Source organism: Rattus norvegicus, chromosome 20 (genome assembly GCF_021556685.1).
Source record: "Rattus norvegicus strain SHRSP/BbbUtx chromosome 20, alternate assembly SHRSP_T2T, whole genome shotgun sequence".
NCBI lineage: Eukaryota > Metazoa > Chordata > Mammalia > Rodentia > Muridae > Rattus > Rattus norvegicus.
Window position 1 is genome coordinate 31929798 of NC_141553.1, and position 144179 is coordinate 32073976.

The window sequence follows — 144179 nt, forward strand, 5'->3', positions numbered from 1 at the left end:
CTGCGGCTTCTTCCAGTCTCTTCCGTTCCAATCTCCGCCTCCTCCCTCAAACTTTTCTCCCGCCCATCCTTCCTTCTCGTCCAAGGACAGGCCTCGTTGTATCTTGTACCTGCCTTCTCCTGCATAATGACATCATCCCACAACCCACCTCACACACTTTAATCCTTAACCAAGAAACTGCTCAATGTGTCACAAGCTTGTCCATGGGTCCTTCTGGTGAGGGCATTTTTTCTTTTCTTTTTCTGTATTAAAAATTAAAATAAGGATTGCTTTTATTTTTTATTAATCATTTTATTCATTTACATTTTAAATGATGTCCCCCTTCCTGGTTACCCCTCCACAACCTCCCATCCCATTCCCCTTCTACCCGCTCCCATTTGCCTCTATGAGAGCGCTCCTCCACTCACTCACCCTCTCCTGCCTCACCACTCTAGCATCCACCTACACTGGAGCATTTCTTATCCTCTGCTACATATGTATCTGGAGTCCTGGCTTCCTCTTTGTATATTCTTGGGTTGGTGATTTAGTCTCTGGGAGTTCTGGGTGGTCCAGTTGATACTGTTTGTCTTGTGGGGTTGCAATCCCCTCTGGCTCCCTCAGTTCTTTGCCTAGCTCTTACTTTGGTTGGGATCTTGGCTGTGCGTATCTGCATCTATATTGGTCAGGGGCTGGTAGAACCACTCAGGGAACAGCCATAACAAGGCTCCTGTCAGCAAGCACTTCGTGGCACCAGCAATAGTGTGGGCGTTTCCTGTCTGCAGATGGGATGGATCCCTAGGTGGGGTGATCTCTGGATGGCCTTTCCTTCAGTCTCTGTTCCATTTTTTTTTTTTTTGTCCCCGTCTTTCCTTTGGATAGGAACACTTCTGGGTTAAAGATTTTAAGATACGTGGGTGGCCCCATCCCTCAAGTGGGGGTTGTGCCTAGCTACTGGAAGTGATCTCTACAGGTTGTCTCTCCCCTTTGTTCCATATTTTGAGAAAAGTCATTTACATTGGCTCCTGGGAGCCTCTTGCTTCCCTGGGGTATGGGAATTTCTAGTGGCTACCCCAGTCCTCATGCCCCTCTGCTACATTTCTATTCAATTTTCTGATTCTCTGTACTTCTCTCTCCAGTCCCTTCCAATACCTGGTCCTAACCTCCCTCCCCACCCCCACTGCTATAAACGTAGTGGAGCATGTATCCTTGTTATATTTTGGAACCTCTCTTGGGTGTATGCCCAGGAGTTACCACATATAGCTGGATCCTCAGGTAATACTGTGTCCAATTATCTGAGGAACCTCCAGACTGATTTCCAGAGTGGTTGTACCAGGTTGCAATCCCACCAACAATGGAGGAGTGTTCCTCTTTCTCCACATCCTCGCCAGCATCTGCTGTCTGAGTTTTTGATCTTAGCCATTCTGACTGGCTTGAGGTGGGATCTCAGGGTTGTTTTGATTTGCATTTCCCCGTTGACTAAGGATGATGAACATTTCTTTAAGTGCTTCTCAGCCATTCAATATTCCTCAGCTGAGAATTCTTTGTTTAGCTCTGTACCCCATAATAGGGTTATTTGGTTCTCTGTAGTCTAACTTCTTGGGGTCTTTGTACATTTTGGATACTAGCCCTCTACTGAATGTATTGACAGTGTCTTTTGTCTTACAGAACCTTTGCAATTTTACAAGGTCCCATTTATCAGTTATCTGAGAGCATGAGCCACTGGTGTTTTCTTCAGGAAATTTTCCCCATTGCCATTGTGCTTGAGGTTCTTTCACACGTTCTCTTCTATTAGTTTCAGTTTATCTGGCTTTAATCAAGTGGTCCTTGATTCACTTAGACTAGAGCTTTGCACAAGGAGATAAAAATGGATCAATTTGCTTTCTTTTGCATGTAGACTGTCAGTTGAACCAGCACCATTTGTTGAAAATGCTATCTTTTTTTTTTCCCACTGGATGGTTTTGGCTTCTTTGTCAAAGATTATAGGTGAGTGGGTTTATTTCTGGGTCTTCAATTCTATTCCACAGACCCACCTGCCTGTATCTGTACCAATACAATGTGTTTTTTTCACTATTTCTCTGGAGTACAGTCTGGGCTTAGGGATGGTGATTCCCCAGAAGTTCTATCATTGAGCATAGTTCACTATCCTGTGTTTTTTGTTATTCCAGGTGAATTTGAGAATTGCTTTTTCTATCTCTGTAAAGAACTGAGTTGGACTTGTGATGGGGATTGCATTGAATGTGTAGATTGCTTTTGGCAAGATGGTCATTTTTACTATATTAATCCTACCAATCCATGAGTATGGGAGGTCTTTCCATGTTCTGAGATCGTCTTCAATGTCTTTCTTCAGGGACTCGAAGTTCTTGTCATACAGATCTGTCACTTGCTTGGTTAGAGTCACACGGAGTAATGATTTTATGTTACCTGTGACTATTGTGAAGGATGTTGTTTCCCTAATTTATTCTTTGAGTAGAAGAAGGCTTCTGATTTGTTTGAGTTAATTTTATATCCAGTTACTTTGCTGAAGTTGTCTATCAGCTGTAGCAGTTCTCTGGTGGCATTTTGGGGGTAGCTTGTGTATACTACCATATCATCTGAAATAGTGACATCTTGACTAACCAGAGGAATTAGGCAACAAAAAGAGATCAAAGGATACAAATGCCATTTTTTTCAATTGAAGTTCCTTCTTTCCTAATGACTCTCCCTTGTGTCCAGTTGACATAAAACTAAGTAGGATATTGGTTTAAAGCATGACTTTGGTGGACAATCATTTCTCCTGTTTAGACAGTGTTTTAAGTTCATACAGAGATGGCAGGAATCTAGAGAAGCATGTTACTTGAGTTCTGCAAACCAAACTACTTTAGTTTCTAGAATTGTCACAGTTCAAGCAGAGTGGAGGAACTTTGCCAACTACCGTGGTTCTGGCTACCGATGCATCCCATAACCTCACTATCCCTTCTCATCTTAAGACCTGATGTGTGTCTCCAAGGCAAGAGATTGAAAATTCCTCCCCTGAGAAATAATAAAGGAAGAAGTGAGAAAGCAAGAAAGAAAAGGGAACCAAGATGGGGAGAAAGGGAGGGAAGGTTGTTGCGTGTAATTTTAAAATCCATACTACTGCCATTCCTGGGAGCTCAGCCACATTGGAAAGGAAGATACAGGGAAGCAGGAACCTGTCAAGTTAGTTAATCTCTGGAGTCCCAACTTGAGGTAGCGTTTAAAGACAAGGCAAGAAGTACTCATGACTCAGCAGTCCGGCATGACAGTTTCCTTTGCCTACAAAGACAAGGCAAGAAGTACTCATGACTCAGCAGTCCGGGCATGACAGTTTCCTTTGCCTACAAACATAAGGCAAGAAGTACTCATGACTCAGCAGTCTGGGCATGACAGTTTCCTTTGCCTACAAAGACAAGGCAAGAAGTACTCAGGACTCAGCAGTCCATCCATGACAGGTTCCTTTGCCTACAATTGTATCAACACCAAGTTTGTCCTGAAAAAATGACCTGACAAGCTGTAACTCTTTCTTCAAGACACAGGTTTCTCCCTTGACTTCCCCAAGGGTTTTAGCCATTCCTTTGCCCAACAGGAGACTGCCAGAGAGGTTTTAATTTTATGACAGCTATACTTTTAGTACTGTAGTAGACCAAGAACACAAGAATTTCTTTAGATTATGTTCGTTTGTGGTCAGACTGACTATGGTATTAACATTTGAAAAGCCCTGTTCAGCTTCCTTATGTTAAGCTTCCCTTCTCCATGTGTTCTAGAGTTTGTGACACCTGAGGAAAGATTGTAGACTCTATCGGGCTATGATTAAGAGATTTATTAATTATCTGCTAGAAGGACAAACAACCTCTGAGCCACATTTGAGACTGTCCTTCAGGAGGGATATGGGGAGACGAAGTTTTTTTTTTTTTTTTTTTTTTTTTTCCGGAGCTGAGGACCGAACCCAGGACCTTGTGCTTGCTAGGCAAGCGCTCTACCACTGAGCTAAATCCCCAACCCCGGAAGAAGAAGTTTTAAAGGGAGAAAACCACATGGAGACCTTCGATGATTAAGTAAAACCTATTCTGTTCTGTTCTGCCAAGTTAAGTGATTAAGGCAACTCAAAATCAATTGTTTGAATATTGGCATAAGAAAGTTACAGAAAGGGTTGGGGATTTAGCTCAGCGGTAGAGCGCTTGCCTAGCAAGCGCAAGGCCCTGGGTTCCATCCCCAGCTCTGAAAAAAAGAAAAAAAAAAAAAAGAAAGTTGCAGAAACAAAGAAACAAACGGACACCAGTTAGTTATGGATAACAAGTAGAGAGTCACGACTGTACATTTCTTGGGTGGGTATCATTGTGCCAGGCTTACTGGGAACATCCAGGGGTGTCAGAAACAAATGGCTGGTGGGTAGCAAGATGGATGGATGCCTAAATGCATAAAATGGAGCTTCTTTAGCCATAACAAGTCATGGACAGTCCAAAGAATCACTTTTTAATTTTTATGTTTTACTTAGTGGACATAACATACTTAGCTACTTTTTTTGGTGGCAGGAACTCATGTTGTTTACGTTGTATATTCAGAGCTTAGCATTACACACGGGACTGAATCTGCCTTCACCACTGATTGTAATTCTTTAGAGTGTATTGTGTGAACCTTTTATGAGTTCGCTATAATTTAGACTATTTCATCTGGAGTTAATCCTCGTATTTATAGGAAACTACATTTGTTGAAAATTTTCGGGTGCTATATAAAATTATTTAAAAAATGGAAAACTCAAACAAGCATTCAAGAGGCTGAGGCAGGAGACTTGTAGGTTAATTTTTTCTACATGATGAATCTTAGGCCAGCCAGGGCTACATAGCAAGACTTTGTCTCATGATTAAATTTGAAAGATTATTTTTTAAGGTAGACAAAAAAAATTAAAGAAATAAAGAAAAGCACGTCATTCGAACTTTGTAAAGCTGAAGAAGGCAAAAGACTGTATGTGGCTTTCGTAAGTCCAGTGATTTTTGTTTTGCTTTTTAAAAACCATTTTGGGTTCTAGCTTCCTGATAATAAGTCAGTTCTTGGGTATGCACAGCACTCTCAATTTAATATTGTAGTATAGAATGGTACATAAACGCATAAAAGAGAACTGTGTTTGCAGGCACAGGGAGAACTGACGACAAATCTGGCAGGCAGCTGACTACTCAGGCTTCCTTGGAGCGCAAGCTGCCCAATGCTGTGGGTCCTCCAATGCCACCAGCGGAGCAGCCACGCCCCTCCGCGAGCACGCCTGCTGCCACGCCCCCTCCGCGGCCGCCTGGCCAGCAAGGGCTTCTGGGAGCCGGCTTAGAGTCTGAGGAAAGGAGCGCTGGGAGCCGCCATCTTGGGTTGCTTAGCTGCTCGCCGGGGACAGGCTGGAGTCGGAGAGTCCACCCTGAGCTGTCCGCAGCCGAGGCCACAGCGGGAGACTATAAGGAAGGGCTCGGGAGAGCACCGCGTGGATGGGTAAGTGCGGGGACGCAAGCCAGCCGCGCCAGCGCGGGGCTGGGAGCTCCGGGTGCTGCCGGTGTGTACACCCCTCTCCCTGAGAAGGCTTCGGGACGGAGACGGGAGTCTCACCTCCCAGAGGGCCAAAGCTGCGGAGGCGTGGTAGCGATGACATTGCCCAGCCCAGCTCCCGACCTGCTTACGGTTCCTTGGTAATTTTCCGTAGGTTTTCTGGTCATCCCGGTGTGCTACGGGATGCCCTCCGGATTATCTCAGCGCCTGCAGGAGAGACAGGACAGAGCAGGGCTCCGGTGCCTTCAGATCCAAAGTCAGCAACCCTGGGTTCCACTCTTCCTTCTGTCAGTTGACACCCCTCCCCTGGTTTTCAAAATGAAAATGTAATGCATAATAGTTGTAAGGACTGGGAAGCTGTGAAAGGTCGTAGCGAGCCCCCTCGAATAGGACATTTACATGTGAGCTTATGCCGCACATCGTAAAAGAAGGGGGAAAAAGACGAGACTTGTCTCAGTGTCGGTACTCAACTGCTAATGCTTTGTAGAAAACAAACTTGTTAAAGGTAAGGAACTCGGTATGTTCGGTCGTAGGGGATTAGAGTTTACACTCCTCCCTCTCTGTACAGGTTCGTCATCTTCTAAGAAGCACAGGAAAAATGAAGTCTTTCCTGCTTTGAGAAATTGCATTAGCAAATATCAGAAAGACAAAACTCTTGGCAATTCAGGTTCCAATTATGTGCCTAACTTCATTCAATGAGGTTAAAAAATAAGTTTATGAATGAAAACAAACAAATACCAACCCCACCTTAGTTTGGCAACTTAAAAAAGTCTGAATAGCATTTCTTATCTTTCAAATACTTTTTTGTGAAATATAAATCTTTGAATTCCAGGCCCTAAAAAACTTGTTTTCCAGCAAAACAAATTTCTTTGAGTGAGACAACACAGTGAAGATGTATAGATGCAGAAAGTTAGTATCACTGAAGGAAAAGAAAGGAAATAAATGTGTTCCTGGGACTACATTTTATTTGGATTACAAATTTAAAATGTTTTAGTGAACTTGACGAATGGTCTAAGAAGTATCATGCAAGAGTGTGATGGGGTTGAAGGGCCCAAAGCAAGCCAAGGAAATGTGAGGATAGCAGATTAGAACTTTTATTCTTTTACATTTTTAATTGAGTCCTTGAAGAAAATGGCTGTTCTTGTAATTTTCACAGTGAGGTGAGTGAATTATGACAGTAACACATGTATAAAGATGACTGTTGAAGTGATCAGGGACCTGTGGCTCAGGTTCCACAGTACTTACTAGGTAAGCAGGAGAACCTTTGTAGTCCTCGACACCCACGTGAAGACAGGGCTTGGGCGCAGGGTGGTGCGCGCCTACCTTTAATGCCAACACTTGAGAGGCAGAGTTAGGCATATCTCTCTGTGAGTTTAAGGCCATCCAGGACTATTCAACAAGTTCTGAGCCAGCAATTTCTCAAGGCTATAGCTGTGATGAGACATTATGACTAAAGCAACTTACAGTGAGAAATCACATCTTGAGACAAAGACAGGGGAGACACTAGGCATGGTCTTAAGTCTTTTGAAACCTCAAAGCCTGCCCCTTTCTCCTAATCCTTCCCAATTAGTTTTACCAACTGGGGACCAAGTATTCAAACATCTGAGCCTGTGGTGGCCAATCTCTTTCTAACTACCTTTTAGGCATATAATAAGTTGCTGAAATGCATCAAATATGTTAAAATCGGATTTTGAGTAGCTATAAATGTGTCATACATTCTGTCTAGTACTCTGTCCCTCTACACCTTACCAACTGAATGCTTTTCTTCATTCTTGAGTCCTTAGCCTACTGTGCTGTAATGTAAACTCCAGCAGTAGTTAGCTTTGCTGTGTCACTGTCTTTACCAGTGACTTACGATTACCGAATCTGTACCTGGCTTGCTACTCGCCTTATCTGCCTGATGACTCAATGAAAGAGTAAATAAATGTAGGGTGTGTTGTTAATGCCAGCACAACTGAGGTACTTCTCCAGTTCCTGTTCCTCTTGCTCCCCTCACTCCCTTGATTTGTCTTCCCCTCTTGCTTCTCTCCTTTTGGGTTTCTATTCCTTGCACCTTATTCATGAGTGTGTGAATACTATCCAGAGTTTACCTGGTCACCTTTCTTTCTGTGGCTTTCCATGATGTCGGATGATCAAGTTAGGGCCCTTGTTGTATGTTTTGACCTGTATTTTAACCATCTATATAGTGAAAAACAGTCTTTTAAAGTCCGTATTCATCTATTAAGATGACTGCTGTGAACATAAACAACATTCTTACTGAGACTGCACTTGTTTTCCCCCTTAACGTCTTTAGTTCTGTCCTGTAGGATCAAGTTTGAATTCATCAGTTGATTTGGGAGCTATATTTGTTTTATGTGAATAGCCCCAGCGTCTGTCTCTTTTCCCATGAGTCCTTTGGTGAAGTACATCTTATTTCTTACTGCTCTGACTTCCTCCACATCTTTGTATCTTCGTATGTTCTCTTTGTTTGAAATACTTGTCCTATTTTTTCTTGTCCATTCTTTAACAGAGAGTAACAGTGAAGCCTTTCTGAGCTACCTAAAGTCCAGTTGATTGCTTTACTTTACTGTGCTCTCACAAGACAGAGTGTTTAAATTTTACTGTATTTCGTTGCTTTTACATCTACAAACTAGCATCTTCTATCAGATACGACAGACAGATGAAAGCCTTTTTGTTTATTTTGTAAGCTAGCTGATGACTGTAGTCTCTGGTCAGACCTAGGTACATTCCTCAGCATGGTAAGAGTGCAGTAAGTAACCACTAGTCATCATCTTGTTAACTTACACTGAAGGACTACTACTCAGTCTCCATGTGTGCACCCAGACTATTTACAATATAAGCATAAAATACTCATATCGCCTACCAATTTCATGTTGCCATATTAAAAGGTTTATAACCTCTCTGTGGCCTATAACTCTCAACAGAGATTAAGCTGGCCTTGTGCCCCTGTCTTCCAAGTGTTGGCCTTAAAGGCATGTGCCAAGATACCAGGTTTTGTGTTGCCATTTTAAAATACATTTATAATAGAAATAAAATGTACAAACACTCCATTGCTTTGAAAGAACTCATTATAGTGGGGGACTAAAAACTGATAATATAATCACAACAGAATGACCTTGATGACCTTTGATAAGAGCTTAAGTGAAAGAAGCTAGACTTCAATAAATCCTTGAAGTATGCTGCTTACTGGTGCTAATACCATGTTTTATTGAAACCAGGACTGTATAACACTAGCTCTTTCTTGAATTTTGCCAGCAGTATAATTCAAGAGTTTCTTTTACCCAGACGGTTGATGAGTCTCATGAGGGTGATTAAAAGATATAAGTCCTCCAGAATGTTAACGTACCACAGAGGGCAAAGGTGTTGTATATTGGGCTCTTTTAGACCCATATTTGTTACTCATTTAATATTGCTAAAGCACAGGTTTGATTTGTTCCTGCCAAAATTTGTACCCACATTTTATTGGCAATCTAGAAGCCCTTTCATGGGTTAGCATCTTTGTCCCCCTGTCTCTTCTCCAAATGCCTGCTGGCTTGCCTTTCTGCTTCTCTGCTGTGTATAAATCCACCAGAGGCTTCATTGCAAGTGGGATATCTGCTGGCACCTTCTTGACCTTGATATCTGTGAACTAACGAAATCTCTTTTTAAAGTAAGCTGGTTGGGTCTCAGTGGTCTTAAAGCATCAGGAAATGTGCTGTGACTAAGAAACTATTGCTACAATATTGGTTCATTTTGCTCCAGCATGATAGAGGAGTGAGAGAATGTATTTCTTTGTAAGTTTAAAGTGGTCTTCTTGGTCTGGACAAACAGTGAACTTAAACTTAGTTGCCTAGAGTATGCCTCTTCTGTTGTTTTCTTCCCCTAAGATTCAATGGCTAGTCCTGGTAAGGATAACTACAGAATGAAAAGTTACAAGAACAAAGCCTTAAATCCTCAAGAGATGCGAAGACGAAGAGAAGAAGAAGGAATACAACTTCGAAAACAAAAAAGGGAGGAGCAGGTAGGTGTTCTTAGACACTTAGCTGTGCTTGGCAGCAACAGATCCATCCATCCACTCGCCCAGTCAGTATCCCGTGAGGGTTTGCAACTTTAATCATATTGCTGTGTGTTAGAACATTTTTTTTTTTTTTTTTTTTTTGGTTCTTTTTTTTGGAGCTGGGGACCGAACCCAGGGCCTTGCGCTTCCTAGGCAAGCGCTCTACCACTGAGCTAAATCCCCAACCCCCTTTTTTTTTTTTTTTTTTTTTTTGTGTTAGAACATTTAAGTGCTAAGTTTTTGAGAAAATTGATTTGCTAAATCTATTTTTTAATTAAGTTTCTGGAATAATTTGTAAATTGATTTTTAGAATTCTGTACTATTTACTCACTGACTGGAGAGACTTTTGTGTCCATAATAAACATTTTGTTCCCACTGCTAAAAATATTTACTTTGTGAAATTTAGACCACCTCAGTTGGCAGTATAGAATTGTCCCCAGAAAGCACATTATATATCTGTGGATTTCGTAAGTCTTAAGGTAATTAGTCATCTTTCCATGTCTCATTCTGTGCTTTCTGTATTTCCTAATATATGTCTATATTCCATAGCCTCCATTTATACTTTGCATATGTAACATGAATAATAGAAAGTCATTTAAGAGTACTTGTCAGAATTTTCCATTCCAATATAGATTTGGAAATATTTATAACTAAGTAGTCCTTACAATAACAGATTAAAAACAATATATCAAAGGGACTAGTGAAAAAAGTCCAGAAAGGTTCGTATAGAAATATAATAATTTTGGTTGTAAGTTCCTGTATGCAGTATCTTACAGGACTTAACATCGAAAAAACAAAAAGAAACAAAAACCGCATTGACTAAGCAAGTTTGTACCGGCTGAGAAGTAGCTGGATTGGCCATCAACGCACATGAGGTTTCATTACTTGGATTGTCTTGTCTTTATATTTCTATGAATGACCGAACTAGCAGGTGTAGGGCCATTTTTCCTGAAAATTTTCCCTATTGCTTGTTTTATTTTGTTTTCGTGTCTTTTGTAGCCCAGGCTGACCTAAGATTTTTGTAGTTGAGGATGACCTGGAGGTCTAGATCCTCCTGCAACACCTCAGGCATTAGGACGACAGGCATGCACCACCACGCCCAGCTTCTTTTCTAGCTTGTTGTTTATTCTGTGTGGTTTGCCTTTTAATGAAGGTTTGCCTTTTTTAAGAGTGTTTTTATTTATTTGAATTCTCTGTGTGTGTGAGGGTGTGTGCACATGAGTATGGTTGCTGGAATGTAACTCTGCCTCTCTCCAAGAGCTGTGTGCACTTTTAACCGTAGAATAACTCTAGCCCATAATGAAGATTTCCTTAGAAAAATCCTCAATGATTAGTAATTCAATAAAGAAATCTGCCTTTTCAAATCCTATAAAATACATGTTTTGAATTATAAAAACAATTTCTTTTACTCACGTGATAGAAGGAATCCTATGACTGTTTATAAAATAACTTTTCTTTGTTGCAGTTGTTCAAACGCAGAAATGTCTCTTTGCCCAGAAATGATGACTGTATGCTGGAGAGCCCTATCCAGGACCCAGATGTCAGCTCCACTGTACCCATTCCAGAGGTGTGTTTTACAGAATGTATCGTGGTTTACCTCGTAGTATTCAGAGACAGACTACATCAGATAATATAAATAGTATTCATGCAAAAATACGTGCTAACTTTTTGTTTGTTTTAGGAAGACATGATCACAGCAGATATGATTCAGATGATTTTCTCTAATAACGCTGAACAGCAACTGACTGCAACACAGAAATTTAGAAAACTGCTTTCTAAAGGCAAGAATTATTTTCATTGTCTTATTTGAGCTTATAGATTTTTTATAGTAAAGATTTCTAAATTTTAATTTTTTTGAGACTTTTTTCCCCCTTTTTTCTTTTTCTCTTTTCTTTTTGCCAGAGACAGGTCTTAATTTCTCTTTAATCCATATTATCCTGGTATGGTTGTATACACCTCTGTTTTGTTTTGCTTTTTGTTCTTTGAGGGGGTTCTCTGTATTTAACCTTGGCTGGCCTGGAGCTCACTTGGTAACTCCAGCTGGCCTCTCACTCGTACAGGTAGACCCACCTGCCTGAGCACCCAGCTGGGATGTGTGCACCTTTAATTCCAGACTTAGGAGGAAGCCAGTCTGGTCTACATCCTGAGTTCCAAGCCACCCAGGACTACAAAGTGTCTCCACCCAAACCAAAACAGAACAAAAAAACATTTTAAAGTAAATTGTTAAGTAATTGTAGAAAATTATAAATTGTAGCAGAATTTAAAGAAGCCAATAGAAAAATAATTCTGTTATTAATAAATAACTCCTTATAGAAATAGTTTTACAACTTTTGGCTTCCTCATTTTTGACTTGGAGATGAGGTTTTACAGTGTAGCTAATGGATGAAGAGCCCCAAGCTCTTCATCCTACTGCTGCCCCTGAGTTCAGAGATGCAGCAGTGTGCTCTGCTCTTCCATTATTTACCGAGCATTTGTAATTCCTAGTGGACAGTTCATTTTCCCAGCTTCAATACTGTTTCAGATGTAGAACTTATAGAATTAGGAATTCAAGTTGTAAGGACTTTTAAACTGTTAAGATTTTGCAGATGAGGCCAGCAAGAGTGCTTAGTGGTAAAAAAGTTTACCATCAAACTCTGTGATCTGAGCTTGATGGCCAGAACCTGTATGGTTGAAGAGGAGAATTAACTCTCTGCCCAAAGCTGTCCTCTGTCCTTCACACTGACACAGTGACATACAGTCCTATGTGAATATGTATATACAACCACGTAAAATAAGTGTAAGAACATTTAACAAAAGAAAAAAAATCAAATTTTACTTTTTCATACTTTTCACTTTATTTTAACCATCTTTCAATAGCTCAGCATTTTAAGAAATTTTTACACAATCAAGAAGAGCTTCTTTTTATCTCAGTATTTTCGTATGTGTTTACAGTTGATTTTTATTTTTCCTGATTCAATTTTTTCATTATATTCTCTTTAAAGATTTTTGACAAATGTATAGTATCATATATGATTGATAAGACTTTATACATTATGTTTGAGAATTTTTGTTACTTCCATCATTTTTCTACCACATCTTTATCGTCACTAAATTTATTTTGATTCTTTAAGAAGGTAGTTTGAAAGAGTTTAAAAAAATCTTTCTGTTATCTATGACTTCATTGTCTGAGTTGAGACTGTTTTAGAAAGACTATTTTCTGTTTTTATTACCAAACCATTGTTTCTATGATCCTTTATCGAATCATAAGCAATCATTTTTCAGTTTCTTCTTAATTGTCGGATTTGTTAGCCTATACTGGACATAAAGCAGGAATTATGAATGCTTTCTTGTATTGATTGACATCAGATGTATCAGGGCTAGAGTATTAGAGTACTATATAGAGTATATATAGTGCTCTCTATATAAGTATAGAGAGTACTGTACTTATTGGATCTGTCAGTATAGAGAACCGTATGAAAAACAAGCAGTAAATACAAATACGAGCAAAACCAGCAGGAAACTTGGATTTCTTCACCATTAAGTAGCGTTCTGACTGTCGATACTAGGGAGACAATGTGTGTCCCTGGCTCCTGCATAGACTGCCATTGACTCCAGCATGTCCTGGTGATTCCCGTCAGGTAATCACCGTTTACAGAAACATTCTTCTCTGTCTCCCCGTTATGACTGCTCTTACGATATAAGTTACTTGTCAAACTTTCAATCCCAGTTTTACAGAAATTTCTCCAAAGCTTTTCTGTTTTGTATTATTTTCACTGCTGAAGCATATATTTTCCCATTTTGCTTATGCTTAAATTGCCAAAGTGACTATGAGACTTATTTATGACAGCTTTATAAGTTTTTACAGACTATTTTATTGTGTAATATTAATAACAGTTCATGGGATGTGTTAAATTAGCTGGCAATTCTAGTCACTTTAATTGGTTCCTTTTAAATGGAATGATAAAACGAGTTGCTTTAACTTTGCAAGTGTAGGAGAGACTGCACCGTGCTCTTACTTAAATGACAGATCTGTGTGTGTGCTGACCTGCAGATACTGATGTAGCTCAAGTTCAGTGTCCATTTCTCATGGACTCCTGACCACACGTCCTATTTCTTCTCCTATCTTATCACCTTTGTCCCCAAAAAGAAAAAGCAACATAGAATTTCTGTCCTTTAAATTAAAACAGGAAAGTTTAGAGTTTTCTTTCAGAAAATGGAACCCGGTGAACCTGGTGAATATACTTCTGAGATTCTGAGCTTTTGAAAGGTAGTGGTAAAGGGGGATAAACCTCACTGAGGTTCTGTAACTAGAGCAGTTGTTGAAGGTGGGGGATGGGAGGAACATTTTACAAAGTGTACTTTCATTTAGAATACTTGGAAAAAAATTAATGAATGTAATTTTGTCATCAGTACAGAAGTCAAAGGGGACACTGAGAATCCACTCCTGTGTGACTTGAGCACCTGCTTTTGTGTGAACACAGGACAAAAGAATTGAGTTAAGGATGTCTGTGAAGTTTTATAAGTGATAATGACGAGTGACTAATGACTTTGACAAAATAGGTAAATTTTCTGTGAAGACAATAGAAGACTAGTAGGAACACCAGCCCAGAAACTACTGAACCACTGAAAGCGCTTTTTACTGAGCAGAGGTAGAAGAAAGATTTCCTTGTATTTAGTTGGTCAGTACTTGAAATAAGTTTGTTTAAATTTTATTTAAAAAGGATTTGTGATTTTCAAAATCTGCTTTTTCATGAAAAAATTTAAGATTTTTTGATAGTCTAATAGCACTTTTATAAATAGTAAATAATCTCTAGACAAAATACAGTCTTGATTGAGACATGGGAGTGACTGTTGTTATTGCTAATGAGGAGACAGCCTTAGAGATTGAGGAGAGTGCTGTAAGGAGTGTTAGTGAGGACTTTCTTAGTTGTTACTGTGAACATTGGACCTGCATCCTCTTCATCTTTTAAGAATGGTTTCTTCAGTTTAGGCAATATTTTTTCATTTCTTAACATTGCAATTAGTGAAAAGGTAGAGTTTGCTTTGTAAAATGTATTGTGATCCTAACAACATTTATCTGTTACATCCAGGTAAGAGTTTAGACTTAGATGAGAGAAACCTAGGGAAACTATTTCCTGTGCCATAGGTGTATTATTTGCCTATCTGTTGAACTCTAGAATCACCTGAAGCCTCTGAGCATGCCTGTGAGGGAGTATCTCCATTAACTGAGATGGGAAGACCGCCCACTGCTGTTAGCACCACTCCATGGCTGCAGCCTTGGACTGTGTAAATGAAGAGGGGAACTGATTATAGGCAGGCATTCGTTGTCCTCTGTGGATTCAGTGGACCCACTGGGACTTCTCTATTGTGGCTGTAACTGATTTCTCTCTCAAGGAGAAGGAAAAGGAAGTAAGATACCATGTTGCATGAAGTAGGGATGGGGTCATTTTTTGTGTGTGTGTATGTAACAGCCTTTCTTTTTAAATCTTAGAACCCAATCCACCAATAGATCAAGTTATACAGAAACCAGGAGTTGTACAGAGATTTGTGAAGTTTCTTGAAAGAAATGAAAATTGCACTTTACAAGTGAGTGAAGTTTTCTTTCTTAATCATTTTCTAGAAATGACTGAACTATTAGTGAAAATTACTTCTTACAATGCTAACTATATTGTAAGCATTCATTAAATACGTAATAAAGGAAAAGTAGGTACCGCTCTTGGTGGCTAAGGCACGGCTATAGTGCTAGTTTCTGTTAATAATTAGTTTGCTGAACAGATTCGGAAAGCATAAACTGACAGCTAATACTAATGAAGTTCGATAGTTGTCAACCTTTATTAAACCATTTTCTTTTAGAAAACTGAAACTAAAGTGTTAATCTCATCACTAAACTTATTTCTTTCTGAGACCGGATCTATTTTTGTACCCTTGGCCTTGAACTCACAGAGATCTGCCTGCCCCTAGTAATGTGGAGTTAAAGGCATGAGGCACCATAGCCAACTGTGTTGGCTCATAAATTACTTCCTAAAACATTTTTAGCTGATTGTTTTTCAAAAAGAATTGTTATAACCTACATAAATATGACAAAACTTAGAAATTTTTGTGAAGAGCATTAACTTTCAACCTTGATATGGTTACAGTCTTCCAAATAATTACTGGTAATTTACTGGAATTTGGTAACATTTTAATGTTATAAAGCACTCTTCCATTCTGATACCTGTGTGTACTCTAGAATCAGATTTCAGGAATTAGGGAAGACTCATAGCTATCATCAGTGCTGTAGGCAGTAATGAAAGACGGAGGAGAAACAGTTGTTGAAAGTGCAACTGAGAGTAATGGTCTACTCTTTTCAGCAGTTTGGGAAAGGCTTCCGTTTTAGGCATGCATAATACATGTGAATGTGTGTTTTAGGCATGTGTAATACATGTGAATGTGCGTTTTAGGCATGTGTAATACATGTGAATGTGAAAAATTTTTTTAGAATTTCTAATCAGAGTCTCTGAGGAAAAGGCTATTTTATTCAGGTCAGTTATTTTTGATTTGAAACCATAGGATTTAATTTCTGCTTTTTAAGCTGCGAGTACAAATGAAAACCCTTGGTCTCTGATAATCTATCATTATGTGACTCTTTACTTCCTATGAATAAAAGAATAAATGAGTGGGTATAAATAAATAAAATTATTGAGTGCTCACTTGAAAGCCAGGTATTATATAAGATATAGGTCTAAAATTAAGACATTGTTCTGCTTAGAGAAGTTGGTCAGCTGTCTTGCAGTAGGGAAACATACCAAAAGAAAAGAAGTAACAGTGTGCTTAGCACTTAGAACTAGAAGCAAGTGTTCTGGAAACATAGAAGATGGAAAAAATTGATTCTGTAGGTGAAGTAAGGAATATTCGTGAAGGTATTTTTGATTTTCCAAAGTGAAAACAAAAATTAATTTTAGATTGAGAGCACGGTACGTATACACTGTGTGGTATGCTCAAAAACATTGGGAACGTGAATCTTTATTTGATCCTGATGGAATTTACCAGTGTAGTTTGAGGATAGGGCCATGCTATGGTTGTTACGCAAATGGGTATTAATCTGGTAGTTCAGACCAGTAGTCTAAGTTCAAACTATGTTCCTATGGGACACATTGTTCTGTAAGCAATTTTTGTAAGGCATGCACACATTTTAAAACTCGTGAAGTAGTTATGAGGCTTTTAAAAACTGGAGATTTCAAATGAATATGCTGATATTTTTACATTTTTAACAAATCAAAACAGCTGTCATTACTGCCACATAATATAGTTGTGTATATGTGTGTGGATATTCGCACATGGATGCTAGTGCCCTCAGAGGTCAGAGGTCACATCTGGACTTACTGGCGGTTTGAGCCCCATATTTGGTGTTGGGAATCAAATCCCCTGTAAGAGGATATGTGTTCTTCACCATTGAACAATCACTCTAGATCCTCCTGTCTTGAAAATCATAACTGCATTCCAATTTTCAGCCTGTTGTGGCTTTACTGGTTTTCACTGATGTATTCTCCTAGGGGATAGCAAGGAGAAATTCGTAAACTTGTGTTTATTTATTTCCTTATTTAGAATTAGTGAGGGTTATTGTTTCCATTGATGTTAATTATCCTCAGGTTTGTTTCTCTTCTTAGCCTATCAGAAGTTCTGTTACCTGAAAGATTAGCAAAGTCTATCTCCCACATGTTAATAATAAAACCTCCATGTTGAACAAATACCTCAACCTCTGGCATTCTGATGTTCATGTTAAGTAAGGTTGGGGTGACACGGTCCCCTGGGAAGTCAGTACCACCACGATTCTTTCATTTCCTTTTGAACAGCTTGCTTTAGAGTACTGCTGTGAAATAGTGAACCTTGTCGGATGAGTTAAGTTGTATTTATATATTTTTGGCATTATAAGATATACACCTGTTTGGTTTTTGTTTGTACAATTTGAAGAAGAATCTATATGCTTTCTTAAATAAGGTTCCCCATCTATAAACCTTCTTGTTAATGAGTTTTCAGAATCATAAGTCAGCTTTCCTTTCACATTTGTTTTGGTCTGTGTCTTCTTCCTCCTCCTTGTGAGAGCTCCCCGTGCCTTCATTCTTTTCCCTTTCTCTACCTAGTTCGAGGCTGCCTGGGCGTTAACTAATATAGCATCTGGAACTTTTCTGCATACCAAGGTAGTGATTGAAACCGGGGCTGTGCCAATTTTTATCAGACTTCTCACTTCAGAACATGAAGATGTACAGGAACAGGTAAGTTTCTAACTTGTGCATCATGTTGTATATAGAGATTTTAATTTTCTCCTGAGAGTATTACCTGTAACTTTGACCTCTGCCTCATTTTAATGAATACCTTGCCTAACAAACACATTAGTTTCTTTTCAGTCTCTGATTAGAAGTGGGAAAGATAAGTCACTTTTGGCATGATTCTGGGTTTCTAGTGAGAATACTCTTCAGCACAGGATCCACTGTTTGTATTTATGAAAGAGCACAGTGAGGCGTAAGAGGGATACACCCAAAGTCACTGTGGCTGGCTCAAGGCTTACATCTGGGATGCTCTGATAGTTTAATGTAGGTTGTGGGTCCTGCGCCCACTCTACTACAGTGCACAGCCTCTCTGGGAGAGATGGGATGTGGGAGTTGACAGCGCTTATCCCATGGGCCATAGGGAAGCCTCAGGACATAGCTCCAGGGGTGGGGAAGCACAGTCTGAGGCTCAGGACAGCTGGAGCTGGTTCAGGGGTCCCAGGCACTGCGGTGAGGCTGGGGCTGACTGGTTCTCAGTCTCTTGGACATCTAGGAACCGCTGGAAGCTGGGGAAGAGCTGAGGACAGAGTGGGGACCCCTGGGCTAGACCTAGCCTGGGGTTGGGGAAAAAGGGCTGGTCCTGCAGGGATGAGTCCTTAGCTTGATGGCTACAGGCTTGAGCTTGGCTTAGTAGCAGTTGTGGTGGGCAGAGAGGCCTTCTGTGGGAGATTAGATGGCGGTTCTATAGGCAAAAGCCTTCTCCTTGGTTCCCCACAGCAGATCCTGATGAAAAGAGACAGTCCATGGTTCTAAGACATTTATTGTCATGGCAGAAAGTGGATGTATAAAACCATACTCCACTTCTCAGGGTGGGCCTGAGAGTAAATACCTTTTGTAGGGAGGAGCGCATGGGAAGGAAAGCTTATTGGCTAAGACCTCCAGGCCTTTAAATACCTCATTAAAATGGAGATGTATCTTGAGCCTATTCATGTCCTCTACCTGTGAAGGGACTTGGGGCATTGCCCATACGTGATGGCTACAAATCTATGGGGAGCTACGGCTAGTAACAGGGGCCTGGTACTCGGCAACAGGCAAAGCTCCTACTGTCCCTTCAGTGTCTTTGGGGCTTTTAGCCTTAGCTCAACCAGGGGCCACACTACCTTTCATGGTCCCACAGTTTAAGGCATACATTTTTGTTTCTTCAAACAAATAAATATCGTGTTACTTTGAGTTGAGTCATTTTAATAGAGTTCAGGAGTAAATTTTCAAAGTCTTGTTCTAAGAGGGACCATTTGACAACGTGATTAAACCACAGAAGGAAGCCCGAGTTTGAGGACTTTGTTTTTGCTACTCATGTTCATCTGTTGATCTCCTGTTTCACTTATCATTGAGTTTTATGAAATGTTATATTCACTTATCATTAATATTGCAAAGTTTTCTTATGGCATTACTTTTCCAAAAAATTGTTGCTGCTTATCTAACAAATCTTTTGACATTTTCAACGATTTATTATCTGTTCCTTAATTGTACATTTGCTATTTCTAGCTTACTGGTATTAATAATAGAGTCGTGAACATCATTGTGTATTGGTTTTCATGTGCTTTTGTGTGACCTGGTTATTCTACTAAGGAAAAAGACTGTTCTTCAGTAGAATGCAAGGGAAAGCTTTTAAATGTCCTTAGGTTTTAAAATATAGAATTTCACTTAACATTTTTTTCCCCATTTCCTTGCTTTTGTTTCTTCACATGTTCTTGACACTCACTGTCTTTTTATATTAAAAGTCTCTTACCAGAGAGAGCCTGCGTAGTTAGGAAATCGTCTTAAGAGTCCTTTTCATTTTTCCCAGGCGGTTTGGGCACTTGGTAACATTGCTGGCGACAATGCAGAATGCAGGGATTTTGTTTTGAATTGTGAAATACTTCCACCTCTTTTAGAGTAAGTATTTTGTTTCAGTTTGTCATAATTAAGATAATTTTACATTTGGAGAAGAAAAAATATATACTTGTACATTTCTATATAACAGTTAAATTCCCGAATAATATTTTAAAGTTTTTGCCTATGTTGACCAGGCCTAAAATTACTTGAAAGCAGGTAAAATTGGGAAAAAAAACCATTCAAGGGTTGGGGATTTAGCTCAGTGGTAGACTGCTTGCCTAGCAACCGCAAGGCCCTGGGTTCGGTCCCCAGCTCCGGAAAAAAAAAAAAAAAAAAAAAGAAAGCAGCAAAAAAACCATTCAAATTGTCTTCTTTTAAAAATGTCTTTTATGTTCTTTTAATCTGAACTTACTATAGTTGTAATTTACTCGATGCTGTCAGTGCTAATGGGATTCTAACGGGACATGCACTGCTTTGTAATGACACGGAGGTGTTCTCATAGCGTGAGATCTCTTCTTAGATTAAAAGGTTGAGTATATCGCGTGTGTTCTGCATTGGGATGTGTGCACTTGACTGCAGGTGTTCACAGGGCCTAAGAGGCCGTCAGATGCCCTGAAACTAGAGTTACATGCAACACTGATCCATTCAGACTGTGGGTGCTAAAGTTGGAACTCAGGTCCTCTGTAGGTACAGCCACACAGCTCTGTCTCTACAGAACCTCATAGCACAGAATCTTTAATAAACAAGTTGTGTATTTATGATGTCTACGGAATTTTTTACTTGATTTTGAAATGTCCACATAAGAGGTTTTTCTTTCAGTGCTCGGAATTTACTTTTTACTTAAAGTGATTGAGCAAGAGCCTTCTCCTCTGACTGCTTTACTTATAAAATTTATTTTTTTATTTATGTGCCTGTGTCTGTGCTGGGAATGTGTTCAAGTGAGTGCAGGTACTGAGGAGACCGGAAGAGGGTGTCACAGCTAGAGAACAGTGGCTGACTGACATGAGTACTGGGGTAGGAACTCTGGCCTCTGGAAGATCAGCAAGTGTTTAAACGCTGAGCCTCTTAGCAGCTGCACATTTAAACTACGGTACACTACGGCATAGGGTCCTTAAAGACACAGCAGAACTTTTTTGAAACAGTTTTCTTTATATAGTGTAATTAACGTTCACTGAAAGTACATTTAGCTTAGGTATCAATGACAAGTATTACAAAGAAATAACTAAACAAGAGATGGTTGGAAGGAAAAATAAGTATTACTCTGTGTCATTTTCTATCCTTGTCAGGGTGAGAGTTAAATAGAATAAATGTAAACATTTAGACTATAGTCTGCAACCCTTTGTTCTTTTTTTTTTTTTTTTAAATTGGATATTTTTTATTTACATTTGAAATGTTACTCCCTTTCCTGGTTTCCCATCCATAAGCCCCCTATCCCATCCTCCTTCTCTTCTTCTGTAAGGGTGTTCCCCCTCCCCAAACACCACCCATTCCCCCTCCCCACCCTATTCCCCTACACTGGGGGCTCCAGCCTTGGCAGGACCAAGGGCTTCTCCTCCCACTGGTGCCCAACAAGGCCATCCTTTGCTACATACGCAGCTGGAGCCATGGGTCAGTCCATGTGTACCCTTTGGGTAGTAGTTTAGTCCCTGGGAGCTCTGGTTGGTTGTTATTGTTGTTCTTATGGGGTCACAAGCCCTTTCAGCTCCTTCAATTCTTTCTCTAACTCCTCCAATGGGGACCTTGTTCTCAGTTCAATGGTTTGCTGTTAGCATTCGCCTCTGTATTTGTCACACTCTGGATGAGCCTCTCAGGAGACAGCTATATCAGGCTCCTGTCAGCATGCATTTCTTGACTTTGTCAATATTGTCTAGTTTTTGTGGCTGTATATATATGGACTGTATCCCCAGATGGGGCAGGCTCTGAATGGCCATTCCTTCAGTCTCTGCTCCAAACTTTGTCTCCCTATCCCCTCCTATGAGTATTTTTGTTCCCCCATTTAAGGAGGACTAAAGTATTCCCTCTTTAGTTGTCCTTCTTCTTGAGCTTCATGTGGTCTGTGGATTGTATCTTGGGTAATTCGAGCATTTAGGCTAATATCCACTAATCAGTGAGTGCATACCATGTGTGATTTTTGTGATTGGGTTACCTCACTGAGGATGATATTTTCCAGTTCCATCCATTTGCCTATGAATTTCATGAAGGCATTGTTTGCGATAGCTGAGTAATATTCCATTGTGTAGATGTACCACATTTTCTGTATCCATTCCTCTGTTAAAGGGCATCTGGGTTCTTTCCAGCTTTGGGCTATTATACATAAGGCTGCTATGAACATAATGGAGCATGTGTCTTTGTTATATGTTGGAACATCTTTTGCGTATATGCCCAAGAGAGGTATAGTTGGGTCCTCAGGTAGTGGAATGTCCAATTTTCTGAGGAACCTCCAGACTGATTTCCAGAGTAGTTGCACCAGTTTGAAATCCCACCAACAGTGGACGAGTGTTCCTCTCGCTCCACATCCTCTCCAGCATCTACTGTCACCTGAGTTTTTGATCTTAGCCATTTTGACTGGTGGAATCTCAGGGTTGTTTTGATTTGCATTTCCCTGATGACCAAGGATGCTGAACATTTCTTTAGGTGCTTCTCAGCCATTCGATGTTCCTCTGCTGAGAATTCTTTGCTCTGAACCCCATTTTTTAATAGGGTTATTTGTCTCCCTGAAGTTTAACTTCTTGCGTTCTTTGTATAAATTGGATATTAGCCCTCTATCAGATGTGGGATTGTTAAAGATATTTTCCTAATCTGTTGGGTGGCATGTTGTCCTAATGACAGTGTCCTTTGCCTTACAGAAGCTTTGCAGTTTTATGAGGTCCCATTTGTCGATTCTTGATCTTAGAGCATAAGCCATTGGTGTTCTGTTCAGGAAATCTTCCCAGTGGCCACGTGGTTGAGGCTCTTCCCCACTTTTTCTTCTATTAGTTTGAGTGTATCTGGTTTGATGTGGAGGTCCTTGATCCACTTGGACTTAAGCTTTGTACATGGTGATAAGAATGGATCGATTTGTGTTCTTCTACATGCTGACCTCCATTGTACCAGCATCGTTTGTTGAAAATGCTGTCTGTTTTCTACTGGATGATTTTAGCTCCTTTGTCAAAGATCAAGTGACCATAGGTGTGTGGGTTCATTCTATTACATTGATTTACCTGCCTGTCTCTGTACCAATTCCATACAGTTTTTTATCATGATTGCTCTGTAATACTGCTTGAGGTCAGGGATGGTGATTCCCCCAGAAGTTCTTTTATTGATGAGTATAGTTTTCCCTAACCTGGGTTTTTGTTATTCTAGATGAATTTGCAAAATACTCTTTCTAACTCTGTGAAGAATTGAGTTGGAATTTAGATGGGAATTGCATTGAATGTGTAGATTGCTTTTGGCAAGATGGCCATTTTTACTATATTACTCCTGCCAATCCATGAGCCTGGGAGGTCTTTCCATTTTCTGAGATCTTCTTCAATTTCTTTCTTCAGAGACTTGAAGTTCTTGTCATACAGATCTTTCACTTGCTTGGTTAGAGTCACACGGAGATATTTTATGTTATTTGTGACTATTGTGAAGGGTGTCATTTCCCTAATTTCTTTCTCAGCCTGTTTACCCTTTAGTAGAAGAAGGCTACTGATTTCTTTGAGTTAATTTTATACCCAGCCACTTTACTTTGCTGGTCCTGTACTTTTTTTGGTTGGGAGACTTTTAATAATAGTTTCTATTTCTTTAGGAGTTATGGAACTATTTAGATGGTTTATCTGACCCTCATTAAAGTTTGGTACCTGGTATCTGTCTAGAAAATTATCCATTTCATCCAGATTTTCCAGTTTTGTTGAATATAGGCTTTTGTAGTAGGCTCTGATGATTTTCTGAATTTCTTCAGATTCTGTTGTTATGTCTCCCTTTTCATTTCTGATTTTGTCAATTTGGATACACTCTCTCTGCCCTCCTTTTAGTCTGGCTAAGGGTTTATGTATCTTGTTGATTTTCTCAGAGAACCAGCTGCTGGTTTTGGTGATTCTTTTTTTTTTTTTTTTCTTTTTTCTTTTTTTTCGGAGCTGGGGACTGAACCCAGGGCCTTGCGCTTGCTAGGCAAGCGCTCTACCACTGAGCTAAATCCACAACCCGGTTTTGGTGATTCTTTGTATAGGTCTTTTTGTTTCTACTTGGTTGATTTCACCCTTGAATTTGATTATTTCCTGTCTTCTATTCATCTTGAGTGTATTTGCTTCTTTTCGTTCTAGAGCTTTTAGGTGTGCTGTCAAGGTGTTGACGTATGCTCTCTCCAATTTCTTTTTGGAGGCTCTCAGAGCTATGAGTTTTTCTCTTAGCACTGCTTTCATTGTGTCCCATAAGTTTGTGTATGTTGTGCCTTCATTTTCATTAAATTCTAAGAAGTCTTTAATTTCTTTCTTTATTTCTTCCTTGACCACGTTATCATTGAGTAGAGCATTGTTCAGCTTCCATGTGTATGTGGGCTTTCTGTTGTTATTGTTGTTATTGAAGACCAGACTTAGTCCCTGGTGATCTGATAGGATGCATGGGATTATTTTAATCTTCTTGTATTTGTTGAGGCCTATCTTGTGACTGATTATATGATCAGTTTTGCAGAAGTACTGAAAAGAAGGCATATTCTTTTTTTTTTTTTTTTTAAGAATGAAACGTTTTATAAATATCTGGTAAATCCATTTGGTTCATAACTTCTGTTAGTTCCTCTATGTCTCTGTTTAGTTTCTGTTTCCATGATCTGTCCATTGATGAGAGTGGGATGTTGAAATCTCCCACTATTATTGTGTGAGGTGCAATGTGTGATTTGAGCTTAGTAAGGTTTCTTTTATGAATATTAAGTGCCTTTGCATTTGGAGCAGAGATATTCAGGATTGAGAGTTCATCTTGGTGGATTTTTTTCCTTTGATGAATATCAGGTGTCCGTTCGTATCTTTTTTGAAATCTTTTGGTTGAAAGTCGATCTTATTTGATACTACAATGGCTATTCCAGCTTGTTTCTTGGAACCATTTGCTTGGAAAGTTGTTTTCCAAACTTTTATTCTGAGGTAATGTCTGTCTTTGTCTCTGAGGTGTGTTTCCTGTTTGCAGCAAAGTGCTGGGTCCCCTTTCCGTATCCAGTCTGTTAGTCTATGTCTTTTTATTGGGCAATGAGTCCACTGATGATGAGATATTAAGGAACAGTGACTGTTCCTTCCTGTTACTTTTGTTGTTAGAGGTGGAATTATGTTTGTGTTTCTTTTCTTTTGGTTTCATTGCAAAGACATTACTTTCTTGCCTTTTCTACAGTGTAATTTTACTCTTTGTGTTGGAGTTTCCATCTATTATCCTTTGTAGGACTGGATTTGTGGAAAGATATTGTGTAAATTTGGTTTTGTCATGGAATATCTTGGTTTCTCCATCTATGTTAATTGAGTTATTCTGGATACAGTAACCTGGGCTGGCATTTGTGTTCTCTTAGGGTCTGTATGACATCTGTCCAGGATCTTCTGGCTTTCAGAGTCTCTGGTGAGAAGTCTGGTGTGATTCTGATAGGTCTGCTTTTATATGTTACTTGACCGTTTTCCCTTACTGCTTTTAATACTCTTTCTTTGTTTTGTGCATTCGGTGTTTTAACTATTATGTGACAGGAGGAATTTCTTTTCTGGTCCAATCTATTTGGAGTTCTGAAGGGTTCTTGTATGTTTATGGGCATCTCTTTCTTGAGGTTAGGGAAGTTTTCTTTTATAATTTTGTTGAAGATATTTACTGTCCCTTTAAGTTGGGAGTCTTCGTTTCTATATCTGTTATCCTTAGGTTTGATCTTCTCATTGTGTCCTGGATTTCCTGGATGTTTTGGTTTAGGAGCTTTTTGTGTTTTACATTATCTTTGATGGTTGTAACAATGTTTTCTATGATATCTAATGCCCCAGAGATTCTCTCTTCCATCTCTTGTATTCTGTTCGTGATGTTTGCATCTATGACTCCTGATCTTTTCCCTAGGTTTTCTATCTCCAGGTTGTCTCCTTTTGTGCTTTTTTTATTGTTTCTATTTCCATTTTAAATTCTGGATGGTTTTATTCAATTCCTTCACCTATTTGGTTGTGTGTTCCTGCAATTTAAGAAATTTTTGTGTTTCTTCTTTAAGAGTTTCTACTTGTTCACCTATGTTGTTCTGTATTTCTTTAATGAGTTATTTATGTCCTTCTTAAAGTTCTCTATCATCATCATCTTACTTTTCCAGTGTGTTTGTATATCCAGTATTTGCTTTGGTGGGAGAACTGGGCTCTGATGAAGCCAAGTAGTCTTGGCTTCTGTTACTTAGGTTCCTTTGCTTGCCTCTGGCCATCATGTTGTCTCTGGTGTTAGCTTGTTCTGTGGTCTCTGTAGGCCTGTGTGTCAGCACTCCTGTAGACCTGTGTTCTTTCAGCTGGATCTGGGAGCAGAGAGCTACTCCTATGTCTGTGTGTCCTGAAGCCTCCAGTTGGGTTGCTTGGAGCAGACAAGTTGGTCATACCTCTGCTCTCAGGTGTGTCAGAGCTCCAGGCGTCTGGCTTTTGGCTCCTGTTGCTGGCAGAAACCAGAAGGTTCCTGCTGATGACTGCTCCTAGGTTCTTGTATTCAGTGGGCACTAGGTAGGTTTCTCTTGGGCCAGGAATGTGAGTAGAAGTGGTGGTCTCCCCTGAGCTCTCAGGATTGTCCGCACTTCTGAGAGTCCAGTTCTCTCTCCCACTCAACCCCTTGTCCTAATAGACAATAATATAGAAATAATTTCTTGGCATGACTTAATACTATTAAACTTTATTAAGAACCATTTGGATGCAGGCCACTGAACTATTGCTACAATTTCACTGTTTTGTGCCTTCTTGTGGCCATTGTCCTTTCCATGTGATCTTTCTCTGATCTGATCATTTGATCTGTAGATAAATTAAGCATTTTGTTTCTAGAATATTTTGCTACTTGTTAATTTGCCAGTTTAGCAGTAGTTTATGAAGGAAGTGGTAAGCTTTTGTTAGCCACTGATCTCTTTTCAATGTTCTACAAATGACCTTGTTGGTAATTGAGCAAAGCTAAGTTAATAGAAGATAAAAAGCACAGTACTGTGTATTGCTAGATGTTCACATAATGCATTTTAGAAGGAATGTTAGAAAATAACAGTTTCAATATAAAATTTGAGTATAGAAAGTTGAAAATTTTATTGAAAATTGGAGAAGTGTACCTTGTCCTCTGAGGCAACCTGTAATCCCTATATTGGGGAGGTTTAAGCAGGAAGATCAGGAGTTTAAGATGATTCTCTACTACATGAATCCCAGTCTCAGTTGGGAGGAAGAGGGGAAGAGAACTAAAGGTAATATTGAAAAGTTAAAAAAGAAGTAAAGCAGGCTAGCTACCAGACACTGTCACTTTAAAGGAAGCTGCTAACCTTAAAATAATGATGAATTATCTATCTATTACATGGAAATTCACTCAGCTAATGTTTAAATAAATATATGATTTTTAATAATGTCATATGATTATTTTTGTTTGAAGTTTTATTATTATGACGCTAATGAATTTAACTCTTAGTAAATGTAAGTCTTTTAGTTCCATAGACTATGTTAATACAACTTTATTCACATGTAGTTTAACTTCATAATTTTGTATTGTTGCCCTGTTTTCTTTTGCTCTACTTTGTGTCGGTGGAATTGAAAAATCTAAAAGATTTGCTGAAAAAAACTTGCCAAATCATGGTATATAATATAGACAAAAGAAAACAGGTTTATCATTTTGTTTTAAAATGAAATTATCTTTCGGAGGCTTCATCTGTTAGAGGAAAATCTTTTCAAATACAGATAAAGTAAAACAGCATTCGACGTGTGATGGTGAATATTGAGTGTTAACTTGAGAGGATACAGCATAATCTAGGAGACAGACTTCTGTGAATGTTTGCTCTGGAGTTTCTAAATTGCTGTAGTTGATCCTGGAAACTCAGTTGAGCTATGTGGCACTGTTCTGTCTCTGGAATTCTATTCAGTCCTGGACTGAGTTAAAATGGTAAATAAGCTGAGTGCCAGTATTCACCACCGTCTGCTTCCCGTGGACGGTGGGTTTACTGTGTGCGGTTGCCTTGCACTCATACCGCCGGACCTTCCCCACCATGATGGACTTTACCTTCGAACTTTTGTGTGTTTCCTGGGACGGCCTCATGGCAGTTCTCCTACCTCAGCCTCTTGCTGGGGTTACAGGATGAGTGAGCGCCTGTGCCAGCCCATCTTAGCCATCTTATGTACTTCTGTTCAGTGGCGCCAAGTGTATTTCTTGTGTTAAACAATCATCACTATGGACTTTCTGAATTTTTTTTTCAATTCAGAGAGTTAATGTTCATTAGGCAGTCATATCTCACTTCACCATCACAGTCCTTGGAAACTAAAATCTGGTTTATGTCTTTACCTTTTCTACGTGTCATAAGTTGAATACTATATCATGATCTTTGTGTCTGGGTTGTTTCTCTTACTGTATTGTTTTCAGCCTTCACCTGTTTTGTTTCATGTATTAACACTTCATTTTATGGCTGAATGACATTCTGTTTTTGCAGAAAAAGTAATTGCAAATCTGAATCTGTAGATTGCATTCTCTTTTTTTAGATTGCATAAATCTTTTTTTAAAGATTTATTCATTTATTATATATAAGTACACTGTAGCTGTCTTCAGACACACCAGAAGGAGGACATTGGATCTCTTTTTTTTTTTTTTTTAAAGATTTATTCATTATATGTAAGTACACTGTAGCTGTCTTAAGACACACCAGAAGAGGGCATCAGATCTTATTACAGATGGTTGTGAGCCACCAGGTGGTTGCTGGGAATTGAGCTCAGGACCTCTGGAAGAGCAGTCGGGGCTCTTAACCGCTGAGCCATCTCTCCAGCCCCTGTAGGTTGCATTCTTAACAACATGGGTTGTAATGTAATTTATTTAGGTCTTTAAATGTTTTGTAGTTTTTAGTAAACAAGTCTTACACCTTGATTAAATTTTCTAAGGCAGTCTCCAGTTTACATTGGTTGAACATGTGACTGGTTTGATGGTTTAACACTGAAATACATTTCATAGAAGCTTTTTTGACTTTTGGCCTTTTCCTGGAGTAGCAGTATTCGAGTGATATTCTTGTGATTGCAGAAGTAGTGGCAAACTGCAGCTTCTAGTTAGCCATAAGAGGAGAGCTGATCACATGTAAAGAACCGTGTTGCTATGCTCTATTGTAGGTATGTATATCCCTGGGCCTTTCTATGCCAACTCCAGTTCTGAATAATGGCATGGAGGCTATATTTATTTATAAGCTTTTGGCCTTATAACTAGGCATTGTTTCCTCCTAACTCGTAACTACACTGTCCCATTTATACTAAGCTAAGTTCTGCCACATGGGTGGTTAGTTACTGCTCCTTCTTTCCTGGCCTGCCCTCTCCCTAGCCCCACTCCTTCCCAGATTCCTGTTTTTGGAGTCCCACCTTACTAGTCTGCTTTTTGCTATAGGCCATAGGCCTTTTATTTAACCAATCAGAAGGTGGCGGAGAACACTGTTTACAAAATACTAAGGCAGGAGATGCTGAACACCCCCAAACTGTAGTCAGATGTCTGCTGGGTCAGAGGTCAGCATTTGTTAGTGCAAGCATAATTGCCACACAGGGCAACAAAGACCACTCCATTATTTAGCGTGCTTTCTCTCACTGTGACAAATCTGTAGGGAGGAGAGGCTGGCTTTGACTCACAGGTTTGGAGGCTTCAGTACATGATTACTCGGCAGAGTTACTTTGTGTCCCCACAGAGATCATCATCATTTCAGGGAAGTGTGATAGGGTGCAACTGTCACCTTTCCTTTCAGTGGTCAAGAAACAAAATTAACATGCAGAAAGGGCCAAAGTCTCCAAATCTTGAAGTCATTCCTCTAGTGAGTTAATTAACTTCTACTGTGTATCACATCTCAAAGGTTCTATTATCCTTTGTACCGCTAGCATGATATTTGGGGACTATTTTAGATCCAAACTTAATAGTAAGTTAGATGGTATAAATATATATATATATATATATTTTTTTTTTCTTGCAGTGTTTTCAACTTGTGATAGATTTACTCATATTTAACCCCACCACAACCAAAGGAATATCTTTTTTTTATTGTAAATAAAAGTTTCCTTAATTTAAAAAAGTGTATTTATAGGAAATGTGTGGGAATTTAGTTAATTTGAGATGTTGATCTTATACCTAGTGACTTTGTGAATTTACTACTATAACTAGTAGCTTTCTTTTTGAGATTGGGTCTTAATGTGTGTTTTTGTTTTATAGATTATTAGATTTTTGTATATGAGATATATCATATGTATAGAGGTAGTTTCATTTTCTGTTTTCCAGTTTGGGTGTTGTCTTAGGGTTTTCTTGCTGTAAAGAGACACCATGACCAAGGCAACTTGTATACATAAAACGTTTAATTGGGGCTGGCTTACAGTTCAGAGGTTCATGGAGATTCTGAGAATCAAACCTGGGTCGTATGCAAGAGCAACAAGTACTCTTTTTTAAAGTTTTTTTTTTAAAGGATTATTTATTTTATGTATGTGAGTATACTGTAGCTGTCGTCAGACACAGCAGAAGAGGGCATCAGACCCCATTACAGATGGTTGTGAACCACCACGTGAGGATTATTTATTTTATGTATGTGAGTATACTGTAGCTGTCGTCAGACACAGCAAAAGAGGGCATCAGACCCCATTACAGATGGTTGTGAACCACCACGTGGTTGCTGGGAATTAAACTCAGGTCCTCTGGAAGAGCAATCAGTGCTCTTAACCACTGAGCCATCTCCCCAGCCTGCACCAAGTACTCTTAGTACTCTTGGGGACTGTCCAGTCCTCTAAAAGAGATGTTTTAAAAATTGTTAAGGTGTTACCCATATTAAGGCACTTAGTTAAGTCAGTTACTACTGTGACTCAGTATGTTTATGCTCTGTTTATGCTGAGCCTGAAGGTGGGGCCTTCCCCAGTGTTTTCCTGAGTGTGTACTCTGACCTGAAGATGTGGATGGTTATCTAGATGTCTGATACATGAAGCTTTTCAAATGGCTTACTTCTCCAGGGCATTTCACTCCCCAGTTTTTCCTTCCATGTTTTCAATGTCTTTTGTTTGCTGTATATTTTTTGCCCTAGGTTTCTGCACTTATAAAGAGACATTTAGCTGCTTTTCTACCTCTAGAGCATTCTTAGATGGGCAAAATAAAGACAAACACATATATCCATTTTTCAGAGTCCCCACAAAGCTAGCAACATATGTTTAAGTGCTTCAAACAAGGTATATGTTCTTGTTCTGCTTCTTCTGGAATAGGGGCCAAACAGTTGAATAAATTCATCTGCCAGGCTACAGAGATGGCTTTGAGCAAGGGCAAATTAAAATACCAGAAAAGTTAATGATATATTTCAATCCTTCCAAGGCTGTAACTTGACAACCTTCCAGAATTCTGGGAAAGTTGGTGAGAACAGCAATGGCCAGGCAGCTCTCTCGTTTGCTTATTTGTTAGTTTCCAGCCTAGGCTCTCTATATCTCTAGCAGGTTTATGAAAACCCTTAGCACCTTAATAAACTCCTAGAATTGTACTACCACATGCCTCATTTTGATGTGTGTTCTTTTTGTAAGCTATAAAGAATTATTAGGATGTCCCCAGGGCCCATTTCTCCCTAAAACTTTGTACACACACTTACACTATTTTACGGAGTCTCCTATAATTCATTTCGTGTGTGTTCGTAGGATGGCTGTTGGAGTCAGTTCTCTTCCTCCATTCATTTTGTGTGTGTTCGTAGGATGGCTGTTGGAGTCAGTTCTCTTCCTCCATTCATTTCGTGTGTGTTCATAGGACAGCTGTTGGAGTCAGTTCTCTTCCTCCATTCATTTCGTGTGTGTTCGTAGGACGGCTGTTGGAGTCAGTTCTCTTCCTCCATCGTGAGAATCCTGTGGCTGGAGCTTCAGTTGTCAGCCTTGGTGGCAGCGTCTACTTGTTACGTCACTGTCTTGGAAGTCTCCTATTTAGACATCATTAACTAAAACATAAATGATTGTATGAGTGACTTTGGATTGCTATGATGAAAGACCATGAACTAAGTATCTTACAGAAGAAAGAGTTTCATCGGACTTACAGTGTCAGAGGGTTAAAGTTTATCATGGCAGAGAGAAGGCATGGTGGCTGGAGCAGCAGCTCAGAGGTCATATCCCATGCACAAGCAGGAGAAGGAGAGTGAGCTGTGGATGATGGACGGCTTTTGAAAGCTCAAGTCCATTTCCAGTAATGCACCTCTGCCATCAGGGTCACACCTCCTAATTCTTGCCCAACAGCCACCAGTTGTAGGGAGCCCCGGTATTTAAATAGAAGCCTGTATGGGCCAGTCTCATTCAAACCGTCAGAATAACCATTATATATTCAATACAACATTTTAGGGAATGTGTGGAAGATTGTTAATAACTTTTTAGGGAGCTGAGAGAAAAGACATTCTTGTTTCAGATACTCAGTTTCTTAACATCTATCAGGATTCATCTATCAGGCTTACACACACACACACACACACACACACACACACACACACACACACACACACCACACAGACCACACACACACAGACCACACACACAGAGAGACCACACACACTCACCAAGTAAGACCTGTTAAAATAAAACAGAGAAAATCCTTTACCAGTAAGTGACCTTCACTGGGTTTGACACTGTCCCCGGCTTTCTGATTTATATAAGGTAGCATTTTCATGATCTTAACAAAAGGAATTTTGCACATTTCCTCTGATATCTACCTTCAGTTTGTTAGCAACTTAAATGTTTAGATCTAATATAATCCATTTTAAGTTCTCTTTTTGTTTTATCAGTTTAAGTATTAATTATATCAGAGAAAATTAAAAAATAGTTAAAATAGAAAAGTGAATATAAAATGACAGTTCTTTTCTTTTCTTGGCAGGTTATTAACAAATTCAAACAGACTTACAACCACCAGAAATGCTGTATGGGCCCTCTCAAATTTATGTAGAGGCAAAAACCCTCCTCCAAATTTTAGTAAGGTATGAGCAAAATATACAAGTTAAGAAATCTGCTTCCATAAATTAGTTTATAGTAGATTGTTTTTGAAGTTTGAAGAACTATTTTTGTTACATTCTTTATCAACTAGGCACGATATTTATTTATTCATTTATTTATTTATTTATTTATTTATTTATTTATTTATTTATTTATTTATTTTTACACTCCAGATTTTATTCCCCTCCCGGTCTACCCCCCAACTGTTCTGCATCCCATACCTTCCTCACCCCGCATACCCCCTATCCCCGTCTCCATGAGGTTGTCCCCACCCCACCAGACCTCTGAACTCCCTGGGCCTCCAGTCTCTTGAGGGTTAGGTGCATCTTCTCTGACTGAACTCAGACCTGGCAGTCCTCTGCTGTGTATGTGTTGGAGGCCTCATCTCAGCTGGTGTATGCTGCCTGGTTGGTGATCAGTGTCTGAGAGATCTCGTGGGTCCAGGTTAATTGAGACTGCTGGTCTTCCTACAGTGTTGCCCTCCTCCTCAGCTTCTTCCAACTTTTCCCTAATTCAGCTAGAGGGGTCAGCAGCTTCTGTCATTGGTTAGGTACACATAGCTGTATCTGACTCTTTCAGCTGCTTATTGAATCTTTTGGAGGGCAGTCACGATAGGTCCCTTTTTGTGAACACTCCATAGCCTCAGTAATGGTGTCAGGTCTTGGGGCCTCCCCTTGAGCTGGATCCCCTTTGGGCCTGTTGCTTGGACCTTATTTTCCAAGGCTCCTCAAACAAGGCCACAACCCCTAATCCTTTCCAAAAAAGTCCAGCTCCACAAATTGTGGACCAAATCTTCAAAATATGAGTCTATAGGGGCCATTCTCATTCAAGGTAGCACAGGATCCAAATTCTTTTTATATGACTTACATGTAATAATAATTAGATTAAAAATTTAAACTATGAAAAGTTTAAATATTTACTAATTCATTTATAGAAATAAAAACAAACCAAGTACATTTTGAGAATACTTATTATAAAAACACCTTTCAAAAGAAGAGGGATTTTTATGAGAACATTAGTATTGATTTGCATTTCCTGACCTGAGGGTGTGTTTTGTGTGGGTCTGGTGATTGAACTTATGAACTTTTGTGCTAGACTGCTGAGCGACACCCTCAGCCTTTTGTTGCTGTTGTTCTGAGATGGGTCCACTGTATAGCTAAGGCTGGCATGGCACTTACTATGTAAAAACCAGGCTGGCATGAATCTCACAAAGAGATCCCTCTGTCTCTGCCTCTCAGTTCTGGGAATAAATATGTGTACCAAATGCCCAGCTAGCTTTCTGTTTTTTCTTTATTCTTGAATAGGATCTTACTATGCTGCTTGAGATACCTAGAATTTGCAGCCCTCTTGCTTACGCCTCTAAAGTGCTGGGGTTTCAGGTGTTACCACTGTGTCTCATGTAGCTTTACAAGTCTCATTTCTTCCTATGTACTAATCTGCTGTGCTGTGTGGTCTTCGCTAAGGAATATGATGTGTTTTGATAATCATGAATGGGTGTTCTCTGATACTATGCCAAAACTTGAGAGAGGTATATGCTTTTTTGAGACAGGGTCTCATTGTGTATGTTACGTGTAGTAATATATATCAATACCGCCTTTCCCTGGACTGCGACCGTGCTTCTAGCCCCTCCCTTTTGGTTTTTCTGCTTTTAGCTCTAGGATTGTCTGCTCCAGGAGGGGGTCACACTACCAGCCCACTCCCAAGCCCCTTGAATCCGAGGACAAAAGAAACACACACAGCTTGTTTTGTTACCCTATAACTTCCTTACTAGACACCATTGCCCTTCGCTCCATCTCTGCTCCTGCCCTAAACTTGGTGGCTTGTTCCACCTAGCCCCTGCCTAACATCCTTGGCCATCGCCAGTAGCAGAGGCCTCAGGCCCAAGCTACCCTTGAGGTCTTACATGATTACTGTGTCCTCCTTCTTCCAAAGCATGGCAGAAAAGACCCTTTTCCTTCCTTGTGTCTGTTTTTTCCTCCTGGGACCCAGAAGTTCCACCTGTACCCTTTACCCATCAATTAGCCCTGGCCTTCTTTATGGACAAATGAAGAACCAATTGGGGAACACGGTTAGCATCAGAACCTCCCCTTACATGTATATCCTTAGCTGGGCTGGAAATGTTAAAGCAGGCTGCCCTGAAACTCCACAGAGTTACCTGGGGTAAAGGCCTATGTCACCAAATCCCATCTGAGTGGTAGAGTTCCTCTCATTGAGGTGTTTAAAATTCCACCATTAAACCTTTTCTTGTCAGTCTTACATTGAACTTGGAAGAGTCTTATTCTCCATTTGGAAAATAGGGTTCCGTAAATTATTAGTGGAGCATTATTTTAAAGTGCAGCATACAGTGTCACCATTAGTATTAGGAAGCTATCAGACTCAATAGGAGAGGATGCAAGTTTTCTAAATTTCTAATTTGTGGAATTCCTAAATTATCATTGACAAATACAGCCAGCTATAGTTCTTGAAGCAACAGGCTCACTTTGTAGTTTCTAAAATATCCTCCAGATACTTAAGACTTAATAAAGATTAAATCATCTAAGTAAAAATGGAGTTGAGTGGGGGGAAAGTGGCTAATCCAGTATGCGACTCAATCAGTGTGTGTTCAGACCACCCAAATACTTGTCTGAGTAGAAGTGCTGCTACATAGATGCTCCCATTTCATCTGATGATTACTCATGCAGTGCATGAAGGCAAGGGAGCAGGTCAGTGAAATTTGTGCTTTTTGCTACTAGTTCAATGAGGTTCTTCCCAATGTTCCTTTTTGCTGGAGGTTAAGAATATAATGAATTTTTTTTTTAGCTATTTCTGCCTTGAATTGTGTCCAGGCGCTCACATTTTTACCTATTATCTATTTTTATCCGTTAGTGCAAATGTCACCAAAATAAAAACCACAGTTTATATTTTACCATTGTTAGAAAAGTTTTGAGATCTTGCATCCACTAAAACTGTCTCAGAACGCTCCTCTCCCAGGGCTCCGTTGATCTCCTGTGCTCACTGCTCCACCTTGCCAGATGTTGCCTCCTACAGTGGGTACTTGGCTAACTGTCTTCCTTCAAATCTATATATGTTTTCATTTCTGTGTGTCTAGAGGTTGTCTGGACTAGAAGTCAGTGTGAGAAGTTACAAACAGGGAGCCATCTATGGTACTGCGTAACTCCGTTCCTCTGCCAAATCTTCTGTTCCCGACTCATCTCGGGAGCACCAGGCCGCTTCTCTTGTTGTGTTGCTTCAGAAGTGCCAACTCTGGGAGCACTGCACTGACTAGTGTGCTTTATATTGTAATCCATCAGTATAATAGCCCTGAGTTTTGCTCACTCCATTATTTTACTCTCCTTTCTTTCCTTTTTACATGTTATTTATATTAATTTAAAGTAAATTTCTGTTAAAATGGAAGCTCCACATTGCATTAACTTTTTTATAAGATAAACTCTTATTGACCTCTCTGAAGATTGACAGTTTTCTTTTTAGTGGGGTTCTGGAGAGATGACTCAGTGGTTAAGGGCATTGGCTGCTCTTCCAGAGGTCCTGAGTTCAAATTCCAGGAACCACATGGTGGCTCACAACCATCTGTAATATGATCTGCTGCTGTCTTCTGGCCTGCAGGTGTACATGCACACAGAGTATACATACACATAAAAATAAATAAATTATTGAACACCGAGCCAGCTCCTGGGTCTCTGTGTGGTCTCGTCGTTGTCAGCACAGCTAGGCCTACACGCAAGCAACCATGACCTGCAGTTGGCATTGATCTCAGCACCACCTACTCCTGTGTGGGTGTCTTCCAGCATGGAAAGGTAGAAATAATTGCCAATGACCAGAGTAACCACACCATGCCAAGCTATGTTGCTTTCACCGACACAGAACAATTAATTGGGGATGCAGCCAAGAATCAGGTTGCAACAAACCCCACCAACACAGTTTTTGATGGCAAACGTCTGATCGGACATAGGTTCGACGATGCTGTTGTTCAGTCTGACATGAAGCACTGGCCCTTCATGGTGGTGAACGATGCAGGCAGGCCCACAGACCAAGTTGAATACAAAGGGGAGACAAAAAGTTTCTACCCAGAGGAAATGTCCTCAATGGTTCTGACAAAGATGAAGAAAACTGCAGAAGCTTACCTTGGAAAGACTGTTACCAATGCCGTGGTCACAGTGCCAGCTTACTTCAGTGACTCTCAGCAGCAGGCAACAAGAGATGCTGAACTGGTGCTGGCCTCAGTGTACTCCCAGTTATCAGTGAGCCAACTGCTGCTGCTATTGCCTGTGGCTTAGATAAGGAGGTCGGAGCTGAAAGGACTGTGCTGATTTCTGACTTGGGAGGTGGCACTTTTGATGTGTCAGTCCTCACTATCAAGGATGGAATTTTTGAAGTCATAACATCAGCTGGAGATACCCACTTGGGTGGAGAAGAGTTTGACAACTGAATGGTCAACCATTTCATTGCTGAGTTTAAGCGAAAGCACAAGAAGGATGTCAGTGAGAACAAGAGAGCTGTCCGGCGTCTCTGCACTGCTGTGAGCGGGCAAAGCACACCCTCTCTTCCAGCACCCAGGCCAGTATGGAAATTGATTCTCTCTATGAGGGAATTGACTTCTACACCTCCCATTACCCATGCTCGATTTGAGGAGTTGAATGCTGACCTGTTCCGTGGCACACTGGACCCTGTAGAGAAGGCCCTTCGAGATGCCAAACTAGACAAGTCACAGATCCATGATATTGTCCTGGTGGGTGGTTCTACCAGAATCCCCAAGATCCAGAAACTTCTGCAAGACTTCATCAGTGGAAAAGAACTGAATGAGAGCATTAACCCGATGAAGCCGTTGCCTATGGTGCAGCTGTCCAGGCAGCCATTCTATCTGGAGACAAGTCTGAGAATGTTCAGGATTTGCTGCTCTTGGATGTCACTCCTCTTTCCCTTGGGACTGAAACTGCTGGTGGAGTCATGACTGTCCTCATCAAGCGTAATACCCCCATTCCTACCAAGCAGACCCAGACTCTTACCACCTACTCTGACAACCAGCCAGGTGTACTCATCCAGGTGTATGAAGGTGAAAGGGCCATGACCAAGGACAACAACCTGCTTGGGAAGTTTGAGCTCACAGGCACCTCCAGCACCCTGTGGGGTTCCTCAGAAGGAGGTTACTTTTGACATTGACGCCAATGGCATCCTCAATGTTTCTGCTGTAGATAAGAGCACAGGAAAGGAGAACAGGATCACCATCACCAATGACAAGGGCCACTTGAGTAAGGAGGATATTGAGTGCATGGTCCAAGAAGCTGAGAAGTACAAAGCTGAGGATGAGAAGCAGAGAGAAGGTTTCCTCTAAGAACTCGCTGGAGTCTCATGCCTTCAACATGAAAGCAACTGTTGAAGATGAGAAGCTTCAAGGCAAGGTCAATGATGAGGACAAACAGAAGATTCTTTTTTTTAAATATTTATTTATTTATTTATTTACTTATTTATATGTAAGTACACTGTAGCTGTCTTCAGACACACCAGAAGAGGGTATCAGATCTCATTACAGATGGTTGTGAGCCACCATGTGGTTGCTGGGATTTGAACTCAGGACCTCTGGAAGACCAGTCAGTGCTCCTAACCACTGAGCCACCTCTCCAGCCCCAAACAGAAGATTCTTGACAAGTGCAATGAAGTCATCAGCTGGCTGGGATCAGAGCCAGACTGCAGAGAAGGAGGAATTTGAGCATCAGCACAAAGAACTGGAGAAGGTCTGCAGCTCTCATTACCAAGCTGTACCAGAGCGCGGGTGGCTTCCCTGGTGGAGTAGCTCCTCCATCTGGTGGTGCTTCTTCAGGCCCCACCATTGAATAGGTGAATTAAGTCAGTCCAAGTAGAGGATATAGCATTGTTCCAGAGAGACCCAAAACAAGTAACATGGAATAATAAAACTATTTAAATTGATACCCCCCCAAAATAAATAAATTAGAAGGAAAGTGAATAATTTTCTTGTTTATCTGTTCTTTTGAACTGTTCGGTGTTCTTTACAGATTACTGTTTGTCGTAGGTGCTTTCCTCTCGGATGCTGTCTTTATTATCTGCTGATCCTTAGCTTTGGACTCACTGGTAAATGGGCATATGTGTAGGGCTGCATGGTAGGGTGATTAACTGGGTAGCACATCTTTATCTTTGACTCCATTTAGAGTGTTTCTGAATATACAGTTTTGTTTTTTTTCCAGGACAGATTTTGCATTCTTTTGCTATCAGATAAGGTATAGTGTAGGTAACAAAACTAGTTCCAGGGATGCTGAGATTTGGATAGTAGAAGGGAGGTTGTTACAATCATGGGTATTTTACATAAATTCCCTGGTTTCTGATCCCTTTGTTGCTTTGTCACAACCTACACTCTGCCTGACACCCACTCTGCATGGCTTACATATTGCTTTCCCTTTTTACTAAAAACCCTACTCTTTGTCTTTGAAGGCTAGTTACCTGTTAAAGTAGGATGTTGGGTCTGAACTTTATTCACATGCTATCTCTTTTTTATCTTCTTTTTTCTTAACTGTAGTTTTTTTTCTTAAATATGTTTTTATTTGTAAACTGGGGAAACATTATGAAACTTTTAATTTAAAAATGAACAAAAGCATAAATGATACTTTTGGTGAAATAAAAATGTCTCTATAAAAAATGTAGCTAAAATTAGACAATAAATTTTGTTGGTTATGAAATTCTTTTTTTTTTTTTTTAGTTTTTAAAAAATTTTTTTTTATCTTTATGAACTTGAGTATTTCTTATTTACATTTCAATTGTTATTCCCCGTCCTGGTTTCCAGGCCAACATCCCGTAAGCCCTCCCCATATCCTTCTCCATGGCAGTTCCCCTCCCCATTCTCCCCCCATTACTGCCCTCCCCCCAACAATCACATTCACTGGGGGTTCAGTCTTGGCAGGACCAAGGGCTTCCCCTTCCACTGGTGCTCTTACTAGGCTATTCATTGCTACCTATGAGGTTGGAGCCCAGGGTCAGTCAGGTAGTGGCTTAGTCCCTGGAAGCTTTGGTTGGTTGGCATTGTTGTTCATATGGGGTCTCAAGCCCCTTCAAGCTCTTCCAGTCCTTTCTCTGATTCCTTCAACGGGAGTCCCATTCTCAGTGCAGTGGTTTGCTGCTGGCGTTCGCCTATGTATTTGCTGTATTCTGGCTGTGTCTCTCAGGAGAGATCTACATCCGGCTCCTGTCGGCCTGCACTTCTTTGTTTCATCCAACTTATCTAGTTTGGTGGCTGTATATGTATGGGCCACATGTGGGGCAGGCTCTGAATGAGTGTTCCTTCTGCCTCTGTTCTAAACTTTGCCTCCCTATTTCCTCCCAAGGGTATTCTTGTTCCTCTTTTAAAGAAGGAGTGAAACATTCTCATTTTGATCATCCTCCTTGAGTCTCATGTGTTCTGTGCATCTAGGGTAATTCAAGCATTTGGGCTAATAGCCACTTATCAATTAGTGCATACCATGTGTGTTTTTCTGTGATTGGGTTACCTAACTCAGGATGATCTTTTCGAGTTATCTCCATTTGCCTATGAACTTCATAAAGTCATTGTTTTTGATAGGTGAGTAATATTCCATTGTGTAGATGTACCACATTTTCTGTACCCATTCATCTGTTGAAGGGCATCTGGGTTCTTTCCAGCTTCTGGCTATTATACATAAGGCTGCTATGAACATAGTGGAGCATGTGTCTTCGTTACATGTTGGGGCATCTTTTGGGTATATGCCCTAGAGAGGTATAGCTGGGTCCTCAGGTAATTCCTTGTCCAATCTTCTGAGGAACCTCCAGACTGATTTCCAGAGTGGTTGTACCAGTTTGCAATCCCACCAACAATGGAGGAGTGTTCCTCTTTCTCCACATCCTCCCCAGCATTTGCTGCCACCTGAGTTTTTTTTTTTTTTTTTTTTTTTTTCTTTTTTTCGGAGCTGGGGACCAAACCCAGGGCCTTGCGCTTGCTAGGCAAGCGCTCTACCACTGAGCTAAATCCCCAACCCCAATCACCTGAGTTTTTGATCTTAGCCATTCTCACTGGTGTGAGGTGAAATCTCAAGGTTGTTTTGATTTTTTTTTTTTTCCTTTTTTTTTGGAGCTGGGGACCGAACCAAGGGCCTTGTGCTTCCTAGGCAAGTGCTCTACCACTGAGCTAAATCCCCAACCCCTGATTTGCATTTCCCTTATGACTAAAGATGTTGAACATTTCTTTAGGTGTTTCTCAGCCATTTGGCATTCCTCAGTTGTGAATTGTTTGTTTAGCTCTGAACCCATTTTTTAATAGGGTTATTTGTCACCCTGCGGTCTAACTTCTTGAGTTCTTTGTATATTTGGATATAAAGCCTCTATCTGATGTAGGATTGGTAAAGATCTTTTCGCAATCTGTTGGTTGCCGTTTTGTCCTAACGACAGTGTCCTTTGCCTTACAGAAGCTTTGCAGTTTTATGAGGTCCCATTTGTCGATTCTTGATCTTAGAGCATAAGCCATTGGTGTTTTGTTCAGGAAATTTTTTCCAGTGCCCATGTGTTCCAGATGCTTCCCTAGTTTTTCTTCTATTAGTTTGAGTGTGTCTGGTTTGATGTGGAGGTCCTTGATCCACTTGGACTTAAGCTTTGTACAGGGTGATAAGCATGGATCGATCTGCATTCTTCTACATGTTGCCCTCCAGTTGAAGCAGCACCATTTGCTGAAAATGCTATCTTTTTTCCATTGGATGGTTTTGGCTCCTTTGTCAAAAATCAAGTGACCATAGGTGTGTGGGTTCATTTCTGGGTCTTCAATTCTATTCCATTGGTCTATCTGTCTGTCTCTGTACCAATACCATGCAGTTTTTATCACTATTGCTCTGTAATACTGCTTGAGTTCAGGGATAGTGATTCCCCCTGAAGTCCTTTTATTGTTGAGGATAGCTTTAGCTATCCTGGGTTTTTTGTTATTCCAGATGAATTTGCAAATTGTTCTGTCTAACTCTTTGAAGAATTGGATTGGTATTTTGATGGGGATTGCATTGAATCTGTAGATTGCTTTTGGTAAAATGGCCATTTTTACTATATTAATCCTGCCAATCCATGAGCATGGGAGATCTTTCCATCTTCTGAGGTCTTCTTCAATTTCTTTCCTCAGTGTCTTGAAGTTCTTATTGTACAGATCTTTTACTTGCTTGGTTAAAGTCACACCGAGGTACTTTATATTATTTGGGTCTATTATGAAGGGTGTCGTTTCCCTAATTTCTTTCTCGGCTTGTTTCTCTTTTGTATAGAGGAAGGCAACTGATTTATTTGAGTTAATTTTATACCCAGCCACTTTGCTGAAGTTGTTTATCAGCTTTAGTAGTTCTCTGGTGGAACTTTTGGGATCACTTAAATATACTATCATGTCATCTGCAAATAGTGATATTTTGACCTCTTCTTTTCCGATCTGTATCCCCTTGATCTCCTTTTGTTGTCTGATTGCTCTGGCTAGAACTTCAAGAACTATATTGAATAAGTAGGGAGAGAGTGGGCAGCCTTGTCTAGTCCCTGATTTTAGTGGGATTGCTTCAAGTTTCTGTTCATTTAGTTTAATGTTAGCGACTGGTTTGCCATATATGGCTTTTACTATGTTTAGGTATGGACCTTGAATTCCTATTCTTTCCAGGACTTTTATCATGAAGGTGTGATGAATTTTGTCAAATGCTTTCTCAGCATCTAATGAAATGATCATGTGGTTTTATTCCTTCAGTTTGTTTATATAATGGATCACATTGATGGTTTTCCATATATTAAATCATCCCTGCATGCCTGGGATGAAACCTACTTGATCATGGTGGATGATTGTTTTGATGTGCTCTTGGATTCGGTTTGCCAGACTTTTATTGAGTACTTTTGCGTCGATATTCATAAGGGAAATTGGTCTGAAGTTCTCTTTCTTTGTTGTGTCTTTGTGTGGTTTAGGTATAAGAGTAATTGTGGCTTCATAGAAGGAGTTCGGTAGTGATCCATCTGTTTCAATTTTGTGGAATAGTTTGGACAGTGTTGGTATGAGGTCTTCTATGAAGGTTTGATAGAATTCTGCACTAAACCCGTCTGGACCTGGGCTCTTTTTGGTTCGAGACCTTTAATGACTGCTTCTATTTCCTTAGGAGTTATGGGGTTGTTTAACTGGTTTATCTGTTCCTGATTTAACTTCGATACCTGGTATCTGTCTAGGAAATTGTCCATTTCCTGTAGATTTTCAAGTTTTGTTGAATATAGGCTTTTATAGTAAGATCTGATGATTTTTTGAATTTCCTCTGAATCTGTAGTTATGTCTCCCTTTTCATTTCTGATTTTGTTAATTTGGACACACTCTCTGTGTCCTCTCGTTAGTCTGGCTAAGGGTTTATCTATCTTGTTGATTTTCTCAAAGAACCAACTTTTGGTTTTGTTGATTCTTTGTATGGTCCTTTTTGTTTCTACTTGGTTGATTTCAGCTCTGAGTTTGATTATTTCCTGCCTTCTACTCCTCCTGGGTGTATTTGCTTCTTTTTGTTCTAGAGCTTTTAGGTGTGCTGTCAAGCTGCTGACATATGCTCTTTCCTGTTTCTTTCTGCAGGCACTCAGCACTATGAGTTTTCCTCTTAGCACAGCTTTCATTGTGTCCCATAAGTTTGGGTATGTTGTACCTTCATTTTCATTAAATTCAAAAAAGTTTTCAATTTCTTTCTTTATTTCTTCCTTGACCAGGTTATCATTGAGTAGAGCATTGTTCAATTTCCACGTATATGTGGGCATTCTTCCCTTATCGATATTGAAGACCAGTTTTAGTCCCTGGTGGTCCGATAGCACACATGGGATTATTCCTATCTTTCTGTACCTGTTGAGGCCCGTTTTTTGACGAATTATATGGTCAATTTTGGAGAAAGTATCATGAGGAGCTGAGAAGAAGGTATATCCTTCTGCTTTAGGATAGAATGTTCTATCCTAAATATCTGTTAAGTCCATTTGGCTCATGACTTCTCTTAGTCTGTCTACGTCTCTGTATAATTTCTGTTTCCATGATCTGTCCATTGATGAGAGTGGGGTGTTGAAATCTCCTACTATTATTGTGTGAGGTGCAATGTGTGTTTTGAGCTTTAGTAAGGTTTCTTTTACGTATGTAGGTGCCCTTGTATTTGGGGCATAGATATTTAGGATTGAGAGTTCATCTTGGTGGATTTTTCCTTTGATGAATATGAAGTGTCCTTCCTCATCTTTTTTGACGACTTTTACTTGAAAATTGATTTTATTTGATATTAGAATGGCTACTCCAGCTTGCTTCTTCAGACCATTTGCTTGGAAAGTTGTTTTCCAGCCTTTCACTCTGAGGTAGTGTCTGTCTTTGTCTCTGAGGTGTGTGTTTCCTGTAGGCAGCAGAATGCAGGGTCCTCATTGCGTATCCAGTTTGTTAATCTATGTCTTTTTATTGGGGAGTTGAGGCCATTGATGTTGAGAGATATTAAGGAATAGTGATTATTTCTTCCTGTTATATTCATATTTGGATGTGAGGTTATGTTTGTGTGCTTTTCTTCTCTTTGTTTTTTTGCCAAGACGATTAGTTTCTTGCTTCTTCTAGGGTATATTTGCCCTAGGGTATATTTGCCTTTTTCTTCTAGCTATTTGCCTCTTTATGTTGGGCTTTATCATTTATTATCCTTTGTAGTGCTGGATTTGTAGAAAGATATTGTGTAAATTTGGTTTTGTCATGGAATATCTTGGTTTCTCCATCTATGCTAATTGAAAGTTTTGGAGGATACAGTAACCTGGGATGGCATTTGTGTTCTCTTAGGGTCTGTATGACATCAGTCCAGGTTCTTCTGGCCTTCATAGTTTCTGGCGAAAAGTCTGGTGTGATTCTGATAGGTCTGCCTTTATATGTTACTTGACCCTTTTCCCTTACTGCTTTTAATATTCTTTCTTTATTTTGTGCGTTTGGTGTATTGACTATTATGTGACGGGAGGTGTTTCTTTTCTGGTCCAATCTATTTGGAGTTCTGTAGGCTTCTTGTATGCCTATGGGTATCTCTTTTTTTAGGTTAGGGAAGTTTTCTTCTATGATTTTGTTGAAGATATTTACTGGTCCTTTGAGCTGGGAGTCTTCACTCTCTTCTATACCTATTATCCTTAGGTTTGATCTTCTCATTGAGTCCTGGGTTTCCTGTATGTTTTGGACTAGTATTTTTTTCCGCTTTACATTATCTTTGACAGTTGAGTCAATGATTTCTATGGAATCTTCTGCTCCTGAGATTCTCTCTTCCATCTCTTGTATTCTGTTGGTGAAGCTTGTATCTACAGCTCCTTGTCTCTTCTTTTGGTTTTCTATATCCAGGGTTGTTTCCATGTGTTCTTTCTTGATTGCTTCTATTTCCATTTTTAATTCCTTCAACTGTTTGACTGTGTTTTCCTGGAATTCTTTCAGGGATTTTTGTGCCTCCTCTCTATGGGCTTCTACTTGTTTATTTATGTTTTCCTGGAATTCTTTCAGGCATTTTTGCGATTCCTCTCTGTAGGCTTCTACTCGTTTATTAATGTTTTCCTATGTTTCTCTAAGGGAGTTCTTCATGTCTTTCTTGAAGTCCTCCAGCATCATGATCAAATATGATTTTGAAACTAGATCTTGCTTTTCTGGTGTGTTTGGATATTCCATGTTTGTTTTGACGGGAGAATTGGGCTCCGATGGTGCCATGTAGTCTTGGTTTCTGTTGCTTGGGTTCCTGCACTTGCCTCTCGCCATCAGATTATCTCTAGTGTTACTTTGTTCTGCTATTTGTGACAGTGGCTAGACTGTCCTATAACCCCGTGTGTCAGGATTGCTGTAGACCTGTTTTCCTGTTTTCTTTCAGCCAGTTATGGGGACAGAGTGTTCTGCTTTCGGGCGTGTAGTTTTTCCTCTCTACAGGTCTTCAGCTGTTCCTGTGGGCCTGTGTCTTGAGTTCACCAGGCAGATCACTTGCAGCAGAAAAGTTGGTCTTACCTGTGGTCCCGAGGCTCAAGTTCGCTCGCGGGGTGCTGCCCTTGAGCTCTCTGAAGCGGCAGCAACCAGGAAGATCTGCGCCGCCGTTTCCGGGAGCTTCAGTGCACAAGGGTTCCAGATGGCGTTTGGTGTTTTCCTCTGGCGTCTGGATGTGCACAGAGTGCAGTCTCTTCTGGTTTCCCAGGCGTGTCTGCCTCTCTGAAGGTTTAGTTCTCCCTCCCACGGGATTTGGGTGCAGAGAACTGTTTATCCGGTCTGTTCCTTCAGGTTCCGGCGGTGTCTCAGGCGCAGGGGTCCTGCCGCTCCTGGGCCCTCCCCAACGGGAACCCAGAGGCCTTATACAGTTTCCTCTTGGGCCAGGGATGTGGGCAGGGGTGGGCAGTGTTGGTGGTCTCTTCCGCTCTGCAGCCTCAGGAGTGCCCACCTGACCAGGCGGTGAGGTCTCTCTCCCATGGGGTCTGGGAGCAGAGAGCTGCTGGGGGCCGGGATCCGAGGGTGTGGGACTCCCGGTAAACACAGAAAGTGCCTGGTCCTAGAGGAATTCTGCCTCTGTGTGTCCCGAGTTCACCAGGCAGGTCTCTTGCAGCAGAAAAGTTGGTCTTACCTGTGGTCCCGAGGCTCACGTTTGCTCGCGGGGTGCTGCCCATGAGCTCTCTGCAGCGGCAGCAACCAGGAAGTTTTCTAGAGCTTGTAGGTGTGCTGTTAAGCTGCTGACATATGCTCTCCCCTGTTTCTTTCTGCAGGCACTCAGAGCTATGAGTTTTCCTCTTAGTACAGCTTTCATTGTGTCCCACAAGTTTGGGTATGTTGTACCTTCATTTTCATTAAATTCTAAAAAGTCTTTAATTTCTTTCTTTATTTCTTCCTTGACCAGGTTATCATTGAGTAGAGCATTGTTCAATTTCCATGTATATGTGGGCATTCTTCCCTTATTGTTATTGAAGACCAGCTTTAGCCAGTCAGGTGTTCTGATAGGACGCATGGGATTATTTCTATCTTTCTGTATCTGTTGAGGCCTGTTTTATGAACAATTATATGGTCAATTTTGGAGAAAGTACCATGAGGTGGTGAGAAGAATGTATATCTTTGCTTTAGGAAAGAATGTTCTATTAATATCTGTTAAGTCCATTTGGTTCATGACTTCTCTTAGTCTGTCTGTGTCTCTGTTTAACTTCTATTTCCATGATCTGTCCATTGATGAGAGTGGGGTGTTGAAATCTACTACTATTATTGTGTGAGGTGCAATGTGTGCTTTGAGCTTTAGTAAGGTTTATTTTATGTATGTAGGTGCCCTTGTATTTGGAGCATAGATATTTAGGATTGAGAGTTCATCTGGTGGATTTTTCCTTTGATGAATATGAAGTGTCCTTCCTTATCTTTTTTGATGACTTTTAGTTGAAAATCGATTGTATTCGATATTAGAATGGCTACTCCAGCTTGCTTCTTCAGACCATTTGCTTGGAAATTTGTTTTCCAGCCTTTCACTCCGAGGTAGTGTCTGTCTTTGTCTCTGAGGTGTGTTTCCTGTAGGCAGCAGAATGCAGGGTCCTCATTGCGTATCCAGTTTGTTAATCTATGTCTTTTTATTCGGGAGTTGAGTCCATTGATATTGAGAGATATTAAGGAATAGCGATCGTTGCTACCTGTTATATTCGTATTTGGATGTGAGATTATGTGTGTGTGTCTTTCTTCTCTTTGTTTTTTTGCCAAGATGATTAGTTTCTAGCTTTTTCTAGGGTGTAGCTTGCCTCCTTATGTTGGGTTTTACCATTTATTATCCTTGTAGAAAGATATTGTATAATTTTGGTTTTGCCATGGAATATCTTGGTTTCTTCATCTATGTTAATTGAGAGTTTTGCTGGATACAGTAACCTGGGATGGCATTTGTGTTCTCTTAAGGTCTAATGACATCTGTCCAGGATCTTCTGGCTTTCAGAGTCTCTGATGAGAAGTGTGGTGTGATTCTGATAGGTCTGCCTTTATATGTTACTTGACCTTTTTCCCTTACTGCTTTTAATATTCTTTCTTTATTTTGTGCGTTTGGTGTTTTTACTATTATGTGACGGGAGGTGTTTCTTTTCTGGTCCAATCTATTTGGAGTTCTGTAGGCTTCTTGTATTTTCATGGGCATCTCTTTCTTTAGGTTAGGGAATTTTTCTATGATTTTGTTGAAGATATTTACTGGTCCTTTGAGCTGGGAGTCTTCACTCTCTTCTATACCTATTATCCTTAGGCTTGATCTTCTCATGGAGTCCTGGATTTCCTGTATTTTTTGGGCCAGTAGCTTTTTCCGTTTTACAGTATCTTTGACAGTTGTGTTGATGATTTTTATGGAATCCTCTGCTCCTGAGATTCTCTCTTCTATCTCTTGTATTCTGTTGGTGATGCTTTTATCTATGACTCCTTGTCTCTTCCTTTGGTTTTCTATATCCAGGGTTGTTTCCCTGTGTCCTTTCTTTATTGCTTCTATTTTCATTTTTAATTCCTTCACCTGCTTGATTGTGTTTTCCTGGAATCTTTCAGGGATTTTTGTGATTCCTTTGCTTGTGGGGGGCTGCTTTTGAGCTGTCTGTGAGGCCGGCCACCAGGACGGCCTGCGCCGCCTTTTCCTGGAGCCCCCGTGCACCGGGGTCCCAGATGGCGTCAGGTGTTTTCCTCTCGAGTCAGAAATGTGGGCAGAGTGTAGTCTCTTCTGGCCTCCCAGGCATGTCTGTCCCCTGAAGGTTTAGCTCTCCCTCCCACGCTATTTGGGTGCAGAGAACTGTTGAAGGGCTGATCACCCTGTCTTGGCAGAGCTCATCAGTCAACTATTCTGCATAATTTGTCCTTTTCTGGACAGTATTAGTCTGCAAATGAAACAGGCAGTTTTGTCCAGGGGCTGCCCAGCCACAAAGTATTGCCTCAGCTGGAGGTAGAGATGTTCACATTCTTCATTAAATCCGCCAAAGGGGAACTGTTAGGAGCAGATATGTCTCAACAAAAGATAAATAACTTTAAATCTCAAATTTTGTGGATTTCTGATGTTTTTGAAAACTATCTGCCTATATAAGACAATCTGTACTGTTTTCTTTATATCTTAATAATATCTTGAAAGTTCTCTCACAAAGTCAGCAATATGTTTGCTATTTGGCTCTTAACTCACACATGTAATCAACTCAGAAGTTTGTAAGGACATCAATAGAAGGATTGACTCTAAACCTTGTACTTTTAAAACTTTTAACAAATTCTGTATCAAAGCAAAGATAGGATTTTAGCTTAGTTAATAAATGAGATTACGTATAACTCAATCTAGCTAATTCCTCCCTGTTAAATTACAACCATTTCTAAATTCCTCATAAAAACAACTTTAGAATAACCACTTTCAGCCCTCCAAAATCCAGGGAATTGAACTGATGACTCCTCTATAATCTTCAAGCTGTACATGGATGTTGAGATATCCTTTGGGGTAAGGGGGTAAGTATGAAGCAAATGCTGTAGCCAATGTGTCCTGACTGGACCCAGCTGAAAGTCCTTGAGACCAGGAATCCAAGTAGGCACACTCTATAAAATACAACTCTCAAGACAACAGTTTAGAATCTCCTGCTTCTCCTGATCAATTTTTTCAGGCGGTCTACCTCTATGAAATCTGATCAGTATGACTGTGAGGTTTCCAGCACCTAATCACACTTTTTAAAAACACAAAAGACAAAATCTTTCTCACAAAATACTGTGTTCCTTAGTCTGTAACCAGAAAAGCTTGTATCTTGCACTCTCTCCCAGAGTAATAATATAACCATAAAACTCAGTCACACCCGTTATGAAGATTGAACAATTTTTTAAAAAGGAAATAAGCTAAACAATGAGCCTGATAGGCTTTTGTACTCTGCGATATCAGGAAATGAACCCAAAACTCCTGTGGAACCTACGTTAAGAGAATTCGAGCTTACTGTTGTGGTAAATGTCAACAGTAACCACAAACCCTCGCTAGCTGGCATCAATGAGCCATATGGCCTTTAGCAGGGTAATTCATAAACCAAATAACCTTCTATCAATTCCAATATCAATAAGGAACATATCAAACCAGCAGTTTAGTCCAAAATATACCCATCTGTTAAGCTCTCTACCTAGTCACAGATTTTTAACGTTAATAACTTCTATAATATATGTCTGCATTCACTCTCCACAGCTCTCTCCTCATATTTTCTTTTTTAATTATACCATATATATGCTATGCTGACGTCCCCCCCCCAAATTTGGCTGTAAATTATAGTGGTGGTCTTATTCTCAATGAGTAGATTAACAATGTAGTACAAACAAGTCATAAATATTTGCTATTTAAATCCAGTGGCAGGGGTCGGGTGGGGCTACAGTGATGGTTCGGTGGCTAAGAGCATACAGTATTCTTTTTTTTAAAATTGGGTATTTCTTATTTAAATTTCAAATGTTACTACCTTTCCCAGTTTCCTGTACATAAGCCCCCAACCCCTCCCCCTCTCCTTCTATAAGGGTGTTCCCCTCCCCACCCATCCCCCCCTAACCCCCCCCACTCCACCCCTGCCCGACAATTCCCTACACTGGGGTCCAACCTTGGCAGGATCAAGGGCTTCTCCTTCCCTTGGTGCCCAGCAAGGCCATCCTTTGCTTCATAGGCAGTTGCAGCCCTGGGTCAGTCCATGTGTAGTCTTTGGGTAGTGGTTTGGTCTCTGGAAGCTCTGGTTGGTTGGCATTGTTGTTCTTATGGGGTTGCAAGCCCCTTCAGCTCTTTTAATCCTTTTGCTAATTCCTCCCAAGGGGGTCTGGTTCTCAGTTCAGTGGTTTGCTGGTAGCATTCACCTCTGTATTTGACGTCTTCTGGCTGTGTCTCTCAAGAGAGATAGATCTATATGCACTTAGCTTCATCCATCTTGTCTAGTTTTGGTGGCTGTATATATATGGGCCACATATGGGGCAGACTCTGAATGACCGTTCCTTCAGTCTTTGCTCTAAACTTTGTCTCCCTATCCCCTCCTATGGATATTTTTGTTTCCCTTTTTAAGAAGGACTGAAGCATCCGCATTTTGGTCATCCTTCTTGAGCTTCATGTGGTCTGTGGTTGTATCTTGGGTAATTCAAGCTTTTGGGTTAATATCCACTTGTCAGTGAGTGCATACCCTGTTTTTCTGTGATTGGGTTACCTCACTCAGGGTGATATTTTGTAATTCATTCCATTTGCCTATGAATTTCATGAAGAACTTAGAAATTTCTAGTTTCTTCTTTTTTTTTTGTAACCTGTGTTATTGCGGGATTAGGGCTTATATCAATCTTTAAGTCCATTTCTAGGGGACCTGATGCCCTACCCTTTTCTGGCCTCAGGGAACCAGGCACACAAGTGATACATAGAGACACATGCAGACAAACACCTATACACATTAAAAAATATATGTAAAACAAAGCTATTTGATGTCTTTTTTTTTTTTTTTTAAGAGAAGGAGACTGTTGACAGGAATGGAGGCATAGTTATTAAGGAAGTAAAAAAAAACCCTAATTTTGTTTACTAACTTCTGGATGGACACCTGTATTCCATGAGACAATTTCTATACCCGAGCCCTACAGTTATCCTTAAAGAAGGGACGTGGCAGGGATAACCAGCTTTAGAAGATGCCATTTATGCACTAATTTAGTCTTTAGAGGTAGAGGGAAAACTAACAAAATGTTCTGTTTCTTTTTAATTTATCATATATCTAGCATTTAACATACGCACTTCTATATTATCCTACCTATAGTTTTGATTTCTAAGTTTTCAATTATTCTTGGTCAAATGTCAAATGGGAAATGAAACTCTATGCTGTCCTACCCTGTTACAAATAATTTTTTGTTCACGTTCTGAAGTGCTTCTCTTTTAAATAAAAATATGAAAGTTTTTGGATTAATAAAAGCAAAAATTATGTGGAGGTTACTGAAATATATGGTGAGGGTAAAATCATTTATCCAAAATTTATAAGGAACTAGAATGATTCTTTGTTGAAACTTGAACTTCAGTGCCTGACAAGTACTTGGTTAAATTAGAAAGACATTATATTTATGTCTCTGTGTATTGGAAAGCAGTATAGACCTATGCATGATTTTGAGTGTCCACTGGTATCTCAGAATGTATTGTCAGCAGAGAAGGGATGAGGCTATAAGCTACTGCCTTATATCTGAGGGATGAGATGAAGGGATATGTGAGGTTGCCAGTTAAAAAAATTTCAGAGTAGGGGCTGGGGATTTAGCTCAGTGGTAGAGCGCTTACCTAGGAAGCGCAAGGCCCTGGGTTCGGTCCCCAGCTCCGAAAAAAAAAAGAACCAAAAAAAAAAAAAATTCAGAGTAATTTGGGAAGAGACTCAGAACTGATAGTGGGTGGAAACGAGCTGATATTCGAGTCATTCTTGTATGCTGGGCATTTTTCTTAGCTGCTATATATATTTCTGCACACCCAACAGTTCTTTATTATGTATATTTTACAAGAGAAGACATTTGGATATACAGAGATTAGGTAATTTTTTTCATGCCTCAGAAATTAGCAAATAGTATTTGAGCTAAGGCTGTCTGGCAGGAAGAGAGGGAAGATCACGGAATTGATGTGATTTGATCTTCTATTTCCCAGGCTTGGAAACAGTCAGTGAGAGCTGTAAAGTGCCTTGTCACGGTTCACTGTGCTCAGCTGTAGTCATAAGACAGATGAAAACACTCATGGTGCTGGAGGGATGAAGACATTTCTTCTGTCATGTTCTTAGCTGGTGTTGGTTCTTAGTTGGTTCTCTTTGGTTTATGTTTGCTTGTTTCATTATGTAGCAAGTGCTGGCCTCAGAGTCTCCATCCTCCTGCCTCTCAGACTTCTGAGAACTGGGATTACAGGTGTGCATCTGAACACACCTATTGATCTTTTTTTTTAGTTGAAGATATATGACATTATTCATTATAGTAAGAAAACTAGAGCTAGGCCTGGTGGCACATGCCTGTAATTCTACATGAGGCAGGAGACTGAAGTTTGAGACCAGTAAAGATTTTGTTTTAGGACTCACTATCACTAGCATGTGCAGGGCACTAAGTTTCAGCCTCGGCATCTTAAAACAAAACTAAGAAAGGAAAATAAATATATACTATTAGTAGTGGCTTCTTTTAGAAAACATTTCAGATCATTTGTTTTTATATTTCCTCTATCTTTGCTATTCAAGATTATTGTTTTTTGTGTACATGTAATAAATTTTTAAAAACTAATTTAAAACAGTTTGTAAACATGAAGCATTTAGGCTTTTTAGTCTTGATATGTATATGACTTAAATATTAAAAAGAGATATCAAATACATATTTTATTGTTTTAAAATATTTTATTGAATAACTAACAACTGTAATCATTTTGATGCTCATATCTTGCATAATCTTAAAATAATAGGAGAATTCTCTTGTACTATTGTTGTATTAGATTTTGGCTTTAATCTAAATTTCCACATTTTGCTAAGGAATAAGGAAATAATTAAATATTAACTAATTTTTTCTTTCAGGTTTCACCTTGCTTAAATGTCTTATCCCGGTTGTTGTTTAGCAGTGATCCAGATGTGTTAGCAGATGTGTGCTGGGCCCTTTCTTATCTCTCTGATGGACCCAATGATAAAATTCAAGTAGTCATTGATTCTGGAGTCTGCCGAAGATTGGTGGAACTTTTGATGTAACTATAATTTTTGTTTAGCTGTGTGATTATATATTAAGTATAACAATTAAGGTCATGTCATTAAACATTTGAAAGTCAACATCTTTAGGAAGAATTAAAAAGTTACCAACTCTTCCATTTCTAGAGTAGCTATAATCCTTTATATCCTGAAATGCAAGAAAATTATTTTATAAATTTATCTCTGTGTGAATGAACCCCCCCTTTTTTTTTTGATGAAGAAGAAGCTTAATTCAGCAAGTATTAAAAGAATGTCTTTTGGCACCAAAGGTGACATGCGAAATGTTATTAGAGAGAAGAACACAGTTCTTTCTCTCCCAGAACCAGTAGTCTAGTTTATTATTCATTATAATGATTAACTTATTTACAAAGCCAGAAAATTCATTTAATGTCTCCATGATATTTTTCTTACTGGCCAGTTATTACCTGTGTTTAAAATCATAGCCTTTTCATGTAAAGAAATTAAAAGAAAATTTTATTTAAAAAGATGTTACAGCTTCTTTATCCTCCAGCTTTCTTTTAAAATTGTCTTCCTTTGTTTTGTAAAAAAGCCATTAGTAGTAAGCCAGGCATGGTAGCTCATGCCTTTAGTCCCAGCACTGGAGAGACAGGAGCAGACAGATCTCTTGAGTTTCAGGCACAGCAAGTTTCAAACCAGCTAGAGCTACATAGTGAGACCCTGTCTCAAAAAACAACAGCCCAGAACCAAGTCGTTAGTTATGCCCCAGTAAGGCAAGTGTGTTAAAGGGTTGTCATTCCAATATGAAGACAGATAAGAAAAGGATAGATAGGTACAGTGAATGGCCAAGACCCTAGCTTGAGAGTGGTTTCTACCTTAGTGGACAGACAAACAGCCAGAACAAGGTTTAGAGCCAAAAAATCATGACCTGTAGTCTGTTTGTCAGATTATCTATATGTAGAAGATAGGAACTAAAGTGCTAACTTCTAGTCAGAAAATGTTAGGGGAAAAAGTCTTCAGATCAGAGTGAGATCCCTTAGTGTAAACGCATGGCTGTCAAAATAAAGAGATTTAAATATGTGTGTGCGTTAAAGTTCTTCGAGCGAAGACCCCTCTAGAAATATGTTGAGCACGCTGAGGGTACAGTTCCTGTTCTCTAAACATCACTGTTCATTTCAGGAAAGTTGCTTTTTTAGAGAATGGTTGGATTATAGAGGGAGTAAAATAAGGTGAACATAGAAAATAATGACCTTGGCAAAACATTACAGTAATGTATTATAAACTAATAAACAGCAGGAACCCCAAAGTCCACATGAAACTAGTGGGACGGGTCATAGGGAGATGTGGCTGAGACGATAGTAATACAAATTAACTAGTAAAAAATAAAATAATTGCTAATTCAAATAATGAGATAATGTATAGTTATTTATACTAGTGGTTAAAGCAGGGAAGGGGTATCCTGAGAACATACATTATATGGACTGAGAAAGTTATATTTAGGTATGTGTGTACACATGTACATATATGCTTGGAATAACAATTTATGAAAAAAAAGAGGCTATGATTTGAAAGATAGAGGGCATGGGTACGTGAGAAGGTTTGGAGTGAAGGAAAGAGAAGGAGAGAAATGTAATTATAATCTCTAAGATAAAATAAGCAGACTGAGGAGTGGGAGTTTTACGTGGTCTCAAGTATTTCTGCAATCAAATACTGGATGCAAAGGAGAGACGAGGACTAGTGCAGAAGAATTTTTGATCTTCATTAGTGACAGAGTTAAGTACCAGTAATGGGACAGAGCATACACAGTATGTCACCCAATAAGATAGAATGAGATTATTTTAGCATTTATGATGGATTAGATTTTTGTTTTGTTTTTAAAATACTGTCAGTATGTCAAGTGAAAATTGAGAAGGGTCTCTGAGTGAAGAATATGGAAGTTTTCGGTCTATTTTTGCAACTTTATATAAATTCTAAGTTATCTCTTATTTTTTATTTTTAGGCACAATGACTATAAAGTTGTATCACCTGCATTAAGAGCAGTTGGTAATATTGTAACTGGTGATGACATTCAAACACAGGTGAGTTCAAAATGTATGACATATTGTTAACCTCCTTCATATCACTTGATCGAATGCTCATGAAGGCCTTATTACCATAATTATATAGGTATCTGTGGCAATAAACACGGTTTTCAACTTCAGGTACCTTATTGGGAATGTATTTGCATAGAGCTCTGTCTGTACACTAGGACTTGCAGGACTCAGAATCTTAAGTAAAAGTCATGTTGAAATAAAGCAAGGTGCTTAATTACAGTCCTCAGAGCTTGAAACTCTTAAAGCAAACTAACAAGGAAATACATGTGCTGTGAGCTGATCAACCAGGAGCTGCTGTAAAGGTTTTATAAACAAAGATGAGTGTGACGAGACGCTGTAGCTCCTGTCACAAGTAGAACTGAACAAGCAGACTAGTACTAAGGTCGATGAGACGAGAGTTACATGGTCATAACTAGTACTAAGGTCGATGAGACGAGAGTTACATGGTCATAACTAGTACTAAGGTCGATGAGACGAGAGTTACATGGTCATAACGAGAGAGGCAGACACTCTGAGGATACAGTAAACTCAATAGAATAAACTGCTTTATTCTAAGTAGGTTATAGGGGTTAAGGTTCATATGGTGACCAAAGGCTCTTACAGCAAGGAAACAGTTGCAGAATTGGTAGTCAGCTATGTGTAAGTGTGCCTGTTTTGGAGAACGGTAAGACAGTAGGATTGACTCTAGATTTAGGTTAGAATTCTATTTAGATACTCATCAAAGCTGTTAAACAAATGATCAGTAGCAATCAATAATACCCTTTGTAAAAGTTTAGAACAGAGGCAGAAGGAACACCCATTCAGAGCCTGCCCCACATGTGACCCATACATATACAGCCACCAAACTAGATAAGATGGATGAAGCAAAGAAGTGCAGGCCGACAGGAACCGCATGTAGATCTCTCCTGAGAGACACAGCCAGAATACAGCAAATACATAGGCGAATGCCAGCAGCAATCCACTGAGCTGAGAACAGGACCCCCATTGAAGGAATCTTAGAAAGGACTGAAAGAGCTTGAAGGGGCTCGAGACCCCATATGAACAAACATGCCAAGCAACCAGAGCTTCCAGGGACTAAGCCACTACCCAAAGACTATACATGGACTGACCCTGGGCTCCGACCTCATAGGTAGCAATGAATATCCTAGTAAGAGCACCAGTGGAAGGGGAAGCCCTTGGTCCTGCCAAGACTGACCCCAGTGAATGTGATTGTTGGGGGGAGGGCGGTAATGGGGGGAAGATGAGAAGGGGAAGACCGATAGAGAAGGGGAAGGGGAGGGTTTACGGGATGTTGGTCTGGAAACCGGGAAGGGGAATAACAATCGAAATGTAAATAAGAAATACTCAAGTTAATAAAGATGAAAAAAAATACCCTTTTTAAGTAGTGGTCTATATTGGTATAAGCTGCGCTCACCAGCTACAGTTTCAGTGTACTGCTGCTCGAACCCTTTCCCCTTCACTGAGTCACAGTCACTGCGGTTAAGTGTGAACATAAGGGCAGTAGACACTTTTGATTGGTTGGTTTTTGTGAGACAGAGTCTGTTAGTAGCTCTGACTGAGTTTGAACTCAGAGAGTGGGATTAAAGGCATGTGCCACACACTTGAATAAATAACACTTCATTATAAAAGCCAAATTGTGAAACTAGAACAGAACAGATTTATTCTGTACTTGAAAATTTTTGAGAATGAATATTCAGTCAGTTTTAAAAATGAGGTCGACTCTTCTGTCACTAAGTCATTCTTGAAATAGTTTTGTATGTTGAACTTTACCTATATTTTCTGTGGGTATGACTAGAAATTATAACTGGTTCACATTCTTGAATTTCAATTCTTCTCTACTTGTATTTCTTCAAAATACAATTTGCATTGATAATGCTATGGCTGTTACTTTAATTTGTGTATTTGGAGGACATGTCCCCGGCTCACACGTTAGTGGACAGCACTAAGCAAGCTTTGCTGATGGCCAGGCTTAAAGGTTAGCAGTTGCCTAGGTTTTACTCTGAGAGGAATTTATTTCTTGTTTTTCAGATTGATTTCTGTACTTCTAAGTAATTCATAAGATTTTTGCATTTATACTAAAATGCCTTTTGTTTTCTGTCTTACCTATTTTAGGTCATTTTGAATTGTTCTGCATTGCCCTGCCTTTTACATTTGCTGGGAAGTCCAAAGGAGTCAGTTAGAAAGGAAGCCTGCTGGACCATTTCTAACATCACTGCGGGAAACAGAATGCAGATCCAGGTAAGTGCGGGCCTTGGCTGTTTCTGCGGAGTACAGTACACATGTTTGTAAGCTAGCTCTTGAGAGAGAGGCTGAAGCAAGATAGTATTATAATTTTGAAGCCAGAATGGGATATTTAGGGACACCTTATCTGGGCATGATTAAAAATATTAAAGAGGTGTTGTATCAGGTTTCAGTTGAGAGACTAAGGCAGGATGATGATTTTTGAGGCCAGAATGAGCTGTGGAGAGACCCTGTCAGGGCAGGGTGGTTTGCTCAGCTTTAACTGTTAGGACTCATCTTCCGTTGGCTCTAAATGATTATTAGGATCTGTCAAGTTTCGTGAGCCAGAAAACACTTACCCGTTTTGGTTACTTACAGTTTATCACCTTAATATTTACATTTTACTGACAAATTCTCCATTCTTCAGAAAGTTCTTTTTAAAGCTCATGTCTTTACAGAAGAGAACAGTTAAAATGTGCTGACAGCTCACGAACTTCTCCCATTTTAAGATTAGAAGGCAGTTATGAGTATGTGTGCTCGCGTGGTGTGCGAAGCCCAAGAGAACAGGTGCTGTGGCTGCTGGAGGGCAGGTGACTGAGCCACCTGATGTGTTGCTGTGAGCCACACCCAGGCCTCAGTAAAGAGCAAGGCCTGCTGGCAGCTGCTGGGCCATCCTCCAGCCTCTCACCTGTTTACAGCTTCTGCCTTTCAGTGTTCCATGGGGCAGTAATTATGAAACAGCATTTGCTCTAAGTTTGCTGGATCAATTTTCTTCTTAGGCTGTCATAGATGGAAGTATTTTCCCTGTTTTGATTGAGGTCCTCCAGAAAGCAGAATTTCGTACCAGAAAAGAAGCAGCGTGGGCTATAACCAATGCCACATCGGGAGGCGCTCCAGAGCAGATAAGGTGCAGTCAGATTTCTAAATACCGTCTTGTAAATGTGAATCAGACAACGTGAAATAAAACATACTTCTTAATTTATTAAGGAAACTAACATTTTTATGTTTGTCTGATATGTATTAATATGAAATGACAGCTTTGGTGTATCTTTTTAATTTGGTTTCTTAGATTATTTTTACTTGAGTGATAATTAACCCCATCCTCCTTGGCTGGCATAGATTAGAAATTCAAATAGAAATAATTTATTGACTTTCTGCATGTACTGTCATGAGCATTAGATTTGTTTTAAGCATTAAAATCACAAAATTAACTTTATTATATAGAGTAACAAATACAAATGAATGTGTTTAAAGCCAAATTAAAATATGTTTGTTTAATGGTGTCCTTTCCTTATTGGCTGTCCTCTTGCCAGTGGATAGTATAATACTTTTATACACTAATTGTCCTTTTCCTTCTGCACCAGGTTTCATAGTCTGTGCCTTTTATTATGTATGTTACCGAGTCATAGTTACCTCACAGCTTTAAGTAAGCCTGGCTAGGTCCTGATCTAGACTTCATCCTTCAGTAAAAGTTGTGACAGAGTCAGTCTGACAGAATTACTCAACCTTTCTAGTGCAGTTTCTTTTTTCCTTTTTCTTTTTTGCTAATGAATTCAGTAACAGTATCTAAAGTGCAATGAACACTTGATGTGCTCAGGACAGTTCTTTTTTTTTTTTTCCCGGAGCTTACGACCTAACCCAGGGCCTTGTGCATGCTAGGCAAGCGCTCTACCACTGAGCTAAATCCCCAGCCCCTCAAGACCGTTCTTAATGAGCATTAGATTCTCAGCTAGAATGAGGTCCTGTCCTCCTTTGTAATCAGAGCCCTTTTCAAGAATTGATTCCAGTCTCCTTGTGGCAAGTATCTTCTGACCATTTGACTTGTATAACAAAGATACACTTTGTATCTCAACTACACTTGACTTCTTACATAATCTTCTTATTCTTTTTTTTTTTAAGATTTAAGTACACTGTAGCTGTCTTCAGACACACCAGAAGAGGGGATCAGATCCCATTACAGATGGTTGTGAGCCACCATGTGGTTGCTGGGAATTGAACTCAGGACTCTGGAAGAGCAGTCAGAGCTCTTAACTGCTGAGCCATCTCTCCAGCCCTAATCTTCTCATTCTTTTTTTTTTTAAATTTTTTTTTCTTTTTTTCAGAGCTGGGGACCGAACCCAGGGCCTTGCGCTTCCTAGGCAAGCGCTCTACCACTGAGCTAAATCCCCAACCCCTAATCTTCTCATTCTTTTTTTTTTTTTTTTTTTATTAACTTGAGTATTTCTTATATACATTTCGAGTGTTATTCCCTTTCCCGGTTTCCGGGCAAACATCCCCCTCCCCCCTCCCCTTCCTTATGGGTGTTCCCCTCCCAACCCTTCCCCCATTGCCGCCCTCCCCCCATAGATTAGTTCACTGGGGGTTCAGTCTTAGCAGGACCCAGGGCTTCCCCTTCCACTGGTGCTCTTACTAGGATATTCATTGCTACCTATGGGGTCAGAGTCCAGGGTCAGTCCATGTATAGTCTTTAGGTAGTGGCTTAGTCCCTGGAAGCTCTGGTTGCTTGGCATTGTTGTACTTTTGGGGTCTCGAGCCCCTTCAAGCTCTTCCAGTTCTTTCTCTGATTCCTTCAATAGGGGACCTATTCTCAGTTCAGTGGTTTGCTGCTGGCATTCGCCTCTGTATTTGCTGTATTCTGGCTGTGTCTCTCAGGAGAGATCTACATCCGGCTCCTGTCGGTCTGCACTTCTTTGCTTCATCCATCTTGTCTAATTGGGTGGCTGTATATGTATGGGCCACATGTGGGGCAGGCTCTGAATGGGTGTTCCTTCAGTCTCTGTTTTAATCTTTGCCTCTCCCTTCCCTGCCAAGGGTATTCTTTTTCCTCATTTAAAGAAGGAGTGAAGCATTCACATTTTGATCATCCGTCTTGAGTTTCGTTTGTTCTAGGGATCTAGGGTAATTCAAGCATTTGGGCTAATAGCCACTTATCAATGAGTGCATACCATGTATGTCTTTCTGTGATTGGGTTAGCTCACTCAGGATGATATTTTCTAGTTCCAACCATTTGCCTACGAATTTCATAAACTCGTTGTTTTTGATAGCTGAGTAATATTCCATTGTGTAGATGTACCACATTTTCTGTATCCATTCCTCTGTTGAAGGGCATCTGGGTTCTTTCCATTTTCTGGCTATTATAAATAAGGCTGCGATGAACATAGTGGAGCACGTGTCTCTTTTATATGTTGAGGCATCTTTTGGGTATATGCCCAAGAGAGGTATAGCTGGATCCTCAGGCAGTTCAATGTCCAATTTTCTGAGGAACCTCCAGACTGATTTCCAGAATGGTTTTACCAGTCTGCAATCCCACCAACAATGGAGGAGTGTTCCTCTTTCTCCACATCCTCGCCAGCATCTGCTGTCACCTGAGTTTTTGATCTTAGCCAATCGCACTGGTGTGAGGTGAAATCTCAGGGTTGTTTTGATTTGCATTTCCCTTATGACTAAAGATGTTGAACATTTCTTTAGGTGTTTCTCAGCCATTCGGCATTCCTCAGCTGTGAATTCTTTGTTTAGCTCTGAACCCCATTTTTTAATAGGGTTATTTGTTTCCCTGCGGTCTAACTTCTTGAGTTCTTTGTATATTTTGGATATAAGGCCTCTATCTGTTGTAGGATTGGTAAAGATCTTTTCCCAATCTGTTGGTTGCCGTTTTGTCCTAACCACAGTGTCCTTTGCCTTACAGAAGCTTTGCAGTTTTATGAGGTCCCATTTGTCGATTCTTGATCTTAGAGCATAAGCCATTGGTGTTTTGTTCAGGAAATTTTTTCCAGTGCCCATGTGTTCCAGATGCTTCCCTAGTTTTTCTTCTATTAGTTTGAGTGTGTCTGGTTTGATGTGGAGGTCCTTGATCCACTTGGACTTAAGCTTTGTACAGGGTGATAAGCATGGATCGATCTGCATTCTTCTACATGTTGCCCTCCAGTTGAAGCAGCACCATTTGCTGAAAATGCTATCTTTTTTCCATTGGATGGTTTTGGCTCCTTTGTCAAAAATCAAGTGACCATAGGTGTGTGGGTTCATTTCTGGGTCTTCAATTCTATTCCATTGGTCTATCTGTCTGTCTCTGTACCAATACCATGCAGTTTTTATCACTATTGCTCTGTAATACTGCTTGAGTTCAGGGATAGTGATTCCCCCTGAAGTCCTTTTATTGTTGAGGATAGCTTTAGCTATCCTGGGTTTTTTGTTATTCCAGATGAATTTGCAAATTGTTCTGTCTAACTCTTTGAAGAATTGGATTGGTATTTTGATGGGGAGTGCATTGAATCTGTAGATTGCTTTTGGTAAAATGGCCATTTTTACTATATTAATCCTGCCAATCCATGAGCATGGGAGATCTTTCCATCTTCTGAGGTCTTCTTCAATTTCTTTCCTCAGTGTCTTGAAGTTCTTATTGTACAGATCTTTTACTTGCTTGGTTAAAGTCACACCGAGGTACTTTATATTATTTGGGTCTATTATGAAGGGTGTCGTTTCCCTAATTTCTTTCTCGGCTTGTTTCTCTTTTGTATAGAGGAAGGCAACTGATTTATTTGAGTTAATTTTATACCCAGCCACTTTGCTGAAGTTGTTTATCAGCTTTAGTAGTTCTCTGGTGGAACTTTTGGGATCACTTAAATATACTATCATGTCATCTGCAAATAGTGATATTTTGACCTCTTCTTTTCCGATCTGTATCCCCTTGATCTCTTTTTGTTGTCTGATTGCTCTGGCTAGAACTTCAAGAACTATATTGAATAAGTAGGGAGAGAGTGGGCAGCCTTGTCTAGTCCCTGATTTTAGTGGGATTGCTTCAAGTTTCTCTCCATTTAGTTTAATGTTAGCAACTGGTTTGCTGTATATGGCTTTTACTATGTTTAGGTATGGGCTTTGAATTCCTATTCTTTCCAGGACTTTTATCATGAAGGGGTGTTGAATTTTGTCAAATGCTTTCTCAGCATCTAATGAAATGATCATGTGGTTCTGTTCTTTCAGTTTGTTTATATAATGGATCACGTTGATGGTTTTCCATATATTAAACCATCCCTGCATGCCTGGGATGAAGCCTACTTGATCATGGTGGATGATTGTTTTGATGTGCTCTTGAATTCGGTTTGCCAGAATTTTATTGAGTATTTTTGCGTCGATATTCATAAGGGAAATTGGTCTGAAGTTCTCTTTCTTTGTTGTGTCTTTGTGTGGTTTAGGTATAAGAGTAATTGTGGCTTCGTAGAAGGACTTCGGTAGGGCTCCATCTGTTTCAATTTTGTGGAATAGTTTGGATAATATTGGTATGAGGTCTTCTATGAAGGTTTGATAGAATTCTGCACTAAACCTGTCTAGACCTGGGCTCTTTTTGGTTGGGAGACCTTTAATGACTGCTTCTATTTCCTTAGGAGTTATGGGGTTGTTTAACTGGTTTATCTGTTCCTGATTTAACTTCGATACCTGGTATCTGTCTAGGAAATTGTCCATTTCCTGAAGATTTTCAAATTTTGTTGAATATAGGTTTTTATAGTAAGATCTGATGATTTTTTGAATTTCCTCTGAATCTGTAGTTATGTCTCCCTTTTCATTTCTGATTTTGTTAATTTGGACGCACTCTCTGTGTCCTCTCGTTAGTCTGGCTAAGGGTTTATCTATCTTTAATCTTCTCATTCTTAAGCCACTATTTACAAAACATTTTTCTAATGAGTATGTGTCTGTTAAAAAGTTTATAAAATAGGTCAAATTATTATACAATTTTGTAAACCAAAGCATTTAAATCTACCAAATATTAGATCATTCTTTGCTTCTGTTTTCTAGAGACAAGTTATCACTGTTCTTTGCCTATTTCAGTGCCATACGCTTTTTACAAAGTATATACATTTATATTACATATGATGTATGTTGTTGTAAAAATGTAAAAAATAAAATGCTGTCTTTTATCCCCCACTAGGTCCGTCACCGAGGTGCCCCAAGATATCTGTTGGATATCTTAAGTCTCAGTCAGCAAAGCCTCTTACCTGCTTTGCTCCATCCCCTATCACACTGCCACTCTGAGCCTGGCAGCAGTCTCTCTACCTATCTACTTCCCAAGGCAGGTTTCCATGCCAGAAACACATCCCAATTCTGTGGCGGCCCAGACCAGCTGCCCCACACTCCATTATACTTAAATCTACACAGGAAAGAACACACAGCACGATAACCTTTGATCCAGTTGATAAGATATAATTGCCCACCTAAACATACAATTCCATCCCTTAAGAACACTCATAACAACCTGTAAAGGTACAGCGTGGAATCTTAACCTCAGCCTCCATGTTGTCCCCACTTGGCTTCTCACTCTGTCCCTCCTGTCTCCTCCCCCTTTCCGTTCCAGTCTCTTCCTCTTCCTTCAAACTTTTCTCCTGCCCATCCTTCCTTCTCCTCCAATGATAGGCCTCTTTCTATCCTGTACCTGCGCTCACCTGTATTTTACAAATTCAGTGGGGGGAAGGTTCTGGTGAAGTCACCTGAGTCCTGAGTAGTGACTAGGAAGCTGTCCTTGGGGCAGTGGAATTAGCATCAAAATACAGATAACTTGCGTGCAAACCACAACATATGTATGTTTCTGTAAGTATGTCTGTATGCATACATGTCTGTGTGTGTGTGTGTGTGTGTGTGTGTGTGTGTATGTATGTATGTATGTATGTATGTATCCCTCCTGGTTGATGGGATTAAAGGTCTGTCCCACCATATCCTTTTAAAAAATATTTTAAAATAAATCATCTGAAATTCTATTATGCTAACGGGCAGTTTTCTTATTCACCTTTCTCTTTTGTAACTTATTTTGGTTATTTTCTTGTCTAACCTTCTAAATGCTGAGATTACAACTACTCCACTGTGCCTTGTTTTTCTTTTATGTCATGTACACTGTCACCATCAGATTTGTGCATAGAGACATCATCTGTGTTTGCTTCTTTTCTGCTCCCATAGTATTTTAATTGGTATTTCCATTATATTCGTGTCATAAATATAAGCAGTAATAAAAGTGTCACTGCTTTGTTATGACTTCTTTTTTATTACTACTTTTATTTTCATCTGTGTTAAGCTTAAAGAAACCACATACACAGGAAGACAGTGTCTTGACCTCAGATTAGATTCAGCATGCATACCACAGTAGTTTCTCTCACTATTGCCAGTCATTGTTCTGGTAGCTAAATCATTTTAGTTACGGCAGATGCTTTTTATATATTCTATTTTATTAACCTCCCACCTATGAGATAACTTTGTTAAAAATATTTTGGATCAGTTACTATATAATTTGTAGAGTGGTGTAAGTGCATACCTTCTTTCTCTAAGGTGTGAGTGTAGGTGTAGATGTGGGTGCCACATGTGGGTGCCACAGTGCGTATGTGGAACACAGGTAATGACACTGTGGGATTCATGTTCCTATTGTGGGTTCCAAGAATGAACCTAGTGTCATCCTTACACAGCAAGTGCTGAGCCATCTACATCGCACTCCTTTTTCAGAGGAACAGAAGCTTTTGTTAAATACTTTGTGTTATGAAACTGAGGCAGAAAACTGTTGCTCAAAGTCACATAACTAATTAAAAATGGAATTAGGATTTGAAACCATGCAGCCTGGCTTCATAGCTTGTTCTTACTCTTTGTGCTTTATGAGCTCTTTGTCACGTGAGGAAGTAAGTCACGTAATTCATGTAAGAGGAAATGGAAAGGGGGGATGGTAATGCACTGGGAAATGAGTGGTGTGTCCGTGAGCAGTGCTTCTTCACATCCACTTGTTAGGTAGGGCATCCTGTTCTCTTGTGATCTTCTGCAATTCTGGAAAATGATGTATGTTTTAGAGATTGTCTATGATTTTGGTTGTAAGAAATCTTACGAAATTTAATTTGGCTATTTCCTTTCCTTCTCCATTTGTATGTTTCCATCAAATAAACCAGGAGGGAGGGAAGGAAGGAGACTTGGGGGAGGGAGGGAGAGAGGGCATGCACTTAAAAAGGATCAGGTATTCTTAATCCTCCTTTGTAGAATCCCCTAAGTGCTTGTCTGCCCATGTGTACATTTTGTAGTATTTGCAGTTCCATTATTGCTAAGTATGTGAAGCTGGAGAAGCTCGACAGATTATGGTGTAAATAAACTTCTGAGTTTAAACCACATATGGTGACTGCAAACCCCAACCCTTAGGAGGCCGTCAAATAATGTGAGTTCAAGCTAGCCTGGCCTATACAGTGAGTTCCAGGCCAGCAAGGCAAGACCCTAACTCAAATACTAACAACAAAAAAAGTATGTGTTGAAACACTTTAATGATTAGTAATATAACATTTTATTCTGGTTTTGTGTTATTATAATATACAATATATATTATAAAATATTAATATAATATTAAATCCTCCCTCCTCCAATTCTCTGTTTTAAATTTCTGTGAAGGTATTTGGTAACCTTGGGCTGCATTAAACCACTTTGTGACCTTTTGACTGTCATGGACTCCAAAATAGTTCAAGTTGCTTTGAATGGACTTGAAAATATTTTACGCCTTGGAGAACGAGAATCTAAGCAGAATGGAGTGGGCATCAATCCATACTGTGCTCTCATTGAAGAAGCGTACGGTAAGAAGGCAGTTGGAAGTTTGTAATTATACTTAATTCTTTTTTTTTTCATCTTTATTAACTTGGTTATTTATTTACATTTCGATTGTTGTTCCCTTTCCCAGTTTCCAGGCCAACATCCTCCTAACCCCTCTCACTCCCCTTCTATAGTGGTGTTCCCCTCCCCATCCTCCCCCCATTACCACCCTCCCCCTCACTGGGGGTTCAGTCTTGGCAGGACCAAGGGCTTCCCCTTCCACTGGTGCTCTTACTAGGATATTCATTGCTACCTATGAGGTCAGAGTCCAGGGTCAGTCCATGTATAGTCTTTGGGTAGTGGCTTAGTCCCTGGAAGCTCTGGTTGCTTGGCATTGTTGTACATATGGGGTCTCGAGCCCCTTCAAGCTCTTCCAGTTCTTTCTCTGATATCTTCAACGGGAGTCCTATTCTCAGTTCAGTGGTTTGCTGCTGGCATTCGCTTCTGTATTTGCTGTATTCTGGCTGTGTCTCTCAGGAGCGATCTACATCCGGCTCCTGTCGGTCTGCACTTCTTTGCTTCATCCATCTTACCTAGTTTGGTGGCTTATATTTAATTCTTAATTATCTGCCCTAGGAAGCCTCTCCTTAATCTGCACCTCTACCCTTGCCCGTTTTGTAAGTTGTTTTCATTATAGAAGCTAGTCCTTAATACCCTATACTTATGTTCTTAATGAGTAAGATGTGCGAAGTCATTGATTTGTACAAAAAACGAATTTAAAGAAGTGTCCAGTCTTTGTGGAGTGAAGAGGTGCTATTGGTCTGGTGTTCTCATACAGTATATTCTGAAGCTCGAATAATAATTTGTTCCTTGTATGTGTTCTCTCTGTGACAGGCTTGGATAAAATAGAGTTTCTGCAAAGTCATGAAAACCAGGAAATTTACCAGAAGGCTTTTGATCTGATTGAACGCTATTTTGGTGTGGAGGAGGATGACCCTAGTCTCGTTCCTCAGGTGGATGAGCAGCAGCGGCAGTTTCTCTTTCAGCAGTGCGAGGCACCAGGAGAAGGCTTCCAGCTCTGACATGGGGAGGCTTCCATCTCTTACAGGGGGAGGCTTCCAGTTCTTACAGGGGGAGGCTTCCAGCTCTGACAGGGGCGGGGTGGCTCTCGGCTCTTCAACATGACCAGTACTGCTCAAAGTTTTATACGAGACAGGAGAGACCATCGGATGCACTTTTAAAAGCAAATATGAAACAATACTTTCCGTTCAGATGCACTGTTTCTTTATAGATTTTCTGTTGTTTTGCTGTAGCTGTATTTGTCTTCTGTTTGGACTTTTGCGTTGTAAATATACATTATACAGACATTTTATTCAAGCTTGAAAAGGAGAACGTGGCGAATGCTAACGGTTCTGAACTTTCCCAGTGTTCTTGAAGACTGCACAGCAGCCGGGCCGTGAATGTTGATAATTGAGTTTGTCAATAAGACTGACAGTGCCCATCTACTGAATCTACCTCTGTTTAGAATCAAATGTAAGGACAAAAAGCTTCCGAAGCATGAAATCCTGTCAGACTGAGTTAGAGTGTGGTCATCTTTATTACTTCAGATTAAATCACTGTGCTGTATGGTCTATTTCACAAATAATGGCAACAGAAAACTTCGGTTTTTTATGAAGCTGATGTATTTATGGATAAAAATGGCAGTTATGCAGAGAGAAGCTATTCATGTTGATCACAATACTAACCTATAAAACAATAGTTTGTGTATTGTTCACATAAAATATTATTCTAGTATATCTTATATTTTATCCAGAGAAGCTACCCTCTCTGGAATGTATTTATTTTCACTCTTCATTTTAAAGAAGATCATGACAGTTGATCATGAATCTATATTGCTGCATACCTAAAACTAATTATTTCCTCTGATTTTTCAGAAGATCTTGAAACATTTACTCTCTGTATAATAATGGACTGGAGTACTTGAATGGCAGAAGTATGCTGAGGAAATCACCTTGTTCTGTAGTAAATATTGTTAAGTGCATTTAGTGTTTAAGTGAGCGGTACTGGTGAGAACTGCGGACGGTTACGTAATATGTCAAAGTCTGTGTTAGGGACCTTGGGGACGCATGGCAGGTCACACGTGCTGCTGACTGAACTAAGGGGTGGACGGCCTTTGCAGCAGCTCGGTCAGTCTCACTTACGCTTTGTGAGTTAACAGCAAAAAGTCTCTTGAAATGTGAAAGTCTAAAGGTTTTGATAGAAAATTTAAATTTTTTTGCATATGTGTGTTATTTCCATAGAACTGTGCTTGGTAGAATTTTCTAAGCAGATGTGGTATTGTTGAACTCAATTTTTTTTATTTATAGTTATATACAGGTTATGTATATATTTAGTTATTACTTAAGGATACTTACGTAAACTCTAAATTACAACTCTTGTAAGATGGGAACTAAAACAATTTTGATATGATTCATAGTTTATTCTATAAAGAAAGATTCATTTATGATAGCATTTATAATATTTCTGCTGAGAATCAGAGGCATGTGATATAGGAGTCATTTCAAATAGTAGGACACTGTAAACTATATATCATGAATCTAAGCTTTTAGCAAGACAATTAAACTCCACAACCATGAAATCTAGGTTTAAACGTTTTCCATAGCACCAACTGCATCTGTCAGTCTTTTTATACCATTAAGTAGAGGATTGTGTCTGCTCTTTTTATTATAATGGACGTTATAGAGTTAAGTATGTTATGTACATTCAAAGAAACAGGGTAGTGATATAAAAGTTACCAAATCGATGGGTGAGTTTATCAAATGAACACTGTTTTATGGTGCCAGCGTTTCTAAGTTAAGATGACAGGGTATTCGACAGTTTGTAATCAGTTGTTGATCAGCATAATTCAAACTTAGCCAGCTGTGCCTGCTTTGAGGATGCAGTAGTCACTATAGCAAGCCTCTAAGCCAAATCTTCCAAAAAGTAGTTCTTATAGAAGAAATTATATGTGTGTGTAATATATATATATGTATATATATTATGTGTGTGTGTATATATATATATGTATATATATGTATGTGTGTATGTATATGTATGTATGTGTATGTATAAAATGTTTGCAGGCACATAGGATGAGTGACCCGTCAAAGGAGATTTTAGAACTTATCAGTGGGACAAATGTTGAATTTCTAAATGCAGAACATGGTCATTCTTTGAATATTTAAGTACAAATATTATTTCTTGGATTAGATTTGAATGCAAAGGCCACTTTAAAGCCTAGTTCCTTTTTGTCGGACTAAGAGCAAGAGCCAGCTGTGTAAGAGCACCACTAAAATGCCCCGGTGTTTGCCTCCATCATCACTGTCCCTGTGACACAACTCAGTAAGTTGCTTTTTTAAGATTTGTGACACTTATATGTGATAAATACCTTGCCAAATAAAATAAATGTATGACATGAATGCAAATACCAAGAAAAATCCTGAGTCTATTTAACTAAGTTTAATTGAATTTTCTTGAACTTGAATTTCTACTGATTAAACTATGCAATCATGCTTATTGTTTTATAAACACATGATGCACTGGCCTGGGTTTTTCTTGTGTTGTTTTCCTGTGTTGTAAGTTTTAATTTGAAAGATTATCCTAACCCAATTTTTAGTGTTCTTAACTTTTAGTGTCATCTGGCACTTATCGGTAGCAGTGGAAGCTGGAACAGGGTATTTTGGTTTTGGTTTTAAAGTAACTCTGCTGGCACAGAAATGCCCCCCCCCCCCCTCTCCCCCCCCCCCCTCTCTTTTTCCTGTAACCTGTTTGCAGTTAAAGATGGACATACAGGGTGAAGAACTGAAAAAGCGTTTCTCTCTGCTTTGGTAGATTTTTTTTCTTCTGTATAAAGGAGTATTATAGAAAAACGTAAACATAAAAATGTCTTTGTGGATTTCGTTAGTGTTGTAAATTCAGCAATCTACTGGTTGCTAAATTGTGATACTGTGATGTAAAATGAACTCCTGTACTTTTCAGTACATAGCAAGCACTGCTGGTTTTGAAATGTGACCGTCATGCTGTTAGGAGCCAATATAATAGGGATCTAAAACACTATTGTCTCCCTGATAGGAAAACAAGATGGATGAGACAAGACGAGGCCAGATGAGGCGAGATGTGGTGATTTTCACATAACTAAATAAACAGACATTTGAACATTATGCAAGATTATGAAATGTTACACTCTACTAAACACAATAAAATACTATTTTACAATTGTATTTACATGTGTTTATTTTCATTAGTATTGCTAAGGTTATATATTCCCACTGTATTAAAAACAGATGCCACTATCATCTATTGGTTTTATAAAACAAGAATCATAAAGAATAGTTAATTCAGAACTAGGTAGGAAAAGAGGGAAGAGGAGAACTCTTGATTTAGAAAGAGGCCCCTTAAACCAGGCAAAAAGGAAGATCTAGATGTAAACTCAGTTGTATGAGGAATCACAGGAAATCCTAATGAGTTGAAGGTGCTTACGCAGTGGTGCCTCGTAAGTACAGTGGGTAGCTGTCCTAGATGCTGGTCTGTCGCTGTGTATGATGACTCTCTGGTCCACCTAGCCTACAGAAGGAAGGCACACATTTCCACAGAGATCAGAATTGTCATCATCAGTGTTTTGAAGCCTCAAAGTTCACCCCAGTGACACACTTCCTCCAGCAAGGCCTCACCTTGTCTGCCTCTAGAACAACCACCAACTTGGAAGCAGGTATTTAAATGCCAAAATTATGGGGTGGGGGTCTCATTTAAACCACCCCAGTAGTATATATCTTGCAAAGACTATTTAAAATGGAGAAATTGTTCTGCAAAGTTAACAAGTCCCACATGGTAGACTTCTGCTTTTTAGAAGTTTGCACACTTTTCTCCAGACTCACCTTACTAATTTTACTTCCATTGGTAGCATGTCAGAGTTCTTTTCTGCAAATTTTCACCAACACCTGCTGTGTTGTTTTCTGCTCAATAAGGGCCATTCTAGAGAAGGAGATAGTTTCTCCATTTATTTTCATCTGTGCCTCTGAGGGAAAAGAAAGTGAGCCCTTTTCGTTCATATCCAAAGCAGTGAAATCAATATAGCAAAGAGCTAACTGCACCCAGAGTTACCACAGCACTGATATCCTAACAGCCAAGGTGGAATCAACCTGTGTGCTTTCTTCTTGAGCTGATTAACAGCCTACAATTAAGTTATTTATTTATTTTTTACAAGCTTGTTTAAACTTTGTGAGCAACCTTTGCTGCTGAAGCAAATTCTGGCTGTCAGCATTTTTGATAGCCTGTGAATTACAAGGGATTGATCACTGAGCCTGTGTCTGACCCAGGCACAGTGAGTTCTAAGGATTGCTTTCAATGACCTGTCCTTTCAGGCGATTATTTTGATTTTCTTGGGCAGTAATTACACTGCTCAACTTCGCTGAAGACAGAAGGGAAACCTGTGATGTGTGAACCAAACCGTCCTCTCCAGCCTGGCCTACCATACACTGTTGTGACTCAGATTTCAAGGGTGCCCTGTCTTGCTGGCCATTTTATGTGCCCAGGAAGGGAATGAAGCAGTCATAAATTCCCTTTGATTTTACAAATCACTGTCCACAGCATTTACTTCCTGTTCACATTTTTCTGTGGTGTTTTATGCTAGAGTGCAAATTGGGCCCTTGCTTCCTCCATTTTGGCAGGAAGCAGAAAACACAGCAGTCCACCATATTCTCTCAACAATCTGGAGGGTAGGCTTTGTCTACTTGCCACTTAGAATACTTTTTTCTTGGCATCTTACTTTTTTTTTTTATCTCTTTTATTCTAACATAATTTGGTTACATTGACTTGTGGGGCTTTATTTGAAATGGTCATATGTGTTGCCATGAAGTCAAGAGTGACAAATGGTTGGGCTCAGCTTTTATTCAGTCCACGAAACTCCAGCTCTACCTGTTTATGGTGGGTCTTTCTACCTCAGTTAACCTAATCTAGTAATAACTTCACAGACATGCTCAGCAATGTGTCTTCAGCAGTTCCGTATCCTGTCAAGTTCCTATTAACCATCACAGCCCTCACTGTTCAGTGCTTTCCAGGAACCCATATCTACAAGACTAGGAATTGCCCAATAAACTCCTGTTTTTTTTTTTAATTTATTTATTATTATATATAAGTTCACTGTAGCTGTCTTAGGACACACTAGAAGAGGACATCAGATTCCATTACAGATGGTTGTGAGCTACCATGTGGTTGCTGGGAATTGAACTCAGGACCTCTGGAAGAGCAGTCGGGTGCTCTTAACCACTGAGCCATCTCTCCAGCCCAACTCCTGGGTTTTTAATTCAACTTCTGCACTCTATAATTCCAGCTACCCACTATCTAGTCGAACACCTTGATCCTTACCCACATTAGGGGAATTATGTAAACTCCCTATGTCAGTGTTAGTTGGAAGAACAATTTGCATCCTATTCTTTACCCCTGACAAGTTAAGCTATGACTTTGGGGCAGAACTCTACATAAATTACAGCTGCATAAGAAATGTTTTTCTCGGGGTTGGGGATTTAGCTCAGTGGTAGAGCACTTGCCTAGGAAGCGCAAGGCCCTGGGTTCGGTCCCCAGCTCCGAAAAAAAGAACCAAAAAAAAAAAAAAAAAAAAAAAAAAAAGAAATGTTTTTCTCAGTTCTATAATTAGAATATAGCTGAATCATTTTATTAGAAGAAAAATGATTGTATTTATTTCTTGTCAGTCACACAGTGTTTCCTATGTGTTGGGTGTTGCTCTGGGCTTTGATACAGTAGCACATAGCTAGTCAAAGCCTGACTATGACAGAGGGAATTCGTCCATAGTAGTTTGAGTCGACCCATTCTTTGTGTTATTGTTCAAGCCAAAATTCCTGCCACTTATTTGAAAAGACCATTTCAGGAGTGTTCCTTCAAGACTTGTTTTTCATTAATATAGCTTATATTTCTGGTTTTCTGCCATGATTGCTTCCTAAAACACACTGCTGTGCCAAGTAGTAGATTTGGTGTGGGTGACATTCTTTCTTTCCCCTTTAATATTGAAAATGGCATGGTCTGTCTTACTTTAAGGCAAGAGATGCAAAGATTGAGCTATGGAGTTATCCTGGAGATCTGCCATTCTGGGATGATGTTCCCTTGCCAGGAAAGGTTCCTCTCCCAAGGGAAGTCTTAGGAGGACCTTAACTAGCTTGTTTTTTGACCTTTTACTAATCCTTCAGTGGGAAAAGTAAAAAAATGACTCTTTCCCTGCAGACACATCTCACAGTGGTCTCTATTACTGGGGTAAACTTACCAACTACATAGTCCTTGTGAGGCTTGATTACCTACCATCATTTAGGACACCAGCAACAGAAAAGGCAACAGCTTGCACCCAGAGCTGAAAGCCAATATCCAGGAGTGCTGACACGCCTGAGAGCAGAGGGAAGGCCACCACTTCTGCTCCAAGGGACCTGCCAGGAGCCCTCAGGACACAGGAACTGAGGAGCAATCTGGGACAGGATTCTTTCAGTTTTCACCCGGAGCTGACTGGTGCCATAGCTTTTTGTACACAGATCCCATGGGGGAGAGAGATGGACTTTCAGAAGTGCGGACAATCCTGAGAGCACAGGTGAGACTACCACTTCTCACATTCCTGGTCCAAGAAGAATCTGCCTGAAGCCCTCTGGACACAGGAACCGAGGAGCAGACTGGGACAGGATCCTTCTGGTTTCTGACTGCTCCCAGAGCTGACCCTGTGACACAGCTCCCTATACCCAGATGCTGCTGGGAGAGAGCCACTCTTCAGGAGTGCTGACACACAGGCTCACAGGAGGGTCAAGGCACTGTCAGAGACAAAAAGATCAGCTAACACCAGAGGTAAACACAAGGCAAGAGGCAAGGGCAAGAATCTAAGCAACAGAAACAAAGGCCACTTGGCATCATCAGAACCCAGTTCCCCCACCACAGCAAGCCCAGGAAACCCCAACACACTGGAGAAGCAAGATTGTAACTTAAAATCACAACTCATGATGATCTTTAAGAAGGACATAACTCGCTTAAAGAAATACAGGACAACACAGGTAAACAGGTAGAAGCCCTTAAAAAGAAAACACAAAAATCCCTTTAAAAAATTATAGGAAAACACAACTAAACAGGTGAAGGAATTGAATGAAACCATCCAGGATCTAAAAATGGAAAGGGAAACAATAAAGAGATCACAAAGGGAGACAATCCTGGAGATAGAAAACCTAGGAAAGAGATCCCAAAGCATAGTGGCAAGCATCACCAACAGAATAAAGAGTTGGAAGAGAGAATCTCAGGGGCAGCAGATACCATAGAAAACATTGACATAACAGTAAAAAAAAAAAAAATGCAAAAGGCAAAAAGCTCCTAACCCAAAATATCCAGAAAGTCCAGGACACAATGAGAAGATCAAACCTAAGGATAATAGGTATAGAAGAGAGCAAAGATTCCCAACTTAAAGGGCCAGTAAATAGGCCGGTGCCTGGAACTGAACTTAACTGGTCACATCTCCCTGCACCCAAATCCCATGGGGGAGAGAGCTGGAACCTCAGCAGTGCAGACACACCTGAGAACTCAGAGGAGACTACTCTCTGCCCACATTCCTGATCCAAGAGGAAATCACCTAGTGCCATCTGTGGCACTGGGCACAGGGACATAGAAGCAGTCAGGGTCAGGACTCTTCCAGTTGCTGCCCTCACCGAAAGCTGAAAGTCAGCTGCCAGGAGTGCCTAAATGCCTGAGAGCTGAGCTCTCTGTTCCCAGATCTGGCTGAAAGAAAACAGGTCTACAGGAGTGCTGACATACAGGTCTACAGGAGGGTCAAGCCACTGTCAGAGACAGCAAGACAAGCTGACACCAGAGACAACCTGATGGTGAGAGGCAAGCACAGGAACCTAAGCAACAGAAACCAAGACTACTTGGTATCATCAGAGCACAGCTCTCCCAACAAAGCAAATACTGGATATCTAAACACACTGGAAAAGCAAGATTTAGATATAAAATCACATTTTATGATGATGCTGGAGGACTTTAAGAAGGATATGAATAACTCCCTTAAAGAAATACGGGACAAAAAAAGAAATACAGCCCTTAAAGAGGAAACACAAAAATTCCTTAAAGAATTATAGGAAAACACAAGCAAACAGGTGAAGGAATTGAATAAAGCCATCCAGGATTTAAAAATGGAAATAGAAACAATAAAGAAAGCACAAAGGGAGACAATACTGGAGATAGAAAACCTAGGAAAGAGATCAGGAGTCATAGATGCAAGCCTCACTAACAGAATACAAGAGATAGAAGAGAGAATCTTAGGGACAGAAGATACCATAGAAAACGTCAACACAACTGTCAAAGAAAATATAAAATGCAAAAAGCTCCTAGTCCAAAAACATCCAGGAAATACAGAACACATTGAGAAGATCAAACTTAGTGATAAGAGAGTGAAGACTCCCAACTTAAAGGGCCAACAAAATTATAGAAGAAAACTTCCCTAACCTAAAGAAAGAGATGCCCATAAATATAAAAGAATCATACAGAACTCCAAATAGATTGGACCAGAAAAGAAACTCCTCCCGTCACATAATAGTCAAAACACCAAATGCACCAAATAAAGAAAGAATATTAAATGCAGTAAGGGAAAAAGGACAAGTAATATATAAAGGCAGACCTATCAGAATCACACCAGACTTCTCACCAGAGACTCTGAAAGCCAGAAGATCCTGGACAGATGTCATACAGACCCTAAAAAGAACACAAATGCCAGCCTAGGCTACTGTGTCCAGCAAAACTCTCAACATAGATGAAGAAACAAGATATTCCATGACAAAACCAAATATACACAATATCTTTCTACAAATCCAGCGCTACAAAGGATAATAGATTGAAAGCTCCAACACAAGGAGGGAAACTACACCCTAGAAAAAGCAAGAAAGTAATCTCCTTGCAACAAAACCAAAAGAAGAGAGACACAGAAACATAATTCCACCTCTAACAATGAAAATAACAGGAAGCACCAATCACTATTCCTTAATATCTCTTAACATCAATGGACTCAATTCCCCAATAAAAAGACATAGACCAACAGACTGGATATTGCATTTTGCTGCATACAGAAAACACACCTCAGTGACAAAGACAGACACTACCTCAGAGTAAAAGGCTGGAAAACAACTTTCCAAGCAAATGGTCCAAAGAAACAAACTGGAGTAGCCATTCTAATATCGAGTAAAATTGACTTTCAACCAAAAGTCATCAAAAAAGATAAAGAAGGACACTTCCTATTCATCAAAGGAAAAATTCACCATGATGAACTCTCAATCCTAAATATCTATGCTCCAAATACAAAGGCACCTACATTCATAAAAGAAACCTTACTAAAGCTCAAATCATACATTGCACCTCACACAATAATAGTAAGAGATTTCAACACCCCACTCTTACCAGTAGACAGATCATGGAAACAGAAATTGAACAGAGACATAGAGATACTTACAAAAGTTATTAACGAAATGGACTTAACACATATTTATAGAACATTTCATTCTAAAACAAAAGGATACATGTTCTTCTCAGTACCTCATGGTACCTTCTCCAAATTGACCATATAATCGGTCACAAAACATGCCTCAACAGATACAGGAAGATAGAAATAATCCCATGCGTCCTATCAGATCACTATGGACTAAGGCTGGTTTTCAATAACAACAAAAATGACAGAAACCCCACATGTACATGGAAGTTGAATAATGCTCTACTCAGTGATAACTTAGTCAAGGAAGAAATAAAGAAATTAAATAATTCTTAGAATTTAATGAAAATGAAGGCACAACATACCCAATCTTATGGAACAATTAAAGCAGGGCTAAGAGGAAAACTCATAACTTTGCTGGCAAAAAGAAAGAGGAGAGAGCATACATTAGTAGCTTGACAGCACACCTAAAAGCTCTAGAACAAAAAGAAGCAAATATACCCAAGAGGAGTAGAAGGCAGGAAATAATCAAACTCAGGGCTGAAATCAAACAAATTGAAACAAAAAGAATTATAAAAAGAATCAACAAAACCAGGAGTTGGTTCTTTGAGAAAATCAGCAAGATAGATAAACCCTTAGCCACACTAAAGAGAGGGCATAGAAATTGTATTCAAATTAACAAAATCAGAAATGAAAAGGGAGACATAACTACAGATTCAGAGGAAATTCAAAAAATCATCAGATCTTACTATAAAAGCCTGTATTCAACAAAACTGGAATATCTGGAGGAAATGAACAATTTTCAGGAGAAATACAAGGTACCAAAGTTAAATCAGGAACAGATAAACCATCTAAACAACCCCAGAACTCCTAAAGAAATAGAAGCAGTTATTAAAAGTTTCCCACCCCAAAACAGCCTAGGATCAGATGTGTTTAGTGCAGAATTCTATCAGATCTTCATAGAAGACCTCATACCAATACTGTCTAAACTATTCCACAAAATAGAAACAGAAGGAGCACTATCCAATTCCTTCTATGAAGCCATAGGTGTATTATGCTTATACCTAAACCACGCAAAGACCCAACAAAGAAAAAACTTCAGACCAATATACCTTATGAATATCGATGCAAAAATACTCAATAAAATTCTCTCAAACCGAATCCAAGAACACATCAAAATGATCATCCATCATGTTCAAGTAGGTTTCATCCCAGGGATGCAGGGATGGTTCAATATACAGGAATCCATCAACATAATTGACTATATAAGCCACATGATCATTTCATTAGGTGCTGAGAAAGCATTTGACAAAATTCAACACCCCTTCATGATAAAAGTCCTGGAAAGATCAGGAATTCAAGGCCCACACCTAAACATAGGAACAGCCATATACAGCAAACCAGTAGCTAACATTAAACTAAATGGAGAGAAACTTGAAGCAATCTCACTAAAATTAGGGACTAGACAAGGCTGCCCACTCTCTCCCTACTTATTCAATATAGTACTTGAAGTCCTAACCAGAGAAATCAGACAATAAAAGGAGGTCAAAAGGATACAAATTGGAAAGGAAGTAGTCAAAATATCACTATTTGCAGATTATATGATAGTATACTTAAGTGCCCCAAAAGTTCCTTCAGAGAACTACCAAGCCTGATAAAGAACTTCAGCAAAATGGCTGGGTATAAAATTAACTCAAACAAATCAGTAGCCTTCCTTTACTGAAAGGATAAACAGGCTGAGAAAGAAATTATGGAAATGACACCCTTCACAATAGTCCCAAATAACATAAAATACCTCAATGTGACTTTAACGAAGTAAGTGAAAAATCTGTATGACAAGAACTTCAGATCTTGTCTGAATTCAATCTACAGATTCAATGTAGTCTCCATCAAAATTCCAACTCAATTCTTCATAGAGTTAGAAAGAGCAATGTGCAAATTCATTTGGGATAACAAAAAACCCAGATTAGGGAAAGCTATACTGAACAATAAAAGAACTTCTGGGGGAAGCACCATCCCTGGCCTCAAGATATGTTACACAGCAATAGTGATAAAAACTGTATGGTATTGGTACAGAGATAGGCAGGTAAATCAATGGAATAGAATTAAAGACCCAGAAATGAACCCACTAACCTATTGTCACTTGATCTTTGACAAAGGGTCTAAAACCATCCAGTGGAAAAAAATAGCATTTTCAACAAATGGTGCTGGTTCAACTGGAGGTCAGCATTAAGAAGAATGCAAATTGATCCATTCTTATTGCCCTGTACACAGTGAATCAAGTCCAAGTGGATCAAGGACCTCCACATCAAACCAGATACACTCAAACTAATCGAAGAAAAACTGGGGAAGAGTCTTGATTACATGGGCACTGGAAATTTTTCTGAACAAAACACCAATGACTTATGCTCTAAGATCAAGAATCGACCAATGGCTTCTCATGAAACTGCAAAGCTTCTGTAGGGCAAAGGACACTGTCATTAGGACAAAATGGCAACCAACAGATTGGGAAAAGATCTTTACTGTCAATACATTCAGTAGAGGGCTAATATCTAAAATGCACAATGAACTCAAGAAGTTAGACTCCTGAGAGCCAAATAACCCTATTAAAAATGGGATACAGAGCTAAACAAAACATTCTCATCTGAGGAACATTGAATGGCTGAGAAGTACCTAAAGGAATGCTCAACATCCTTAGTCATCAGGGAAATGCAAATCAAAACAACCCTGAGATTCCACCTCACACCAGTCAGAATGGGTAAGATTCAAAATTCAGTGACCAACAGATGCTAGTGAGGATGTAGAGAAAGAGGAACACTCCTCAAGTCTTGGTGGGATTCCAAACTGGTATAACCACTCTGGAAATCAACCTGGAGGTTCCTCAGAAAATTGGACATTGCACTATCTGAGGACCCAGCTATGCCACTCTTGGGCCTCTATCCAAAAGGTGCTCCAACATGTAACAAAGACACATGCTCCACTTCATTCACAGCAGTATTATTTATAATAGCCAGAAGCTGGAAAAACCCAGATGTACTCCAACAGAGGAATGAATACAGAAAATGTGGTACATCTTCTGGGATGCCTCAGGCTGTGGTGTCTTCGGGAGCATTGGTAGTACACACTTGTAATCCAACAACTTGAGAATTGGAAGAAGGAATGACAAGTTTGTGGCCATCCTGGGTTACATACTGAGTTACTAAACATCTTGGGGTTCTATCATGTAGTTTTGTCTACACTGCTTTAAGTTCCTTGTGAGGCACACATGCACACCTGTCCAGGAGCAATCAATCTCCTTTCTCTGAATAGAGCACACACACACACACACACACACACACACACACACACACACACACACACACACACCAGTTAATCTTGAGATTCCTTGGCTAACTCAATGACCGGGCACCTCTAAACCTTCCCCTGCTACCCCAGGCCCAGTCAGGGAAATGGCCATAAGCCAATTACCGAGAAACTCACATGGTCAATTGGCTTTATCTTCTCTTCTCCAGTCCTTCCAATTCTCCCTGCATCCTACCTGAGCAGCTCTTAGTGTCCCTCCCTCTGCTCAGCCATTGGCTACTGGCAAGTTTTTTGGTCAGTCGAAAACCAATTTGGAGTGGGCACCTTCAGCGTCAGTAAACACAGATTCCCGATCAAAGCATCAGATCCACCTCCCTACATGGGGTACATAGTGAGACTTCATCTCAGAAAAAGTTAAATAGCATATGGCACAGTGGGATTAAATTTTGCATGCTTTGAAGTTTGAAAGTTAAATGCGGGGGGCGGGGCACTCAAGCAGCAGGTTCCCTGTGGTCCAGACACTGCCCGGACCTGAAGGGACCCAGTCAAAAGCTCCCTGCACCCAAATCCTGTGGGAGGGAAAGCTAAACCTTCAGAGGGGAAGACATGCCTGGGAAGCCAGAAGAGACAACACACTGCCCACATTTCTGACTCCAGAGGAAAACACCTAACACCATCTGGGACCCCGTGCACGGGGACCCCGGGAAAAGGCAGTGCAGGCCCTCCTGGTTGCCGCCCTCACAGAGAGCTCAAAAGCAGCTCCCCAGGAGCAACTTCAGCCGCAGGACCACAGGTAAGACCAACTTTTCTGCTCCAAGAGACCTACCTGGTGGACTCAGGACACAGGCCCACAGGAACAACTGAAGACCAGTAGACAGGAAAGGCTACACGCCCAAAAGCAGAACACTCTGTTCCCATAACTGGCAGAAAGAAAACAGGAAAACAGGTCTACAGCACTCCTGACACACAGGCCTATAGAACGGTTGAGCCACTGTCAGAAATAGCAGAACAAGGTAACACTAGAGACAACCTGATGGTGAGAGGCAAGCGCAGGAACCCAAAGAACAGAAACCAAGACTACATGGCATCATCGGAGCCCAATTCTCCCATCAAAGAAAACACTGAATATCCAAACACACCAGAAAAGCAAGTTCTAGATTTAAAATCACATTTGATCATGATGATGGAGGACTTCAAGAAAGATATAAAGAATTCCCTTAGAGAAATGCAGGAAAACATAAACAAGTAGAAGCCTATAGAGAGGAATCACAAAAAATCCCTGAAAGAATTCCAGGAAAACACAATCAAGCAGGTGAAGGAATTAAAAATGGAAATAGAGGCAATAAAGAAAGCACAAAGGGAGACAACCCTGGATATAGAAAACCGAAGGAAGAGACAAGGAGTCATAGATACAAGCATCATCAACAGAATACAAGAGATAGAAGAGAGAATCTCAGGAGCAGAAGATTCCATAGAAACCATCGACACAACTGTCAAAGATAATGTAAAACGGAAAAAGCTACTGGTCCAAATAGTACAGGGAATCCAGGACTCAATGAGAAGATCAAACCTAAGGATAATAGGTATAGAAGAGAGTGAAGACTCCCAGCTCAAAGGACCAGTAAATATCTTCAACAAAATCATAGAAGAAAACTTCCCTAACCTAAAGAAAGAGATGCCCATGAACATACAAGAAGCCTACAGAACTCCAAATAGATTGGACCAGAAAAGAAACTCCTCCCATCACATAATAGTCAAAACACCAAATGCACAAAATAAAGAAAGAATATTAAATGCAGTAAGGGAAAAAGGTCAAGTAATATATAAAGGCAGACCTATCAGAATCACACCAGACTTCTCACCAGAGACTCTGAAAGCCAGAAGATCCTGGACAGATGTCATTAGACCTTAAGAGAACACAAATGCCATCCCAGGTTACTGTATCCAGCAAAACTCTCAATTAACATAGATGAAGAAACCAAGATATTCCATGATAAAACCAAAATTACACAATATCTTTCTACAGGGATAATAAATGGTAAAGCCCAACATAAGGAGGCAAGCTACACCCTAGAAAAAGCAAGAAACTAATCGTCTTGGCAACAAAACAAAGAGAAGTAACACACACACATAATCTCACATCCAAATACGAATATAACAGGCAGCAACAATCACTATTCCTTAATATCTCTCAACATCAATGGACTCAACTCCCCAATAAAAAGACATAGATTAACAAACTGGATACGCAATGAGGACCCTGCATTCTGCTGCCTACAGGAAACACACACCTCAGAGACAAAGACAGACACTACCTTGGAGTGAAAGGCTGGAAAACAAATTTCCAAGCAAATGGTCTGAAGAAGCAAGCTGGAGTAGCCATTCTAATATCGAATAAAATCGATTTTCAACTAAAAGTCATCAAAAAAGATAAGGAAGGACACTTCATATTCATCAAAGGAAAGATCCACCAAGATGAACTCTCAATCCTAAATATCTATTCCCCAAATACAAGGGCACCTACATACATAAAAGAAACCTTACTAAAGTTCAAAGCACACATTGCACCTCACACAATAATAGTAGTAGATTTCAACACCCCACTCTCATCAATGGACAGATCATGGAAACAGAAATTAAACAGAGACATAGACAGGCTAAGAGAAGTCATGAACCAAATGGACTTAACAGATATTTATAGAACATTCTATCCTAAAGCAAAAGGGTATACATTCTTCTCACCACCTTACGGTACTTTCTCCAAAATTGACCATATAATTGTTCATAAAACAGGCCTCAACAGATACAAAAAGATAGAAATAATCCCATGCATCCTATCAGACCACCACCGGCTAAAGCTGGTCTTCAATAACAATAAGGGAAGAACGCCCACATATACATGGAAGTTGAACAATGCTCTACTCGATGATACCTGGTCAAGGAAGAAATAAAGAAAGAAATTAAAGACTTTTTAGAATTTAATGAAAATGAAGTTACATCATACCCAAACTTATGGAACACAATGAAAGCTGTGCTAAGAGGAAAACTCATAGCTCTGAGTGCCTGCAGAAAGAAACAGGAGAGAGCATATGTCAGCAGCTTGACAGCACACCTAAAAGCTCTAGAACAAAAGGAAGCAAATACACCCAGGAGGAGTAGAAGGCAGGAAATAATCAAACTCAGAGCTGAAATCAACCAAGTAGAAACAAAAAGGACCATACAAAGAATCAACAAAACCAAAAGTTGGTTGTTTGAGAAAATCAACAAGATAGGTAAACCCTTAGCCAGACTAACGAGAGGACACAAAGAGTGTGTCCAAATTAACAAAATCAGAAATGAAAAGGGAGACATAACTACAGAATCAGAGGAAATTCAAAAAAATCATCAGATCCTACTACAAAAGCCTATATTCAACAAAACTTGAAAATCTGCAGGAAATGGACAATTTCCTAGACAGATATCAGGTAACGAAGTTAAATCAGGAACAGATAAACCATCTAAATAACCCCATAACTCCTAAAGAAATAGAAGCAGTCATTAAAGGTCTCCCAACCAAAATGAGACCAGGTCCAGATGGGTTCAGTGCAGAATTCCATCAGACCTTCATAGAAGAACTCATACCAATACTATCCAAACTATTCCACAAAATTGAAACAGACAGTGTTACTGAATTCCTTCTATGAAGCCACAATTACTCTTATACCTAAACCACACAAAGACCCAACAAAGAAAGAAAACTTCAGACCAATTTCCCTTATGAATATCGATGCAAAAATACTCAATAAAAGTCTGGCAAACCGAATCCAAGAGCACATCAAAACAATCAATCACCATGATCAAGTAGGCTTCATCCCAGGCAATGCAGGGATGGTTTAATATACAGAAAACAATTAACGTAATCCACTATATAAACAAACTGAAAGAACAAAACCACATGATCATTTCATTAGATGCTGAGAAAGCATTTGACAAAATTCAACACCCCTTCATGATAAAAGTCCTGGAAAGAATACAGATTCAAGGCCCATACATAAGCATAGTAAAAGACATATACAACAAACCAGTAGCTAACATTAAACTAAGTGGAGAGAAAGTTAAAGCAATCCCACTAAAATCAGGGACTAGACAAGGCTGCTCACTCTCTTCCTACTTATTTAATATAGTTCTTGAAGTTCTAGCCAGAGCAATCAGACAACATAAGGAGATCAAGGGGATATAGATTGGAAAAGAAGAAGTCAAAATATCACTATTTGCAGATGATATGATAGTATATTTAAGTGATCCCAAAAGTTCCACCAGAGAACTACTAAAGCTGAAAAACAACTTCAGCAAAGTGGCTGGGTATAAAATTAACTCAAATAAATCAGTAGCTTTCCTCTACACAAAAGAGAGTCAAGCCGAGAAAGAAATTAGGGAAACGACACCCTTCATAATAGTCCCAAATAATATAAAAATGCCTCGGTGTGACTTTAACCAAGCAAGTGAAAGATCTGTATGATGAGAACTTCAAGCCTCTGAAGAAAGAAATTGAAAATCTCAGAAGATGGAAAGATCTCCCATGCTCATGGATTGGCAGGATTAATATAGTAAAAATGGCCATTTTACCAAAAGTGATCTACAGATTCACTGCAATCCCCATCAAAATACCAATCCAATTCTTCAGAATTAGGCAGAACAATTTGCAAATTTATCTGGAATAACAAAAAACCCAGGATAGCTAAAACTATCCTCAACAATAATGGACTTATGGGGGAATCACTATCCCTGAACTCAGGCACTATTACAGAGCAATACTGGTAAAAACTGCATGGTATTGGTATAGAGACAGACAGATAGACCAATGGAATAGAATTGAAGACCTAGAAATGAACCCACACACCTATGGTCACTTGATTTTTGACAAAGGAGCCAAAACCATCCAATGGAAAAAAGATAGCATTTTCAGCAAATGGTTCTGGTTCAACTGGAGGTCAGCATGTAGAAGAATGCAGATTGATCCATGCTTATCACCCTGTACAAAGCTTAAGTCCATGTGGATCAAGGACCTCCACACCAAACCAGATATACTCAAACTAATAGAGGAAAAATTGGGGAAGAACCTCGAACACATGGGCACTGGAGAAAATTTCCTGAAGAAAACACCAATGGCTTATGCTCTAAGATCAAGAATCGACAAATGGGATCTCATAAAACTGCAAAGTTTCTGTAAGGCAAAGGACACTGTTGTTAAGACAAAATGGCAACCAACAGATTGGGAAAAGATCTTTACCAATCCTACAACTGATAGAGGGGTTATATCCAAAATATACAAAGAACTCAAGAAGTTAGACTGCAGGGAGATAAAAAAAACCCTATTAAAAATGGGGTTCAGAGCTAAACAAAGAATTCACAGCTGAGGAATGCCGAATGGCTGAGAAACACCTAAGGAAATGTTCAACATCTTTAGTCATAAGGGAAATGCAAATCAAAACAACCCTGAGATTTCACCTCACACAAGTGAGAATGGCTAAGATCAAAAACTCAGGTGACAGCAAATGCTGGAGAGGATGTGGAGAAAGAGTAACATTCCTCCATTGTTGGTGGGATTGCAGACTGGTACCATTCTGGAAATCAGTCTGGAGCTTCCTCAGAAAATTGGACAAGGAATTACCTGAGGACCCAGCTATACCTCTCTTGGGCATATACCCAAAAGATGCCCCAACATATAAGGAAGACACATGCTCCACTATGTTCATAGCAGCCTCATTTATAATAGCCAGAAGCTGGAAAGAACCCAGATGCCCTTCAACAGAAGAATGGATACAGAAAATGTGGTACATTTACACAATGGAATATTACTCAGCTATCAAAACAATGACTCTATGTAATTCATAGGCAAATGGATGGAACTGGAAAAGATTATCCTGAGTGAGGTAACCCAATCACAGAAAAACACACATGGTATGCACTCATTGATAAGTGGCTATTAGCCCAAATGCTCGAATTACCCTAGATGCACAGAACACATGAGACTCAAGAAGGATGACCAAAATGTGAATGCTTTACTCCTTCTTTAAAAGGGGAACAAGAATACCCTTGGCAGGGAATAGGGAGGCAAAGTTTAGAACAGAGGCAGAAGGAACACCCATTCAGAGCCTGCCCCACATGTGGCCCATACAATACAGCCACCAAACTAGATAAGATGGATGAAGCAAAGAAGTGCAGGCCGACAGGAACCGGATGTAGATCTCTCCTGAGATACACAGTCAGAATACAGTAAATATATAGGTGAATGTCATCATTAAACCACTGAACTGAAAATGGGACGGGCCCCTGTTGAAGGAATCTTAGAAAGGACTGAAAGATCTTGAAGGGGCTCGAGACCCCATATGAACAACAATGCCAAGAAACCAGAGCTTCCAGGGACTAAGACACTACCTAAAGACTATGCATGGACTGACCCTGGACTCTGACCTCATAGGTAGCAATAAATATCCTAGTAAGAGCACCAGTGGAAGGGGACGCCCTTGGTCCTGCTAAGACTGAACCCCCAGTGAACGTGATTGTTGGGAGTAGGGTGGTAATGGGGGGAGGGTGGGGAGGGGAACACTGATAGAGAAGGGGAGGTGGAGGAGATAGGAGGATGTTGGCCCGGAAATGAGAAAAGGGAGTAACAATCCAAATGTAAATAAGAAATACCCAAGGTAATAAAGATGAAAAAAAAAAGTTAAATGCTTCCCCAGTCCTTTATCCCTTCCACTTTAGCATTGGGAGATGCTGAGCAGACTGTTAGGAGAGAAAACTGATCAGCACTCTAACTCAGTTGTGAACACTGCAAACCACAATAACAACTTAGTAGGCAAGATGAACCCTCTGGTGCAGTCCACAGAAGTCTTACACTTGGTATTGTCAACCGAATAAAAAACACATGGCTAGGAAGAGGATAGACCCTACAGAGGAATTTACTACCATTGTTTAGCTAAATGGGCATGACACCAGCTGCCTTCAAATTATTGATGTTTCTGTCTATAGACAGCTGCTACTTCTCAGAGAAGCCACTCATTCAAAGGAAGATCAAATCACAGCCACTGCAGGAATCTGCATAAGACAGAGACAGTCAGCAGTCAACTATAGAACGGAGTGGAGCACATGAGACCCTACTCCTTCTTGCTGAGTTGCTGGGTACTGATAGATCACAGTTCGGAGGGGATTGGGGGGGGGATCATGGGGAGGAGATGTAGGATGATGTCATACAGGTGAGGTAGGAACAAGATAGAACAAGGCCTGTCATTGGACGAGAAGAAAGGATGGGTGGGAGAAAAGTTTGAGGGAAGAGGAGGAGACTGGAATGGGAGGAGACTGGAAGAGAGGCCACAGAGAACATGGAGGCTGACGTTAAGATTCCACTCTGTGTATTTACAGGTTGTTATGAATGTTCTTAAGGGATGGATGTGTACACGGCTTTGTATGTTTAGGTGGGCAATTATATCTTATCAATTGGATCAAAGGTTATTGTGTTGTGTGTTTTTTCATGTAGCGATTTAAGTGTAAGAGAGTGTGTGGTGGCTAGAGACACTGGGCCTCCACTGAGTTGGGGTGTGTGTTTCTGGCAAGATATCTACCAGATATTGTGGTGCCGGACCTATTGGGGGTAAAAGACAGGTTTTTTTTATTTTTTATATTTTTACGACAACAGGGAGGAAGTTATTACTATCTTTAGTTATGGGCCTGCTAGTGAGCTGACCAAGCTCCAGCACTTAGTTTCAAATTCATGGTCATACAGATGGCCTTGGGCAAACTCTGTGGGACACAAAATAAAATACCATGCACGTGGACCTGTAGGGAGGAGAAGGATTGGGAAGGAGATAAGAGAGGGTGGAGGGAAAGTAATCAGAAGGCATTATATACATGTATGAACCTGTCAAAAAACATAATAATATAAAAATAAAAGTAAACTTGAAATATAGATGAACATAAAATTATAAATATTCAGTAGTCAATCCAGCCTTACTTAAAATTTACTGCTTACTGATTAGTGGTGCCCCGCTTTTTTTATTTTCTTCTTACCTTCAGCCCAATAAAAACTCTAAGGCACGTTTATTTGTTCATCAAGAATCCAGCGCAAACAACGTGTTTCAGATGTCTCTGTCCTAGAACTTGTTTGTGTCTCTTCCTCCTCCTGTCTTCTTTACTAAATAATCCTGGAAGAGTAAAATTTGTATCGGCGAGACAGTAAACCTTCCTGTGTTCAGCTCCCACCCTCTCCTGGGAAGCCCCTTCTGTGTGTTTGGGTTTCATGCTAAGTAAGCCTGTTTCTCATTAAATCCTCAGCAAAGACTGGGGTTGACTTTTTCTGAACTGTTCTCGAAGTTTCTAGAAGATAGGAGGCCATGACCATGGTCAGCATGGAGCAACTGAGGTTTTGCCGTAGGAATCCATATTTAGATGATGCACATGTTTCCTAAAGAGGCTGGGTGAGACCTTACATTAGGTTTTAATTTCTCTTGTATTTTATAACACAAATAGTCCCGGATCAACAAACATTTGAACTAGGTTCTAAGCACACAAAGGTAAGTTGGGAGAACTAGATGATGGATACATCATTATAATTGTCAGTAAGTCCTGACACAATTTTGTAGAAAATTCCAAACCCTCTGAGTTGAATTTTACTGTGCACAAAGGGCAAATGTTCAAAGTTTGGAATGGGCACCAGAGGGGCGGCCACCTTTAGGTGTGGGAGTGGAGGGCTCAAGTGGGCATTGTTAACGATTGCCCGCCTTCTGGTCAGCCTGCCTACCGCCATGTTCTGCCTGCGTTTGCGCTCGGCCCCCATCAGAAGCAAGAAGACCACGGTTCTGTCTGCTTGAGGCAGCTTCATAAGCAGGATGTGGTGAGCTGTCTTTGACAGAGTGAAGTCCCAGAGAAGGAGCCAGGCAGCCACTGACTGGGAACCCTCAGCCTTTCTTGGCCTCCAGGAGGTTTCCTGCTTTTAAGAGAAGCAAGAGGAAAGCCTATAACTAGGGAAAGGAAGATCCAGGCCCCAAAGGAGGAGACAGGTGTGCAAAAAGGCCACTGTCAAAGGAGAGAAAACATCAAAGGGGGAAAAACCAACCAAGAAAGCTTCGCAAACCCTGAAAAGATCCTGTCCTGAGTCCCAGAGTCGAAGCACGTATCTTTGATACCTTTGATGCCTTGTTTAAAGATGACTTTGAGGGTGTCCCCATGTTTGTTCCTTTTCAGAGGAAGAAGCCCTATGAGTGCAATGAATGCAGTCGGGCCTTTAAACACAAGCCAGATGAAACTCGCCACCAGAGAGTTCACTGAAGAAGCCCTTTAAGTGTGGCCAGTGTGGGAAGACCTTCAGGCACAGCTCAGATTCACCAAACATCAAATAATTCACACCGGTGAGAAGCCCTTTAAATGTGGATAGTGTGGGAAAGCCTTCAACTGTGGCTCCAACCTTCTGAAACACCAGGAAAATGCACACTGATGAGAGAAGCCTTACAGCTGTGAGGAGTGAGGAAAATTCTTTGCCTACAGCTCCTGTTTCATATGGCATTGGAAGCATTGCAGGAGGAACAGGGCAGGGCAGCCTACAATGATGGATCCTTGTCAGATACCTGATGATGGTCCAGAGTTCTTATGCAGCGTACTGTTGATGGCTCATCTGGCTACCTGTCTTGAAAGGAAAATCTACCCATCAGACATGAGAGCCCACAGAGGCTTTCTGCTGTGCGAGTCTACACTTAGTGGTGTCACGGTGCTCTCTGGTGCTTCCTGACCTTCCAGCTATTTTCCAGGCTACTTTATGCTATCCATGGCCATCTTTGGAACAACTTTAGGTCACCAAGAACTTTAGAGCTAAAGTGACACCCCTGTTGGCAAGGGCCACTGCCTTCCTCTGCTGCCTCTGTCTGCGCCAACCGTGTGTTTTTGTCTCGTCTTTTGAAGGCTTCTGGCTCTGCATGCCCAGCCCACGCAGTCTGCTAGGGGCAAGGAACCCTGAGGTGGATGACTGGCAGCACTCTGACCAACTCTGAGGACCAGTCTCCTTGGACAGCACCAAGTCCTGCTTATTTCTGAGCCATGGAGACAGCTCAGCAGGGAAAGGCATTTGTTTCTCACAGAAGCCTGATAATTTGAGTTCAGTCCTAGAACCCATGCAAAAAATGTCAACAGATACCTAACTCTTCAGAACTGTCCTCTGATCTACTCCCGGCTCCCCATGCAGACAACAGCATTAGAGACATACACAGAGGTTTAAAGTGAAAAACATGATCATTCACCTGTCTCCTTTCCATCACAATAATGTGACCAACTGTGCCACATTCCCCACCATGGTGGTTTGTATCCCTTCAAACCAGGAGCCAAGGATACCCTCAAGTTGCTTTTCTCAGACAGTTGCCACAATGAGAAAAATGACAACTAAATGAGGCTGCTAGAACAGATCTCTCCAACAGGAAGCTCAGAGAACTGGAGAGTCTATCTCTACACAGAGCACAGCAGAGACCTACTGGGTCATGCTCCAGGGAGGCTGTCATAACAGAATTCATTGACCAAAGGAAAGGTATAGGTGGGTGAGCTCAGGGAGGACTTTTAGATGCCATGTAGTGACTACAGGTCACTTTTGTTTGTTCCCACCCTGAAGTTAAGATGGGCCACATCACAGCATTCACGGGCAACCATTAGCTCTGGCTCATTGAAGTCTACTGAAGAATCCCCAGCACTGACTCTCTACTTCAGTGAGAGACATTGTGAACAGCCACCTGGGAACAAACAAAATGTTCAGAACCTTCTAGATGTCTTGAGATGTGTCCTGGGGGCAATTCAGAACACTCCAGCAAAGTCCTGGGATTCCAATTACCGAAACATACTCAACTGTAGCCAGAGATGTCTTAGAAGCCCAAGGCAGCTCCATTTGTCGGCGCCTCAGCTGTCATGTCCAGTGGGCCTTGGCCCGCAGAAGAGCTCTGACCAGCACGGCTTCTGGGCTTCACTTAGAGCAGAGAGCACCGCCAGGGCCTGACGACAAGCGAGCCAGTGAGAGCTCTGGGTTGTATCCATTCATTCAACCTCCTCCCAGCCAAGAGAAAAGGCGGAAGCCACCTTGAGGGGAGTCAGAAGTATCCCTGGGCTGGGTCCAGGACTTCCGTTCCGGGAGACCAGTGGGTTAGACTTGACTAACTGCCTCCTCCTCTTCCTGGAAGTCTGTAGCTCTAGAGCTCATGTGGGCTTCTTTCCTCCTGACTTTGGATCCATCATCGGAGACACAATGATTTCCTGCGCCAACGAGTTGCGACATCAAGATGTCCTGAAAAGGAAGGTAGAATGGGGGTCCTAGGAAGAAAGGCTATGTATCCTGACTCAAGGGACAGATGTTCTGTGGCTCCGAGGGAAGACTCGTGGGAATTGGGTCACCTCTGGTGTGGACCCCAGGTACAGTGTAAACAGGGAGAATGGCCTGTGTGCCCCGTTTACCTTGAGGCCGAGAGATGGCGCCCACCTTCAGCCTATCCTTTCCAGTGTCTAGTGCCTGTGGAATTGGATGTTTGCTTTCTCCTGGTTACTTCTCAAGGAAGACAAGAGGATTGACCTCCTGACTTAAATCCTGATGTTTTCATGTGTCAGCTCCCAGCCGACACCTAGGTTAGGCTGTTTCCCTACGTCCAGGCCTGCAGCCATTTGACTTTGGACCCGCAAAGGGTTCCTGGCACCTACATACTGGTGGCACCCAGCTGGCCTGTCCACACCTCACCTCGGCCACATCATGATCTGGTGTGTGTCCTAATGCCTCATCTGTATACTGCAGTGAGCGGTGCAATCCTCTTACAGCCGCAGCCGGGGCCTGGTGTGTTGTAGCAGATGCTGTCCCCAGTCTGGTGTTTCTGTTTGACATTTGTTAACGCTTACATCCATGTAACACCCTTGGTGCTGTGTCAGTGTTGTGCACATTGGCCCAGACATTCTGCTTTGCTGTGCACTTGGTGACTTCTTTCGTATGTGACTCTTTTGCTCCATGCACGGCGGCACTGATGCTCCACGTTACCTTCCAGTTGCTGCCACGGTTGTGAGCAGATGCTGTTGGTGCTGCTACTGGACATCTACTTTCTCATAAAAGTGAACGTGTTTCCAACTTAAAAAAAAGTTTGCAAATGGTATAAAATATCTAATGAAGATTTTGTGCATATACATTTGGCAGAAATGGCAGTTTATGCAATTATTTTACCCTAAGGACATAAAGTGAAAGATGAGATATTATTATCTTGCTAAACATTAACGTTGTATTTTTTGCTCTAAAACTCTAAAAGCAATTCTTTGCTTCTAAGAATATATTTATGTTACCACTTCTAGCTACTTATATAACTGAATAAAATAAATGTTTATGCCTTTGCTTTTATTCATCAGTATTGAGTTATACTGAAACATAAATATTATCACATTATGAAATTATTTTTAAAGTACCCATTGAGGGTTTCAGGTTTTTATACCAAAGAGTAAAAATACAGTTGACCACTAGGTGGCAGTAATATCCTCAAATTGTTTTACATACTGGTGCTTAAGGGAATTCCTGGAGGATGACTTAGCCTTCTGTTCTTAAGTAGCTCACAGTCTCCTAGTCCGAAGTTCATGCACATAAATTTACCCTCCCCTGCTTGTAACTGAAAAATTCTAAGCATAATCTTCTCTTATGTCAGAGGAAAAGTGAGACTTCTCTGATTTGCCCAAGTCTAAATAAAGTACACGGAATCAATTCATGAATTTAAGGTCACTACACCATACCCTAAGGGAGTAGCTTGAAAGCTTTCTGTCAGCATGCTTGTTTTCTGACTTTTTTTTCATGATTTTTCTAAGTTCTAGAAATCGAAATGGGCTTTTATAGCATAACCTTTCCTTGGTTTTCTTTTTAAACTCACACTCCCCTGCCTCCGCTCCCCACTGCTATGGTTGCGTATCTATCTATCTATCTATCTATCTATCTATCTATCTATCTATCTATCTATCTATCTATCTATCTATCTATCTACCTACCTATAAGCACATATATATGTCACTATATTACATTAAATTATGTATATTAATGATAATTGATATTTTATATCCATATTAATATAGTGACACATATCACTACAGTATGTTTATCTTATTTTCTGTGACAACTTAGTGTTGAGTTTTTCATAAAACGAGATTATTTATAATTTCCTGCATCTCTGTTGTGGATTATTGTTTTTAAATCTACCTGCTATAATTACTTATAGCAGTCTGTTAGAGTTGAGTTCTGCTATTTTGCTTAATTTGATGTTTAGGTAGTTGTATTTTTAAAACAAATCGTTCTGGAGGTTAATTTCAATCACCCACTAAAGCCATCTAAAGGGATGGGAAAGCACAGTTTTACTCAGGTGCAACTAACTGCATTTAAGGACATTGTTTAACAGAAAGAGAATGTTTGAACAAGATGATGGTCCTTCATACGTTGATTTCTGTGATTTAGTGTGTGTGTGTGTGTGTGTGTGTGTGTGTGTGTGTGTGTATGTTGTACATATTCATGTATGCGTGTACATGTGGGGTCAGGTAGGTGTGCTCATATATGAATGTGCATGTGAAGGTCACATAGCAACTTTGAGTGCTTTTGCATTGCCACTGTTGTCCCTGCCCCTTTGTGATACAGGGTCTTTTTCTGGCCCAGACATAGCCACTTGGGCTAGGCTAGGCTAGGCTGCCTGGCCAGTGAGCTTCATGGGTCTGTCTACTCTGCCTCTCTTTCCAGCACTGAAGTTACACGCGCTTGCCACTGCCTTGGTCACATAAGACCAGAGCAAGAGACAAGGTAACTCAGGAAGGGGAGATCTAATGGGAACTAGCTTTAGGCAAAGAACTATTGAAGACTAGGGGCGGCTGAGAAGAGAAATAGACTCTTCAAGGAGATGCGTCCTGGTTGGACATTCATCACCAAGTGGTCAACCTCAAATCATATATGCAAAGCCAAATGTAAATAATCAGCTGCTTGTGTTTATATGTTTATGCATTTACTTAACCATAATGAAGAAGAAGAAGAAGAAGAAGAAGAAGAAGAAGAAGAAGAAGAAGAAGAAGAAGAAGAAGAAGAGGAGGAGGAGGAGGAAGAGGAGGAGGAGGAGGAGGAAGAGGAAGAGGAAGAAGAAGAAGAAGAAGAAGAAGAAGAAGAAGAAGGAGAAGAAGAAGAGCTCTTGAACTTGAGAGGAATCGAGGGGCAATGAGAAAGGAGCAGAGGGGAAGGGAGAGAGGGAGAAATGGTGGAATTATATTTTAATTTTTCAAAATTGCAAATAGTAATCAGATTAGAAAAGCAAAGACATTCCAGGCGTAAGTCATTGTGCCTCACTTGGAGTTTATATTAAAATCCACTTCCTCTTGGTCGTACTGAATTTGTCACTTTGTATTTATTAACAGATATTAATTGCTTGGGGTCTCTGGCCCTATTTAATCGCATGCTTACATGCTGTAAGACAGCATTTATTTAGGCTTTATAAACTCGGCTCCTTCTATACTCATTGCTGCATCGGCATCACATCCCTGATGTCCAATGTCATCTGGAAGGACTGACCGCTCCTCGCGTATCCCCAGCCTTCTTCAGGATTCTTATTTTAGAATGCTCTACAGTGTCTGTTTTATCGTCATCATTATTACTTAAGCACTTCTTTGACTTTCGTTGTATCTGCACTAAGTACTAAGGGATTTGTTGAAAGTGGGATTTATTAACATTTTTATTCTTAAACAAATTATTTGTGGTATAAAAACAGAAATATTAAAACATAGCAAACAAAAGTCTACCTGATCATGCAGTGTTTAGGGGAAATGATATGGGTATGTTTTCCTATCTACTATCTATCTACTATCTATCTTCTATCTATCTATCTATCTATCTATCTATCTATCTATCTATCTATCTATCTACCTACCTCTGTCTGTCTGTCTACCTACCTATTTATCTACCTACCTACCTCTGTCTTTTGTCTACCTACCTACTTATCTATCTACCTACCTACTTCTGTCTGTCTAGCTGTCTGTCTGTCTATCTATCTAATCTATCTATCTATCTATCTATCTATCTATCTATCTATCTATCTATCTATCTATCTATCATCTACCTACCTACCTACCTAGATAGCTAGCTACATCTATCTGTCTGTCTGTCTGCCTGCCTGCCTATCTATCTATCTATCTATCTATCTATCTATCTATCTATCTATCTATCTATCTATGGCTGAAATAATTATCCTATTCGGCAACTTACTCTTTCTTTATATAACTCATGCAGGGATTTTAAACATCTATTCCTGTAAATTTACCCTTACTTTAAGGAGTTTTTTAAAAATGGTCTTCCATTGAGAAAGTGTACCATAATTTATTTAATTGTACATGTTTGAATTTTTCAAATTTCAAAGCTTTCTATTACCTGAGAATTTTATAAAGAACACCATGTAAATATGTCCCTGTATAGAGAACCTGTTCACAGAGGTTCAAAGTTGTAACTGTGGTATTTCTGAATCAGAGGCTTCCTCCAGATAGGCTTAGTAAATGAATTATTCTGCCTCGTCCTTCCATTTATATTGTACGGCGATTCCTATGTTCACACTTAGGCACTGGTCTTGCTAAGCACACCTGGTTTCCTGCCCGTGTGTGAGCATGTGGCAGGGCACTCTTTGCTCCTTGTCACGTCTTTCATCTTACTGGAAAAACATGTTTGTGACGAGAGTGGAACCTTTTCACTCGGCTGTCTGTCAGATGGTTTATTCTTTCTGTGTCTCCCTTTCCTTCATGTTTAAACAGTGCAGGGCAAGGACATGTGAGAAATCTTTGTATAAAACCCCAGCAGTCTTTTGCTCAACTGCACTGTGTGTGAGCTGTTGTAGCAGGTCACGTGTGTGGATTCATTTCAACTTGTGTGAGCATAAGCAGGACACTCAACCCTGCTGTTCCTCAACCTCCTCCTTAAAGTCACACCACAAGATTGTTGTGAAAACAAAGGCTGCAGTGGTGATGACAGTAATAATATTTTGAATAGTGAGGTACAGCTTTCAAGACACTCAATATATATTATCTTTAAACATGTTTAGATCGACTTTTTATTTTATGTACATAAGTGTTTTGGCTTCATGTACGTATGTGCATCACATGAATATCTAGTGTCTATGGAGACCAGAAGAGGATATGAGATTTTCTGAAACTGGGGTTAGGGATAATCGTGTGCCCCTATGCTGGGGATGCTGCTACTGAACCCAGGTCCTCTGCAAGATAAAACACAAACGGCTGAGAAACATTTAAAGAAATGTTCAACATCCTTTAGTCATCAGGGAAATTCAAATCAGAACTACTTTGAGAGCTCGTCTTATACCAATCAGAATGTCCAAGATCAATAAAACAAATGGCAGCTTGTGCTGGTGAGGTTGTGGGGGAGGGAGAACACTTATCCATTGTTGGTGGAAGTGCAAATGTGTACAATGACTATGGAAATCAGTGTGGTGGTTCTGTAGGAAGCTGGGAACAGATCTCTCAGCTGTTTCACTATTGGGCAAACACTAAAGGACTCTACCCTACTATAGAGACCTTTGCTCATTCATTTTTGATTTACTGATGCCCTATTCTAGTAGCCAGAAATTGGATATATTTCCAATGTCCATCAATAGATAAATAATGAAAATATGGTACATTTATACAATGACATTTACCCTGCTATTTAAAAATCTAAATCATAAAATACATAAATGGATAGAGTTAGAAGAAATTCATCCTGAGTGAGGTCACGTAGACTCACCAAAGACAAGTGTGATATATATTCTTTCACATGTGAATGTTAGCTTTTAAACTTTCAAAGGCCATGCCACAATCTGTATAACTGGATTATAACCAGGTATAGAGTAAAGGACTAGGGGATACAGGGGAATCTCTCAAGAAAGGAGAAATAGCAGATATCTTTTGCCAAGCAGTAAACCTTCCAGTGCCACGAATGGGATACAGCTAATTCAGTTGTTGGCCAAAAGATCCTCACGGAAACACCCAAACAACTCGGGCTACTAATTTCTATTCACAAACGGATGATCGTAAGTTTCTATTACTGAGGACAAAACTTACATAGCTCATTGACCATGCAAATGTTGAACTAGAGTTTTTATTCCTACTAACTTGTATTCATAGTACTGGAAAGGTACTCTGTGTTTTTTCAGAAAAGAAAGGAAACCAACAGCAAACCAGCCATAAACCTTGTGATCTCTAGTAGTGACCTGCCTGCGTGGTAAACTGTTGCCGTAGTGGCACGAACACTAAGGGAGTAACCAAATGCTCTCTGGATTTAAGGCTAGCTTCATGGGATGGAATGCATGTTTGACACTGTTTTTTTTTTTTTTTTTTTTTTTTTTTTGAGGGCGCAGCGAACTTTATTGATGATATTCAAGAGAGAAGGGGGGGGGCTCCCTAGGCCCCTCCTGTTATTATGGGGTCTGGGATGGAATTGTGAGGGAGATGCTCAGTGTTGGGGGCCGAGTTGGGATGGGGACACCTCAGCAACTGAGGGCCTCTCTCTTGCTCTCAGTATCCTTGCTGGGCTGGGTGGTCCAGGGTTTCTTACTCCTTGGAGGCCATGTAGACCATGAGGTCCACCACCCTGTTGCTGTAGCCCTATTCATTGTCATACCAGGAAATGAGCTTTACGAAGTTGTCATTGAGAGCAATGCCAGCCCCAGAATCAAAGGTAGAAGAGTGGGAGTTGCTGTTGAAGTTGCAGGAGACAACCTGGTCCTCAGTGTAGCCCAGGATGCCCTTTAGTGGGCCCTCAGACGCCTGCTTCACCACCTTCTTGATGTCATCATGCTTGTCAGGTTTCTCCAGGCGGCATGTCAGATCCACAGCGGATACATTGGGGGTAGGAACACAGAAGGCCATGCCAGTGAGCTTCCCGTTCAGCTCTGGGATGACCTTGCCCACAGCCTTGGCAGCACCAGTGGATGCAAGGATGATGTTCTGGGCTGCCCCACGGCCATCACGCCACAGCTTTCCAGAGGGGCCATCCGCAGTCTTCTGAGTGGCAGTGATGGCATGGACTGTGGTCATGAGCCCTTCCACGATGCCAAAGTTGTCATGGATGACCTTGGCCAGGGGGGCTAAGCAGAGGGTGGTGCAGGATGCATTGCTGACAATCTTGAGGGAGTTGTCATATTTCTCGTGGTTCACACCCATCACAAACATGGGGGCATCAGCAGAAGGGGCGGAGATGATGACCCTTTTGGCCCCACCCTTCAAGTGGGCCCCAGCCTTCTCCATGGTGGCGAAGACGCCAGTAGACTCCATGACATACTCAGCACCAGTGTCACCCCGTTTGATGTTAGCGGGATCTCGCTCCTGGAAGATGGTGATGGATTTCCTGTTGATGACAAGCTTCCCATTCTCAGCCTTGACTGTGCCGTTGAACCTGCCATGGGTAGAGTCATACTGGAACATGTAGACCATGTAGTTGAGGTCAGTGAAGGGGTCGTTGATGGCAACAATCTCCACTTTGTCAGAAGAGAAGGCAGCCCTGGTAACCAGGCGCCGGATACGGCCAAATCCGTTCACACAGACCTTCACCATCTTGTCTATGAGATGAGGCTGGCACTGCACGAGAAGATGCGGCTGTCTCTGGAACAGGGAGGAGCAGAGAGCCTGACACTGTTCTAATGGCCAAGAACTTAAAATTAGATAGGTCACGGACCTACCAGAAAACAAAATACTATTGTTCTGCTAAAGAACACACAAACAAGATGATTCCTTATAACATTCTGCTATGTCCATAGATCAGTGTCCCACTCAGCTACAATCAGAAAAGATTCCTCTTGCAATAAATGGGAACTAATACAGAGCCCCACAACTGGACAATGTGCAAAAACCAGGAGACTTTAGAACACTCAATCCTAAAAGAGATTTCTTCATTAAGCTCCACACTCTGACCAAGGCTCAGGGAGATGCAGAATAAGAGCCAGAGAAGATGGATGGACCAGAAGAGCCGAGTCTTTCAGACACAGCAGGACTAATGCTCTTACAGAGTGTGGCAGCATGCACAAAAGGCTTTCACAGGTTGAAGCCAGAAGGCACGCCAGGGCTGAGAGGGGGAAGTGGACATGAGCTCTGATCCCTAACCAGGAAGCAATGTACAATTGACAACCACTTGCAAATGAGAAGTCAGTTTTCTCCAATGGCATCTCACTGGGTATATGAACTACACTTAGGGGCTGGGGATTTAGCTCAGTGGTAGAGCGCTTGCCTAGCAAGTGCAAGGCCCTGGGTTCGGTCCCCAGCTCCGAAAAAAAGAAAAGAAAAAAAAAAAACTACACTTAAGGGTAGGTCCCATGTCCAGCAATATATGGCCAATGCAAGGTAAACATGATAGTGGTTTTTTTTTCTTGTATTGCTTTTTTTCAGCATTTTTTATGACTTCTGATTTTCTGTTTTTATAGATTGTGTGTGTGTGTGTGTGTGTGTGTGTTGTCTCCGAGTGTATGTGTTTGTTTATGTTTTATGCTTTTTCTCTTTAAAAGATTTTGTGTTCTCTTGCCTTTTTAAATTTTCATGTTTGTTTTCTAAAGAGAGGAAGAAGGTATGGATTGAATGGGAAGTTCTAGGAGGAGACGGGGAAGGGAAGGCACGATCCGCATCTATGTCTATGAGTTTTCAATAATAAAAATAGAGAATCTGGAACAAATCAAACAAAAATCAGACAAAAGGAGTGAAACGAATGGGTTGAATAGAAATGTAGCTTTGATTTCTGTAACTCACATTTTACTTTGTGTTTCGTAGCTTTGAAGGTCGTCCTTGAATGCAGTTCTGGGGCGGGCACTAGTGATTTTAAAATCCGCTCTGCATCAGTTTGCTGTGCTTCAGGGCTGCTTGCATCGTGATCGCCATTGCAGGACCTTCCTGTCCTGGATAAACTTTATTTTTTGTCAACTTGTCACAACCTAGAGTCACTTGGGAGGAAGGAATCTCAGCTAAGGGATTGCCACCACCAGACTGATCTGTGGGCGTGTCTACGAGAGACTGTTTTGATTGATGATTGATGTGAGGAGGGAGGCAGAGGAGTGCTTAGCCCTTTGTGGCTGCCACCATAACTGGGCAGGTTGTCCAGGGCTGAAATAGACTGAGTACCAGCCAGTGAGCAACCCAGTAAGCTACCAATGGTTTCTACTTAAGTTCCTGCTTTAGTTTTTCTGCCCGAGAACTCCCTTGTATAATGAACTGTGACCTGGAAGTCACTGAAATGAATCTTTTCATGACGGAATCTTCTTATATCTGTAGTCACTATTTTCCTTTTGCTGGCCTTTGAGCATTGTGCAGTCAACTGCTTTTTGACCTAAGTGTTTGGAATTCCTATGAGGATACTATAGTATAAGAGGAGACGTTTGGAGAGATGTCATTGAGTAACTGCACTTTGAGATTTTGATTATACTGAACTTTGCTCCCGAGAGCCTTATCAAACCTGAGTTGACTCATGATTTCCTAACAATAAAAACTATGTATGTAATGTGGATTATCCCCCACCCTATGTTAGTAATAAAATATTTGACTGTCTATGTCCCTGTGGACAGGATAAGAGGATAATTATAGGAATCATTCTGCCACTGGATTCTAAGTGCACTGAATTCTAAATCAGTTGGCTTTGACTAATGGCAAAATATTCATTTGCATAATGATTTTGGCTTTACCAGGATGATCTGTAAAGAGCTGTCAAAGTGCTGGCTGGTTGGAGCTCTGGGCATTTTTTGTTTTTTGCATTTTTTCTTTTTCATTTTCATTTTAAAAACATATTTTGGGGGCTGGGGATTTAGCTCAGTGGTAGAGCGCTTACCTAGGAAGCACAAGGCCCTGGGTTCGGTCCCCAGCTCCGAAAAAAAAGAACCAAAAAAAAAAACATATTTTGGTATCACCTTTGTAATAAAAAGGGAAGAAATCCTTGATTTCAAAAGGAAATTAAAAGGCTTATTTCTTGTATACCTGCTTGACTCTAAAAGCTTCCATAGTTGAAAGAAAATTGTAAAGCAAAGTAGCCATTGTCTTACTGGCCTGCTTCACATGATGGCAAGGATGTGGTTTTGGCATCAGATAGTTTGGCCCTGCATTCCTTACTCTACTGGAATGAAGTCTGGGAGCTCCGTACCTGGGGTAAAGTTCATAGCTTACACGGAACAGTATTTCTTCTGTTGTTCTGTGGGTGCCCCAGTGCTGGGGATTTTGTTGTGTGACCAACCCAGCAATCTGGAAACAGTTCTGCAGCTGTGGTCCCTATCAACAGGAGAGCTTGTTTCATGGCAGCAGAGTCAGCCAGTGAAGCCGCAAACAGGACAGTGGTTTCCTACATTTTTCTGTGCATTGGTGTGTGTTACCCCTTTAACAGCCTTACAAGATGGCATCACCATATTAGTCTTTAAAATTCTTCTTGCATATTCCCATTGGTATGTTTCTGCATGTATGCTGGTGCACTGTTTGCATGTCTAATGTCTGAAGAGACTAGAGTTATGTCAGGTTCCCCTAAAACTAGAGTTACAGACCATTGTGAGCCACTATGTAGGTGCTAGGAACTGAGCCCATCCTTTGGAAGATCAGCCAGTGCTCTTAACCATTGAGCCATCTGTCTAGTCCAGTATCACCGTACTGTATATGAATGTATATGAATGATTAGTAATAAACTAGATCCAGACATCATCACTTATTCTATCTAAAAACACCTATTGCTTAGCAAGGAAGTAACATTTATTTGTGAATGCAATCAGAGGTTATAAAACTTTCCTTACTAGGAAAGTGTTACTATCAGAACTACTTGAGAAGGACATTTTGTGTCAGGAGGGCCTCCTGAGCAGGGTCTTCTAGCAGCTGACACATGAAGTTCTAAGAGGTGACACTGGGGTCTTGGAAGTGTTGACACCCATAATGGCATCGAAGGGACAACCAGGAGCCCAGACCTTTCCTTCCTACAGAGTAATGCAAATTCTGGAGTGTAAGCTTCTGAAAACACAGAACTTATCACTCACTTAGTGCTTTTTACGTTTCTTAGGTTTGGTTTATGCCTGGTATATATAGGCACCCAGCAGGCGCGACCTGAAGAAATTAAGACAACTCAAGTAAATGCAACGGTGCACAGTAAATGCTACAACAAAGGTGGAAATCAGCTTTGTTAGAAAAGGAAATAGTTTCATTCTTTCTCGTGGATTTGGCAGTATCTCAGATAGTCACTGGTAAAGAAGACAGAATGTAGACAGGAGCCTAGGCTTTGAGGCACGGAGCAGCATCATGGGGGCTGTCACTAACATTTTTATTCTAAGATTCCTGCATTCAAATCAAGGAGCAGGAACTGGTGCTGAACTTGGAGATCCCAGACCTCAGGATAAGGTTCTTTGACTTACTGCAAGCTTTGGAATACTCGAGGAACATGAAAGGTTCCCTAACCCCCTTCCCATGGCACTAGAACTCGTGTAAGTAAACAGTTTATGACATGATCTTCTCTGTTAACAGTAAAATATCTGCGATCAGAGCCAAATCAGTGGCTGCTGCAACAATTTATGAAAGAAGTGATGAAGGATTTAATTAAGGAAGTGATAACAGCAGACAGTTTGCACAGCAGGGTGGTGTGCGTCTGTGTATGTTGTGTGTGTCCTCTGCCCTCTTCCTCTCTGTGTGTGTGGGGTTGAGACTTGGTCACACTCTACAATCCTAGATGGCCTGAAATTCACTATGTAGACCTGTTTGGCCTCAAACTCACATATATCTACCTGCCTCTCTACTGGGTGCTGGGGTTAAAGGCAGGTGCCATTATGACTGACAGGTGATGGGAAAGTTCCACTGGCCTGCTCTTGGGGACCTAGCAACTGCTTATATCATCACCTGCTCCCACTGACACCAGGTGAGCCAGGTGCGTGGTTGGGACAAAAAGGACCTCTAGCCTCTCCAGCTCTGTCTCTGTTCTCTGCATGTGTCTCTTCTCTCTCCTCCTCTTCTCCCTCTCTCTGCCCTCATGGCTCTCTCAATGAGCCTTGTCTACTTGTCTGCCTCTATCCCTTCCCCAGGTCCTCCACCCTCTCCCTTTCTCCAGTAAACCTCTTTTACACCAGATCTGTTGCATGGCATAATTTCACATGGGCCTGCCAAAGGTACAGAATCACGTTTCATAGTGTTGCCCACTATGGGTGCTGGACTTTGCAAGAACAACAAGTTCTTATCTACTGAGTCATTTCTTCAGCTCTGTTTTTCTGGTTAAACATTTTTTGGGTTTATTTGTTTGTTTGTTTGTTTATTTGTTTTGCCTGCATGTAGATATGTATGCCATGTTCTTGCCCAGCGTCTTCAGAAGTTAGAAGAGGATTTTAGATCCCCAGGGCTAAAGTTATAGGTGTTTGTGAGCCATGATATGGGTGCTGGAGACGAAACCCAGGTCTTCTGATAGGACAACAGGGGCTCGTAATCCCTGAGTCAACTCTTCAGCCCTGTTTAATCTGCTCTTTAAAAGAAAAAAGTAGTACAAATATGGTGTCTGAGTCCTTACTACCAGCATTGACTATTGTCCACCAAGCTCAAAGTCTTATATCTGTGCAAATGCTCGACACTATCTTTAAATTGTTTCTGCCACCCCAAGTTCATCATTTTCCCTCCCTCACTCCCTCTTGTCTCTCATATCATCTTCCAATCAACAGAATTAGAACCTTATAACTCATCCTTCACCAATGGTTTGGGATAAATGGCCACTTCTTTTCCAGCTTGAGAATTTATTTATACATTGCCTCCTGCCCACTTTCTGGTACTGATCCTGGTTGCTCTCAATGAGATTCTCTTCCACTTCGTATCAGAAGGATCTTTCTAATGAAGAATTTTGAGTCAGTGATCACTCAGCCAGACACTGTGAGAGTCACTACTGCTGGCAAGATAAACATGGACTCCGTTTAGCAAGGAGCTCCAGGCTGTCATTCTGGAGCCCCAGCCCCAGACCCGAATGACACGCAGTAGAGGATTCCTCTGCGGTGCGTGTACATCTGATCCTGCTGTCTTTCTACTGCAGTTCCTGCTTTCCTCCTTTTGTGTATTCTTGGACTACCTAACTAACTCCGACTCATATTTTAGAGCATTATATGATATCAAGTCCCTTACCTACTAAAACCGTCTTCCTCTCCTTCGGTGGGTGACTGAAATGACTTTGTACTGTCACAGTTCTCTATACACATTACAAATGGTCGATCTTTGTAGTTATTGAAGATACCTGAATGTAACCATCTTCCCTTTGGAATTTGAGCTCACTGAGGGTAGCAATGATCCTTTGTGACTAATTGTAGCTTTACATTAATTTATTACCCGATACACAGTAACCTCGGTAACCGTGCTTGTTCAACTGCGGTAGACAATCAAAATGGTTGAGAAAGAAGTAGGAGCCATAGATGAAAAACTGAGATGTGCTATGAATTACCTTTGAATTGCCGAAGAGGAAGGCTGGTCAAGAAAAAGGCTGAAGGAAGTAATAGAACATGAGAGGAGAATAATATGGAAACTATTTTTTATTAGCAGATTGTTAAACAGAATGAGTTGAACAGAGTGTTCAAGAAAGTGGTAGAAAGAAGAACCCCAAAAAGCAAAGAAGAAAAACAGAAACCAAACAAACAACAAAAACCCAAGATGTATTTGCTAAGAAAAATAAATACACAATTTGCAGCCATCACCAGAAACATCTTATTGGGGAATCATAGCCTCTCCTGAGAACTCAGTCATATACTTGAACTTCTTTTCTGATGCAAAGTTTTAGACGCGTGCATAGTCTTTTCCATGCCTGTGTGAGCAAGCACTTGTACAGGAAGATGTTTGTAATTCTGACAGGCTGCAGTCTTGTTACCAGGCCTCGGGTTGGTTGTTGCAGTACTGTGGCTGGCGGAGTCCAGGGATACGTGACTCAAGGCAAGGCTGTCCACGCTGTGAGCAGAGTAATTGTAAACCATCTGGAGGAAGACTGACTTAGTGTTAGTCTTTTGCTTGCAAAGAATAATGTAGCACTTGGGGAAGAATGTACAGCAGAGGATACCATAGTTGGATATCAGAATGACTATGATCTCCACAGCGGGCAAATACTTGCCGAAAGTGGTAGCATAGACTGGGATGAATGTGATCCAAGCTATGAAGTAAATCAGCATCCCAAAGGTCAGGAACTTAGCTTCGTTGTAATTCTCAGGAAGCTTCCTCCCCTTGAATGCAAATACAAAACAAATGAAGGCCAGAACTGCAATGTAGCCCAGCATGGTGCCAAACGCCAGTGCAGATCCCTCCTCACATTCTAGGATAATGACTCTAGGCAAGGAGGTGTTCTCTTCCACAGTAGGTGCTGCCAGGACCAGCCAAAGCGTGCAAATGACCACTTGAATGCCCGTGCAGGTAAGGACAATGGGGACTGGCCTATAGAGACACTTCAGGAATGTCTTCAGCGTGGGGTCGAAGCTGAAGGCTAGCAAAATTTTCAGGGACTTCGTCAAAATACAGGAGACACACAGAGTAAAGCTCACGCCAAACAGGGTCTGCCTGGTCTTGCACGTGAAGTCCTGTGGTTCTCCAATAAAAAAGCCTGTGCTGGCAAAGTTGAGGGCATGGCAGGCGAGCATCACGTAACAGACCACTAATCCCCCAGATGATTTCACCACAGGTGTCTTCAGGTTTCTTGTAAATATTATGCCAACGGCCAGAACAAAGGCAATTCCAAGTAGGGAGAGGGCAATGAGGAGGAGAGCCAAGGAGTCATCCCAGTCAAGATACTCCACTTCCTTCTCGAAGCACATCGTGCTCCTTACTGGGGCCCAGTGGGTTTCGTTGTTGCATACGAGGCAGTGATCCATGTCTAAGAAGGTAAAGAGATCATCACATTCCAAACATGTAAACTGCGTGGTTGTCTACAAATCCGCATAAAACTTAACCCTACACAGAACCCAGATAAAGTGGGAGAGGAAGGTAAATAGAAGAGATGAGGAAGACGGTAATAGAGGAAGTCAGAAGGTTAGTTGGGGCAAGGTTTTTCAGGAAATCTATATACTCCAGAGAGACACTAGTCTCTTAGGAACTTGTTATTACTGGTAATCCATTTGGGGACCTTGTTCCTTTCAGAATTACATGTAGCTCAAGGCCATTTCCTCCTTGTATGCATAAGATTCTTGTAATCCTGTCTAAGCTAACTATACTGTGAAGACTATTTCTGAATCTGTCTCTCAAGGACAAAAACAAACATAGGGATGGGGGTGTGTGTGTATCTCAGGGGTAGAGCATTGGCCTAGGACACACAAGGCCCAAGATTTGATACCCAGAATGGAAAAGGAGTACATTTATAAAACAAAAGATAAAACTAGGATTAATAGACAGAAGAGAAATAATTTAGAGGTGTCACTGTGGGTGACTGCAGTTACCTGTCTCATTACTGTAGTGGTTTTCTGGGCAGTTCACACATTCATAGCAACAGCTGTGTTGGCTTCCTGTGGCTTTCTTCATTTGACCAGGAATGCATTCTTTGGAGCATTTAGATAGAATTTGCTACAGTAAAAGAAAAAGAAATCCAAATAATTTTAAAAGAATTATTCTAGCCATTCTTCACCAAGTAACATTTTTTGTCTTTTTCATAGCATTAAAGTTTTTGGGCCATCTTAAGCAGGAACAAATTTAAAATATGCAAAATATTTTGGATGAGTGAACTACTTATAACTTTCTCTCTCTCTCTTTCTTTCTTTCTTTCTTTCTTCCTTCCTTTCTTTCTTCCTTTCTCTCTCTCTCTCTCTCTCTCTCTCTCTCTCTCTCTCTTCCTTCCTTCCTTTCTTTCTTTTTCTTTTCTATTTCTATTTGACAGAATCTCACAGTGTAGCTATGGTTGGTACAGATGATGCGACCTCCCCCAAGAACTCATGTGAGACCATCCTTGCTGTAATTATACGAGGTTTATTGATAGGGACCAGTGCACTGGGGTTGAGACTCGTATCCCACACAGGGGTAGAGGAGTTCAACCCCGAGTAGCTGTGAGAAGGCATATTTAAAGGAAGAAGCCACGACCTAAGGGGGTAGGGATGGTGTCATTGGAAAATGTCGAGAATACCAGTGAAAAATCACAAGGGGAGGGCTGGAGAGATGGCTCAGTGGTTAAGAGCAGTGACTGCTCTTCCAGAGGTCCTGAGTTCAAATCCCAGCAACTACATGGTGGCTCACAACCATCTCTAATGAGATCTGGGGTCATCTTCTGGCTTGCAGGCACACATGCAGACAGAAAGCTGTATGATGTATACATAATAAATAAATAAATATTAAAAAATATCACAAGGGGAAACTTCCTGTTTCTCAAGATTGTTCTCAAGATTTTAATCTAACTTTATGGTCAACTAGTTCCTGGGAGAGAGTTACCGAACTGGCTGATTTAATTACTCATTCTGTGGCCAGCTAGTTCCTGGAATATGCAGTTCCAGGGCCTGACCAGTTTCTTTCTTCTGCTCTAAACTTTTGTCTAGTGGGGGCAACCTTAAAACTTCTACCTTTCAAGACCTCACTATATAGAACGGGCTGGCCTTCACCTCACAGAGATTCACCAGTCTCCTCCTCCAGAGTCCTGGGATTAAAGGCATCCATCACCATGCCTGGTAACACTTACTGCTTCTACAAGCAAATCATGGAAATTAGTTCTCTCAGAGAGCTTCCAGCAGAGGGGAAAGCACTTATGTGTAAAGCTGAGAAATGAAGTGAGGATCTGGGAGGGTCTGGGAATTTCTGATTCCAGGCTGAAATTCTGCAAGAAAAATAGGACTTTTGTATTTAAAAAAAAATTTAAAAATTCTATGTGCACAAATCTCTGTCTCTCTGTGTGAGTCTCGTTCTCTCTCTTTGTCTCTCTCTGCCTCTCTCTCAGTCTCTCTGTCTCTCCCTCCCTCCTTCCCTCCCTTTGTCTCTCTCCCCCTCCTCTCTCTCCCTCCCTTTTCCTCCCTCCCTCTCTCTCTCTCTCTCTCTCTCTCTCTCTCTCTCTCTCTCTCTCTCTCTGTATGTTCTTGTGCCATAAAAGGGTGTTGCATCCCTTGGAGTTGGAGATGTAGTTCTGTCACCAGTGTAGGTTCTAGGAAATAAGCTCGCTCCTCTGGAAAAGTGGTTCAGTGCTCTTAGCTACTGAGTCATCTCTCTAGCCCATAGACTTTTATACTTTTAGAAGAGAGCTCTTAAGAATGGATATCTTTGAAAAAAAACACAAAGCAATGGGATAGAACTTCAAACTATTAGAATGTTATTTTCAAAAACCCAAAATATATAAATAATATTTTAAAAATATTTTATTTTGGGTAGCATTCAATGTGGTATTTTAAAATATCACACCATGTGTACTAATCACCTCCATACCTGCTTTGCTCACCTGCAAATTTTAACAATCAATCACTACTCTATATTCAACTTTTAAATATGAGGCAGAACATACGGTGTTTGCTTTTCTGTGCTTCTCTTAACATAATATTCAAAGTTCTCATCTTGTTACATACAACAAGATTTCATTCTTCTCTGTGGCTGAATAATCTCTCTCTCTCTTTCTCTCTCTCTCTCTCTGTACTGCATTTGCTTATAGATAATAGTTAAATTGCTATGAAAATTTAGATTATAATTATGCATCATTAGGAAGAACAAAAGTGCAGCCCTCCTTCTTAGGAACACACTACTCTTCCTCCCTCCATATGATGAGATTTGAAATGCTTTCTAGCGTCCTGTGTGTCTAACTTTGAAATAAAAACTGGTGTATAGTTATTTGAGGTTTTGGACAGTAATAAGTGACATTCCAAGTAGCCTAGTAGATCTTGAAATCTGACCAAATGATCGTAGGTATTGTTGGCGGCTTTTCCAATAGCCTAGATTTGTGTGAACATCTCCACCAAGAAGACTTGTTCTCTCAATCGCAGCAATCTAAACCTTTACTCTTGAACCCAAAGCCTCAGAGCAAATGCCTTACAGGCACACAGATTCTGCTGTATGGAAAATGGAGATAAGTTTTGTAACAGCTGAAAAATAGTGCTTCTTGCAAAATCAATAGAGAATTTCCTTTTTATTCAGTGAGAAAGGGAGGCAGAGTGTGGCTTAAAAGCCCGGTGTGAGCTGCAGTGCTTAGCCTACAAAGGGTTCGTCAGAAGGTGGTAGACAAAGCTGAGATAACAATGAAGGAAAGGAAAGTTTGAGGGCACAAAGGATGGCTGTATTTCTGTCTCCTGAGGAAACGGTCTCCTACGTCACTAATCTATCTACCAGGAGAAATGTGGTTGAAGAAACTGGTTTCTAACATTACTGCATTCACTCCTGAACTCACTAAATGTTTTGTGAGTGATTGTTAGTGTGCCAAACATGGTTCTACTTGGAGCCATGGCAGAGAACGAAACAGAATCCTTCTCCTCAAAGGTCTTCAGTTCTAGTTAATTGAGTTGACAATGAACAAGATAAAAATAAGCAAAATGGATAAAATAAGGGATGTGACAGCTAAGGAGAAAAAAAGACAGGAAAGTGAACAAAAGTAGACAGCTTGATGATACAATGTTTCCTCTCTCCACTCTCCCCTTCTTTCTCATTCCCCCCTGTTTTTCTTCTTCCTTCCTTCCTTCCTTCCTTCCTTCCTTCCTTCCTTCCTTCCTTCCTCTTACTCTTTCTGGGGAGCAAACAGTGCTAAATGTGTGTGACAACTGAGTCACACTGTAAGCTTAGATGTGATTATTTCCCCCCCTCTGAGGCAGGATCTCAGTGTTAACTCAGGCTCATGATTCTCCTGTCTCAGCTTCTCAAATACTAGGATTACAGGCACTCACCACCATCCTGGTTCGGAGGTGACAACTTTCAATAGAATGCAGCAGGTGCAAAGCACTTGCATTAACAGGAAGGAGGCACATATGACTTCACATATGAGAGTGGGGACTGTGGAATTACAGGGGAGTGGAAATTAATGGGAAGATGGAAAGAGAGAGGTGTTGGGGACAGTGAACACTTTAAAGAAAAAACCAAAACCAAAACCAAAACCAAAGCACTTTTACCTGGCGAGAAATAGGACGCCATGGAAGAGTTATTAGCACAGTCGATGTCTTATGAACAGACTGAAGGGGTCTGAGTAGAGGTGGAACAGTTATAAAACTAACACACTGACCTGGGTAGCAAATGGAAGACGGTGTGTACAGTCTATACCACTGTCGCCTTTTGAATACTGGTGAGATAAAACAGGTTTATACCACTATGTGGGCAGCACAGGAGAGAGAATCATGACTGTGCATCGTGAATCAGCAGAGCAAATCCTTCAACAAGTGAAGGGGGTTGGGGCCCACTGGTCAAGGTGAAGTGAGGCCCAAGGAAGGAGCCCAGCAGTCGACCCACAGAACTGGATGGAAGCAGGAGCTGCTGCGTCCATGCCCTGTAGTTCTGTCTCCCATTGCTTCCCTGTTTGTAGAAGAGAAAGCACAATCAACCGAAGATGACTGAAGTCAGAGAAGAATATAAAATGGCCAACTAGCAAGGAAAGACACATAATGCTCTTAGAAAATAGTCTGATTGATTGCCCAAGAGCACTGAGGTCCACTGGACACTGGAGATCATAAATTCAACGTAAAACTAGAGAACAAGTGAAGAAGGTTTCTATTCCTACTTCTCCTGCTCCAAGTTCGTCTACTGAGGGGATCCACACAGAATTGAGCACAGAGTGAGTTGAATTTTGCCAATATTGAGAAGACAGAACACTGAAGACAAAGGAGGTAACAGAGGCTCTATGCAAGAGTGTTACGCTAGTTGTCACAGAATTTAAGGAAGGAAGATGGGACAGTGGACAGTGAGGATAGATCTATCCCCTGATGTAAGTGTGGGTGGAGAGCAGGACTTTCCCAGGTGATACATTAGTTGACCTGAATTCAGCGAAGCAGTCGAGGACAAAAATCACCTTAAGTTTCCTGAATTCATGCTTTGTTTCTTGGTTTGTGGTGATGAAGACGTCATGCTGCAGGTCATATTCTGCCATCTTCGTGACAGTCATGAGGCCGTTAGTCTCTTTCCAGAGCACCACCTCGTAACCAGTATTTAAATCCCCATGGGCATCAAAATGAAATGAGTTTTTTCCGTCAGTGAATGTCACGTTTTTCAGCACCGCAAGTAGCTGTGAAAGGTAAGAGTGTGGGTGAGCAGTGAACAGGAGTGTTTGTAGTGCATCCTTTATCCCTGTGATGACCCTGGGTCTCCGAAAGCATTACTAAAATGAGAAGGAAACAGACACTTGATCCCTGTTTCAGGATGCTTAAATATAGAGAACAGTTGAAGAAGGAGCCCCATCTCCTGTTCTAGACTTGATCTCTGCAGAAGTTTTCCTATGCGAAATTGTAAAACAAGTTCAGGTTTTAGAGGTGGTAGCTTTTCCAGTCTATGAAACTAAAATGGGAGCGCCAGCATGCGTCCATGTAGCAGACTTTCGGAATGGCTTCCTGGAGCAGGTGGGGGCTGGTGGCTTCTTCTCCCATTATTACTGTACTAGTGATGGTAAAATACATCCTGTCATCCTTGCACCACGGTCTTAAGTCTGTCTTAGTTATGAACAGGCAATACAGTGGCCTCTAGATTTTATTTCTAATTAAGTTACAAAATTATTTAATTCTGGAAGAAAGAAATGTGACTAATTGCTGCCCAATTGGTGTAGTGGCAGCCACATTGAGCTTGTGCTGTAGAGAAAGAATGTTGGAGTCAAAACTGTTGAAACTAGGTGAGTGTTGATGAGTCAGCACAGTGCAGGCCCCTGTGTGTGTGTGTGTGTGTGTGTGTGTGTGTGTGTATGTGTGTGTGTGTGGTGTGAGTGTTTGAGCACTCTCTATCTCTCTCTTCCTCTCTTTCCCCCTCCCCCCTCTCCCCCTTCCTCTTCTCTCCTTTTGTCCCTCCCTCCCTCCCTTTCTTAGCATTCATCACAGCCACACTGGTTGCCTAAGTCCATGGTTCTATTTGGCTTTAATGGATTAAAAACCTATGGGAGAGGCAGAAATTATTCTGAGTAGAATTACTCTACTCAATGTATTTTTCATTAATTTTAAGTGTTTTATTTTTTGTCAACTATTTAATCCAGACACTTTGGTCTCCTTGCTCTCCTCCTCTCTCTTTTCTGGACTCTGTCCTTGGGGCCAGTGACTTCACCTCAAGAGAGCAGCTTCCTAATAAATCTTGCATTTAATATAATCTAATCTGGTTTGAATTGGCTCATTTCGCCAGCGGAGAAACGACTTATCAAACAGGGTATATTTCTATATCTCCAAAGTTCTTGAAATCCAGCATCTCCAACACAGGATGTCAATATTTTCCCCCACCAGACCTCCATACTTCTCCTTATTTGCATTTTAACCTACACTTTAGCAGCCTGGAATGGAAATGACTTGTGCCATGTTTGTGTGTTTCTTTCTTTTTTTAGACATCTAATCCACTCGAAATGTTCTTTATCCATGCTCTTGAATATTTGTATCAGTCAAAATGCTCTTTCTACAGTGGAGAACAGATCATCATCCTGCAGTGTAGAAAGTATTTCATCGGTCAGTTGAACCCTCAGGCATAGTTTGCAGCTTCCCTGTATCAACAGCAGGAGCATCATCTAGAATGTTGTTAAAAATACAGGTTCCAGGTTCTAAGACAATTTAATTGCACATCAATTTTTTTCATCTTTATTAACTTGGTTATTTCTTATTTACATTTCAATTGTTATTCCCTGTCCTGGTTTCCGGGCCAACATCCTCCAGCCCCTCCCCCTCCCCTTCTCTATGGGTGTTCCCCTCCCCATCCTCCCCCTGCACATCAATTTTTAAGATGTCCTATTGGGCAGTCTTCTGATAAATACCCAACATGAGTCCCTTGCCTCGTTTGCTTTCAGTTTCCTTTCAAGACTACAGTCCCATAGTGTTTTCTGTTCCAGAGGATGCTGGGTTTTTAATGTTCTTTCTTCTTCTTTAAATTAAATTAGATTATTGTCCCCCTCTTGGTCAACCCTTCTCACAATCTTTCCCCCAACCCCTTGTCCTTCTCTGAGTGGGTGAACACCTCCTTGGTGTTTCCCTACCCTTGCACATCAAGTCTCTGAGGCTAAGTACACTCTCTCCTACTGAGGCCAGACAAGGGAGCCAAGCTAGAAGAATGGCTATTAATGCTGAACTTGCTGCCTCAGTTATGTGTTACACAGCCATCCCATGTTTGTATGGGGTGCTGTATTATATGAGGTGCTGTATTGTGCCCTTCTGTGTGACTTATAAAGATTTCCTTAATCAAAAGACCATTGGTTTGATGACTTGTCACCCGTATCTGCTTATTATGCGAGTCACATATATCATGATGAAGGTAGCCCCTCATCCTGTCTCCTCTTTTTTAATCTGTTTCTAGAGTTATAGATTTTCAGGGGCATAAAAAGTGACCTCAAATTCCTAGTGTTTAAATAAATAAGATGCTTAGGTTATATTTTTCCAAGCTTTTTTTTTCTGAAACGTTTGAGCTATATTTCTCATTTAAAGTACTTCCTGAATCTTTGGCAGATCAATAGCTCTGTCTGCCTCTGTTTCTTTTTCCTTATGATTCTTCCTATTTTTTCACTTGTATCCTTTAGGTTCGATGACTGGTCTCTGTAGGGGGTGGATCTGATGTTAAAGGTCCTGTTCCCCAATTGGTTCTTGATCTGTCAGTAATGAAAGCTGTGGCCAATTGCTGGGTGGAAGGTACAGGCAGGACTTTCAGGTCTCTGGAGGCATGGAGATGCAAGGGAGAAGAAAGGAGTTTTTGCCAAGATTTGGAGAGAGGAGAACTGGGCAACTGTGTGAAATCTCAAAACGGAATGGGCACATGAACTCTTCCTACAGGTGGATGGTCAGGCAGGAGATGGTGGCAGCCAGCAATTGTTAAAAAGGAACAAACTGTGTGTGTGCCTTTTATCTGAGGTTTCAAGGGAAGCTGGGAGGGGACAGGAAGCTTGGTTACCTCTTAGAGTAAAGGCAAGTAGAGTGTAAAACTACATGCCGCAGGTCTCCATTTCTCTTTTCCAGTCTCTCAGTCCTAAAATTCATCTCAGTCATTTCACTGTGATATTCTCCTTAAATCAAGAAGTGCTTTTCTATAGTACATTAGCTGAAAAGTATTGCCATGTAGAGAAAATGCCATATGGAATGTGGTATAGAAGAGAGTGATTTAAACAACAAGGATAGTCTAGAGACACACCCCCTGCCCCCAAATCCCTCATAGGAATTTTATGGTAAAGAGAAAATGTTTTTAGGTAGATATTTTAAAATTACTGGAAATATGTGCATATTATTTAGGAGAAATTAAAATCAAATTATTATTTAATTTTAATGAAGAGCTTAATCACTAATCATTTGTCTTCATTAGAATGCTACAAATCTGAATTTTTGAGCACCAACTTGATACCCAAGTGAAAAATTCTACACTTGACTGCAGTAGTACAATAAAGCTGCACTATAAATATTGTATAAGATCACCTTCAAATTCTGTGAACAAGGCAAATACAAGCAAAGATGAATTTTACATATGGAGTCTGTTCTGTACCTAAGATATCTAATCTGAAACATGCACATTCCTGAGCACCTCAGGTGAGGGAAACACTATTGTATTTATCAGTAATCAAAATAATCTTTCAACTTGCATGGTCTAATTACTATAAGTAAAAATCATTAAGCAATATAATGTGTATAATATAAAGTACTGAAAATGATCCATAAATCTGAGGAAGAAGATATTCACTATTCTGAATATCCTCAGAAGAGAAGACAAAATTTGGGGGCTTAGGGAAAGAAATGAGGATAAAATATAACTATCATCAAAAATAAAAAGTTATATTAGCAATACAGGTCATCAAAAGACTGCCAGTTTCTACTTGCAGAAGGGATAGAGTTAAGAGTACTTACTATGGACCTTTGGAAAATGAAGCAAAGGGGAAAGGAAGAAATGATGATAGGAAATAGGCTTGGGTATGTAAGTGGGTAGTACCTCCCATGGCTGAAAGGCGTTGGGTTTCTGGCAGTCTCGATCTTGGCACAGATCCCGGATGGCATGGCCCAAGGCAAGCACAGCAAGCTGAATGCTGTGAATGAGTCCTGGCTCAGTATAATGCCAAAGGAAGTCATTTCTCTTGAATAAATGGGTCTCAATGGTCTTGGTAGTGTCATAGGTCCAAGTTGCCTGAGAATAGTTGGAAATGCATTGGCTCAAATCACCATCTTTGATGTGTTTACAGGCAGAAAAAAGCATGGCAAACTCATGTAGGGGTTTGTTATTGTCACTGGGGTACATATGCAGAGTTTGAAGAAAAGAATGGAAAGAAGACATATTTCCTCTCCTAAAAGTAAAGCCCACTACTTTGCCAAGCTTCTTAACATTGGGAATGGTGATAATCTTGGCAGCAGTTGACCAGTTATCACTAGCAATCCAGATCTTACTTATTTTCCTCTCGATGGCTTTGTTGAAGAGATTGAAGACGTGGAATTTCCTAAGAAACACCACGATGACATTGACCTGGGCTTCGGCAATGATTTTCTCCAGAGTCTGGTTGATTCTCACTTCAATGGTATTATCTGAGAGGAAGGCTGGCAGAACCTCTTTGAAGGCGATGCACACATTGTTTTCAGCAGCCTGGATTGCAAATGTGTTGAGCGCTAGTCTTCCATAATCATCGTCGGTTGTTATGGCACCAACCCAGTTCCATCCGGATTGTCGGATCAGGTGGGCCATTGCTTTAGTTTGGTAGAAGTCACTGGGCACGGTTCGTAAAAACGAAGGAAAGCGGATTTTGTCACTCAGGATTTCTGCAGTGGATTCATAACTCACCTGAAAGTAGACAGAATCACTGAGTTATGGTGGGGGGCGGGCACAGGAGTTCATTTCCTTTTGATTCCCCTTTTCCTAAATTGTCTTTCTACAAAGAAGATCCACTCATCTTTTTTTTAAAATTTTTTTTTCTTTATTAACTTGAGTATTTCTTATTTACCTAACCCCTCCCCGTCCCCTTCTATATGGGTTCAACTCATCTTAACCCAGGGATGTTAAGTCACATTGCCTTCTTTGAACCTGGTTGATATTATTACAGAGACAGCAGGCCCTCAGAGGTATGTGTCTTCTCCAAGTTAAGATAAAAATGTTCAGAAATTGGTTGTTGGAATAGTGCAGAAGTTACTTCCTAGTTAATTCCTACCTTCCCCTGATCCTAAGAACAAATGTGATCAAAACCAATGAATGGAGGAAGTAAAAACCTACCTGTGGCATGAGCTGTAAATTCAGCATCCTCGAGACCGCCATGGATATTTCAGAGTAGCCAGCACCTATGATGGCCTTGACCCTTGGCACGTAGCTGGAATAGTCACATTGAAAGATCACGGTTTCTCTAGAGCAGTTGAATTTAGAGAGGAACCTCAGGGTGGCAGCCATTGCCGCTGTGACTTCAGTACAAGTGTCATAGATTTCATACCCCAGCTTAACTCCGGACAACAGGCTTGAGTTATTGATCATCTCAATGCTGTGTATCATAGCCAGAGTTTGAAGAAACACTGATATTTCAAAACTGTTAAAAAAAACATTTTCTGAAGCAAAGCATAACATGATTTATGAAGATATCTCTCACTTCACCAACCTCTCTGCCCTTCGATGAATAATTTTTGGATGACTCAAGCTGATTTCGTGAAAAGTATGAACTTTATTTGAGAATAACCATTCCCCTCCCCTCCAACTGATCATGAGTTTTAACAGAACACTTTATATTTATTGACAATTTCATAAATGTAAACGATGTACCTTTCAAAAATGTTTTTAAATAAAATAAAATTCTATCACTGTCCTTCCCCCTCCAGCCCTCTCCCATAGTTACTCACACCCAAAAACCTCCCATGCTCTTCCAACTCTAGATGATAGCCTCTTTTTCTTTGAATATATATATATACACACATATATATACACAAATATATATGTAATAATCACAGAATCTCTCTCGCTCCATATATACATATATATACATACACACACACACACACACACACACACACACACATATATATATATATATATATATATATATATATATATATATATATATATTCCTGCTGAATCCATTCTGGTTGCTTGCATTATATGGTTTCAAAGCCAGTCACTCTGTATTGAATAAGCAATAAATAGACTCATTCCTGAGAGGGACTATGTCTCCTTCTCCCAGCAGCCATTAATTAGTTGCCTTGATTATAGCCACTCTCAGTCCTTCCTTTGACTTACCCAGGGAAAGTACTTTTAATGGAAAACTTTAACAGGGATAATGTCTAAAACAAGTTCCTTAGCTACAGTGCAGCATTTAGCCTTTTCTTGACGAATCTTGGGTTCGTGTTGAACATTTTGTTTAATGCTCTGTGGTATATGGCGTTGAGTTTTGTTCTCTTTTTCTGTTAACATGTCAACATGTTATTGGTGACAGTGCATATGCTTCTTAGGTTTAAATCCTATCTTATAGTTTTGTGGTTTTGATTTGCTGTGGTTGGAAATCAGATAAAGGAGCCCTTTATAAATTTAAATTATTATTTTAAAAAGGTTTTTTTGAGATTATAATGATATCATTTCCTTTTTTTAAATTTAAACTCTCCTATATTCCCCATTATGATCTCTTTAAAATACACGGGCTTTTTAAAAAAATTAATTGTTCTTACACACATATATGTCTTCTAAATACAGAAATAAGACTTTTAAGACTTCCTGGGTAGACATGAGAGCCACTCACCAGGAGCGCTGACACATCTGAGAGCATAGGTAACACCAACTCTTCTGCTACAAGTGACCCACGTGGAGGCCCTCAGGCCACACAAACCCAGAAGCAGTCTGGAACAGGACATTAAAGTTTCTGCCTGTGCCCACAGCTCTCTGTACCCAAATCCCATGGGGAAGGGAGCTAGACTTTCAGAGGTGCACATAATCCTGAGAGTTCAGGGGAGATCACTACTTCTGCACACATTCCTGCCCCGAGAGGAACCTGCTTAGTGCCCTCTGGACACAGGAACCTAGGACCAGTCAGGGAGAGGATCCTTCCAGTCTCTGCCTGTGCCCAGAGCAGAAAGTCAGTTGCCAGGAGCACTGACATACCTGAGAGCAGAGGTAAGACCAATACTTCTGTTTCAAGCGGCCTGCCTGGAGTCCTCAGGACACACACCCTCGGGAGGAGTCTGAGACAGGACCGTTCCAGTTTCTGCTTGTTCCTGGAGCTGACCCAGTCACAGAGCTTTCTGTACCCAGACCCTGCTGGGAGAAAACATGTCTACAGGAGTGCTGACACACAGGTTTAAAGGAGGGTCAAGCCACTGCCAGAGACAGCAAGACCAGCTAACCAGAGACAACCTGTTGGCGAGAGGCAAGCACAGGAACCTAAGCAAAAGAAACCAAGACTACTTGGCACCATCAGAGCCCAGTAATGAAAACAAAGCAAATACTGGGTAGCTTAACACACCAGAAAAGCAAGCTTTGGATTTAAAAGCATCTCATGATGATAATAAATACAGGACTTTAAGAAGGATATAAACAACTCCCTTAAAGAAATACAGGACAACAGAGGTAAACAATTAGAAGCCCTTAAAGAAGAAACACAAAAATCACTTAAAGAATTTCAGGAAAACACAATCGAACAGGTGAAGGAATTGAACAAAACCATCTAGAATCTAAAAATGGGGATAGCAACAATAAAGAAAGCACAAAGGGAGACAATCCTGGAGATAGAAAACCTAGGGAAAAGATCAGGAGTCATAGATGCAAGCATCACCAACAGAATACAAGAGATAGAAGAGAGAATCTTAGGGGCAGAAAATAACATAGAAAATATTGACACAATAGTCAAAGAAAATGTAAAACAAAAAAAAGCTCCTAACCCAAACCGTCTAGGAAATCCAGGACACAATGAGAAGATCAAACCTAATGATAATAGATACAGAAGAGAGAGAAGATTCCCAACTTAAAGGGCCAGTAAATATCTTCAATAAAATTATAGAAGAAAACTTTCCTAAGTTAAAGAAAGAGATGCCCATAAACAAACAAGAAGCCAATAGAACTACAAATAGATTGGATCAGAAAAGAAATCCTTCCCATCACATAATAGTCAAAACACCAAATGTTCAAAACAAAGAAAGAATATTAAAAGCAGTAAGGGGAAAAGGTCAAGTAACATATAAAGGCAGACATATCAGAATTATACCAGACTTCTCACTAGAGATTATGAAAGCTAGAAGATCCTGGACAGATGTCATACAGACCCTAAGAGTACACACATGCCAGCCCAGGCTACTATATCCAGCAAAACTCAATTAACATAGATGGAGAAACCAAGATGATCCATGATAAAACCAAGTTTACACAATATCTTTCCACAAATACAGCCCTACAAAGGATAATAGATGAAAAACTCTAAAACAAGGATGGAAACTACACCCTAAAAAGCAAGAAAGTAATCTCCTTGCAAGGAAACCAAAAGAAGAGAGACACACAAACATAATTCCACCCCTGGAAACAAAAATAACAGGAAGCACCAATCACTATTCCTTAATATCTCTTAACATAACTGAACTCAACTCCCCAATTAAAAAGACATAGACTAGCAAACTGGATACATAAATGGGAACCAGCATTCTGCTGCCTACAGGAAACACACCTCAGAGACAAAGACAGACACTACCTCAGAGAAAAGGCTGGAAAACAATATTCCAAGCAAGTGGTCCCAAGAAACAAGCTGGAGTAGCCATTCTAATATCAAATAAAATTGACTTTCAACCAAAAGTCATCAAAAAAAGATAAGGAAGGACACTTCATATTCATCAAAGGAAAAAAATAAATTAAGATGAACTCTCAATTCTGAATATCTATGCTCCAAATGAAACAGCAATTAACATTCATAAGAGAAACCTTACTAAAGCTCAACGTATATGTTGTACCTACAATAATGGGACACTTCAACATCCAACTCACATCAATGGACAGATCATGGAAACAGAAACTAAACAGAGACATTGAGAAACTAACAAATGTTATGATCCAAATGAATTTAACAGATATTTATAGAATATGTCATCCTAGAATAAAAGAATATACCTTCTTCTCAGCACCTTATTGTACCTTCTCCAAAATTGACCATATAATCAGTCACAAAACAGGCCTCAACAGATAAAAGAAGATTGAAGTAATCCCATACATCCTATCAGATCAACACAGACTAAGGCTGGTCTTCAACAACAACAACAACAACAACAACAACAACAACAACAACAACAAAAGACAGAAAGCCCACATGCACATGTAAGTTGTACAATGCTCTACTCAATGATAACTTGGTCAAGGAAGAAATAAAGAAATTAAATAATTCTTAGAATTTAATAAAAATGAAGGCACAGCATACCCAAACTTATGGAATACAATGAAAGCAGTTTTAAGAGGAAAACTCATAGCTCTGAGTGCCTGCAGAAAGAAACAGGAGAGAGCATACACTAGCAGTTTGACAGCACACCTAAAATCTCTAGAACAAAAAGAAGCAAATACACCCAAGAGGAGTAGATGGCAGGAAATAATCAAATGGGTGAAATCAACCAAGTAGAAACACAAAGAACTATACAAAGAATCAACAAAACCAGGAGCTGGTTCTTTGAGAAAATCAACAAGATAGATGATCCCTTTGGCTAGACTAACCAGAGGGCACAGAGAGTGTTTCCAAATTAACGAAATCAGATATGAAAAGGGAGACATAACTACAGAATCTGAGGAAATACAAAAAAATCATCACATCTTACTACAAAAGCCTATATTCAACAAAGCTGGAAAATCTGGAGGAAATGGACAATTTTCTCAAAAGATACCAGTTACCAAAGTTAAATCAGGATCAGATAAACCATGTAAACAGTCCTATAACTCCTAAATCAATAGAAGCAGTTATTAAAAGTCTCCCAACCAAAACAAGCCCAGGACCAGAGGGGTTTAGTGCAGAATTCTCTCAGACCTTCATAGAAGACCTCATACCAATACTGTCCAAACTATTCCACAGAATAGAAACAGAAGAAACACTCCCCAATTCCTTCTGTGAAGCCACAATTATATTTATATCTAAACCCTTCACAATAGTCACGAATAATATAAAATACCTCGGTGTGACTCTAACCAAGCGATTAAACATCTGTATGACAAGAACTTCAAATCTTTGGAGAAAGAAATAAAAGAAGATCTCAGAAGATGGAAAGATCTCCCATGCTCATGGATTCACAGGATTAATATTATAAAAATGGCCATCTTGCCAAAGCAATCTACAGAATCAATGAAATCCCCATCAAAATTCCAACACAATTCTTCATAGAGTGAGAAAGAGCAATTTGCAAATTCCTTTGGAATAACAAAAAACCCAGGATAGTGACAACTATCCTCAACAATAAAAGAACTTTTGGGGGGGGGATCACCATCCCTGACCTCATTCTGTATTACAGAGAAATTGTGATAAAAACTGTATGGTATTGGTACAGAGACAGGCAGGTAGATCAATGGAATAGAATTAAAGACCCAGATGAACCCACACACCTATGGCCACTTGATCTTTGACAAAGGAGCTAAAACCATCCAGTAGAAAAAAGATATCATCAAATGGTGCTGGTTCAATTGAAGGTCACCATGTAGAAGAATGCAAATCGACCCATTCTTTTCTCCTTGTACAAAGCTCAAGTCCAAGTGGATCAAAGACCTCCACATAAAACCAGATACACTCAAGCTATTAGAAGGAAAAGTGGGGAAGAGTCTCAATCGCATGGCCACTGGGAAAATTTCCTGAATAGAACACCAATGGCTTATGCTCTAAGGTCAAGAATCAACAAATAGGACCTCAAAAAGTTGCAAAGCTTTCGTAAAGCATATGACCCTGTCAATAGAACAGAATGGCAAACAACAGATTGGGAAAAGATCTTTACCTATCTTACATCCAATAAAGGGCCAATATCTAATATATACAAAAAACTCAGGAAATTAGAGTGCAGAGAACCAAATAATCCTATTAAAAATGGGTTACAGATTTAAACAAATTCTCAACTGAGGAATATGGAATGGCTGAGAAGCACCTAAAGAAATGTTCAACATCCTTAGTCATAAGGGAAATGCAAATCAAAACAACTCTGAGATTCCACCTCATACCAGTCAGAATGGCTAAGATCAAAAACTCAGGTGACCAGCAGATGCTGGTGAGGATATGGAGAAAGAGGAACACTCCTCCATTGTTGGTGGGATTGCAGACTGGTAAAACCATTCTGGAAATCAGTCTGCAGGTTCCTCGGAAAATTGAACATTCCACTACCTGAGGACCCAGCTATACCTCTCCTGGGGATATACCCAAAAGATGCTCCAACATCTAACAAGGACACATGCTCCACTATGTTCTAGCAGCCTTATTTATAATAGCCAGAAACTGGAAAGAACCCAGATGCCCTTCAACAGAGGAATGGACACAGACAATGTGGGTGCATCTACACAATGGAGTACTATTAAAAACTCTCAAAAGGGGCTGGGGATTTAGCTCAGTGGTAGAGCGCTTACCTAGGAAGCGCAAGGCCCTGGGTTTGGTCCCCAGCTCCGAAAAAAAGAACCAAAAAAAAAAAAAAACTCTCAAAAACAATGACTTTGAGAAATTCCTAGGCAAATGGATGGAACTAGAAAATATCATTCTGAGTGAGGTAACCCAATCACAGAAAAACAAAAACAAAGGAACAAACAAAAAACACAGTATGTACCCACTGATATGTGGATATTAGCCCCAAAGCTCGAATTACTCAAGATAGAATTCACAAACTGCATTCACATAGAATTCACAAACTTGAGAAGCTCAAGAAGAAAGATGACCAAAGTGTGGATGCTTCAGTCCTTTTTAAAAGGGAGAACAAAAATATTCATAGGAGGAGATATGGAGACAAAGTTTGGATCAGAGACTGGAGGAATGGCCATTTAGAGCCTACCCCACCTGCGGATCTAGCCCATATACATACAGCCACCAAACCTAGAAAATGTTGCTGAAGCCAGGAAGTGCATGCTGACGGGAATCTGAGATAGCTGTCTCTTGAGAGGTTCAGCTAGAACATGACAAATACATAGGCAAATGCTAGCAGCAAACCATTGAGGTGAGAATAACGTCTCCATTGGAGGAGTTAGAGAAAGGATTGAAAGAGCTGAAGGGGCTTGCAACCCCATAAGAACAACAATGCCAACCAACCAGAGCTCCCAGGGACTAAACCACCATCCAAAGAGTACACATGGACAGACCCACGGCTCCAGCTGCATGTGTAGCAGAGGATGGCCTTGTTGGGCACCAATGGGAGGAGAAGCCTTTGGTCCTGCCAAGGCTGGCCCTTCCAATGTAGGGGAATGTCAGCGTGGGTAGACAGGAAGGGGTGGGTAGCTGGGGAGGGAAAACACCCTCACAGAAGAAGGGAGACCGGGGATGGAGTAGTGGGTTCATGGCTGGGAAACCGGCAAAGGGAATAACATTTGAAATGTAAATAAAACGTATCCAATAAAAAAAATAAAAGTGAATCAAAAACAAAATCAAATACCCTTCCTCCACCAAAAAAGAATTCTTGTGTAATCGCACATAATTGTCTAGAGAATGGTGACTAGTGTAAATCAGAAACACAGCTGTTTTGGGGAACATTTCTTGGTTTGCTATTATTTCAGATACCTCAATAATTTAATCCTGATCACTTATTTCATTCACTACTGTACACAAACATTATAAGTCTAACCTCATATATAATGAAAGATCAGTGGATGCCTTTTAAGTGGATAAAGGAGAACTTCAGGGTTTTGATTCTAAAATTCCCTTAGAGTTTACTAAGTTATGATTACTTGAAAAATGCTGTCTGTCACTGTGGGATGTCTGAAGCTGAAATGTGGGAAATCACTGTTATAATCTTTATCTGAAAAGAAATGAGAGAAATGATTCATAGATTACTTTAAAATTAAACCATATCATATATTCATAGTCCCTTCTATGTAAGTTCAATGACCTTGGTTTCTCCAATGCTCTGAACATGGCCCAGATAATGCCAGTACTTGCTAACCCGTGGCTCAGTGTTTATTAAAAGTAATTTTTCTTGAGAAGTGACAATAAAGCCAAACATTTAATTTATCTGTGATTTTTTTCTTTCTAGAAGAAACTTGTTAGAACAAAAGTTTCATTTTATATTTATCATTGGTTATTGGCTTAAAATTATGGGCTTCAGTTCTTTGGGTGCTAAGTTGGTGCTCTGAAAATCTTCCAATATTATTTTTTGTCATTTCAGCTAATCACTGGTTATAATAACAGCAGCTCGAATAGACGTGATAGAAGGGAGGGAACCTTGGTAAAACACAGGAATCTCGTGAGATTGGAAAACATTCTTATAGGGCTTAGAAAGTGTGATTTGATAAGGAAATAAGCAAGCAGGCAGGCAGGGAAAGAGGAGATTGGATGTGATGATGCGCTTTTGAAATTACAGCACTCTGGAGGTGAATAGGAAAGGTATCAAGAGAACATGAGGCTAGCCTGAGGCATATAAGGGGTTGAGGCTAGCCCAAGGCACATAAGGGGACCTTATCTTAAAACAAAACAGGCAGACAGAGGAGTAAAATAAAAGAAGACCTTAAGATTATGTCAAGTTATAATCAGAACTCTAAATCACTGCGAAGTTTGAGGGTCACAATGTCACAAATTGAAGCTAAGGCTACCTGTGTCCTTATTTGGCCTCTTTTTTTTTTCAGATAGGATCTGCAAGTCAGTTTCACAAGATTACTGTATCCTAAAACTGAAATTAACCCAAACATCTTGTTTTCCTAAAAAAACCAACCAAACAAACCAAAGCCCTCAATCCATGTGTAACAACCTTCCCCAGTTTTAGTTTTCACATGATGCAGTCCCAAGAATTACATTCCTTAGTTAGATCACTCACTAAAAAGGAAAAAGGAGCATTGATAAAGATACTCTTAGCTTATTAGTAAGGGATTCCATTTTTCTAGAGTAGAATGAATGCAGCATTGTTGAAATGTGAACATTAAAAAATAAAATAAAAAAGAAATGTGAGCATGAAAAACCCAACTGCGGACTTTTAAATAAGGCATAAAAAAATAAACCTATATTTATAATAATAAAGAACATGCCGGGGGAGATAGAAACGTAAGCATGCTGTGTGTGCTTCCTGTAGTACAGAACAGGTTACAACATCCTTGCAAGTGACCTCAGAAAAATTTTAAAGGCATAGTAAAAAAGCCTAACGATACATTACTGTAAAGTGTTCTCTACCTCTGTGCTTGGAATCGGATCACATATACATGGCTGAATAATCTATTTTAAGGACCACAAAACTAACTAGATATAATTTCAAAATACACACACGTTCTGCTTAATTAAAATGTCATTGAGGGGTTGGGGATTTAGCTCAGTGGTAGAGCGCTTGCCTAGGAAGCGCAAGGCCCTGGGTTCGGTCCCCAGCTCCAAAAAAAAAAAAAAAAAAGAACCAAAAAAAAAAAATGTCATTGAAACCAAGCCTTACTCACAGCACAATATTGAACTGTGCGTATATTATTTTTAAAGTTTTACTCACCCAACACACTTCTGGATTTGTGGTTGCCTGGGATGGTCATCTGAGGACAACATTTTTTCGTGAATGGCAAACAAACCACCAATCATGATATGTCCAGGAGAAGTGATAGCCACGAAGTCATCTGGGGTATGACAAGACTGGGAGGTATCAAGAAGAATCATGAAGCAAGTAATAAATACAAATGATAGGGCCATGCTGTCTCATTTGCTCAGTTCATGAGGGTTATTAGGAGCCATTCAGCTCACAGATGCCAATGTTAAGATTTCCAAATTTCCCGAAATGCCTCGGAAGCACAGGACAGTGTCCAGAAGTATTCAATATTCCGACTCTTGATGATAGTGAAAACAGTTCTCTCACCAGTAAGGCCATGCCAGGGTCCAGCAGTCTCTGGTGCTGAGCATATGAGGGCTGGGGATGGACGGGTGGAGTGTGAGCACGGAAGCACGGTGACAGGACTGTAAACACAGATCTTTGGCACACTGCATTCTTTTACTCCGGAGGGAAGTCAAAGGACTTACTTTCTGTTGGCTTTTCTTTTGAAGCATGTTGTAGAAACTTCTGGAAGAGACAGACTGGGAAAAATCCTTCCGTGTAAAAAATGGACAGCTGTATATTTTTAAACATGCTGCTCTCAATGCCAACGAATTGCAGTAGTTGACCAGCTATTTAGAAAAAAAATACTCCTGCTTTTATTTTTTTTATTTCTCCTGGAAATTTTGACTTAAAAAAAGATAAAATTGAGTTTATTTAGTTTTTTTAATCACTTCCAGTAGTAGCAGCAGCAGCAGCAGCAGTAGTGGCAGCAGCCTTTTGCTCTTCTGGGAAAAACTAAAAATAATATGAAACTTATCAGAGAGGAAAAAAAACTGTGTTGCAGATCACTGTCATTTATGCCATTGTGCTGTTTATTTGCTTCTATTTACTTCGTGTACCAACCGAAAAGCACACATGAAGGGACCCATGGCTCCAGCCGCAAATGTAGCAGAGGATGGCCTTGTCTAGCATCAATAGGAGGAGAAGCCCTTCTTCCTGTGAAGCCTGGGAAATGCCAGGGTATTGAGGTTGGGAGTGGGTGGGTGGAAGTGAGAGCATCTTCAGAGAAGCAAGGGGAGGGGTGATTGGAGGGGGGAAGCAGATAACATTTGAAATGTAAATATATAAAATATCCAATAAAAACATCACTATGCACAAAAAAATTCTTAGCTATATTTGTTTTCTTTTGGCATTTTTCAGTCTATTTTTGTTTTAATTTTTTATTCTTTTTTTTTATCTGAAAGACGGAGAACATGGAAATGATGCTGGGTGGCCAGGGAGGTAGGGATGATCTGGGAAGGATAGGACAGGGTAAAGAATATGATCAAAATATATTGAATGAAAAAATATCTCTTAATTATATGCAACAGGGCAGCCCAGATGGATTAGAAGGTTAAGGCCCTCACTGCACAGTACTGATGGCCTGATTTTGGTCCCCGAAACCCATGGAGAAAGAAGAGAACCTTTACCGATGCAGTGGCATGCACATACATGCACATATACATATTATATATACCAACATAACGGAGAAAACACTTGCTATAAAAGGTGTATCTCATGGGAAGGCAGTTTTAAGTCTAACATCTCTCTTTTCTATGTAGAGTAGTAGACGAACTTCTAAAGGTGTTGTAAGAATACAATTGCATAACAGATGCTGTAGCATTTTAAATGATCCAGAGTAGCCATAGATTCAAAGAAGCATGTTGTTAGGCTGACGGATGAGTTGAGACTCAGCTCATATTACATGGCACCAAATTTTTTCTCTTTAAGTTAGTACAAATGAATGACATAAATAGCCAACCTCATTATGACACTTTAATATATGTAAATCACACAGTTTGTTCATAATCACTCCCGTTATGCAACTATTTTAACAAATGTTTTCTATACTTTTCTACTTTCTGGTAACAACATTTTCTAATTGGATGCAAGGTGATGACTTCAGTTGTCCATAAACTTTAGTAAATACAAAAAAGTTTGGAGACCTTTTCAAATGCTAAGTAATTGCTTTCTTGTTATTTGCATGTGTGTGTGTGTGTGTGTGTGTGTGTGTGTGTGTGCGTGTGTGCACGCGATTGAGTGGCTTTAGGAATTTTGCTCAGGTTCTCATAAAATTGTGCTGGATAGATTTGGTCAACTTGACATAAATGAGGGTCGTCTGGGGAAGAGGGAATCTTAGCCAATGAGCACGCTCTGTGGGCGTTGTCTTAATTGCTAATTTACATAGAAAGTCTCAGTCCACTGTGAGGAGCACCATCCCTAGGCAGGTAAGCTTGGGCTGTATGAGAAAAGTATCCAGCCAAGCCAGAGTCAGTAAACCAGCAAACAGCTTCACTCCAAGGTCTTAGCTTCAGTTTTTGTATCAAGCTCCTGCTGTGAGCCCCCTCAATGATGGAATGTCCACATAAACCAACCGAATCCTTTCCGCCCCAGGTTGCTTTTAGTCAGCATGGCTTATCCCAGAAGCCACCATGCTAGCTTAACAACTGTTCAGTAAAATTTCTCAAATGTGCCAAATCCATTCCCAACAGAAGTGTTTGTTTTTTAAATAGGACATCACTTAGCCACTGCCTTCCTAGAATGAAAATCTCTTATTGAATTAGGCTTGAAGGAAGCTTGAGATTATATTAATTCTTTCAGAAACTCACTGTGGTAGTTTGAATGTTTGGCTCAGGGAAGTGTGGCCTTGTTGGAAGAAGTGAGTCACTGTGGGCATGGGCTTTAAGATGCTTCTCCTAGCTGCCTGGAAGCCATTCCTCTCCTTCATCTGGACTTTAGAGGAAGATGTTAAACTCTCAACTCCTCCAGCTGCATGACGGCCTGGATGTTGCCATGCTCCCACCATGATGGTAATGGACTAAACCTCAGAACCCGTAAGCCAACCGCAACTAAATGTTGCCTTTATAAGAGTTGCCGTAGGGAATAGGGAGGCAAAGTTTAAAACAGAGGCAGAAGGAACACCCATTCAGAGCCTGCCCCACATGTGGCCCATACATATACAGCCACCCAATTAGACAAGATGGATGAAGCAAAGAAGTGCAGACCGACAGGAGCCGGATGTAGATTGCTCCTGAGAGACACAGCCAGAATACAGCAAATACAGAGGCGAATGCCAGCAGCAAACCACTGAACTGAGAATAGAACCCCCGTTGAAGGAATCAGAGAAAGAACTGGAAGAGCTTGAAGGGGCTCGAGACCCCATATGTACAACAATGCCAAGCAACCAGAGCTTCCAGGGACTAAGCCACTACCTAAAGACTATACATGGACTGACCCTGGACTTTGACCTCATAGGTAGCAATGAATATCCTAGTAAGAGCACCAGTGGAAGGGGAAGCCCTTGGTCCTGCCAAGACTGAACCCCCAGTGAACCTGATTGTTGGGGGGAGAGTGGCAATGGGGGGAGGATGGGGAGGGGAACACCCATATAGAAGGGGAGGGAGAGGGGTTAGGGGGATGTTGGCCCGGAAACCGGGAAAGGGAATAACAATCGAAATGTAAGTAAGAAATACTCAAGTTAATAAAGAAAAAAAAAAAAAAAGAGTTGCCCTGCTGGCAGAACTTCCCAGGGAACTGCCACAACAGGTTCCTGTCAGCAAGTGCCTCTTGGCAACAAAAACAGTGTAGGGGGTCGGTGTCTGCAGTATTTTTTTGTTCCTGTCTTTCCTTTGGACAGGAACATTTCTGGGTTAAAAACTTTGAGATGGGTACATGGCCCCCTCCCTTGACTGGGGGCTGTGCCTATTTACTGGAGGAGGTCTCTGAAGGTTCTATCTCCTCTTTGCCTTACATCATCACTGTGTCCTGGGAGCCTCTTGCTTCCCTGGCATTTGGGACCCTCCAGTGGCTACCCCCAGTTCTTTATCTCCCACTGCTACATATTTTATTCAAATTTCTGACCCTCTGTACTTCTCTTCCATTCCCTCTAGTACCTGACCCTGTCCCCCTTTTCCTCCCCTTCCTTTCTCCCTCCCAGGTCCGTCTTTCCCTCCCTCCCTCCCTCCACCTCCTTCACCTGACCAATGCAGATGCTTGGAGCCAGTCATCAGACTGAACTCAGGATCATAGTGGGGGAGCTGGTGGGAGGCTTGGAGGAGCAGAGGGTTATTGCAAACTCATAGGAAGAAAAATGTGCTACAAGGGACTAGACCATTAACCAAGGAATGTACAGGGAGGAATCCATGGCTCCAGATATATATGTAGCAGAGGATGGCCTTGTCTGATATCAATAAGAGGAGAGGACCTTGGTCCTGTGGAGGTTTGATGTCCCAGCATACAGCACCATACATATCATCTTGACTTTCACAGTTTGAATCAGGGTCAATGCTATCAGCCATTATTTAGATTCTATTACTATTTTTTTTTTTTTGGTTCTTTTTTTCGGAGCTGGGGACCGAACCCAGGGCCTTGCGCTTCCTAGGTAAGCGCTCTCCCACTGAGCTAAATCCCCAGCCCCGATTCTATTACTATTACATAGGAGTTTTCTTTTGTCCAGGAACACACATGATAAAAACAACTATTCTTTCCCTAAAAATTATAAGTTTTATCATAAGCCACAGTTTCTGAAGGATAAAAACTCTTAAAGGAAATTATGAAATAGAAGTTAATGATGACAGTAGCTTGCTCAACCTTTAATCAGAAGATTCTGTATTTCTTTGTGCCAATTTTTATGTTGAAGAGATAATCCACTAAAATTACTTGAAGAGAACAGTATAGAAATGACATAATTCCCAAGTTAACCTCATATAGGCACCATTGTCTGGTCCACGATTATAATGAGTACAAACTAATGATTAGATATGCTTTCTTCTAACATGATTGGCAGCATTGCCAACTGAATTGCTAACAGCGTTGGAAATGGATTGCTTTCCTGATGATGAAACACTGGTAAGACTCAAGTTAGACTCACAATGGGACTCTGGGTCAAGAGTCATATAATGCAGCACCAGCACTTGAGATTACTTCTAAATATGCGACCTTGGGCACTTGCGTCCCTGTAGCACTTGCCTTCCATCCCACCACTCAGCTTTCCACTCACCTTCTTTAGCCAAATGCTCTCTTCTGCTCCTTATTTTTTTATATCAACAATGACACCTGAGAGAATTGTTTTCAGGGCTACTAGCAATTTCAAAAAATATTTTAATTGTTTAAATACATCTTTAAGGAACACATTTAAAACAATTATATTTCAGTTATCTCCCAGAGGGGTTGGAAGAGGTAAGCATGGCAGAATTGGGGAAAAACACTGAATCTGTTGTACAGGGAGCCATCTGGTCTACCACACACAGAGCCAGAGGTTAGAAAATCACTCGGAATGAAAGAAATCAGCACCGCTACCTGATAGATGCCAGGGTCTAGAGTCTAAGGGAACAACAAGCAGAACATAGAAATGAGTTCAGCCTCAGAGTTTCACATTGTCAGTCTACTTCACATCTTTTTTTTTAGGGCTGCATACATGCAAAATACTTAGCCTAACCAAGCAGGTATTCAAAACATAATATTACAACTACATTTTTCAATTTGATCACCAACAAATGTGAATGCAGTTTTTTCTGCATGAGATAGGCTTTTCTTCTACAGTAATAAAGCCACAACCAAAGTTATTTTGCCCCTAAGAATATAACCTTTATAGCATTGAATATCCTAGTAAGATCATCAGTGTAAGGGGAAGCCCTGGGTCCTGCTAAGACTGAACGTGATTGTTGGGGGGAGGACGGCAATGGGGGGAGGATGGGGAGGGGAACACCCATAAAGTAGGGGAGGGGGAGGGATTAGGGGGATGTTGGCCAGTAAACCGGGAAAGGGAATAACAATAGAAATGTAAATAAGAAATACTCAAGTTAAAAAAAAAAGAATATAACCTTTAGTGGTAAGCAATGAATGCCACAATTGGTCATGTTCAACAGGGGTTTATCATGAAAATGTCTTTTTTCATGTAAATGTCTTAAAAGCTTACTTCATTTTCCTTTTATTTTTTAAATTGTTTATATGCCCACTGCCTCTTCAACTTGAAGGCAAAAGTCATTTATACTTTGTATATGTCACAGTTCATTACTTCTAAAAATAAAATTGTAAGTTGGGTGGTTCAATTAAATATGTTAGAATTGTTTGGCTCAGTTTATAATCTGAAAAAGGTGCAAGCGAACATATACTAGATAAACTAATCCAAACTAAAGTTTTTCATAAGATGTGGTTACCTACTGTAACTATAGCTGCTATGATCACTCATAAAAATAAAATTATCAATTTACATCTCATAGTATTAGGCACCAGAATAAAATCACTTCACTATAAACCACAAAGGTCAGTGAACTCTCCACTAAAGGTAAAATGAGAAGGCAAAGACTTAAATCCCTAAAGGATTCAGTCATACATATAGTTAAGAAAACTGTTTTATTATGTTAGATATCAAATATACAAAAGATTAATAGTCTTCAACACGTGTATGAAATAATCTGGTCTTCTTGAATTCTTTCCCCATTATATTTCAATTCCACTGAGTTGAAAGACACTTAGTTTAGTATTTCATCATTGTACTGCACCACATTGGGTCAACATTTTACTCTAACTTAGGACACCGTCTTAAGACTAACTTAGGTCTCTGAATAGAATTAATAAAAGTCAGTGCATCCTTTGAAATTTTAAACAAACAAGCAGAGTAACATTCTGAGGAAATGAACACATTGAAAGAGTAGTCATTCCTTTTGTCAGATTATCTAAAAGGTTCTGTTGATCTACACATAAAGAAACACTACTGGTTAGAGCTGGATTGAGTCGTGGTTTCTGTGACACACAGAAACGGTTATTGAGATGCTGGTCCTGCCTTTGTTGTCATTTGTCAAGCAGAGCATCCTCACGAATCTTCCACCAGCAACTTCATCATGTGCTTGATACACATAACCACTTAATGTTAGTCAAAAGATTGTTAGTGAAATATCATTTCTCTTTCTACTTAGAGAAGAATGCAGCTCAGGTCACTTTCTGTGATGTTGTACCTGTCTACTTTATCACCCAAAGAAGCACAGAATGGTAACTTTTTGCTAAAGTGAACCAGCCACACAGTTTATAGTGCTTACTCAGACCCATCCGTATCTTCATTTTTCCAAGAAATTTCCATTCTTCTTAAAAATTTCTACCAGTAATACAAAATGTTAACTGTTATTTGACTGTTATGCGTATTGCGCATATATTGTGTAACACACACAAACACACTACACATATGCATATCCACACACACACATACACATGCATGCACACATGCACACACACACATACCATAAAGGGAGAGCTTTAATATTTTGAGGAGTCACTTAGCCCTATCCTTGACCTCAGAAATCATGTAGTTGTTCCTCATCTTCTCCCTTCAACTTGATTATAGTTCCAACCATGAAATTACTTCACCATCTTAGCACTTCTGTAAAACAGGCAGTGAAATAAAGATCTCAATGCATCTAGCTGTTATCTATCTCAGCATCCAATCATTGCTTCACGTTCTCTTTGGCACTAAATCTCTTATGTTTCAAACTTTACTTTCAGTGAACTCATTAGTAAAGTAAAAAGTTTTAGTCTTTGTGTACAACCAATTGGGTAAATTTAAAGCTTAAAAAAAACTGAATTAATCTTTTATGTGTATGAGTATTTGACTCTCTCTCTCTCTCTCTCTCTCTCTCTCTCTCTCTCTCTGTGTGTGTGTGTGTGTGTGTGTGTGTGTGTGCCTCATGCATGTCTGGTGCTTGTGGAGGCCAGAAGACAGCATTGGACTCCCTGGGCCTAGAGTTACAGTTAATTGTGAGCTGCTATGTGGGTGTTTAATATTCTGGAAGAATACCAAGGGTTGTCAATTGCTGCGCCATCTCTCAAGTCCCTGGAAACTTCTTTCAATATTTAACTAATTTGTAAATTAAATGAAAAAAACAAATGTATGAATCAATACTTTGTTGTTAGTGCAAAATATTTTAAATAGAGTAAATGTCACATTTTAATCAGTGTTTGATGTGTATAAGAATAGTGGCAGTCTGCTTTGCTCTTTTTTTTACATGACAAATAGTAGAATTTATAGAATACAATAACTTCAGGAATCTCAAAATGTTCTACTTCTGTGTCATCATATACCCTAATAGAACATTTAATTGGAGAGGCCCTTATTTCTTCTGACCCAGGTTAGGCTCAAAGTTGAAGAAGCATGAAGTATTCTTTTTACCTGAAGATACTAATATTAGTGCATTTTCAGCCATTTTTAAAGCTTAGTTTAATCATAACTTCCTCTGTAAACTTACTCATTTTTTTCATGGTATCTAGCAAAGTCTCCTACCTTTAGGTGTTACTTTGTTGCTATTCTCTCTCTTTTTGTATAAGGTCAGAGGTCATGTCCATACATTCACTAGACTGTGTCCAGTATTTCATGAAGAGCATTCTTACAGATACTTATTGGGTAGGTAACACACAGGTAAGAAAAACACACGGATTGGTGACTATAACATATGCTGCTGTTCCTGGTGGGGTGGAGAGAGCAGTAGGAAACCACAAAACAGGGAAGAACCCTGAAGGATGAGTAATGATGAAGACAACTCACAAGCTAAAAGCAGAAACTGCAGGTTTGCATTGGCTTCCTCCTGTTTGTGACGTCAGGGCTGGGATTAGTTGGAGGAGCATCAGTAACACCTGTCTCTGTGTCTATTCTTCTCTGTATTCTTCTCCATACTTGGCTGAGGTAAGCCCAACATTCTGCCCACTACCTGGCTTCTTATTTGTTTTCCACAGGTTTGTTCCACAAGTACCTTGCGTGTTAACTGTAAATAACCTTTTATTTCTGCTGCATAAACAGCTCAGCTCAGTAGCAAGGAATGCTGACATCTGGAGACATCTTACCACACGTAACTGGACAGCAAATGCAGAGAGTCTGTGGTAGGAGAAGGCTGTAAGAATATGTTGAGGGTCTGGGGAGGTAACTCAGTTCCAGTATGCAGGAACCTCCAGGACCGATCCTCTCAACACAGGCACAGGGCATGGTGGTGCCAGCTTGCAACCCCAGCATCTGGGGGCCAGGGCACGAGCTTTGTGAGTTCAAAGGTCCCCTTGAACACTCAGCATTTTCAAGGCTAGCCTGGCTCTGCCAAAATAAAAAATTGTTCAGAGATGAAGATACTTATATTATTTTTCTTCATTAATACAAACCAAATAAAACCTTAGAGATTTTGAGAGGACAGTGAGATAATGTGTAAGAGAGAAAAAGAATCAAACTTTGGTAAATAAATGTCAAATACGTGTTAGATTTTTTCTGTAGAGCCTGTGAAGCTGTTGCTATTTCATTTGCTTTTTATTTTATTTTATTTTTTATCTTTATTAACTTGAGTATTTCTTATTTACATTTCGATTGTTATTCCCTTTCCCGGTTTCCAGGCCAACATTCCCCTCCCCTTCTCTACGTGCTTCCCCTCCCCATCCTCCCCCCATTACCACCCTCCCCCCAACAATCACGTTCACTGGGGGTTCAGTCTTGGCAGGACCAAGGGCTTCCCCTTCCACTGGTGCTCTTACTAGGATATTCATTGCTACCTATGAGGTCAGAGTTCAGGGTCAGTCCATGTATAGTCTTTAGGTAGTGGCTTAGTCCCTGGAAGCTCTGGTTGCTTGGCATTGTTGTTCATATGGGGTCTCAAGCCCCTTCAAGCTCTTCCAGTCCTTTCTCTGATTCCTTCAACGGGGGTCCCGTTCTCAGTTCAGTGGTTTGCTGCTGGCATTCACCTATGTATTTGCTGTATTCTGGTTGTGTCTCTCAGGAGAGATCTACATGCGGTTCCTGTCGGCCTGCACTTCTTTGCTTCATCCATCTTGTCTAATTGGGTGGCTGTATATGTATGGGCCACATGTGGGGCAGGCTCTGAATGGGTGTTCCTTCTGTCTCTGTTTTAATCTTTGCCTCCCTATTCCCTGCCAAGGGTATTCTTGTTCCTCTTTTAAAGAAGGAGTGAAACATTCACATTTTGGTCATCTCTCTTGAGTTCATGTGTTCTGTGCATCTAGGGCAATTCAAGCATTTGGGCTAAAGCCACTTATCAATGAGTGCATACCATGTGTGTTTTCTGTGATTTGTGTTACCTCACTCAGGATGATATTTTCCAGTTCCAACCATTTGCCTATGAATTTCATAAAGTCATTGTTTTTGATAGCTGAGTAATATTCCATTGTGTAGATGCACCACATTTTCAATATCCATTCCTCTGTTGAAGGGCATCTGGGTTCTTTCCAGCTTCTGGCTATTATAAATAAGGCTGCTATGAACATAGTGGATTATTAATCCTGCCAATCCATGAGCATGGGAGGTCTTCTTTCCATCTTCAGAGATCTTCAAATTCTTTCTTCAGAGACTTGAAGTTCTTGTCATACAGATCTTTCACTTGCTTGGTTCAAGTCATACTGTGATATTTTATATCATTTGTGACTGTTGTGAACGGTGTCATTTCCTTAATTTTTTTTTTTTTTTTTTTTTTTTTATTAACTTGAGTATTTCTTATATACATTTCGAGTGTTATTCCCTTTCCCGGTTTCCGGGCAAACATCCCCCTCCCCCCTCCCCTTCCTTATGGGTGTTCCCCTCCCAACCCTCCCCCCATTGCCGCCCTCCCCCCATAGACTAGTTCACTGTGGGTTCAGTCTTAGCAGGACCCAGGGCTTCCCCTTCCACTGGTGCTCTTACTAGGATATTCATTGCTACCTATGGGGTCAGAGTCCAGGGTCAGTCCATGTATAGTCTTTAGGTAGTGGCTTAGTCCCTGGAAGCTCTGGTTGCTTGGCATTGTTGTACTTTTGGGGTCTCGAGCCCCTTCAAGCTCTTCCAGTTCTTTCTCTGATTCCTTCAATAGGGGACCTATTCTCAGTTCAGTGGTTTGCTGCTGGCATTCGCCTCTATATTTGCTGTATTCTGGCTGTGTCTCTCAGGAGCGATCTTCATCCGGCTCCTGTCGGTCTGCACTTCTTTGCTTCATCCATCTTGTCTAATTGGGTGGCTGTATATGTATGGGCCACATGTGGGGCAGGCTCTGAATGGGTGTTCCTTCAGTCTCTGTTTTAATCTTTGCCTCTCCCTTCCCTGCCAAGGGTATTCTTTTTCCTCATTTAAAGAAGGAGTGAAGCATTCACATTTTGATCATCCGTCTTGAGTTTCGTTTGTTCTAGGGATCTAGGGTAATTCAAGCATTTGGGCTAATAGCCACTTATCAATGAGTGCATACCATGTATGTCTTTCTGTGATTGGGTTAGCTCACTCAGGATGATATTTTCCAGTTCCAACCATTTGCCTACGAATTTCATAAACTCGTTGTTTTTGATAGCTGAGTAATATTCCATTGTGTAGATGTACCACATTTTCTGTATCCATTCCTCTGTTGAAGGGCATCTGGGTTCTTTCCAGCTTCTGGCTATTATAAATAAGGCTGCGATGAACATAGTGGAGCACGTGTCTCTTTTATATGTTGAGGCATCTTTTGGGTATATGCCCAAGAGAGGTATAGCTGGATCATCAGGCAGTTCAATGTCCAATTTTCTGAGGAACCTCCAGACTGATTTCCAGAATGGTTTTACCAGTCTGCAATCCCACCAACAATGGAGGAGTGTTCCTCTTTCTCCACATCCTCGCCAGCATCTGCTGTCACCTGAGTTTTTGATCTTAGCCAATCGCACTGGTGTGAGGTGAAATCTCAGGGTTGTTTTGATTTGCATTTCCCTTATGACTAAAGATGTTGAACATTTCTTTAGGTGTTTCTCAGCCATTCGGCATTCCTCAGCTGTGAATTCTTTGTTTAGCTCTGAACCCCATTTTTAAATAGGGTTATTTGTTTCCCTGCGGTCTAACTTCTTGAGTTCTTTGTATATTTTGGAAATAAGGCCTCTATCTGTTGTAGGATTGGTAAAGATCTTTTCCCAATCTGTTGGTTGCCGTTTTGTCCTAACCACAGTGTCCTTTGCCTTACAGAAGCTTTGCAGTTTTATGAGATCCCATTTGTCGATTCTTGATCTTAGAGCATAAGCCATTGGTGTTTTGTTCAGGAAATTTTTTCCAGTGCCCATGTGTTCCAGATGCTTCCCTAGTTTTTCTTCTATTAGTTTGAGTGTGTCTGGTTTGATGTGGAGGTCCTTGATCCACTTGGACTTAAGCTTTGTACAGGGTGATAAGGATGGATCGATCTGCATTCTTCTACATGTTGCCCTCCAGTTGAACCAGCACCATTTGCTGAAAATGCTATCTTTTTTCCATTGGATGGTTTTGGCTCCTTTGTCAAAAATCAAGTGACCATAGGTGTGTGGGTTCATTTCTGGGTCTTCAATTCTATTCCATTGGTTTATCTGTCTGTCTCTGTACCAATACCATGCAGTTTTTATCACTATTGCTCTGTAATACTGCTTGAGTTCAGGGATAGTGATTCCCCCTGAAGTCCTTTTATTGTTGAGGATAGCTTTAGCTATCCTGGGTTTTTTGTTATTCCAGATGAATTTGCAAATTGTTCTGTCTAACTCTTTGAAGAATTGGATTGGTATTTTGATGGGGATTGCATTGAATCTGTAGATTGCTTTTGGTAAAATGGCCATTTTTACCATATTAATCCTGCCAATCCATGAGCATGGGAGATCTTTCCATCTTCTGAGGTCTTCTTCAATTTCTTTCCTCAGTGTCTTGAAGTTCTTATTGTACAGATCTTTTACTTGCTTGGTTAAAGTCACACCGAGGTACTTTATATTATTTGGGTCTATTATGAAGGGTGTCGTTTCCCTAATTTCTTTCTCGGCTTGTTTCTCTTTTGTATAGAGGAAGGCAACTGATTTATTTGAGTTAATTTTATACCCAGCCACTTTGCTGAAGTTGTTTATCAGCTTTAGTAGTTCTCTGGTGGAACTTTTGGGATCACTTAAATATACTATCATGTCATCTGCAAATAGTGATATTTTGACCTCTTCTTTTCCGATCTGTATCCCTTTGATCTCCTTTTGTTGTCTGATTGCTCTGGCTAGAACTTCAAGAACTATATTGAATAAGTAGGGAGAGAGTGGGCAGCCTTGTCTAGTCCCTGATTTTAGTGGGATTGCTTCAAGTTTCTCTCCATTTAGTTTAATGTTAGCAACTGGTTTGCTGTATATGGCTTTTACTATGTTTAGGTATGGGCCTTGAATTCCTATTCTTTCCAGGACTTTTATCATGAAGGGGTGTTGAATTTTGTCAAATGCTTTCTCAGCATCTAATGAAATGATCATGTGGTTCTGTTCTTTCAGTTTGTTTATATAATGGATCACGTTGATGGTTTTCCGTATATTAAACCATCCCTGCATGCCTGGGATGAAGCCTACTTGATCATGGTGGATGATTGTTTTGATGTGCTCTTGAATTCGGTTTGCCAGAATTTTATTGAGTATTTTTGCGTCGATATTCATAAGGGAAATTGGTCTGAAGTTCTCTTTCTTTGTTGTGTCTTTGTGTGGTTTAGGTATAAGAGTAATTGTGGCTTCATAGAAGGAATTCGGTAGGGCTCCATCTGTTTCAATTTTGTGGAATAGTTTGGATAATATTGGTATGAGGTCTTCTATGAAGGTTTGATAGAATTCTGCACTAAACCCGTCTGGACCTGGGCTCTTTTTGGTTGGGAGACCTTTAATGACTGCTTCTATTTCCTTAGGAGTTATGGGGTTGTTTAACTGGTTTATCTGTTCCTGATTTAACTTCGATACCTGGTATCTGTCTAGGAAATTGTCCATTTCCTGAAGATTTTCAAATTTTGTTGAATATAGGTTTTTATAGTAAGATCTGATGATTTTTTGAATTTCCTCCGAATCTGTAGTTATGTCTCCCTTTTCATTTCTGATTTTGTTAATTTGGACACACTTTCTGTGTCCTCTCGTTAGTCTGGCTAAGGGTTTATCTATCTTGTTGATTTTCTCAAAGAACCAACTTTTGGTTCTGTTGATTCTTTCTATGGTCCTTTTTGTTTCTACTTGGTTGATTTCAGCTCTGAGTTTGATTATTTCCTGCCTTCTACTCCTCCTGGGTGTATTTGCTTCTTTTTGTTCTAGAGCTTTTAGGTGTGCTGTCAAGCTGCTGACATATGCTCTTTCCTGTTTCTTTCTGCAGGCACTCAGCGCTATGAGTTTTCCTCTTAGCACAGCTTTCATTGTGTCCCATAAGTTTGAGTATGTTGTATCTTCATTTTCATTAAATTCTAAAAAGTTTTTAATTTCTTTCTTTATTTCTTCCTTGACCAGGTTATCATTGAGTAGAGCATTGTTCAATTTCCACGTATATGTGGGCATTCTTCCCTTATTGTTATTGAAGACCAGTTTTAGGCCGTGGTGGTCCGATAGCACGCATGGGATTATTTCTATCTTTCTGTACCTGTTGAGGCCCGTTTTTTGACCAATTATATGGTCAATTTTGGAGAAAGTACCATGAGGAGCTGAGAAGAAGGTATATCCTTTGCTTTAGGATAGAATGTTCTATAAATATCCGTTAAGTCCATTTGGCTCATGACTTCTCTTAGTCTGTCTACATCACTGTTTAATTTCTGTTTCCATGATCTGTCCATTGATGAGAGTGGGGTGTTGAAATCTCCCACTATTATTGTGTGAGGTGCAATGTGTGTTTTGAGCTTTAGTAAGGTTTCTTTTACATAAGTAGGTGCCCTTGTATTTGGGGCATAGATATTTAGGATTGAGAGTTCATCTTGGTTGATTTTTCCTTTGATGAATATGAAGTGTCCTTCCTTATCTTTTTTGATGACTTTTAGTTGGAAATTGATTTTATTTGATATTAGAATGGCTACTCCAGCTTGCTTCTTCTGACCATTTGCTTGGAAAGTTGTTTTCCAGCCTTTCACTCTGAGGTAGTGTCTGTCTTTGTCTCTGAGGTGTGTTTCCTGTAGGCAGCAGAATGCAGGGTCCTCGTTGCGTATCCAGTTTGTTAATCTATGTCTTTTTATTGGGGAGTTGAGGCCATTGATATTGAGAGATATTAAGGAATAGTGATTATTGCTTCCCGTTATATTCATATTTGATGTGAGGTTATGTTTGTGTGCTTTCATTCTCTTTGTTTTGTTGCCAAGACGATTAGTTTCTTGCTTCTTCTAGGGTATAGCTTGCCTCCTTATGTTGGGCTTTACCATTTATTATCCTTTGTAGTGCTGGATTTGTAGAAAGATATTGTGTAAATTTGGTTTTGTCATGGAATATCTTGGTTTCTCCATCAATGTTAATTGAGAGTTTTGCTGGATACAGTAATCTGGGCTGGCATTTGTGTTCTCTTAGGGTCTGTATAACATCAGTCCAGGATCTTCTGGCCTTCATAGTTTCTGGCGAGAAGTCTGGTGTGATTCTGATAGGTCTCCCTTTATATGTTACTTGACCTTTTTCCCTTACTGCTTTTAATATTCTTTCTTTATTTTGTGCGTTTGGTGTTTTGACAATTATGTGACGGGAGGTGTTTCTTTTCTGGTCCAATCTATTTGGAGTTCTGTAGGCTTCCTGTATGTCTATGGGTATCTCTTTTTTTAGGTTAGGGAAGTTTTCTTCTATGATTTTGTTGAAGATATTTACTGGTCCTTTGAGCTGGGAGTCTTCACTCTCTTCTATACCTATTATCCTTAGGTTTGATCTTCTCATTGAGTCCTGGATTTCCTGTATGTTTTGGACCAGTAGCTTTTTCCGCTTTACATTATCTTTGACAGTTGAGTCAATGATTTCTATGGAATCTTCTGCTCCTGAGATTCTCTCTTCCATCTCTTGTATTCTGTTGGTGAAGCTTGTATCTACAGCTCCTTGTCTCTTCTTTTGGTTTTCTATATCCAGGGTTGTTTCCATGTGTTCTTTCTTGATTGCTTCTATTTCCATTTTTAATTCCTTCAACTGTTTGATTGTGTTTTCCTGGAATTCTTTCAGGGATTTTTGCGATTCCTCTCTGTAGGCTTTTACTTGTTTATTAATGTTTTCCTGTGCTTCCCTAAGTGTGTTCAGGTCTTTCCTGAAGTCCTCCAGCATCATGATCAAATATGATTTTGAAACTAGATCTTGCTTTTCTGGTGTGTTTGGATATTCCATGTTTGTTTTGGTGGGAGAATTGGGCTCCGATGATGGCATGTAGTCTTGGTTTCTGTTGCTTGGGTTCCTGCGCTTGCCTCTCGCCATCAGATTATCTCTAGTGTTACTTTGTTCTGCTATTTCTGACAGTGGCTAGACTGTCCTATAAGCCTGTGTGTCAGGAGTGCTGTAGACCTGTTTTCCTCTCTTTCAGTCAGTTATGGGGACAGAGTGTTCTGCTTTCGGGCGTGTAGTTTTTCCTCTCTACAGGTCTTCAGCTGTTCCTGTGGGCCTGTGTCTTGAGTTCACCAGGCAGCTTTCTTGCAGCAGAAAATTTGGTCTTACCTGTGGTCCCGAGGCTCAGGTTTGCTCGTGGGGTGCTGTCCAGGGGCTCTCTGCAGCGGCAGCAACCAGGAAGACCTGTGCCGCCCCTTCCGGGAGCTTCAGTGCACCAGGGTTCCAGATGGTCTTTGGCTTTTTCCTCTGGCGTCCGAGATGTGTGTGCAGGGAGCAGTCTCTTCTGGTTTCCCAGGCCTGCTGCCTCTCTGAAGGTTTAGCTCTCCCTCCCACGGGATTTGGGTGCAGAGAACTGTTTATCCGGTCTGTTTCCTTCAGGGTCCGGCGGTGTCTCCGGCAGGGGTCCTGCCGCTCCTGGGCCCTCCCCCACGGGAGCCCAGAGGCCTTATACAGTTTCCTCTTGGGCCAGGGATGTGGGCAGGGGTGAGCAGTGTTGGTGGTCTCTTCCGCTCTGCAGCCTCAGGAGTGCCCACCTGACCAGGCGGTTGGGTCTCTCTCTCACCGGGTCTGGGAGCAGAGAGCTGCTGCCCATTTCCTTAATTTCTTTATCAGCCTAATTATCCGTTGAGTAGAGGAAGGCTACTGATTTGTTTGAGTTAATTTTATATCCAGCCACTTTGCTGAAGTTGTTTATCAGGCTTAGTAGTTCTTTGGTGGAACTTTTGGGGTTGCCTAGGAATACTATTATATCACCTGTAAATAGTGATATTTTGACTTCTTTCTTTCCAATTTGTATCCCTTTCACTTCCTTTTGTTGTTTGATTGCTCTGGCTAGGACTTCAAGTACTATACTGAGTAAGTAGGGAGGGCGTGGGCAGCCTTATCTAGTCTCTGATTTTAGTGGAATTGCTTCAAGTTTCTCTCTATTTAGTTTGATGTTGGCTACTTGTTTGCTTTTACTATGTTTAGGTATGGACCTTGACTTCCTGATCTTTTCCAAGACTTTTAACCTGAAGGGGTGTTGAATTTTGTCAAATGCTTTCTCAGCATCTAATAAGATGATCCTATGGTTTTTCTTCTTTGAGTTTGTTTACAATTAGGTTGAATATTGAACCATCCCTGCCTCCCTGGGATGAAGCCTACTTGATCATGATGGATGATTGTTTTGATGTATTCTTGAGTTCGGTTTGTGAGTTCTTTATTGCGTATTTTTGCATTGATATTCATAAGGGAAATTGGTCTGATGTTCTCTTTCTTTCTTGGGTCTTTGTGTGGTTTAGGTATAAGTGTAATTGTAGCTTCATAGAAAAAATTGTTATTGTTCCTTTTGTTTCTATTTTTTGAAATAGTTTGGACAGTATTGGTATTAGGTCTTCTATGAAAGTATGATAGAATTCTGCACTAAACCCATCTGGTCCTAGGCTTTGTTTTGTTGGGAGACTTTTAATAAATGCTCCTGATTCTTTAGGAGTTATGGGACTGTTTAGATGGTTTATCTGATCCTTATTTAACTTTGGTACCTGGTATCTGTTTAGAAAATTGTCCATTTCATTCAGAGTTTTCAGTTTTGTTGAATATAGTCTTTGCAGTAGAATCTGGTGATTTTTTTGAATTTCCTCAGATTCTGTTGTTATGTCTCCATTTTCATTTCTGAATTTATTAATTTGGATACACTCTTTGTGTCCTCTGTTTAACTAAGGCTTTATCTTGTTGATTTTCTCAAAGAACCAGCTTCCTGGTTTTGTTGATTCTTTGTATAGTTCCTTTTATTTCTACTTGGTTGATTTCAGCCCTGAGTTTGATTATTTCCTGCCATCTACCCCTCTTGAGTGTATTTGCTTCTTTTTTGTTCTAGAGCTTTTAGGTGTGCTGTCAAGCTGCTAGTGTATGCTCTCTCCAGTTTCCTTTTGGAGGCACTCAGAGCTATGTGTTTTCCTCCTAGTACTGCTTTCATTGTGTCCCGTAATTTTGGGTATGTTGTGCCTTCATTTCCATTAAATTCTAAAGATATTTAATTTCTTTTTCATTGTTTACCAAGTTATCATTGATAGAGTTCTGCTTCCATGTGTATGTTGACTTTGTGTCATTTTTGTTGTTATTGAAGACCAGCCTTAGTTTGCATTCATCTGATAGGATGCATGGGATTATTTCACTCTTTTTTATCTGTTGAGGCCTGTTTTGTTACCGATTATACAGTCAATTTTGGAGAAGGTACCATGAAGTGCTGAGAAGAAGGTATATTCTTTTGTTTTAGGATGAAATTAATGGTGCCTGTGTCTCCACGGTACCGAGAACA

General features: G+C 40.4%; 2 protein-coding genes, 1 long non-coding RNA gene and 2 pseudogenes across 9 annotated transcripts; 2 read left to right on the plus strand and 3 right to left on the minus strand.

The window, feature by feature from the left end:
* The first annotated feature begins 5291 nt into the window (after window positions 1–5291).
* Window positions 5292–70434, plus strand: Kpna5 (karyopherin subunit alpha 5). 7 transcript variants are annotated; one of them, XR_015644651.1, is made up of 16 exons: window positions 5292–5448; window positions 9369–9502; window positions 11004–11105; window positions 11220–11319; window positions 15009–15103; window positions 17638–17769; window positions 19610–19698; window positions 32635–32734; window positions 53211–53374; window positions 55333–55411; window positions 57539–57664; window positions 58426–58553; window positions 66041–66219; window positions 67070–67188; window positions 69425–69556; window positions 70286–70434. XR_015644651.1 is itself a non-coding variant. In XM_087597186.1 (14 exons), exons 1-14 carry the CDS (start codon window positions 5445–5447, stop codon window positions 67255–67257), a joined length of 1581 nt encoding a protein of 526 aa, XP_087453312.1. In that variant the 5' UTR covers window positions 5292–5444; the 3' UTR covers window positions 67258–70434.
* On the minus strand, window positions 70430–80293 carry LOC103694421 (uncharacterized). The gene is made up of 3 exons (XR_015645858.1): window positions 73523–80293; window positions 71089–71228; window positions 70430–70777 (listed from the first exon to the last, which is right to left on the minus strand). It is a non-coding gene; the product is annotated as an uncharacterized LOC103694421 (long non-coding RNA).
* An 8043-nt stretch (window positions 80294–88336) lies between these two features.
* Window positions 88337–89727, plus strand: Zfp41-ps1 (zinc finger protein 41, pseudogene 1; annotated as a pseudogene).
* Window positions 89728–97451: 7724 nt separating this feature from the next.
* LOC134483923 (glyceraldehyde-3-phosphate dehydrogenase-like) lies at window positions 97452–98610 on the minus strand (annotated as a pseudogene).
* Window positions 98611–104467: 5857 nt separating this feature from the next.
* Gprc6a (G protein-coupled receptor, class C, group 6, member A) lies at window positions 104468–125963 on the minus strand. The gene is made up of 6 exons (NM_001271106.2): window positions 125561–125963; window positions 116208–116511; window positions 114945–115781; window positions 110875–111087; window positions 106367–106490; window positions 104468–105807 (listed from the first exon to the last, which is right to left on the minus strand). Exons 1-6 carry the CDS (start codon window positions 125752–125754, stop codon window positions 104693–104695), a joined length of 2787 nt encoding a protein of 928 aa, NP_001258035.1. The 5' UTR covers window positions 125755–125963; the 3' UTR covers window positions 104468–104692.
* Window positions 125964–144179: the final 18216 nt, after the last annotated feature.

What these genes read in the sequence shown, in the direction of transcription:
- Kpna5 (XM_087597186.1), top strand. An exon ending in AACAAAAAAGGGAGGAGCAG is followed by an intron (nt 9,503 to 11,003) that starts GTAGGTGTTCTT and finishes TCTTTGTTGCAG; the next exon opens with TTGTTCAAACGCAGAAATGT. An exon ending in TAGAAAACTGCTTTCTAAAG is followed by an intron (nt 11,320 to 15,008) that starts GCAAGAATTATT and finishes TTTAAATCTTAG; the next exon opens with AACCCAATCCACCAATAGAT.
- Gprc6a (NM_001271106.2), bottom strand. Translation starts at nt 125,754, where the DNA reads ATGGCCCTATCATTTGTATTTATTACTTGCTTCATGATTCTTCTTGAT. An exon ending in ATGAATTCAGGAAACTTAAG is followed by an intron (nt 106,491 to 110,874) that starts GTGATTTTTGTC and finishes CTTTTACTGTAG; the next exon opens with CAAATTCTATCTAAATGCTC. An exon ending in CCACTACAGTAATGAGACAG is followed by an intron (nt 105,808 to 106,366) that starts GTAACTGCAGTC and finishes TTACCTTCTTAG; the next exon opens with ACATGGATCACTGCCTCGTA.